Source organism: Gobius niger (genome assembly GCF_951799975.1).
Source record: "Gobius niger genome assembly, chromosome: 3".
NCBI classification, from domain to species: domain Eukaryota; kingdom Metazoa; phylum Chordata; class Actinopteri; order Gobiiformes; family Gobiidae; genus Gobius; species Gobius niger.
In genome coordinates this window covers 8,426,708-8,570,886 of record NC_136854.1, presented here as the reverse complement: position 1 = coordinate 8,570,886, position 144,179 = coordinate 8,426,708, and the positions used below count along the sequence as shown (strand labels likewise).

General features: G+C 43.2%; 5 protein-coding genes across 8 annotated transcripts in view; all 5 read left to right on the top strand.

Annotated features, from left to right (window-relative positions):
• Nucleotides 1–3,672, top strand: part of thumpd1 (THUMP domain containing 1) — a 9,601-nt gene extending 5,929 nt beyond the window's left edge. Inside the window, exons 2-5 of the mRNA XM_079552650.1 lie at nt 1–25; nt 1,089–1,174; nt 1,442–1,604; nt 3,245–3,672. The exon at nt 1–25 is cut by the window's left edge and continues 153 nt beyond it. Of these exons, the coding sequence (XP_079408776.1) occupies nt 1–25; nt 1,089–1,174; nt 1,442–1,604; nt 3,245–3,531 (561 nt within the window). The 3' untranslated portion in view covers nt 3,532–3,672. The remainder of the gene's footprint in view (nt 26–1,088; nt 1,175–1,441; nt 1,605–3,244) is intronic.
• A 26,078-nt stretch (nt 3,673–29,750) lies between these two features.
• Nucleotides 29,751–57,052, top strand: LOC306960246 (axin-1-like). 4 transcript variants are annotated; one of them, XM_079552620.1, is made up of 13 exons: nt 29,751–29,923; nt 35,285–35,945; nt 38,474–38,667; nt 40,587–40,736; nt 41,216–41,350; nt 44,038–44,134; nt 44,857–44,994; nt 47,248–47,617; nt 48,851–49,010; nt 49,212–49,400; nt 52,166–52,465; nt 54,224–54,376; nt 55,081–57,052. In XM_079552620.1, the coding sequence occupies exons 2-13, from the start codon at nt 35,349–35,351 to the stop codon at nt 55,205–55,207; spliced, it is 2,610 nt and encodes an 869-aa protein (XP_079408746.1). In that variant the 5' UTR covers nt 29,751–29,923; nt 35,285–35,348; the 3' UTR covers nt 55,208–57,052. The 4 variants fall into 4 exon arrangements, with proteins under 4 accessions (XP_079408746.1, XP_079408743.1, XP_079408744.1 ...); XM_079552617.1 differs by having other exon boundaries at nt 49,209–49,400; XM_079552618.1 differs by lacking the exon at nt 29,751–29,923 and adding an exon at nt 32,826–32,941 and having other exon boundaries at nt 49,209–49,400.
• Nucleotides 57,053–57,784: 732 nt separating this feature from the next.
• gtf3c1 (general transcription factor IIIC subunit 1) lies at nt 57,785–123,008 on the top strand. The gene is made up of 41 exons (XM_079553618.1): nt 57,785–57,847; nt 58,486–58,726; nt 60,907–61,116; nt 63,384–63,560; nt 65,745–65,888; nt 65,963–66,059; nt 66,261–66,384; nt 69,797–69,952; nt 75,955–76,070; nt 76,141–76,193; nt 77,809–78,101; nt 78,608–78,717; nt 80,223–80,320; nt 83,958–84,111; nt 84,435–84,538; nt 86,379–86,521; nt 90,433–90,714; nt 91,424–91,569; nt 92,570–92,667; nt 92,739–92,835; nt 93,861–94,044; nt 94,217–94,307; nt 95,441–95,573; nt 95,881–95,965; nt 97,752–97,816; nt 97,889–97,994; nt 99,103–99,245; nt 102,577–102,719; nt 103,645–103,729; nt 103,870–103,982; nt 105,259–105,318; nt 105,388–105,481; nt 106,146–106,318; nt 109,744–109,967; nt 111,066–111,285; nt 115,282–115,406; nt 115,537–115,641; nt 118,200–118,459; nt 119,229–120,304; nt 122,181–122,379; nt 122,649–123,008. The coding sequence occupies exons 2-41, from the start codon at nt 58,506–58,508 to the stop codon at nt 122,892–122,894; spliced, it is 6,753 nt and encodes a 2,250-aa protein (XP_079409744.1). The 5' UTR covers nt 57,785–57,847; nt 58,486–58,505; the 3' UTR covers nt 122,895–123,008.
• A 3,096-nt stretch (nt 123,009–126,104) lies between these two features.
• LOC306960268 (vascular cell adhesion protein 1-like) lies at nt 126,105–130,100 on the top strand. Its single transcript, XM_079552646.1, has 5 exons — nt 126,105–126,368; nt 128,792–129,043; nt 129,110–129,439; nt 129,569–129,826; nt 129,901–130,100. Exons 1-5 carry the CDS (start codon nt 126,233–126,235, stop codon nt 130,050–130,052), a joined length of 1,128 nt encoding a protein of 375 aa, XP_079408772.1. The 5' UTR covers nt 126,105–126,232; the 3' UTR covers nt 130,053–130,100.
• Nucleotides 130,101–137,790: 7,690 nt separating this feature from the next.
• The window catches only part of LOC306960271 (vascular cell adhesion protein 1-like), a gene marked incomplete at its 3' end in the record, with an annotated part of 15,605 nt that continues 9,216 nt past the window's right edge, over nt 137,791–144,179 (top strand). Inside the window, exon 1 of the mRNA XM_079552649.1 lies at nt 137,791–137,959. Within this exon, the coding sequence (XP_079408775.1) occupies nt 137,887–137,959 (73 nt within the window). The 5' untranslated portion in view covers nt 137,791–137,886. The remainder of the gene's footprint in view (nt 137,960–144,179) is intronic.

Here is a 144,179-nt window from a genome sequence, read left to right as displayed (position 1 = left end):
ATCTTCATCCGCACGCACAACCTCGGTCAGACACCCCATAACTACGTCATCTTCACCCGCACGCACAACCTCGGTCAGACACCCCCTAAATAATTCATCTTCATCCGCACGCTCAACCTCGGTCAGACACCCCATAACTACGTCATCTTCATCCGGACGCACAACCTCCGTCAGACACTCCATAACAACGTCATCTTCATCCACACGCACAACCTCGGTCAGACACCCCATAACTACGTCATCTTCATCCGCACGCACAACCTCGGTCAGACACCCCCTAAATAATTCATCTTCATCCGCACGCTCAACCTCGGTCAGACACCCCATAACTACGTCATCTTCATCCGGACGCACAACCTCGGTCAGACACCCCATAACTACGTCATCTTCATCCGGACGCACAACCTCCGTCAGACACTCCATAACTACGTCATCTTCATCCGGACGCACAACCTCCGTCAGACACTCCATAACTACGTCATCTTCATCCGCACGCACAACCTCCGTCAGACACCCCATAACAACGTCATCTTCATCCGCACGCACAACCTCGGTCAGACACCCCATTACTACGTCATCTTCATCCGGACGCACAACCTCGGTCAGACACCCCATAACTACGTCTTCTTCATCCGCACGCACAACCTCGGTCAGACACCCCATAACTACGTCATCTTCATCCGGACGCACAACCTCGGTCAGACACCCCATTACTACGTCATCTTCATCCGGACGCACAACCTCGGTCAGACACCCCATAACTACGTCTTCTTCATCCGGACGCACAACCTCGGTCAGACACCCCATAACTACGTCATATTCATCCGCACGCACAACCTCGGTCAGAAACCCCATAACTACGTCATCTTCATCCGCACGCACAACCTCGGTCAGACACCCCATAACTACGTCTTCTTCATCCGCACGCACAACCTCGGTCAGACACCCCATAACAACATCATCTTCATCCGCACGCTCAACCTCGGTCAGACACCCCATAACAACGTCTTCTTCATATCTTCAATATCTGTAAATGTGCCATTGGTATTTCCCTGTAGATCGAACTGACACATCCTTGTCTCTTGTAGAATCCGACAAATTGGTCCACCACATCCTGTCTGACCTCCACACGACCAAGAAGAAGAAATCTCGCGTCATCCTCCGAATGCTGCCGGTAAGAATTTTGGACATTTGACTCAAAGATGAGCAAAAAGTGCAGTCGTGTTAATGAACATACATGCATGAGACCTATGTATGTTCATTAACATGCACTGTCCCGACCAAATAAACCAATAAGTAACTCCTTGCAAACCCATCCAGAAATGTCAAACCTTCATGGTCTGAGATCACTTGAAATGTTTAGTAATGAATAAATCATATAAGTGGGATTGGGGGTGTCTCTGCATTGATATGTCCATGGGCCTGTGTGCTCCGTGTGCAGGTGACGGGCACATGTAAGGCGTTCCAAGAAGACATGCTGAAGTTTCTGACCACGTTCCTGGAGCCCTGGTTCAAAACCCCCAATGCCGCGTCCTACCAGATCGTCTTCAAGGCCCGCAACAGCAGCCACAACAAGAGGGACGACATCATCAAGGCCATTGCTGGTACGCACCAGAAAATTCAAATCTAAGAGTGGTTCCTCTGGTACCTCACGATAACATAAGCGATATATGGCTCATGATAACGATAACCTTACGATACGCCGATCGATACTGCGATAATAGATGAATGGCATGAAAATAATCATGCATCACCATTAAGAAACGTATGCAATTTTTAACCTTTCTTTTTAACATACTACATATTATTCATGATTTACATTTCCTTTCATGTGCATGGTTCCCCTTTTTCTTAAAAGTGCACTATATAACTTTTTAGGAAAAAAGAAACCTGCGGCTGTATGGGTGTTTAGCTTATATTATACTTATATTAAAATGTGCACTCATATTTAAAGTGCACTTTTTGTTGTGGAGAAGTATAAAGCTGGGTTAGGTTATGAAAAGATTTCCAAAGCTTTGTACATCTCTCAGTGTACAGTTAATTACACTGACCACAGCTGTCACCAGGAAGCCTATGATGACCCTGGATGAAGAGAGAGATGATACTTTATTGATCTCACAGATGGAGAAACTGCAGAGAGCTACAGCTCAAGAGGGGGAAACTGTCCACAGAACAACTATTAGCCATACACTGCACAAATCTGGCCGTTATGACAGAATGGCATTTAAAAGAAAACCATAAGAAGTCCTGTTTGCTGTTTGCCAGGAGCATTCATGTGGCTTCTAGCAAACAGGACTTCAAAAATGACTTGTTCTAGCCACTATGCCATAAGGCCAGATGTGTGCAGTGTATGGCTAACAGTTGTCCTGTGTACAGTTTCCCTCACCTGAGCTGTAGCTCTCTGCAGTTCATCCAGGGTCATCATAGGCTTCTTGGTAACAGCTGTGGTCAGTGCTGTCCTTGTTCGGTCAGTAAGTTTAGGAGGACGGCCGGGTCTTGGTAAGTTTGCAATGATGCCAGTCTCTTTCCATTCCTGGATGGTGTATTTAACTGTACTTTGAGAGATGTTTAAAGCTTTGGAAATCTTTTTAGAATCTAACCCAGCTTAATACTTCTCAATAACTTTATTCCGGACCTGTCTGGTGTGTTCTTCGACTTCATGATGCTTCTGCTCCCCGATAGTCTCTTAACAGACCTCTGAGACCATCACAGAGCAGCTGTATTTGAACTGACATTAGATTACACACAGGTAGACTCTATTTAGTCATTGAGTCAACATGTGATCATTCAGAAATCTTTTTTCAACTCCTGAAGGCAATCTGTTGCACTAAATAGAAAGGGGGGCCGTTACTTATGCACATCCCATTTTTCAGTTTTTTATTCATAAAAAAATTCTGAATCATGTATAAATTTCATTTAACTTCATGATTGTGTGGCACTTAGTGTGTGTCTTTCACCTAAAATTTCGATTAAATATATTTATGTTTATGGTCCATAGTATGGCAAAAAGTCAAAGGGATACTTATGCATACCACTGTATGCCTGAAAATGCTTTTTATCATCGTCTGTTCTCTGTGGCTTCTTATTGTCACTCGTCCACTTGTGAACCGTTTCTACGGAACAAAACATGCTGAACCGAAACAGTTCAATACCTTACGTGCACCCCCACCCAGCACTCCATTATAACAGACATTCATTAACTACCACAATAATGTGTGTAAGTGCAGATTCCTCTTCCATGCAGGTCTAGTGGGGAAACTGAACCCCAAGAACAAGGTGGACCTGACCAGCCCCGAGCTGACCATCATCGTGGAGGTCATCAAAGCGGTGTGCTGCCTCAGCGTGGTGCGAGACTACACGCTCTTCAGGAAGTACAATGTCCAGGAGGTGGTCAAAGAAGAGCCCACTAAACCCGAAGAAAGGAAGGAGACGAGCGAGGACACTAACAGCACACTGCATCCGGAGGGCGAGGACCCCACGGAGAACAGGCACAGCACAGAGGAGCACACAGGAGTGCCTCCGAGTGTGTGAATAGTCTACAATAGTTTTTTTAGTTAATTTAATGAGGGGGTCCGAGATGAACTGAACACGCATACAAGTGGTCACCAATGGAATCGCAGCCTAAAGTTGTGATGTAGTCTTTTTTTTTTTTAAAGACAGTTCTGTTTCAGTAACATGTTTTTGTCGAGGAAAACGTCATTTACTGGTTCATTCAAAAATATTTATTTTGGCTGTTTTTACAAAAACTTTTTTTGAGTGAATTCTGTGCTATTTTGTCTCACGTACTTTTCATGTCATCAAATTTCATCCCAAATCTCATTAAAAATTATGTTTTCATTAAGTTTAACAAATTTCATGAAGATTTTGAATGAAAATTATTAAAAATGTGTTTTGAAACATATCTTCTAGAGCTGTTCAGTCGTCAGGAAAAACTCACATTCTATAGAGGTTTTTGTAGATATTTTTATAGTAGGCTTTAGCATCATCAGCTCTCCTATGTTTTTCTTCACTGTTTCCATTTCAAACCACGGAAATAAATGTTATACAATTGTTAAATCTGTGCACATTTGTATTTGCATCACAGAAATGGACCAATGTAGGGTGTTAGTATTCCAGAGGTATCTTTTATTTGATTCAACCTTTATTTTACCAGGAAGTGACTTGAGAGAAACTCTTTTGAGCGAGACCTGGGTTAGGATCAGGCTTTGGGGCTCGTTTCATTCATCTTAAGCAGGGTTTACTTTAAACACCAGCTCACGAGTATTCAGATGCTGCTCCAGGATCTCGTCACATTGTCTCTGAGCATTTGAAATGGCTGATCTCTGATGGTCTTGGAGATGAACATGCTGGATGTGGAGGTCCTGGTCATAATTTTTTTTCCCAGGATGGGAAAGGCCATATTTGCATCGACTTCAATTGGTTAGATTCGTGCTCACACCTTTGTAAACTCCACTACCCTTAGGGTTAGGGTAAAGGCTATTTTATAGTCGAGCGGCCTGTCCCGCCCACCCCAATCCCCGTTCTCTTGAAGCCAGAATCAGTCGAACTTCCGCGCATCTCCTTTGCCTTCACATTGTTTTGTCTATTAAAAAATAATAACAACATAAAAGTGAAAATACAAAAGCTGCCCAAATCACATTGCACCAGCCCCTTATGGCTCCTCCTGCAGGTGGTGGGTCCACAGAAGGAGGGCCTCAAGATTCTAACCGGGCCTGTTGGTCTCTCATATGGGGCTTCTGAACCACTCTCTGTCTGACCCGTCACCGAGGACCGGTTTGCCCTGGGAGACCTGACCAGGGACACGAAGCCCCCGACAACAGAGCTCCCAGGATCATTCGGGCGCTCAAACCCCTCACGTGGCGGTTCCAGGAGAGGACACTAAATTATAGGGACAATATATTCATGAAAAATAACGTCAAAGAGGGAGACTGCAGGAGTTTGTTGTGTGTTTCCTTGTTTTGCGAAAAGATTGACCAATCACTGCTCTTGCGTTCTGCAGCACTTGCCGCGGAGTCACCTTGTGCCGCAGGCATAGACTGTAAAAAAAAATGGACGTCTTATGCTCACTCCTCCCCGTTTACCAGATTGACCACGGCCGTGGGGCAATTCATGGCGGATTTACAGACTCCCCCTCCCCAGCTCTGACGAAGCATGTTCCTAAAAAGGACATACGGGCGGGATTTTCACCGTAGACTCGGCCCTTGCGCGACGTATAGCTCGCGCTGCTCCAATGCTAACAGTCCGAGCCTCATTAAGTACGAGATTTCAAAAATTCATATTACGAAAACCAGCCTGGTTTCATATATTGTTATTAACCCAGCGTTATCTCAGGAGGAACATCTAGCCTAGTCTAGTGTTGAAACAATTGAAACCAGGCTTTAAAGTAGTTTTTAACGTGTCTAAAGTCCAATGCTTTTCAATGGGGGCCTAGCGGCGATATGGAGGTACTACAGCAACGGCGGAGCAATGGCGGCCCCCACGTTTGTGGTCAAAAAGCAGGGCAGCCAGCGGCCATTGGCCGCAGGTGACTTCAGCGGCAGATGCAGCTGTCACGAACTCCCTGATTGGCTCCCACGTGCGTCCAACACGTAAACACGGAGCTGTCGCTGCAGAAAAAAACAGCCTTTGGGGCTAAGGTAAGGCTAGGGTTAGTTTTGAAAAGTTCACGATCCTTAGGGTTAGGGCTAAGGTAAGGTTAAGGCAAGGGTTAAAGTTCTCTGTCACTGCGACAGATTTCTTTCATTTTGATCAATTTGGGAAGAATGTCCGTCACCTAGAAACTGTCAGAAATAAATCAATAAAAGTAATTTCGAGATGGCGCATACTGCGGTGAATAAGTTGGACTAAGTTGGCTATCAGCCAATCAGAAGTGTGTTTGTGTAGGATGTAGTCAACACTATGGTTGAAAAGCCAATAAAACTGAAGCTGTGTGGCGGTCCCATTGCATGTTAATGTATTTTAACTAAGATAGTATTTTCACTACCCTCTTTGGATTTGGAGGTCACACAATGTCTCATCTGTATTGTATCTGTAAGTATTTGCCAAGTTATCCTTCCCTTCCAATTTAGACTTTTGAACAAGATCTGCATAAGATACACCATATTTTCACAATTATTATGCAGATTTTTTTAGATTTTTAAATTGTCAACTCAAATGATAGTCAGCATAATTTCAAGTCTTTAACTGTTAGAGGATCGTTTGAATGTAATTGAAAAAACAAAATTCCCAATGAGAACAGTATTTTAATAAACAACTTAAAATGCACTGCTCAAAATTATGCACAGCAGCGTTTCAATACATTTTATAGGTTGTAAAGAACTGAAAATGGTCATTTGTTAAATTTGTAGCATTAGGAGGTCATATTTACTGAAATCAAAAGCTATTTAAATCTAAAACATCTTAACAGGTCAAGTTACATTTAAAATAGGAGCATTATTTGATAGCAGCTTCAAAATACCTGCATCCATTAGTTTTTGGAGAGTTTCTGCTAGGATTTCTTTGCAAGATGTCTGAATAGCCTCCCACAGCTGCTGTTTGGATGTGAACTGCCTCCCACCCTCATAGATCTTTGCTTGAGGCTCCAAGGGTTCTCAATAGGGTTGAGATCAGGGGAGGAGGGGGGTCCACATCATGAGTTTCTCTCCTTTTATTCCCTTATAGCAGCCAATGATGCAGAGGTATTCTGAGGTCATTTTCAGACCTTCAGGCAGCCTAAAGGGGCCGACCAGCGCTCTCCCCATGATTCCAGGCCAAAACATGACTCCACCACCTCCTTGCTGACGTCACAGCCTTGTTGGGACATGATGGCCATTCACCAACCATCCACTACTCCATCCATCTGACCATCCAGGGTTACACGGCACTCATCAGCAGTCGTTTCTGTTCATGAACATTCAATAAACAGTTTAGGGGAGGCCGGATAGAAGGTTTATGCTTGCAACTGCAGCCTCTGGACTCTGGAGGGTCCTACACCTTGATGTTGGGGAGACTTCAGAGGCACCAGCAGCTTCAAATACCTGTTTGCTGCTTTGTAACAGCTGTTCTATAAATCTGCTGTATTTGGAAGAAACCGTCCTCATTGTGCCTTTATCTGCACAAACCCATGTGTGCTCTGAATCAGTCAAAAATCTTTTATCAGTACGATGATTACACTTAATCTTAATATCGAAGGTTTTCATACCTAGTCCAAGGCATTCAGCTAGCTATTTCACGCCTTCCATCAGCAGAGAGATCCTTTTTCTTTCCCATATTGCTTGAAAATGATGGTCTGCCTAATAATGTGGAACATCCTTTTTCAGTAGTTTTTCCCTTGACTGGGCTTAACCTGAAAACTAATCATCACAGGCGTCTGAGATTGATGTCAGAGATTCCAAGAGCCCCGAGACACAATACCATCCATGAGTTATTTTTTTTCTTTTCTTTTTTTACCTTTATGACACTGAAATACAATTTGCATGATGATTGCATGATGATTGTGAACATATTGTAAAATACTCATTATCATATTTAATTTCTGTAGTATGTAGTATGGTTGACACAGCACGGCTTAAAGGAACAGGCCACCGTTTTTGCATATTGAGATATTTTCTTACCTTATGTGGCAAGGCGAGGGTTTACTTTAGCTTCAAAATGCCACAACGCCACCCCAGGAGTTTCACCTGGAGATTTTACTAAATACAGACTGACAAAGCACAAGGCACACAGGTTCGTTATAATGTGAAATGACAGGCGGGCAATGTTCAGATTACAAAAGATTTCTTTATTTTACTATAAGTTAAAACATCTGTTCATATTTGTTGATTTCCATCTCAAAGCGCACAATTGTTACCTTTATGTAACTTAGAACTAATAGTCCATAATTTCAGTTTGTTATCCAGTTCCAGCTTTTCGTTGCTTCAGTGGGCTACACAAATCAACGGAGTAGTGACCATTCATTTACCCTCGACGAGGATGAGGACAAGGCAAGACAAGACAGCAGCTGTTTCAATGCCTGCAGCAGCACAGATATTAAAGGCGCATTTTAGGCACTATTTAAATAAAGTTACATATCGGTCTTACTTAAATAAAACGTTGCCTGCTAACAAAACGAGCGGATCCTAGGCTGTCAACAGTGGACAGAGCTTTAGGTGGACGCCACGCCGAGCTACCACAGCTGTGACAGGAATACAGTATGTTTTGAAAGATTGTGCTAAGCTAAAAGGCTCGCTGCCACTCTTACCTCCCACATAAGCATCGGAAGGTTGGACGATGTAACCAGCGCACCAGGTACCAGCTGCACCGACATGCTAAAGTAGTGGAGAAGTTCTGCATTAGGACTAATTTAGCATCCCACCTCCTGAAAGTGCACATTGTCGTTGTGTCCTTGGGCAAGACACTTCACCCACATTGCCCCCAGTGTCTGCGTACACTGGTGTATGAATGAGAGTATGAATGGGTGAGTGGATCCTTGCTGTAAAGCGCTTTGAGTGCCTAATGTAGGTGGAAAAGCGCTATATAAGTTGAGACCATTTACCATTTACCATTTAATTTACAGGTTGACATTACCTGCGCAGACATGACGGAGCGCTCGAACCGGATGGCCCGGAGACCAGGGGCGGAAGTGAGAGGTCAGAGGGCGTGTATCCTAAACCACGCACTATTTATAGGGCGACGCAATGGCACAAAGCCAATAATAAAAACGAAACATTTACGTAGCAGAGCCTGCCTGCAGGCGATACTGCCACATAGCTTAGACGAGTTGATACGCACCTGTCGTTGTTAGCACTTAGCCTCTCCTGCACATGGACCCAAACGGGGGTGAAGTTAGAAGTGACCTAGCCAGGCCTTAGCCATCCGTAAACTCCGGTCAATCATCTTTTCCTTACATGTTACGTCTGGGTTGAATTCCAACCGACCATTCAGCGAGCGGGGGAAGTTGTTGTAGGTGACGTCAAGCATTTGTGCCGGATTTGTTGGTTCTAGTTTGGCAATGGTGGCGGATACAAAAGTAAAGGACGCTCGTCAATCCGTTCTGGCTCCCAAATATCCAGGAATGCACAAGGCTGCCCCCAAGAGTTATGCTAGCTTGCTTCACTCACTTGGGCACCTTTTTCACAAACGATTGTGAGAACGAGGGTATGGTAAGACCAGGCTAGAAGTGACCAAGCTCTTCCATGTTTTCCCTATTTAAGTACGGTTACGTGAGTAGTTACACGATCCAAGTAGTAACACACATTAAACATGTTGATTTTCTCAGCGGATAAAAAGGGGTACTATATTGTAAGGCGTAATAATATAGAAGCATTTTGACATCCGCACAGTAAAGTTGAAGTGCTCTTAAGGTATTATTACGCCTTACAAAATATTAACCCTATTAATCCGCTTAGAAAATGACATGTTTGGGTCCATGAGGAGGTTAAAAAAAAACATTTCTAGTCTTTTTGCGTGACTGAGTGCACACGTAAAGACCAGACAGGTACGCATCAACTCGTCTAAGCTCAGGTAAGAACATATCTCAGTATGGGAAAACGGTGGTCTGTTCCTTTCATAAATTTCACATAACTACGAGAAAAAAATCGGGTCCAGGGTCTTTAAGCCAAAGTTTGTCATTGTAACAAGTACAAATCAGCTATTTGTCCCTGGTTCGCAAGTTGGAATTTCAGATTTACGCCGCATTTCCAGGGAAGGTCAGAAAGATGTTCCACAGCTCCCCGGAGGCGTAAAAGGGCCGACACAAAAGACCGCACTACCACTTTCCATTCAAAAGTTAAGTCCTGAAAATAATCGCATTTTATCAGAATAATCCAAAATGAAAACCCCCAAAACATGCTCAGTTTTTTAGGTTCAGTCGCCTGCCAGTTTATCCCACCACACCAACAACATGTCTGCATAATAAACAATAGGACATTACCTGTTACTCATTTCATACTTTGCATAATCAGACTTACCTGTGCACTTGTCAAATTTAATAACTGTGCATTATGTGGCATTGCAGTCTGTATTTGTGTGTTGGATAGCTGATAATTCACATTCAGGGAGCGTTGCGGTGTGTGAGCTGCGGCGTGACCCGAAGCTCGTTAGCGGAGCCTCCCCGAGCTAACGGTGTAGCTAACGAACGCGCAAGAAGTGAGATAATTAGGAGGGAAAGAGCCGACCTAAAACCTGTGTGTCTGTGCGCCGCTCACATACCAATATTTACCGCAGAGTTGACAGGAGAGAGAGGGGGGGAGAGTGGAGAGTCCTGCAGTGAATTTGTAAATACATTCACTGAGTTGAGGTGGACTTTACGTCAAAACAAGCTTGTTACGGATTTAGGGTAGGAGTACCTAGCAGCAGGATTAACCGATGGTCATTTTAGGTTGATAGAGGGAAGTTAAAGTGATAGTCTGTAAGATTGCAAAGTGAGGAGAGAGACACTATGTCGTGGTGTCTGAACGTGTGCCCCGTGTTACTGGCTGGTCAGCCAATCAGCTGGATATAAGGAGAGCTTTTCTACTGTGTTTTTGAGTTATTCAACTCTCTCAATGTGTCTTATCCCTCACGCTAATGCTGCCAATGTTTGATCAACGAGCCAGAAAAATATACAAACTTCTCTGTGACATAAACAGAAATAAAAAGGTGACGGGACTCTCTAAGACACAATTCACTCAGAGACGACTGTTAGAGGATAACATTAAATCGCTATTTATCACACTGGGTCAGGCTGTACAGTCGTACTATCTCTGTCATAGTCTTGACTATGGGGCTCAGGCGTCCACTCCTAGCTACTGAATGTTTGCTTGTGTATCAGTCTGACGCTCTGAGAGGGTATTTATCCCTTTTCTGTGGAAGCATAGACAGATTTGAATGGTAGGACTAGCACAATGTCTCGAGTTCATGTCTCCGCGTCCCGTACCGATCAATGGTAAATAAACTTCTCCTGCATATGACATCCAGACTGCTGCCTATTTTTCAGCTACTCTCTCGAACACCATTGTTTATTCTCTAACAACGACTCCCACATGGCGTCTGAACAGGGACAGAGGCATTTTGTTACAATTACTGAAGTACTCGGAAAAAAACACATTGTACACACGAGCGCTGCACAGCTGTCAGCTTCAGTGCAGATGTTGCTTTGAGCAGGTGAGACGGAGCACAGCGAATCCTTCTTTAGATAGAACAATTGTAGGTTTTTTTTTATTTGATAGGGACAGTGCATATTAATGAACAGATGCACATGTGCACTGTCAATGTGCCAGAGTATAGCAGAGATACTAGTTTCCATCTGTAAGACTTGAGCAATGTTTCCATCTTCCATAGAAGACTTGTGTGGCATAGCTGTGAATCTTGCCCGGATACCTCCTCCTTTGTCCCTTTTTTGTTTCCTGTAGCGCGTCTTGTGCTGCCTCCACTGTGCTGCAGGTGTGGAGGCTCTTGGTGCATCTTCTGTATCAGAAGAAGAAATGTGTGGGTTTCAAATGTCTTTATGTATTTATTTGATTGGGACAATGCATGTTCATGATTTGTTCTGATTAACTCCTCTCTCCTCTCTCTCTCTCTTCTCTGGTCGGACACTAACGTTATGTGAAGAGGCAAATGCCTAAATATCTCAGTTTCGAGTAAATTTTCAAAGACAACATTGCTGGTTCTCGGATTGAAGACTTTAACAGGATGTTTCTCAGCTGTCCCTGGATCAATTTTGACCATTTAAAAATTGAGAGAAATGTTAAAATCTCAACTGTTTGGATCCATTGGAAGCTGCTCTACTTGTCAAACACGCTCCAGAGAGTGAGGAGAAGTGTCGGGTTAACAGCTGTTCACTACAACACCACGCCTCCTCAGACTAAAAAAAAAAGAAAAGAAACGCAATATTAAATATAAAATGTCCAGATCCTGACTCTTCAAAAGTTTTTGATCGTTGTTTATTTCACTTCTGTTCCTCACAGAGCTACCAAAATCACACATAAGTTTTATTAGAGTGTAATTAAAAATAAAACCCACAAAAACGTTTTTGGCACTCAATGTGTTAAAAACAGTTTGGCCAAACACACAAAACATACAAGCAACACTACTAAATGGTAGAAAAAGACAATAAATGAATGCAAGTTAAAAAGCCGACATAGAAATGGTGACTCGGCCTGTCTAAGGTACGAGGGGAGAGCATTCGGTCCCCCTCACCACTTTCTATGTTTGGGCACCTCAAGCAAAAAATGATCTGCCGACCTCGCGAGCAGCCGGTCAGAGAGAGACCGTGGAGCATTTAGAAACAAATAAAAGAGTCTTAAATAAAAAAATGAACCGAACAAAAGCCAGTGCAAGGATTTCAGAATTGGCGAGCGAGCGGCTTCTATTGGTCTATTGTATAGTGGTAACGGTGAAAATGTTGATGCTTTTAACTTGGTTTATGGCTAATGTCACTGTAATTCCTGGACCTATCCACATGAAACAAAACTGACACAGTTCAGCGTCTTCTCTGTCTGCACATATGAACCAAGATTAAATGATGCTCTCATAAAGATATCCAAGAGCAGTCTCAGAACATTGGTCACTTGAAAGGACCTAATCCCGCACAAATAAGGATCAAGTTGACCATTTGTACATTTTCTGTTTCTAAATTCTCTGCTCCACCTAACATTTTGACATCACATTTTAGAACATGAACATGACCTAATTCTGTGGGGATACACTGCCTTCACACCACGGGAGAAAAAACAGAAAGAATAAAAGGGAAAATAGAAAAAACATTTGGCGAATATTAAAACTTGACTGGACTAACTGAGATTGACAGCTGCCCTAAAAATAATAAACCCTCCTGGACAGAAAGAGGTGAGCTCTTAGCCGCTGTCGCCGTGTTTCCTGCTAATTGTTGCTGCATTCTGCCCAGATAGACACCAGCCTGTTGTTATTTGTGTGCAGAGATTATGAATGGGCACAGTAATGAGAGCGCTTATCGGGCCTCTCCAGTCTGCTGCGCATTAACAAGCCCGCAGCCCCCACAGGTGAGCGGCCCGAAGACCCACTGGCCCCCCGAGCACAACACAATCGCCAATCAGTGCCGAGGATTACCCGGGGAACGGCCGTGTGTTCGTGGGGACAATGAAAGTGGGAAAAGTTTGAAATGGGCATGAGGCACAGGCGGAATGCAAATGAATGTTGAAGTGTGGACAAATTGGAATGACGAATGTTAATAAGATTTACAGACCAGTGCCATCGGAGCGTCAGGGGCTTTGGAATGAGGAGGACAGACTAAATATGCAGGATTACTCAGGCAAGTCTCAATGTACATGTACAGTTAAGTTATCCACCTCCTCCACTGACCGCTCCGACACGCACTCCTGGACCCTAACCTTTTAGGATTATTATGATAAAAAACAGCCTCTCAATGTGAGCAGTGGCAGCTCCATAAACGTATCTTTGGATGCACACGTGGCTCGTCACCACCTGCTGCCGACGATTACCTGGACACTTCATTTGCCTGAACTTGAATTTGTCTTGTTTAGTGTTCTGTTTTATTGCTTTAATGTTTGTGCTCTCCTGTGAGGCAACTCCTGCTGTGATATTGGGCTATACAAAACCATTGATTGATTGATCTTTGAGGGGGCAATTCGGGTGGGGGGGGGGTCTGGCTTATTTAAAGGAGGGGCGCTTGTTAGAAACGGGGGAGAACAGGTGTAATTGAGTGCAATCTGGTCCATTTTAGATGAGCATATTTTATTTAATACGGCGGGTTGCATAAGTGCCGGCCCCCTTACCTTTTAGTGCAACCAATTGCCTTCAGAAGTTTCCTTATGATTTCTGAATGATCACATGTTGACCCAATGACTAAATAGAGTCTACCTGTGTGCAATCTAATGTGAGTTCAAATACAGCTGCTCTGTGATGGTCTCAGAGGTCTGTTAAGAGACTTTTGGGGAGCAGAAGCATCATGAAGTCCAAGAACACACCAGACAGGTTGGGGATAAAGTTACTGAGAAGTATAAAGCTGGGTTAGGTTATACAAAGATTTCCAAAGCTTTGAACATCTCTCAAAGTACAGTGAAATAAACCATCCAGAAATGGAAAGAGTCTTGCATCACTGCAAACCTGCCAAGACCCGGCCGTCCTCCTAAACTTACTGACCGAACAAGGACAGCACTGACCACAGCTGTTACCAAGAAGCCTATGATGACCCTGGATGAACTGCAGAGAGCTACAGCTCAGGTGGGGGAAACTGTACATTTTAAAGCCTTCTGTCAGACTCATGACTTTCTGTTTATGTTGCTTTTATTTCAGGTTGATACAAAGGAAATCCAGAGGAAAGACACACATCATTGCGTGTAGATGCTCCTCTTTTCACTCCACAAACTGCCGCCTGATATCATCTGGATGTTAAACTGTGAATATGCCAAAGCAAGTTCATCAAAGACACAAAGTCTGAGCCGTTCCTCACAAAGATGATCTGCTCAAGCGACAGAGAAGCTTCATGTAAATTCTTTAAGCGCCTGGTCCTAAAGTGTCCACAGTCCTGTCCATGCTGCTGTATCTGACTCTGTAGTTAACATGCAGATTATATCACTTCTATAGTGGTATTACGCCGGTGTCCAAACATTACTTCTGATGACAATGTTGTTTTATTTTTTATGTTTGGGAACAGTAAACATCTGGGGCCTTTCTCCTCATAAACACTATTCTGGGGTTGAAGAGCCTGAATCACTCAAAACTTCCTACAGCATTCCCACAGACAATGTAAGAATGTTCCCACTGCACTTCACATTTCCAACAGACGCTATTCGACACAAGTTTCATACTGTGTAGTCTGACCGGAGTATGATAGTATCTGTGTAGAGGTTTGTACTTTATACACTGGTGTCTTTAACATATTTCCCATTAAAGTTTGATATTTCCAGAAGCAACACTCTATGGTTGAAAAGCGTTTAAAACTGCAAAGCATTACCAATGTAATGGCATGTTAATGTATTCTCTTTGGATTTCCCAAAGTTATCCTTCCACTTCACACTGTTGAAGAAGATCTGCATAAGATAAAAAACATCCATTATCATATACATTTTCAGTAGTATGTTGTATGGTTGACACAGCACGGCTTAATACATTTCACTAAACTACGAGAAGAACATTGGGTCCAGGGTCTTTAAGCCAAAGCTTATCATTGTAACAAGTAGAAACCAGTGAGTTGGCATAACAGATTTATGGAGCGTTTACAGGGAAGGTCGGAAAGGTCTGAGTTCCCAGTCGTCCTGAACGCAGCAGAAGGTCAGCCTATCCGGAGCCATGTTCACTCAGACCAGCCCTGACCGCTGTACAAGAGGTCAGAGTGCCCTCAGTGAGGCAGGAGAGGGGAATTGTTGGTAGAAAAATAGGTTCACTCTATCTTCTTGTCTGTAGAAGGGCTACTTCCCCGAAACGAAGGTAGCCCGAAAATAAATAAATAAAAAAGCTGGTGAGCATTCAGTTGTGCAGATTTTTTGTTATTTTCTCAATGTATCAAGTGAACAGCGACGTAGATAGTGCTCAGGTTTGGTGGCCTCTGATTGGCCGGGATCAGTGTCCCAGCTGTGGACTTGGCAGCGAGGCGTCTCCAGAGTGTGACATGTGGATGGGGACATCTCTCTAACAGGATTGTAATGGCCCCGACAGCTGGGGGGACGAGGGGGACGAGGGGAGGGGCCTCTGTGGATGACCAATGCGGATCGAACAACGTCTAAACCACAATCATTTGGGTCGCGATTGAAAAGGTGAGCAAAATATTTGGAAATAGTGACATTATCAATTACCAATCGAATATACAATGCCTCTCAAAAGTATTCATACGCCTTGAACTTTTGCACATTTTGTCATGTTTACAACCCTAAACGTAAAGATTTTATTTTTATTTTTTTACTGAATGTTCACACACAAGTATCAGACAACTGTGAAGTGAAAGCAAAATGATACATGATTCTGTTATTTTTCAAAAAATAGAAAAGTGAAAAGTGGGGCGTGCATAAGTATTCATACAGCATGAATGAATACTTTGTGAACCCTCTTTTACTGCAATAACAGCACAAGTCTTCTGGGGTTTGACTCTACAATATTTGCACATTTAGAGACTAACATTTTAGCCCATTCCTCTTTACAAAACAACTCAAGCTCTGTCACATTAGAAGGAGTTTTCAGATCTTTCCACAGATTTTCAATAGGATTTAGGTCAGGACTTTGACTGGGCCATTCTAACACATTCTAATATTTATATTTTTATTTTTATATATATATTTTTTAAACCATTCCATTGTAGATTTATCTTTGTGTGCTCCTTCTTCCACATGGAGCTGTGTCCTCCATATGACTTCTAGCAAACTTCAAATGGGATTTCTTATGGCCTCCTTTCAATAATGGCTTTCTTGTTCCACTCGTCCATGAAGGCCAGATTTGTGTAGATATGACTTATAGTTGTCCCATGTACAGATTCCCCCAGCTCAGCGGCAGTACTTCACAGCTCCTCCAGAGTTATCTTGGGGCACTTGGTTGTATTTCTTACCAGTGCTCTCCTTGTTCGGTCTGATATTTTAGGTGAACGTCCGTGTCTTGGTAAGTTGGCACTGGTGCTATACTCTTTCCATTTCTGAATGATGGATTGAACAGTGCGCCGGGAGATGTTTTAAATCTTGGGAAATCTTTGTAGAACTAAATGCTGCTTTAAACTTCTCCACAGCTTTATCCCTGATCTCTCTGGTGCTCCTTGGCCTTCATGATGTTGTTTAGTGACCAATACACTCCGACCACAGCTCTGAGGCCCTCACAGAACAGCTGTAATTATACTGAGAGTAGATTACACACAGGTGGCCTCTATTTAATGGTTAGGCCAAGGTGTGAACATTCTGCAGTCATTAGGAATGTTATAAAGGCACTCAGAAAATGCTGTATGAATACTTATGCAGGCCCCACTTTTCACTTTTCTATTTTTTGAAAAATAACAGAATCATGTATCATTTAGCTTTCACTTCACAGTTGTCTGTTGCTTGTGTGTGAACGTTCAGTAAAAAAATCAAAATACAATCTTTATGTTTAGGGTTGTAAACATGACAAAATGTGCAAAAGTTCAAGGTGTATGAATACTTTCGAGAGGCACTGTATACGGTCCAAAAGCCACTTGCGGCAGGTTTTGTAGAACATTTCTGGCAATTTTCAATCAATGTTTCGCGATGTGTTGCGTTCAAGTACTTTTTCTTAATCCCTTTGTATACAAATGATAAATGCATAGTTTTTTAGTTGTGTGTGGCCTTAAAATGTAGTTTGGGGTAATAAATGAGCATTAAATATCATTACATTTGACAGAATTTTGACAAAACTATTGTAGAGGTCATCTGGGCTATTACTGTAAGTCACTCAAATATACTGGTAATGACGTCATAATGGTCGGTGGAAGGCTAGCCTGGGAATCCCCATGCTCCTGTGTACGCTCAAATCATTTACACTGCGTTCCAAATTATTATGCAAATTGTATTTTTGTGTCAAAAAGGTAAAAAAAACAAAAAAACTCATGGATGGTATCGTGTCTCGGGGCTCTATGAATCACTGACATTAATCTCAGAGACCTGGGATGATTAGTTGTCAGGTTAAGCCCAGTTAAGGGAAAAGCTACTGGAAAAAGGGTGTTCCACTTTATTATGCAGATCATCATTTTCAAGCAATATGGGAAAGAAAAAGGATCTCTCTGCTGATGAAAAGCGTGAAATAGTTGAATGCCTTGGTCAACATGACAACAGCAACTCCATCTTTCGATCCCCAAATTAAATATAACTTGTGATATTTTGCCTGGTGATAGCCAGGCTAGAGGAAGGCTTTGCGAGAACACTGTTTTTGAAAGTAATCTCCAAAAAGAAAATATACAAAATATACGACTTCATGAAAAAACAATTTGACTGATGGACCCAAAGTTGAAAAAAAAAAAAACCCAGCAGAAACTGCTGCAGTTCAGCGAGATTCAGGCAGTGTACTTACTTATTCTACGCTCTCCTGTGAATGTTTACATGTTATGGCCAATAAAAATATGATAAAATGTAAATGTTTGGGTGGTGTTAGGTCAAGCAGACATGGTTTAATCATTCCTGTAATTTTAATAAAAATTAGACCACATTTTATGACCAATTTAGGCAGAAATCCGAGAAATTCCTATGGGTGTACCGTGTACTCACTTTTTGCTCCCACTATAAAAGGCCAACAACTGTTTTACTCCTTATTAGAATAATATATCTCACCATTTCTCCAGCAAAAATGGTCCCATTGAGGTCGGGAAAATCCGGTGTTACCATGAAGATCGGCCATGTTTGTGGGTGCTAGACTAGACTTTTGTGAAAAGTGGAGAAAAAAAAACGTGGAACAACTTAATTTGCTCTGACCCACTGCTGGTCAATCCATCAAACACACTATGGTGTCCAAGTGCTTTAATGTGAACAAAAACTCCAGGATTTGACCTTTTAAAATCTCCATTACTTTATTATTGCTGCAAATCCCCTGATGCATAGTGATATGACATCACGATCCTGAACTCTTTAGCCGCTAGCATTAGCCACCAAACACCACAAATTATGATCGATCCAGTTGATCCACCGCATTTAGGTCAAAGCTTAGTTAGAAATCACAAACGAATGAACTTCAGACCTTTGGAGATTTTACTTTAGATACACATGAGCGTATAAAAATGTCCTCTGAGCTAAATACTAACTCAAATTCAGACAAGTTTTGAGTTATTGTGGGTCAGAAACACATCCAGTGGCCACTAAACATCATCCTATAAGTTGTCAATGATAAAGATGGAAGATAGCCATGGAACAGACAAAACATGTTTCCCTATTCACTTGTATGGGGGATAGAACATTCAATTTAAACGGGTGTGGGATTCAACGGCTAACTAAATGCGCGCATTCTTAGGAACAGGCTCAGCTTTCTATGGTGCCCACCACTTCAAGTTTAAGTTACTGACTCCGTGTACCTAATAAGTTGCTTCTGGACATATACAAAATATGCTTCTGGACTAAATATGAAGTGCAATTGTAATGGCTATTGCAGTGCTGGTAAAACAAATCTAAATGTTACTATAATGAGGCAGTTACAACATGTAAACTAATTGTCATAGGTGTGCTGACATTAGAAAGAAGATTGGAAAAGGAAGTGAACGTTTGAAGGGTTTGCAGGGTTAGCCTTTACGTGAAATAAGGTCCAATGAAGACACAGGATATTCAGTTGTTTACATCAAATGTTACATGACTCTTTCAGCTGCAGTGTTTGTGATTGGTTCCGCCGTGCATTTCTAATGTAGCCATCGCCTTTGAGTAGAGCGAGCTTTTGATCTTCCCTGATAAATCCACGCGTTTGTGGGAGAGACCAATCCCGAACTTGCCATCCGTTTGAACCTTTCGCCTGACGGAGGGAGAGAGAGAGATAAATCCAAAGGGTTGCCGATGGGAACGGGCCTGATGATGAATAAAGCATCTATCCCAACATCAAACGTGTGGCGCCGGTGGTGGTGGTGGTGGGGGGTACGGCGGCTCGGCGGGGGGCCTGCAGACGCCCGTGTGAGCTGGGTGTCGAGCATGTGTTCAGAGGCTCTTTAAAGCGTCTGCGTGTGGGGAGAGTGAGCTGTGCATATTGGTGTGTGTGTGTGTGTGTGGGGGGGGGGGGTTATATATCTCCAGCCTCTTCAAACACTCCCAGCCCCTGCACATCCAAGAGAAAAGTCCTGCCCAGGGCGGCTTTGAAGCTCGTCGATACCGCTTGCGTGATGATGTCACGCAGCCGAGAGCCGGGGAGGAAGGCCAGGGAAGTGTGTGTGTGTGTGTGAGGGGGTGCAACCATCACTATCCCCATCAAACGCCGACCATATCCCAGACAACGACAACACCAACGGAGCACAAAGATGGCGATGGCGACGGCTTCTTTCCACGGGACACCAGAAAAGCAAACAAAAAAACCCTCGCCGAAACAACCTGCGGGGGAAACCGGGCGACTGGACTGGGGAGGGGTGCGCGACAGGGGTGTCCATTCTCCCCTTCGGAAATTTCGCCAAATCACTCAAAGAGACAAGCCCGAAAGATGGAATGCGGTGCAACGGGACGGTCGTGCATGCGGCGGCTAGGTGAGACGATCCTGCCGGCAAACGCCAAGTGAGCGCCAAGACGTCCGACGCCCGACATCGTCGCTCCCAATTATTAACGCCATTTTTCCCCTTTTCTTTTTCTTTTTTCCGGTTATGCCGTTTGCTCTTTTCGCCTTTCATCCCGCTGCTCTTTCGGCCGCTAATATAGGCCGCCTTTCGCCATCAAAGGCAGCACATCAATTGCTTTGACTCCCGAGTGTATGTGCCAAGGCTTCAAGAGGAGAAAGGGGAAAAACACCCAAGATCAAGGCTTCCTTTTCACGGCTTATTTGGACTGTTGCTTTTTCTCCCATCACCTTTTTTTTTTTTTCACCCCCCTGCATCCAAACACCGTCAAAACCACCTCTCCATCTTCGCCGCCATCGCTGAAATATGAATGAGGCCTTTTTCGGACGCGGAGAGTTTTCCTCGTTTTATCTTTTATTTCTTTCCCGGAATATTGGGCAGTTTGGACATGAACCATCGGGGCCGCGGTGCCGTCCCCCCCCCCCCCCCCCTTGATGACAATACGTGAAACAATATTTGAATAAGCAGCGGGAGGGCGGCCTGGCTAATCCACTGTGGCTAATCCAGTCTCGGTGCGAGGCCATATTGGCTGCTGCAGTATAGAAGCCGCATCACAATACACATCAGCGGGGCGCCATGGCAGACAGAGTGACACGGGAGCGCGGGCTGGGGCACAGGCCGGGGCCCGTCAACGTGGGGAGGAGACGGCCGGGACGGAGGAGACGGAGGTAGTGAGCATGTCCATGTTTGTAAAAGTGGAAAGATTGTTTGTAACGCACTATTGTGTACTTGACATGGCGGAATACTTGTTTGCAAAAAGTAGAATTAGGCTTTGAAATCCACATTTCAATATCAATAATAGATAGGGTGTATTTATATAATGGTTTAATGATGATCTCCAATGATTTCCAACATTACAGTAAACAAAGGAATGAAGGAAAATGTGGGTATTTAAACTTTAAAAAGTCTAATGGGACACAACGGGAAATCTCTGAGCAAAGTCTGACGGAAAAACAGACTTTATTTGATGAAATTATGAATAAAGTAGTATTTTGTAGATAATGCCTGTAAGGAACACTTCCAATGTTTTCAATGACTTTTAAGGCCTTCATTCTGACACAGTTAATTTAGAAACAATGGAGACAGGCTATCTATTCTTTGTATAGTAACTATAATGGCAGTCTTTGTGATTTGACCAGTTGCCCATTCTTTGTCCGCTGCATTTGGACAAAGAATGGGCAGTTGGTCCGTGCATTTTCAGTGTCCGATGTGCGGTTTTGTACGTTTTCGAAAGGCGGCCTTGTGATAAATGTTTGACCCAGCAGAACTTGACTCCCAACGGGGCCGCGCTGTGATTTGTCATCATCATCATCATCATCGCACTGAAATGAATTTTCATATGTGGGTTGTCGGAAGGAAGGTTCCAAGCATTTGGTCAACGATTGTTCTCTTCGAAAGCAGCGTAAACAGTGAGTGAGTGATGTAGAGGAAAATACTTTTATGTTGAAGTATAACATCAACCTGTCCAGGGACTGCGGGTGGAAATTACCATTGTTGCTATAACCTTGCACATGACACTTTTTTTTTTCCGACTAATGTCTAAATAAAATAAATGCAATTCAAAATTCAAAGGGTCATGAAGCTGCACCATTTGAGAAGCACTGGAAAAAGCCCTGCCGTTGCCCCGTCCTAGGTTTTTTTTTGGGGGGGGGGACAGCGGCTGTTTCCAGTGGGTCACGAGCCTTTCAATGTTTATCTGCTAAAATGGTTAGGAAACTGTAACCGTCTATTCTACCCCCACCTTAACCAAGCACATTCTCTACCAAAGCTTCTTGAGTGGAGAGCTTACAGCCCATAGGCCAGTCTAATGCCTCATTTGAAGGCTAAGACCTACAAAACTGATACAAACAAATTTATGTCACGTTTTTGCAGCATTTTATATCACATTGTAGTTGCAGTTTTCAAGGCTTTTTTGTTTTTGTTTACAGCCTATGTGCCAGTGCAATTCCTCATTTGAAAGCTTAAGATCCGTGTGAATAAAACACGACTTACATGTGGTGGCTGGCTGGCAATGACTATTTCAGCTTTTTTCTAATGCTTATTTGACCATAATTTGTGGGTGAAATTCTGAATTGGACATTGTTGAATGGTTCTGTGGGTCATGGCTGGCGGGTCGACTGCACTGCATTGGAGAACACCGTTAGCATTTTGGGAGTAATATGGTTGCATTGATCCTTGTTCGTGATGTACCGTTTGCGATCAAGTCCCACAGCCATAGGTCCCTGTCGCCTCATTGGACGGTTAGAGGGAGAAAGTTACAATAGTTGTAGCAGGTGTCTTATTGACCATCCATCGACCGGAGCGCCCGTTGCTGGCTGTGTTTGGCTGTGGTCTCGTTGGGTTCCCAGCTGAGTCCTGGGGGTTGTCCTGGGTTAATGCCGTGACAGGGCGGCGAACGGGCCCATAATGAAGATTTCAGTGTGTGCCTGTAAAACGCAGGGGGCCCTGCCAGGAGATAAGCCGCTCCTGACAGGCGCGTGTGAGGACGGCTAAATGGGCTCTGGCAGCCGGAACAAAGGCCCCGACACGGAGGAGCCCTCCTTCCCCTCCCTCTCAGGAGCAGATATACTCATCAGCACGTCCCTGTCTGACGCCCCCTGCTGGCAACCAATAGCCAACAGAGGCACGATAAAATGAATAGCAATCCGTTTTTATGGTCAAAATGAGCAAATCACAAAGACTGTGTTTAATTACGTCTTGTGTAATCTCCTGTACAACTAATTCTCTCCTCCCCAGCCGGTCTTATTGTCTAAAAGCTGCAAAACCGTGTAGTTTAGGGCTCTACAAACGTGTTCTGAAATGCATTGATTTAAAGTTTAGTCGTTCGTATTTCTGTCTTCTTCCCCTGGATGTGTTCGCAACAATAGTGCCTTGTCCAAAGCCTACCAGTCGCAGTATTTTCCCGGTGTTTGTGTAGGTACCAGTAGGTCTCAGTACGTTCCAGTGGGTTCGAGTAGGCCTCAATAGGTCTCAGTAGGTCTCAGAAGGTTCCAGTGGGTTCGAGTAGGCCTCAATAGGTCTCAGTAGGTCTCAGAAGGTTCCAGTGGGTTCGAGTAGGCCTCAATAGGTCTCAGTAGGTTTTAGCAGGTTCCAGTAGGTCTCAGTAGGTTCCAGTAGGTTATAGGTTTCAGTAGGTTTTAGTAGGTTATAGGTTTTCAGTAGGTCTCAGTAGGTTTCAGTAGGTTATAGGTTTCATGAGGTCCCAGTAGGTCTCAGTAGGTTATAGGTTTCATGAGGTCCCAGTAGGTCTCAGTAGGTTCCAGTAGGTTATAGGTTTCATGAGGTCCCAGTAGGTCTCAGTAGGTTTCAGTAGGTTATAGGTTTCAGGAGATTTTAGTAGGTCTCAGTAGGTTTTAGTAGGTCTCACTAGGTTTTAGTAGATTCCAGTAGGTTTCAGTAGTTTTCAGTAGGTTATAGGTTTCAGTAGGTCTAAATAGGTCCCAGTAGGTTATAGGTTTCAACAGGTTTTGATAGGTCCAGTTGGTCTGGGTAGGATGTTCCAGTAGGTCTCAGTAGGTTCGAGTAGGGCTCATTAGGTTCGAGTAGGGCTCAGTAGGTTCCAGTTGGTCTCAGTAAGATGTTCCAGTAGGTCTCAGTAGGTTCGAGTAGGTCTTAGTAGGTTTGAGTAGGGCTCAGTAGGTTTCAGTAGGTTCAACACGCCTCCTCAAAATCCCTTCTGCAGCTTTTTATTTAACAATGGACTTTTCCACACACTATTTCCTCTCAATCTGCCCGTAATAAAAGCAACAAAAACAGAAAGTCCTGACAAAGGTTTTAGTTTTAGTGTCATCTGGAGTCTGTTTGAGTAGGTCTCAGAAGGTTCCAGTAGGTCTCAAAAGGTCCGAGTAGATTTGAGTAGGTCTCAATAGGTCTCATTCCAGTAGGTTCGAATAGGTCTCAGTAGGTTCCAGTAGAGTAAGTTTGAATAGGGCTCAGTAGGTTCCAGTAGGGCTCAGTAGGTACAAGTAGGGCTCAGTAAGTTCCAGTAGATCTCAGTAAGTGGAGCCTGTGTCCCTAGCTTACAGATGCAACTGGAGCAGGGGCAGAGCTGAAACAGACTAAAGAGGGACTGGGGCCCCACGGCAAAGGGACTGAGGGGGTCCCACTGGGAAACACAAACAGTTCATAAAAATATATATTACCATTTTCAAAGTAGTATTAGCTTTCAACACTGCAAAGGCTGCAAAGGTATTCTATAAATAAGTAAAATGTTCTATGAATAAGTACATTTGACCTAGTTAAAGATAAATAAAAAATCCCGAGCTAAAAACAATGAGACGTTTACGAGTTTTCATTGATGGAACATCCCTTTCCACAATCTTATTTCTGCCTTTTGTGGTGGAATCTGTCTATTAAAAGCTTAACCTGTAAACCTTCATCCCAATGGTACATTACTTATTATCATTATATATAAGTATAATGTAATGATTTTAATGTAATTTTAATGCCTAAATACTAGATTCTTAATGCCACAAATGTAAAAAATATATTTCATTTAGCAACAGAGTTCAGTCAGAGCACGTCACAGGTGACCGAGGTGGCCCCTAGGAGAGGGAATTGGTGTTTGCCTGGCTCTGCCATACTCTTCCCTGTCCATTCCATGCAGGGAATTAGTCTGGTCACGGAGCAATTGGAGCAGTTTGAAGGGGCGGGCCTAACGCGCACAGATTGTCAGTGAAATAAACCAATTTGCAATTAGTGGACGGGACGACAGCTGTGTCCAATTAAAAAAATATGAAGTGAATATAAACTCACGCGGAGAACGCGAGGCAAAATCCTTCACTACTTCATCCAATGATTAGTTTTGGCTGATGTTAACGTTAATTGAACTAAAAACATAGAGGTGCAGCGAGTGACGTAACCTTCTCATTTCTCTGTGACGGTCGTGATTGGTTCGGCTAGGCCTTAGCCGCCAATCAACAACTTGTCTACCGTGCGTGGCCAGACCCACCTTCTTTCTGCACGAAAGAAGGTGGGTGTGGTTTATCAGGCTAAATTGGTGCATGTGAGGGGGGTGTCCAGCAGCCCACCAGGGGGAGTCAGTGTGCAGTGTGATGCATAGTGTCAAAGAAAAAACTCCTGTAAACTCTGTAGGCTCTCGACAACTATAATAAACTGCAAAGGGTTTGGAGATCATACCAAGGAGAGGAAATAATACATAAATAAGTACTTTACTGATCTACATTGAAATTACTTTGTCAGTTGCTGTTTTCAAAGTAAATGTTTACAGACAAGTATCAGGTCTGACACTTAATTGACAAAAATGTCATGATTTGACATACTCAGTTAAATTCTGTACTAAAGTATACATCATTCTGCATTATTGCTAATCAAAATGTAGGGGCTCTCGGGGGCCCCTTAGTGGCCCAAGCCGCTGCTTCGTATGTTTATAAGCTGTTTATAAGCTGAGCCGGCAACACACCTGCTGCCATGCACACTCATAACCCGCTCATAACCCGCATCTGCCGTGCGATCCACGTTAGGTGTAAAGGCACCTTAAGTCTCTTTGCACCAAATAAGCCTTGACAAGGAGTTTCAACTGTCTCCAAAACAAGTTTTAACGCATAAAACGGCTCTTTTGGGGAGTTTTTATTAAAACCCTGAGAAATGTCTTTTTATACAGTGTTCTTTCTGTGCTAAGACAATGGGAGCAGCACAGACAGGAAGAGCAGTCGGTGGGGCAGGTCTCCCACAGGTGCTGACCTTTGTGGAGCTGAGACCCCCCCTCACACATATACACAGACACACACTGTACATGTGGCACTTAGCAGCGCTTCATTACACATTCATGCCCCCTCGTGGCTCCAGCCCTCCTCACACTGTGGTGCAAAGGTCAGCCTCATCTGCTCTCCGCTCTGCCGGAGACGGCCTGCGGTCTCAGGGGAGTGCCGCACCACCGCCACAGCCTGTTGCACCGCTTATCTATGTGTGTGTGTGAGTGCGTGCGTGCGTGTGTGTGTGTGTGTGTGCTGAGCAGAGAAAACATTTACATTATGTCTCTGCGAGCAACTCTGCAAATCAACACCGTTACTACTGACAGTACAGATTTCTGTAAAAGTGTCAGTATTAGCTGCAAAGCTAGTTTTCAGCTGTTGTCCCTGGGCAAGGTTAATAATGCCAACAACTTATAAAACATATAGAACATTTTAAAAGTTGAGGCTGCATTCTTACATAACATAGCATTTGTTCATACTATTCATGCATTGATAACATCTAGATGTTCCTTCTTCCTTCTTAGAAATAGATTTTGGTGCAAGGGCAGGGGACATTATTAGGATAAATATGTAAAGTTATTTACAAAGCAACACCTGTTTAATGGATCCTAACTCAGTGAGATCGGTATAATGAGCACATTGTTGATTTGATTTTAACCAGTCTTTTAACTGAGTCCTGAATGTGTTAAACATAGGGCACTCTCTAATAGTGAGACGGATGCTGTTCCAGATGTTACAGCCCCTGACTGAAAGAACAGTCTGGCCAAAGGTGGTCCATCTGAAGGGCACTTCACAATCTCCTCTAACTGTAGACCAACTGGCTCTGCCAGAAGAGGATTTCAGTTTTATGGCTCTTAATTGTCCAGGAGTTCAGCACCGTAGTCCTCAAATGGTTGTTTTTCTCTAAAACTAAAATAATAAGTAAAAACTAAAACTATGAGAATGTCCAGATATTTTCGTTCTGACTAAAAAAAAATGAAAAGAAGAGACAAAAATCTTCCAAACTTTCAATGCCAGTTTGAAAGAGCCTCATATCATTTAAACTCACTGCCCGGGGAACAGCTGGGAAAAGCTCTATGAAGTAGAGGACCTTGATTAAACATGATTATAATTAATATTCAAGGCAAAGTTGACTAAATTAATCTTAGTCGATTAAAACTAGACTAAAATGGAAGAGAATTATTGGACTAAATCTTGACATAGAGTGATGGACATGTATTTATAGATAGAACACAATACAATAGACAAATAGAATACAATGGGAGAAGAGGATTGTGCATGATTAAATGAGACGCTAAATTAAGGGATAAGAATCACACAAAGTTTCACTCTTTTTAGCCGTTTTCTGGCGGACCATACACATTAGTCACACACAAATAAAGTCAAGTCAAAATCATATGGATGTTTTTCAGCAAATTGTTCAGTAAAAGTAAAAAAACAGCATTCGTTGCTAACGTTAGCATATATAGCATGGAGCTAGCAATAGAATACGTAGCATGTGCATTTATGAGCTGAACCACTTTGCTCTTCTCTGTGTCTCAGTGTCTTTATTTAGTAGAAAAATATATTCAAAATTCAGCCTTTGTTAAAATAACGGTGGAGAACTGGGAGAAAGTTCAGTTTTCCCCCTGTTTGATTTGCCTCTTGCTGCTTAGAACATCAATATGTTTCTACTAAATAAAGACACAGAGACATGGACAGGAGCAAAGTGGGTCAACAGCCCAAAAAACGGACAATGCAACCAGGAATCTAACGCTAGCTTTGTGCTACATATGCTAACGTTAGCTATGAGCGCTTTTTTCACTTCTACTGAACAATTTTCTGAAAAAAACATCGATGTGGACCTGATTTAGACTTTATTTGTGTGTGATAAATATGTTTAGAGTCCATCAGAAAACGGCTAAAAAGCGAAAAATTGTGATTCCTATGAGAGGTTTTCTTCCCCCTCGGCTAGGCCACGCCCACTTTTATGTATCCACCTATGTGTTAATTGATGATGTCATCGATGATGTCACCAACTGAACTTTAGGCCCATTCACAGTAATGGGATTGATCTGATTTGAACCTGCTTTAAACATCTGGATTTTCATTAGTAATCCTTGTCTTACGTTAATTATTAAATTATTTTTTCCATAGACAATGAAGGCTTGTTTATATGCCTGGCGTTTTGGGGGTCTGTAAACGAACATTTTCCTAACCAGGTCCCAGAGTGGAAAGATCTCAAAACGCCGTTTACATGGCGCCATTGTTACAACGTCTCCGCAACCTTTACTAAAACAATGACATCACAGCTCCTGAGTGGTGTCTGTGATCCATAATCGACTGACCTTAGAATGAGTTTTCCTCATGGATCTATGATGGTTTGACTCCGCTCCTCTTTGCTCCACTGCAGTCCACAAGCCACAGGTGACAAGTAGAAAAACACGAGTCAGTCTGTGTTTTTGGACTGACAGCAAAAGTCACTGACAGGTTTATCTGCTTTAGTCCCGTAATGTCTAAAGAATAAACTCTCCTCCTCGTCTCTTCTGTAGATCGAAATTCTTGAATCAGTTTTATTTTCGCAGTTAACATTCCACAAAAGTGTACTACGCATGCGCCCTCTACATCTTGTTCTATTATCTGTGTTAGCGTCACAGCGCCTCACACAGGCATGGAAGATGAATTGCGCTGTTTTTACAGACCTGAGTCGACCCATGTGGAAGCACACATTTTTACTGAGCTGGCTTTGAGCTTACAAAGAAAGTTTCTGAAAACATCAGTGTTTTGTCTTCATGTGGATATAGCCTAATTCCACCCCTGGATTAGCCTCAGACTCACCTGTGTGTCGTCCGCCAGGTAATGACTGACCACGACCTGCACACCTGCGCTGTGATGGCCTGGCTCCGCCCTCAGGCCCCGCCCCCCTGCACAGGAGTGAACCAAAGCAACCACAGGTACAGTTTCAAGTCCACATGCGCCGTATGCTACATACTGTATGTTTGTCAACGTAACACAGTAAAATGGAAAATAGACATTATCATTTTCCCTTTCAAACATACAGCATACTCAAAATAAAAAAAGTCATGAATCCATTTGGTAACTACACAGTATTAAGTGGTTTGTAAATACTTCTCTAATAACTTTTTTTTTTTTTTTTTAAACACAGACTAAAAAGCCAGGTAACTTTAGAAAAACATCCAAAAGTTCAGATTTAGTCGAGGTTTTCTGAATTGTTTCCTTGTTTTGGTCCTATTGTAGTTTTTTTTTTTTCTCTATTAAAATAATTTCAATATATTCCCCATTATTCATGTACAGCTTTAATTGTCATACCTCTTTAACATTGTAGCTTTTATGTACGTCTTGTCTTGTGTCTTATACTCTTAATAAATAGTGAGTTAGATGGATATCTATCTCTGTTGTTATTTGTAGTTTTCAGAGCCCTGTGTTTGTTTTCTGTGCATACGTTTAGCCTGAAGTTTCTACACATAAAGTCTATGGTATAACCATTTTGACACAGTTTGATGGAAAACAAATTGTTGGAAATGTGTTTAGAAATGGTTAGGTAATTACTGCAATATCATGCAGCCCTACAATTGGCTAGACCAGTGTTTCCCAACTAGGGGTACCTACATACAGCATGTAGCAGGGGGAACCCTTTCTGATTTGAAAAAAAAAAAAAAAGGTAAAGTGTGTAGTTTGGGGAGAATTTTAGGTTTTATTTTGAACGCAACATTGTCTTTTCACTTTTAAAACCTTCCGAAATAAACTGCAACACCCTTGAGGTAGGAGGTATATGGAAGGGGTCCGCAAAACAAAAAAAGGTTGGCAATAACTGGGCTATAGACTATTATCGTGTAGACCAGTATTCTCCTCCCCCCCTCACTCTCACACTCTCACCCGCTGGTGCAGTGGGAACTGCCGCCGCCTCCTCCGGGCAGAGCGGGACCGACGGACTGACAGCAGCGAGGCAGAGTGGGGACGGACCAGGGATGCTCTCAGCTCGGGGAGCTTCACGATCCCCCCAGTGGAACACAGGAGTCAGCCGGTCCTTTACTCCAGCGGCACCTGCCCAGAGGTAAGAGCAATATTCATTCTGCTGTTCTATGGCTAGAGTAGTATTTCTTGCTCTAGGAATTGCTGTTGAATTAAAACGGTTGCCGTCCCCTGATAGGTCATGAAGAGGGCGTCTCGTATTAACAAATAGGTGGTTCTGAATCTGAATTAAAGTCTGTAGTAAGGAGCGGTTCAATGTTAATAAATCCATTTAAATAGTCCATAGGGCAGGGCGGACTATTTGAAATGGCGCTTTGAATGCCGGCAATTAGTAAACCGCAAATGCAGCGTTAGAGCAAAGGAGAATGAGAACAGATGAACAATGAACCAAATGCAGCAATTTTCAAATACAAACACAATGATAGCTGATCATATTTGTTTTCACAACCTGTGGCAACAATATTTATAATTTAGAAGGTGAAGAAAAGACAATCGTCATGGGTCGATCACGGAGCAGCGCCTGGATGCCCATCCCCAAATCTGGTGTAAGGGTCAGTCAGGTGTACGACAAGTTTTCAATTTATAAATATACAACAAACATACTGAGCTAAAGGCTAAAAACTGTTTGAATGCAAATGTGACCAAGCAAGAGGATGTGTATTCTCTTTTATCCTCTAAAAGAATTAGTCTATTGCCAATTAGGCCTGGGTTCAATACCAATACTTTAACACTAGTTGGTTTTCGATACCGATACCTAAACAATACTTTTTCTGATATCGATGCTAAAATATTTGTCATCTAGAACCAGAAAACAGAACAATAATGTTTGGGAGATCTGCAAATTTACAATATCAGGTTCATATCCATTGTCAAGAAATGTGTGAAAAACGGGAAGTTGGGGGTAAAAATGGGGGTAAAATAGGGGAAATATTAGTAATAAAAAATGGGCAAAGATTAGGGGAAAACAAAGAAAATTGAGAGAAAAAAATGGGGCAAAAAAAATGTACACATTTTTACTGTACCAGTAGAGCCTACACTTGTTCTCTGACACCAGACTGGTATTGTTTGAACGGGATCATTATCTTAATTAAAAATATATACTTTTATTTTTATCTAAAGGCACACTGTGTAACATTTTGTATCAAACATCAACGCAACAAAACATGCACAATGAGCAGCTCGACAGAAAATGCAATGTTTTCAAGAATGTAATTGGATGTACGGCTGGGAAAAAAAATCGATTTGATTTAAATATCGAGTTGGTAGGTCAAATCGATTCACATTATTTATTTTTTTAAAGTGTTTCTTTTAAATTATTATTACTAATTGTTACTAAATGTTTAACAATCTTTTTCAGTGAGAGATTAGATTTGCCTTTGCAATGTTGTTTAATTAATTATACTAACATTAATTAAAAACACCAAATATATATATTCAAAACATATATACAGTCCGCAGTTTTTTTGTTTTAAATGTGGGGGAAACAAATCGAATCGAATCGTAAATCGAGTTTTTTTATTTTAAAAAAAATGCCCAGCTCTAATTGAATGAGGACCTAAACTATATCCCTTTAAGTGGGCTTTAAATTATTAACTACCGACGCATGGTGGTCACTCTCTAACTGCACTTCTAAGAAAAGTAAATCAAAATGTAAAAGCTGGACGCCATACCTCATTTTAAAGCTACACTGTATAACATTTCATACAAAACAGTAAATTACAAATGTTTTTTTTGGTTTGTTTTTGTTTTCATCCTAACTTTCCTAATTTATTTGTAGCATTACAATTCTCCACAGGAATGAGTTTATGGACAAATTGCTCAACTTGCAGGCTCACTTTTCAGGGTCTCTTGAACACAAATGCTAGTGCAAATGTTTTATAATTAGATGCACAAATGTACGTATAAGGAAACAACTAATTTAGTTCCATTATTTGAAGAAAATCAGGTATTGTGTCTTAAATTACAAATCACAATAGTAAAATAGCCAACCATTTGAGGCTTACACAGACGGCATTTCTGGAATCGCCCATATCATGTTTGAAAACAGTTAAAGGGGAAAACAATTTGGAGAACAAATTTACCTTTCTCTAATCATTCAAAAACTACTTTAACAAACGCTGAATTATGAATATAGTTTTCTCCTAAATAAAGATACAAAGACATGGGGAGGAGCAAAGTGGTTCAACATTCCATAAATACATAAACAGAGAATGCCAACATGATGCATTTTTGATGCACATTTTTTCGCTTCAACTGAACAATCTGCTGTGAGAAAATATCAATATGGACCCGATTTAGACTTGACTTTATTTGTATGTGATAGATACGTTTATATTTTGCCAGAAAATGGCTGAAAAGAGACAAATTGTGTTTCCCAAAAGATTCTGTTTTCCCCCTCGGCGAGGCCACGCCCCCTTCTATGATGAGACGCCGTCTTTATTTATCCTCAGACCTGTGTTGTGACTTTTCTGAGGGCGGGAAATCACCAGCTTGTCTTTGAGGAGATGTTGCTGCTGTGCAAAAAAAAAATGAAGAGTGACAAAAACGAAGATGAAAATACAACATAAAAGGGACAAAATACATGCTAAGAAAGCAACAAAATGTGACAAAAATGTTGCAAAAACGCGACAAAAAGCAATGAAAAAGCAACAGAAACGGAACAAAAAAGTGACTAAAACGCAACAAGAAACTTGACGAAAACATGACGAAAAAGAGACGAAAACACAACAAAAACGCGTCGACAACATGTCAAAAAAGTTAGGATCACTTTTGGAGGTCTTTCAAATGAGACGTTACACTGTTGCTCTCCAGTCGAGAAGTTTTTAGGTTTGGGTAAAGTCGAACAGGAGAAAATGCGCTCGGTTCAGGCGGTGGTTAAGCGGCTACAACCAATATAATCTTAACTGTTCCGCAGTGTGGCTTTAATTATGATTAAGGTGAATTGTAGGAATCGTGGCGTTGTGCCGTATTACCCACATGTGCCATTGGGGGCGCAAGAGTCCCCTCCCGGTGCGCGATCATAGAAATACACTACATAGAGGAAACGTGCGGCTGCGATGGGGCACAATCGGAATAAAACTCACGTTAACGGGATGGATAAGTACGTTACTATTTCAAAGTTATTCTTTATACAGTGATCAGATGCATAGGCTTAAGACTTGTCACGACCCGGTGCTTGAAGAAGCAAAGTAGCATTGATAATAGTACTTTTTTTTCTCCTTACTACTGTACTCACTAGTTGTAAACGAGATGTATTTGCGATTTTGTGTTGTTGTAAGGTTCAGGTGGCAACTTCGTGACATCCCATTTAAAGGCGCGTGGCTCTTATTTGAAATAGTCCGGTTATGATGAAGGAATGATTGTTATTGTGGCATTATCTAGTCGCTTGTCCTGTCTACCTGTTGTATGTCTGTAGCGGCGTGCACGTATCCTCTCCTCCACTGTGTGTTGCTCTCTCGAACCAGCCACCATGGGGAGTTAAGGGCAAGGCGTCGGGACTATTTTTCTTCTTTTTTTACAAGCATTAACTCGTCCTTATGCTGCTTTTGGAAGCATCCACTTTGTGCCAGTGTCCCCGATGCGGTGGATTACGGGGCCCGTGGTTTCAGAGACGGTATGGCACCACACTTTCCCTAGAAACACGGGACGTTATTGCACGGAGCTAACGCGAGCTAATGTGCTAACGGCTAATGCTAAGCCTAACTAGCTAACAGCGGCTGGCTCAAATCGAGGCATTTCGTCCGAGCAGGCGTGGTGTTAGCGAGGTCAGGGATAGGGACTCATTTTTTGTGATTTTCAAGACTAGAGTTAGGATTAAATTTAGGGTTAACTAAGACGTAAAGCTCGGAAATGGGGTTAATTAACGAGTTACGTTTTCGTGGGTACTTTTTCGTGTAAATACAACGTCATTTTCACACACCAGTCATTACGTTGTACAATATGAATTGCATTGTACAAAAAATGTATTGCATTATTTCGTATTCAATAAATTAATTGAATATAAAAATAAAGCGTTCACGTAAGTTATTTGGAGCACTATTTTACTACCAAGTATAGCAAATGTGCAGCTTTACTTATACAGTACAAGTAATGGCAGGAACATTAGATCATTAGACCAACTTTCTTCCTCGTATTCTGCGCTGACGACACACACGTAAAGCTAGCCCTGCCCATGACGTTAATGACTCTTTTGGTCTGCAATACGTATTATTCATACATTTTTAAGTCTAGTGTTGAGTCTAAAAAAAAAAAAAATCTCATCTACGGTCAACAACTGGGTGAGTGACGTAAGGAAACAAAGCCCTGCCCCGAGCGAGATGCCTGGAATTTAGAGGGCACCTAAACAGTCCAAGCTAGCAACTCGTAGAATAGGGATTCTGCCTTCAGTTTTGGCTTTCAAATATTGCTTTCTCGGGCCAGTTGGTGAACTTTCAATAGTTTTGCTCGGTGTTGTGCGTGTTTTGGCGTTGTTCGGGGCTGTTGAAGAGTCCCCAAAGCAGTTCTGTTGGTGCAAAGGCCCGTCTTGTGTGGACTAGAGTTTGTTTCTGTGCCCATCCCCCCACAGTCTTTGCAGGCCAAGATGAATGAGATTCTCACTTCAAAGCACTGGCATTGCACGGTTTCCGCGGGGTATTACAAACCATGAAAAGTTTATCAAGGGATCTGGCCAAAAATAAGGACCATAAAATTGCATTTAGAAGCATGCCAGGGATTCAGAAAGACTATGTTTTACTACAATGCAGAAACTTGGATCCTACAGCTCTATTGTACAGTTCTAAATGCACTTAAACAGCATTCAAAATATGACCAGGAATTCCTCTGCATTAGAGCTGACGTAACAACAAGGTTAGCTGTTTGTAAATGCTGTTGTTGTAACGATCTTCTGTTTGTGTATCATTTTGCGTGTCAGACAAAGTTTGTTGTCAGCTTCTAACATGACATGCAAACAAAACTGACTGGAGAAATATTGCAATAACTTAATCAAATCAATTATTATTATTGTTGTTACCAGTTTTGTTCAGCATTGTGATCATATTTTGAGGCATGAAAGTGTAGTGTATAGATTCTGGAATACTCTATAATCGTAAAGCATGGGCTCCAACAAACAAGCTGTCATTAGAGAATTGACTGAACTAGGGTTTCTTTGAAGTGATTATTCCTTTACAGATCTATAAGAGTATACTAGGGCAGCGTTTGTATGATAAATGAAGGAAATTTTAGAGAAAGACATGATTAGTTTTTGGAATCTGATGTCTTGATTTTTATTTAAGACTTCGTGGGAAAAATAGTGATTGGCAAAATAGTTTCAATCTGACAGAAGAACAGAATGAGTTTGTATCCCCATTTGTATTGTGGTATTGTTTCCGACTGTAGTATGATGTCATAGTTCATCGTGTGTTGCTTTCACTGCTAGTTAAAATCTGTTCTGTCCTTTCTATTGCAGGCCAAATCGTTTGTCTGTGAACTGCGTTGGACAGATCTGACGTCTGTCCCGTGCGTTGGCAGACATGAGTGTTGTCAGAGAATTACATGGACTGGGGTTCCGCGGCGGAGGGGGGGTGGTTGCCCCTCTCAGCGGGCCTGCCCACTTCACAGAGGATGCGCCTAGACCCCCGGTGCCTGGAGAAGAGGGCGCGCAGTATGCCAGCACCCGCCCCAACGCCCTCTCCCAAACCCTCAGCTTCCACCCCCCCTCGTCCAAGCTGGGGGACAGCTCCACGTACACATCCTCGTCGTCCTCCGCCACCCCCCGCCGACCTGACCTGGACCTCGGCTATGAACCCGAGGGCTCTGCCTCCCCCACGCCCCCCTACCTGAAGTGGGCCGAGTCGCTCCACTCGCTGCTGGATGATCAGGAGGGCATCCAGCTCTTCAGGAACTTTCTGTGCCAAGAGGGCTGTGCCGACCTGTTGGACTTTTGGTTCGCCTGCTCGGGCTTCAGGAAAACTAGTCAGGAGAAGAAGGTCAAGCTGGCCAAGGCCATCTATCGCAAGTACATCATCGATGGCAGTGGCATCGTGTCCCGGCAGATCAAACCGGCCACAAAGAGCTTCATCCGAGACTGTGTGGGGAAGCCCCACCCAGACCCAGCCATGTTCGAACAGGTAATCATTACGAGTGTATGATTTTAGGACTATTGTAGGATGTGGAATAATTCAACTATCTTATTGTGGATGCCAGAATGAAAGACTACGCTCTGTGGGCCAATCCAAAAGTTGCGTGCGCAAAAACACCAATACTTGGTATTCATTCCATTAAAGTTAGAGATAGTTAATTACGATCTCTTCGATTCTTGCTCTTACAGACCGAGTTTATTAGATATGTGTTTAGGAGCCCAAAGCAAGACTGAAGTTGAGAAGTTAACTGGGCGGATCACCCCCCAAAAAACATTACCCTGATTTATAGTCTTTGGAAAAAAAAAAAGCTGTTTTTAGATACTCGCAGCGTTGCAGTTTTCTTTAACAAATCTTATACAGTGGGAGGAAAGTATAAGCGAATGCTTTGGAATTTCTCACATTTCTGCCTAAGTTGATCATAAAATGTGGTCTGATCTTCATGAAAATCATGAGAATGAATAAACAGTGTCTGCTTAAACTAATACCACCCAAACAATAACATGTTATCATGTTTTTGATGCCATAACATGTAAACATTCACAGGACAGGGAGGAATAAGTAAGTGAACCCAGGAATCTTGCTGAACTGACAGTTTTGTCAAGAGGAATTGTCCAAGATTCAAGGTCTTAGTTTGCTCCTCTCAAGCTATTCAACTTTGGTTTGCGAGAGTGCACTTGGATGCTCCACAGCACTACTGGAAACTGGGACTGGACTGATTAACCCAAGTTGAATAATTTGGGTTTACATGTTATGGCTATTAAAGATGATAAAATGTAAATGTTTTGGGGTTTGGGTGTATTAGTTTAAGCAGACACTGTTTACGCATTGTTATGATTTGAATAAAGATCAGAGCACATTTTATGATCAGGCAGAAATGTGACAAATTCCAAAGCGTTCACATACATTTTCCTCCCACTGTATTTATAGCATGGCACGTTAGATCACTCCACTGACCTCAAATCTTTACCTGAAAACATGTTAGATATTTACTACTCTCACTTCTGATTGGAGAGCCATCCCTGTGGCAACAGCCAATCAGGAAACTCAGTGCTGTGGCTCTTCTCTCTGCTCACCTCCACTTTCAGCCCCCACGGCGGGTCGTGGGCCGCATATTTTGTAAAAGGCTGTGGCCAATAACAGCGGCTTTATTGTGTTTAATCAGCCTGTGTCACACGTTTCTCAAAGTGCTACATATAGTCATTATTCATTCACTCCACACTTGATGGCAATAAGTTCCTATTGTAGCCACAGTTGCCCTGGCCCGCGGGCCTTGTGTTTGACACATGTGTTCCAAAACATGAGTGACATTAGAGGGACAGACCTGGGACTTGCTCTTGGCCTCTTGGTACATTTGCATTTCCACTCTTCTCCCTGAAAGTTGTGACGATGCTCCTCCCTGAGAGCTGGGATGTTTGAAATGTGTTAGTAAAGTTTTGGACTAGGGTTGTGCCGATGGACGATATCATCGCGATGGATGAGCAACATCACGATGGAGAGACACCATCGTGATGCCATGCCCCCTCCTGTCAGAAACACGCACTGGTCTTCTGTGGGCCTTGTAAACCTTCAAACTGTACAGGGATTGCACTGTAAATTAAATAACGGATGTAACTAATATGCGCGCTAGTGTCAGTACCTGCCAGAAGCCACGATGTGTTGGCCGTAATTATTAAGGTAAAGACGCAGCGCTGCTGTATTTCTGACGCGCGGGTCTCTCTCTCTCTCTCTCTCTCTCTCTCTCTCTCTCTCTCTCTCTCTCTCTCTGCAGCTCAGTTTAACAGCGCGTGGTTTTGCTTTACTTTGCTGCGTATTGAAACTTAAACCGTTTTAAAATGACGAGAATGGCTCTCACATTGGAGCTAGCTGAGCGCGCGGATTATTTTCACGAAGGACCGAGAGAGGAAAGAGAGAGGAGAGAGAAAGGCGGTGCAGGAGTTAAGAGGTTACGAACTCACGGACCGGGCGGCGCGTGGAGCGGCTTCAAAAATGTAGCTACTACGCAAACTTCTAAATATTGTCCCGTTCACCCACTGTTTCTTAAACATTACGTTAAAACTGTGCAAATGCAAATAATAAGCTCTGATTTACATTTGTATTAGAGTGATAAGAGCACTGGTATTGAGGAGTTGACGCTCTGAAGTCGTTCTCCTCTCAGACTTTACGCACGAGTTTTAACACATTTCTTTTGCAAAAGTCGTGTTCCATGACTCTGTTCAGATCGTGTTTAGTTTAGATCCATTTATCCTGCAATCTCACGTTTTCCTAACATACATAGTAATATGCAGCATATATATAGGCTATTGTCTTTTAAAAAAATGCTTATAATGAAAAATGGACGATATCATCGTCCATCACGATGGTTCACTGTAAACATCGTCAACGACCAATTAAGGGGACATCGCCCAACCCTATTTTGGACCACACTTGAAGCTATATTGTTTAGTAATTGTCCTCTGTGTTGCCTCGCTCACAGGCTGTTCTTAAGTATGTGACATGATATTCCTTTTGAAATCTAGGCCCAAACGGAGATCCAGGCCATGATGGAGGAGAACACGTACCCTCTGTTCCTCAAGTCAGACCTCTACCTAGAATACACTCGCACCGGGGGAGAGAGCCCCAAACCTAACCCCAGTGACCAGAGCCCGTCATCGGGGCCAGCCGCCGCTGTGCCGGGGTACCTGCCCACGCTAACGGAGAACGAGGAGTGGAGGTAGGTCCTCGGAGGTTTTAAGTGGGGATGGTGTTAGGGAGCGCCATCCAACAGGATTAGTCGCTAGAATGGCTAAGTGCCGGGAATATGTCTTAGTACATGGTTTATAATATTGTTCCATTTTCTAGAACAGGGGTTTTCGCTAGGTTGGATGATTTATATGATGGATCGAGATGGGGCAAAATGATCAAAAATCTTTCAGTTTAATTCATTTACCTGTAACCCAGTAAGGCGCTCGTTTAAGTTGGTTTCACCATAAAATAAAATAATGAATTTATAGAGTTACTTTGTAATAAAGCATTTCATCTGAGGGGGTGTGGCATTAAGCAGCGCAAAGCTGTGGAGACGAGCTTTTATTTGGCTTAAATCAGCCTATGGAAGGATGAAAAAACATAATTTAATTTGATTGATTATTTATTCATTTAATTTAATCTGAGAACCAGGCTATTTAAAATGTGCACACCATTGTCAGCAATCGATCTGTGGCAACGCACACTGTGCTGTGTTTCAAAACGTGTCAACCATGTTTTCCTTGAGATTTGACAGGATAGGAGGTTTTTATGCATTCAGCCTCTTCCCCTGGGAAGGGCGTGTAGGGGTGCCCCAGAGCTGAAAAGGTTCAGAACCACTGATCTAGAAGAGCCATTCCCAAACCCCAAAGAGTCAAGACCCCCTTATTGATGTGAAGATCACACCGGGCCCCAGATAGTAATTATTAACTCTATTTTAATGTTTTATAGCATGAAATTACATATGGAATAAAACAATAACAGTGACTTTATGGATAAATATTGATTTAAAGCAGTACATAAAAGGGTGGTCATTTCCATTTAAACAAAAAAAAAAAAACAGGCTTCTGCAGCCCCCTACAGCGCCTCTGAGCCCCCCCGGGGGGCCACGGGCCCCATTTTGGGAATCACAGATCTAAAACTATAAAAGTAGTAGCTGTTCCGAGTTTTCAGAGAAATGATAATCAATGCTGGGTCTGCCAAGTAACTGAAGGGCAATTCTTTGCAGCGACCTGGCCAAACGTGCTTCAACACTTCACACACAGTCGTCCAATTACACTCCCGAAGTCTTTAAGAATGTAATGGCAGAAGGGTTAGTTTTGATCACTGGCTGGTGTTCATGCAGATCTGAGAGCATATTACGATCCGAGTCCAACCGGAATCTCCAGAGTGAGGAAAGATTGTGCTCTTTTCATAATCAATCCCCGGTTGGACCTCTTCGCCCGTGAATCAAGCTGGGTTTATGTCTACTTGTTCTTTGTCTGAAGTGCACAATTAGCTTTTTGATCATCGTATCGGGTGATGAAGGAGGACAGGGCTGGGCTGTAGCCATCATCATCATCCTCCTGGAGAAGGAACAGGACAGAACTAGGGCTGGGCATCGTTGAACCAGGGGTAGGCCAAATCCGGCCCTCCAGCATAGAACCTCTGGCCCTCAAGATGATTTTGAGAAATATTACACAAATCAGAGTACTATAAAGTACTCTAAAAATGTGAGAAAGTTATTTCAAAATGTCCAAACTGAGCACCCACGTAGGTCATGTATATTGTACAACGCTGGCATTTGTAGGAAGTGGTCCTTTACTTTGTGCTAAAATTGACAGGTTCAGCCCTTGGTCTTTTTACAATTAATTAAATTGTCCCTCCACCGAGCAGACTTGCCTACCCCTGCATTAACTTGGTTGTTTCAGCTCAAATACTTGAAACAAATTTAAAAGAAATGGTGTAATAATATGGAATAAATGAACATTATTTTTCTAGATAACAAATACTTTAGTTTAGGTGTGTCGGTATCGTGAATCATTACCAACCCTAACCCTTTACCTGGCTGATTGGAGCACATTCTGTCAGCTGTATTGATTGTTAAAGTCTGTATAGTATAGTATAATAACAGAGGCTTTCTGTGTGGAGGTGTGGAGGAGAGCGGGAGGAAGAGGAGGACGGAGAGGACGGAGAGTGTGCTGACACTGCGGCCAGCAGACTGACCCACAGCCTGTTAATGCAGACCGCCCCCCAGAGGGCGGTAGTGAACAGGAGGAGGCCCGACACCAGGGAGTGCAGGTAACAAGTCACCATGTACTGTATTCTCTACATTGTAACATGCTCATTATCCTAAAGGGACTATACAGAGTTAAAAAATGTTAAAACTTAAGTATTTTCCTTCCCCTACATGTTCCAGCCATGTCCTAACGTGTAGAATGAGACCTGTTCACCACAACAGCCTCTAAAATCCTGCACTGTCACTTCAGGTCCAAAGTGCCGTCATGCACGAGCTTAATATAGAGACTGCAGTTATGCGTAAGACCTGAGGTGGCAGTAGTGAGCATAAAATAACCAACTTTTATCTAGTCTCTTTAACTTAGTCTTAAGCTGATTTTCCAATTGGGAGTAAAAGTTCAGAGCAGTCCTCCCAAACTAGTAACGCTTGTGGAGTTCTGAGGAAATGGAAGCAGCTCTTTACACTGTAGTGGGAAAATGAGCGGAAGCCTTTGCTCTGGACTGTCTCTGAATAAACTTTGTGTGTGTGGTGCTTCGTGCAGGCCGTGGAGAGAACCAGTGAACCCCTACTACGCCAACCTGGGCTACGCTCGCGCCCCCGCCACCAGCGCTAACGACAGCGAGCAGCAGAGCATGTCCAGTGACGCAGACACCATGTCCCTGACCGACAGTAGTATGTGAGTACTCAGTCCTTCTCCTATTCTATGTGTTTAGTTGTACTGTGAGAACACAATCAAACTGTTAAAGGAAGTGTTGGCTGTGTTAAAACGAGGCTTCTCTAGAGGACCCCTAGATGCCTTTAGCTGCATATTAAAGTAACGCATGTTTTGCATACCTGCAAACCAAACTCACCAGACCAGCAGCTCGGGAAATGCTTCTGATCATTTCAGGTGCAAAACATTTCAAATAATTCTTTTACTTTTGTTTATTTGAATTATTGTCTCGTTATCTGGCCTAATTTTACAAAAATATACTGTTTTCAATGGAAAACGTGCTAACCCCCTGCAATATGCAATGTCTTACGTCCAGAACTCACTCACAATGCTTTAAGTCATGAAGGCTGAAATCCTATCATGAACCAAAAAGTGAAATGGAAACGTGGACCAATGACAACATTGCTACACTTAATGCTGCTTGAAGGCCGATATCTCTCTGAGTGAGGGCCTTAAAGGAGCTATACCTGATTTTACTTTTAGAAATGGAATGCCATTTATTTTGTCCTCCTTTAGTATATTTTAAACTGAAATGTTTTTTTCAGGCTACTTTTCTTATATTTTGTGAAAGTGACCCTGAAAAGTAAATCTGCAAGTTGTGAAATGTATTTATTTGAATTAGGACGGTACATATTAATCAATGTGTCAGCAAAGAGCATCGATGTAAATATGCTAGAGTTAGCACAGTAGCTAATTTTCATCCAAAAATGTGCCTATAAACTTGTCCCTGTAAATAATTTGGATACTACAAATATATTAGGAAAGTTACGAATTAGTTGCGATCACAACTAACATTTTAATTTAGTGACTTCCCCTTTCATTGTTTGCAATAAAAAAGCAGGTATAAGGCCTTAAAATGAGCCTCCCACAACTTCCTCGACCTCTAGAGCTGGGAAACATCGCGGTGAAAATCACTCACATGTTTGTTCACCTCGGAGGCTCGGATTGTATTCATAGATTTTATCTTAAAGATTTTTGCGGATAATTTCAGAACCATACGAGACCGAGACTTTTGGAATCTGCTGATTTGTATCTTTCAAGCGAGCTCCCTCTGAAGTAGCTGCTAGGGACGTCAAGATGAACCAGTTTTACAATGACCGCGGTTATAAAAGCTCACGGACGGTTCATGGTAAGAATTTCAGCGCCTGCAGTAAACGGCTCATGAGTCGTACCCAAATGGTGAAACTCACCGGTCAAACGTGACGAAAATGTGTGTTCCACACCAAAACACAGGTTCAATGATCCGATGGGCCTTATCCAAAGGAAGAGTCCCAAAAGAACAGTGTGCAGCTTTATGTCATGATAAAAACTAAAGTGAAATCCGCCATTCATTTGTTTAGAAACTTATTTGTAATGAGTGAGTTCATGAGACACAGATCAGAGGGAATATTCATTTGCTTCCTTTAGATGGAGCTAATATTAATATTCTTTTGCTTGTTGATTATTTGAAAATCTTTTTTTTCCCCCCTGACTAAAAGATAACGTAGGCTGAAGGTTTAACACGTTTTCTATTAAAACAACCATTAAATAAATCGGAAAATGTACATGTCATGAACATTTAGACAATACTGTAAAAGTTTGATCAAACTCTCTATATTTTCTTCCTTCATTTTGAAAACTGAATAATCGTGACTCAAATATATAGAATTGTGATATCCCCAGTAAAACATGAATGTCCTGAATAAATCAGCCCCATGCCCCTAGTAAAGCGCCCTCTGCTGGTGCAGTTCAACACTGACACATTTTACAGTTTAGAACAGACCTGGGCAAAGTACGGCCCGCGGGCCACATCCGGCCCGCGAGATGATTCAGTCCGGCCCATAACTTGTAGGGCATAAATTCATAAGCATGTCAAAAAAAAAAGTAAGTCTCTAGCTCATTCCTGTGCGGAGTTATGATTTTTTTTTTATTATTACCAGAATGCTCACTCCAGCCACTAGGGGGCAGATTAAATAAGAATAAAAGTAAAGAATTCCACAGGTGTCCAGCAAAGGGCACTGGCATAATAAGATATAAGGATATAAACAACACATTGTGTGACTTGCAAGTGGGATATGGACAGTCTGCCCCTGGGCAGCTGTGGCTACAATAGTAGCTTACTACCACGGAGTGCGGAGTGAATGAATATTGACTACAATGTAGCAGAGACTTGTGACACAGGCTTGTAAAGTGCAATAAGTGTAAGCCGTTTTTATGAGGCTACAGTCCTGCCAGGCTCATCATTATAGATTTATTGAAAAAAAGTCCTCAATGTATTTTCCCAATCAAAACATTTTTTTTATTTTGGAGCTTTTGTTCATGGACCCCGGCGATACACTCCCGATATACTTATATCCCGATATAAGTTTGAGTTATTGTTGGTGCGGCCCTCCAACTCAATTCAGGCTCCTCATGTGGCCCCTTATGAAAATGAACTGCCCACCCCTGGTTTAGAAGCTTCATACACAGGATCATAGACCAGACTTTTAAAAATTGGCAAAAATATTGAAAAAATATATAGTTGGCATCGGCCTTAGAAAAACCCACATCAGTCGACCTGTAGTATTTACCAAACCCATGTCCCAAATGGTCCCATTCACATTTCAAAGACCAAACCCATATATAAGTGAACCAGCTGATGATTGATGATTGATTCTGTTCTGTCTTTGTAGAGATGGGATTCCTCCATACAGATATCGAAAGCAGCATCGGAAAGAGATGCATGAAAGTGCCAAAGCAAACGGACGTGTTCCCCTACCTCATATACCTGTGAGTCACACACCGGTCTTCTGCTTCAGTCATACATGGTCAAGACATGCAGAGCACCTGATGATGTCATGAGGTGCTTCATGACTCATTCAATTTGACTCAATTAGATTGCGTTTCTTTGAGTCAAATTCATTTGTTATGATTGATATGTCACTCCGCACTTTCAGAACAAGGAGTGACTGAAATGTCCACAAGATAAAAGATATATATTCTATCAACACTAGGGGGCAGCAGATCCTCTGCTCTTTTCCTTCCATTTTATCAACTTCCCCTCGCCTTAACCGAACGCATTTTCTCCAGTTCAGCTTTACCCAAATCTAAAAATGTACAGCCTATAGGCCCGAGTAAGACTCATTTGAAAGCTAAGACCCACAAAACTGACTTTTTAGTTGCGTTGTCGCAGCGTTTGTCATATTTTTGAAGTGTCTGTTGTGGTTTTGTCTCTTTTTTTGTTGCTCCTTTGTTGCTTTTTTTGTTGTGTTCTCATCCTCGTTTTCGTCACTATTTTGACTTTTTCTTTCAAGAAGCTTTTAGATTTGGGTAAAGCCAACCGGGAGAAAATGTGCTCGGTTCAGGTTATTCACCATAATGCTCTGGGTCATTCACTTTACTGCAAGAACATCTCAGTTTGAATGACTGAATTTCCTTTTCCAATGAATGAAAAGTGTTTCCAAATGAGCTGGCTCTGACCTCCGCGTCTGTCCGTCTGTTTCCTGCTGCAGCGCATGTACCGCATGCCAAAGGACATCCACGTGGAGCCCGAGCGCTTCGCCGCCGCCCTCATCAGTAAGCTGGAGACCGTGCTCCGAGACCGGGAGGCCCAGGAGCGGCTGGAGGAGAGGCTGAAGAGAGTACGACTGGTGAGGACACCTCCACACACGTGGGAGAGCAGAAGATTTTAGACAGGGTGGGCGCGGCCATGGCACGTAGTTCTCAAACCTCTGCTGTGATGGGAAATATCTGGACGATTGAGAACTCTCACAGGCATACTCTGAGACATATTCTGTGTCGTCTGCAAAATGAATTCCATGTGGAGCAGGAGTTGTTTACTTTGCGGTACAAGGAATTCTGTCCAATTCTGAAATCTCAACTAATTAGGAAAGGGCCCTGGGATTCGTCGTCGCAGCGTTAAGTCCTCTCGTGACTGTTTTTATTATTATTATTGATTATTGATTATAAATATAGACCTACTTGTAGGTGTAGACAGCTTATGGCGCTTTAATAAGTGTTTAGACAATAGTTATGAAACTGTGTGTATAAATAGGTATTGGTTTGCAATTAAAGCTGCATTAAAGCAGAACTGAGTAACTCATGCCCCTAGAGGCCATAAGCACCACTGCAGGTGTCGTAGCATGTTACGGTTTTTTTACTCATTAATTGTCCGTGAGAGTAAATACTACGCTGACAGAAAAGACAAGGGGAGAGAGGGATATTGTACATCCAATTACACAATGGAAATATATTTTCTCACTCAAACTTGGCTGTAAACACTGCTAAAGTGGTGGTAGTCCACAGTTAGCTTTGCCCGTGAGCCTGTTAGCTGCTTCTTTGTGATTCCATTAGTGTGTAATGGCCCTCCGCCTTGGTGGACGGGAAAGCTGCAGTTGTGGTTTTCTGGCCAGAGACATCAGGGGGGATGAAAGACAAACAATACAATACATTGGAATACAATGACTCCTAAATATTATTGTTTATTATTGAAAATGATCTCGTCTCGTATATATATATAGTATATATATAGTATATATATTAATATAAAAAGTATGCAAATATAGCATTCTAATGGGCTTTTCTGAAACAAAATTCAGGCCAAACTATACGCTTGAATCATATGCTCTGTTTTCCTCTCTGCTGCAGTAAACCTCTCCTCACAGTACCAAGGTCAAAGGTCAAGGTCAAGGTCAAATTTATTTATAGAGCACATTTACAAACAGCAGCCACTGCCCCAAAGTGCTGTACAGATACATAAAATAAAACATCAACATTTAATACAAATAGAATAATAAAATCAACATGAGAAAAATGCTCAGCTCAGCTCGTGCCGAAGGCCAGTGCAAAAAAGTGAGTCTTCAGCGAGCGCTTGAAACTCTCCAAAGATGTTACAGTTCTAATATGTAAAGGGAGAGAATTCCACAATGTAGGGCCGGCTACAGCGAAGGCTCGGTCCCCTCTGCTCTTCCGCTTAGACCTGGGATGGTCTAAAAGATATTGATCAGCGGACCTCAGAGCTCGGACAGGACTATGCAAAGATATCAACTCTGACAAATAAGGTGGAGCTAAACCATTTAGACATTTAAAAACAAACAAGAGGATTTTAAAATGTATTCTAAATCCAACAGGGAGCCAATGAAGGGATGCAAGCACAGGAGTGATGTGATCATATCGTGATGCTCCTGAGAGCAGTCGTGCAGCTGCATTTTGTACCATCTGGAGGCGCTGGATCAAGGATTGGCTCAGGCCAAAATAAAGTGAATTACAGTAGTCCAGGCGACTGGTTACAAGGGCAAGGACTACCGTTTCGAATTGGTTAGGGGGCAAGTAGCGCTTCACCTTCCCAAGAAGCCTAAGATGAAAAAAGCCAGCTCTAACCACTGCGCTCAGCTGCTTTTCCAGCTTAAAAGAGCTATCAATAAAAACACCAAGAGCTTTGCCACAGGTCTGAGAACGAGACTCAAGTGGGCCAAGAGCATTTTTGCAGAGATTAAGGTCTCCAAAAACAACAATCTCTGTTTTGTCCTCGTTCAAATTTAGAAAATTAAGGGACATCCAGTCCTTCACTTCTTGAAGACATTGATGCAAAATGTTTGGTGAGTTCACCTTGAGGGGAAGATACATTTGTATGTCATCTGCAAAGCAATGAAATTGAATGCCATATTTTTTTAAATATGGAACCCAAAGGCAGCAAATACAATGCAAAAAGAATGGGTCCTAGAATTGAGCCTTGAGGCACACCGCAAGACAAGGGGGCCCTTTTAGAACTAAAAGAATCAATATTTACAATGAAAGACCGATCTGTCAAATATGATTTAAACCAGTTGAGCACTGTATCTCGCAATCCCACACAAGACTCAAGACGGGACCAGTCAGATTGATGTTTGTGAATGTGCCCACAGGAGGAAGAGGGCGATGACGCCGACAGCTCCATGGCCGCTTCCATGTCCTCTCACAGTATACCACTGTCCCTGCCCCCCTCTTTCCCCCCTCTGTATGGGGCGCGCTACTCTGAGACCACCCCCGCCGGCGCCACCACGTACGGAGGGCTGGTGGCCATGGACGACTCCCACGAGGACGACCCGGAGTCTATCCTGGATGAGCACGTGCAGCGGGTTATGAAGACCCCGGGCTGCCAGTCCCCTGGAGCCGCCAACAGCACCTTAGGAGGAGGACGCCACAGCCCCCCCAAGTCCTCACGCTCCCCCGACGGAGGAACGGGCCCTCCACACTACCCCCCACACCGCGGAGCACCCAGCGCAGGGGGCAAAGGTAACTAGGATCCACTCAGAAAACATAAGACAGAGGTTACAATAGAATTTGAATCATCATATTGTTAAAGTAAAGAGGTCAAAGAGAGCGGCACTCGTCACATTTACACTCATATTTATCACCTATATTATTCTATTCTATTTTGATATCAGTCCCCTCTTACAGATTGTCGCAGCTTCATGGGGCCAAGTTTATTTCACTTGTATTACACTTGTGTGTAGAGCGCAATAGGTAGCGCTCACGTGACATCTCTACATTCTAAAGAGCCTATAGTTTAACATTGAGGTAGAGGGAAACTGAAAATTCCATGGCAGTAACTGTGGTAAATATCTCAGTGATTACTGGAAGAATCCACATGAAACAAAAACTGTGTCAAAGTCATTATCTCCTCTATCTTCACATATTCTCTGAAAGGCGTCCGAAAGTGACTATATTCAAAAACATGAGCATGATGTTCAGTAGAAAGGACTTTGAGACATAAAAATAATGCGGCGGGTTTGTGAATCCAATCACTGTCATATACTGATGAGGAAAAACATTTGTTCATTTTTGTTTCGGTAAAAGGCAAGAGTGCAGATAAAATAGTCTGTCATATGCATGGGCAAAAAGAACTGTTTTCAGCCTGGATTTGAACATTGTCAAATTAAGGTAAATGTGTTAAGTAAAATGCCTCCATATATTACTTGTTTGTTAATGTTAATGTTTCTGTTCTAATTTCTATAATTTATGCAAATGAAATAGTTGTTTGTTTTTTGTTTTCTGTTCAAATGCAAGCCATCTTTAAGAGCCCATAATCTTAAAAAGTCTTAAATTTGACATGGCAAAGTATGCAGGAATCCTGGCTGGAAGCATGATCAAGATTATTGGAATGATTGTGTAATATTTGACATAGCTGCTGTAAAGAGGCTCATGAGTCAATAACTGGTTCAACATGACTTTGCACAGAATTGTGGGGAAAAAACACCGCCAAATCCTCATGCTTTTATCATGAAGTGTCCTGAGAAAGTTTACGGTGTTATGAAATAGTTGTGGGGAAAGTTACAGAGTTTTGCAAAAGCAGCAACGACAAACTGATTCAGCTCAGTTTGCTCAAGGGACTGTTAAATGTTCACTCCTGTTTGTTTGAAAATGATGATTTTTCCACTACAAAGCCTGTCTTACTATCCTCTTATCTGAGCTATAATGAAATCAAAAGGCCTAAAGCATTGTGTTAAATGGTTAAATGTGTTTCAGGTCTGCATCACAAACAGGTGTATCACCACCGAGGCAGAGATGCACAGGAAGAGGCGGGCTCTAGGTCCCAGGCCAACTTCCTGTGGAACGGAGAGGCAGGCCGCAGCAGGAACTACGCCGACGGGGCCGGGGCCAGCACTCTGGAGGGCATGGGCAACAGGTCTGTTCACTGTTACTTATCCTGTAGAAAACATTACAAACGAGTGGTGTTTCCTGAGTTCAGCATCAGCATTTTCAAACAGGGATTTTTAGTCAAAAGCTGTAAGTTTTGTTGTAATAGTTTTATTTTTGTAATAACACGGTGTCTCCCCCTCCCCCTAACCTTCATGCTGACCCTGCTGCTCTTCTGGCTCCACAGTAGTAAGGGAAGCACATTATCGCGGAGAGGAGGGAAGAAGAGCGAGCCCTCGGGCAAAGCGGAGGAGAGCGGGCGCACTGTGGACGCCCCGGGCCCCCTGGAGGACATGGAGCGGAACCTGGAGAGGAACCAGAAGATCCTGCAGTGGATGATGGAGGGAGACGCCCTGAGGCACAAGAAGAGCTCACACGGGTACAGGACTATTTACTTCACTGTTTCACGAGCCCCAAAACCATATTTTTAATGACACAAATGTGAAAGGAAAATCAGTCAATATATTTAAGTCCCTAATGCTCCGTCCACACCAAACTCGATTTGGGGCCTCCAAAGCGTCAGGTTTACATTTAAAATACATGGAGGACGCGCCTCCGGGGGCGTCAAGATGTCCCGCAGCGCGTCACGCGCCTCCTCTGTGGCGCGTTTTGAGGTTTTTCGCGCTTGGTGAGTGTTTGACGCGCCTCCAGGGCGTCGAGCGCGGCTGACGCTCGAGTTGGGAAATGTTGAACTTTTTGGCGAAATTCGCGAGCGTCGACCAATCAGGAGCTTTCTCCCCATAGTGACGTACGTTGTAGCTGAGCCACCGGGGCAGATTCTACGCCAGCCCCACAGATGTCAACAAGTCACGGACGTTTAGCTTCTTTGTGAACCGGAGCTACAGCAGCTCTGGGACTTTTAGAAAGACACATCAGTGCTTCTTTATCTAAACACCCAGGATTAAAAGCGGCGGAAGTACCGTTGAAAGCGACTCTCGTCTGAGCGCAGCTCCTGGAGCAAATGGTGAAACTCGCCAAACTGAGAACGCCTTCGGACGATCTCATGAATCCAGACACGGCGCCGACGAGCCCGTAGACGACGACGTCTGGCTTTATGAAGCAATAAAAGCCAAGCCACTCTCTCTATGTCATCCATGTTGATAACTGACAACGGCAACAGAGATGCTCCTCCCAACGCGCTCCACGACGACGCTCTTCTCTTGACGCGCGTCGAGAGCGTCTTGACGCTTGGTGACGAGCGTCTGACTTCAATAAGCACAGGCGTCCAACGACGCAAATCGAGTTTGGTGTGGACGGAGCATAAGAGAGGAATAATGTGTAAAAGCAAAAGTGACACAACAATTTCAGTTTCAGCCAACAATCGTGCACAATTTTTAACATAAACTAAGCAAAATTAGTCGAGTAGTTTCATTATTGTGTGAATTAGGGCTTTGACAAAAAAATAATTAATTACTTTGAATTATTGTCATATATATTTGTCTTTCTCTATATTCAGCTGCTTAAAAGCCCTTTCTGAATCACAAGCCGCAAAAATCCTCCTCATATTTATCACAAACCTGTTTATTTGGCATGCTAATGAACATACATGTACACATACATGTAAACCATGGGGTAGAGTTCTCTGTCCCTGCGATGGATTTCTGTCATTTTGACCAATTTGGGAAAAATTTCCGTCCCCCAGAAACGGTCAGAAATAAATCAATAAAAATAATGTTGAGAGAGTGCATTCAGCGACAAGTCTGTGGTGAATATATTGGACTATGGCTATCAGCCAATCAGAAGTGAGTTGATGCAGTGAGAAGAGGGCATTTGGGCTCTCGGCTAAAAACATCAGCGCCTTCGAAGCTAAAGCGTTGACTTCAGTGGTACTCCTGTGTCAGCATGGAGTGGACTGGACTCACTGTTTTTTCATGGAGGTGGCGGTGCTACAGACTGCGCTCCTTTAGTAACTTTTGAAGTGGTGTTTGCCATGAGTCGCCTCCCGCTCGGGGACAGCGATGATGCAGCGAAAGGAAGAGGCCATGCACCCGCGGTCAGGGAGGGATTCAGGTGACACGCACAAAACCTTCTCCAAAGGTATTGCTTGTTACGACAATCTGATTATGCAGCGCTAAAGCGCTTCTAAAGCGGTCGCCATTGAGCGTTGTCCTCATGAAGCAAAGATCTAACAAGACGTCCTGGTACACGTGACAAACATGTCCATGTAACTATCTCCTGAGGTTCAGCTCACCGAAAGTATTGTGATACTGCAGCTTCTGAAAGTTTGAAAATCTCTTGAAAATCTCTTTTTTTTTTTTTTTTTTTTACAGCTGCCTGATACTAATATAATACACAGTAATTTCCCTTCAATTATAAACCTGGAAATGTGGTTGCTAAATTCTATTCTTTGCCCATGAAACAGAAGACTGTGTTTAGATAGGCCTGAGTGTAGATTATTCAAGATTAAAAATAACATTTGGAACATTTTCATCAGTAGATTTCAACATTAGAATAAATTAATGGTTTACTTCCTGAACCTATAGTTTTTGTAAAGTTACTCAGATTATTGTGAGTTCTAAAAATGCACCCAGAGAAAACCTCTATTTAAAATTTTGCGCATCATTTGAGCAAATGATCCATAGTAGACAACAGCAAAAGGACCAGATGTCTTCAGGCTTATGTTGTGTGACTATAGGAGGAGCATGTTAGGGAAGAGGCGGTGTGAGAATGTGTGTGCACTGCTGCCCTGCATTGATGTACTGTAATATCACTGTTGAATATTTATTTTTAGTCAGATGAACATTTTTTGCTTTAACCCCTGATGTAACCACGCCTCGCAGGATTGTAGCCATGGGCTGGTTTGCATCCGTTGTCCCACACTGGCACACACAAACGCACTCTAATTCATCCTGGCCTATTGTACATGTTTTTAGTGGTGGGGAAACCACAGGAAACCTACGCAGACACGGGGAGAACATGCAAACTTCACACACGAAGGCCCAGTCCAGGTGGGAGTCGACCCCTGGACCTTCTGCTGTGAAGCCACCCTATAGTTTGCAGCCGCTTCTGATTGGCCAGCATACATGTCATAAAACATTGTAGGCATGTCAGTGCCACAGTAGCTCAAAGCTAAATAAAGGCTAATCGAATCCCATTTACTGCGTTTTTCATTTAAAGCTTTTATTTTCACATCCTGTCTCACAGTGGCAGCACCAGCGGCTCCAGGCGGACAGGGACCAGCAGCGAATCTCCGCGGCCCACCTCGGTGGAGCGTCCCGGGGCGGTGCACCCGTGGGTGTCTGCTCAGCTCCGGAACAACCCCTCCTCTTCCGTGTCCCCCGCAATCCCGCCCTCCAGCGGCCAGGTCCAGCCATCACACCCCTTCATCCAGGACCCCGCCATGCCCCCCAACCCGGCCCCCAACCCCCTCACCCAGCTGGAGGAGGCGCGGCGGAGGCTGGAGGAGGAGCGCAGGAGGGCGGCCGCACAGCAGGCCAAGCAGAGGTGAGGATCTAACAACTAACACGCTAAAGCTGAGCTTAGGGCCATGCGCTGCAGCACTTAGCTACTTTTATCCCTTAAAGGCACATTGCGTAACATTTTGAGTCATACTATAACCAGTACTCCCAATGCTCCCAATGACCAGCTAGATAAAGTGCCATTATGCAGTGGATAATCAAAGAATGGATTTGGATGAGGTCCTAACCTTTTTAAATCTCATAGTACTGTCACATCTCCATGGAGACCAGCTGGAGACGTAAAGTTACAGTCAGGTCTGAGGAGAGGGGATCCGCTCACAGTAAAGTTACAGTCAGGTCTGAGGAGAGGGGATCTGCTCACAGTAAAGTTACAGTCAGGTCTGAGGAGAGGGGATCCGCTCACAGTAAAGTTACAGTCAGGTCTGAGGAGAGGGGATCCGCTCACAGTAAAGTTACAGTCAGGTCTGAGGAGAGGGGATCCGCTCACAGTAAAGTTACAGTCAGGTCTGAGGAGAGGGGATCCGCTCACAGTAAAGTTACAGTCAGGTCTGAGGAGAGGGGATCCGCTCACAGTAAAGTTACAGTCAGGTCTGAGGAGAGGGGATCCGCTCACAGTAAAGTTACAGTCAGGTCTGAGGAGAGGGGATCCGCTCACAGTAAAGTTCCAGTCAGGTCTGAGGAGAGGGGATCCGCTCACAGTAAAGTTCCAGTCAGGTCTGAGGAGAGGGGATCCGCTCACAGTAAAGTTACAGTCAGGTCTGAGGTGAGGGGATCCGCTCACAGTAAAGTTACAGTCAGGTCTGAGGAGAGGGGATCCGCTCACAGTAAAGTTACAGTCAGGTCTGAGGAGAGGGGATCCGCTCACAGTAAATTTCCAGTCAGGTCTGAGGAGAGGGGATCCGCTCACAGTAAAGTTCCAGTCAGGTCTGAGGAGAGGGGATCCGCTCACAGTAAAGTTCCAGTCAGGTCTGAGGAGAGGGGATCCGCTCACAGTAAAGTTCCAGTCAGGTCTGAGGAGAGGGGATCCGCTCACAGTAAAGTTACAGTCAGGTCTGAGGAGAGGGGATCCGCTCACAGTAAAGTTACAGTCAGGTCTGAGGAGAGGGGATCCGCTCACAGTAAAGTTAGTCAGGTCTGAGGTGAGGGGATCCGCTTACAGTAAAGTTACAGTCAGGTCTGAGGAGAGGGGATCCGCTCACAGTAAAGTTACAGTCATGTCTGAGGTGAGGGGATCCGCTCACAGTAAAGTTACAGTCAGGTTTGAGGAGAGGGGATCCGCTCACAGTAAAGTTACAGTCAGGTCTGAGGTGAGGGGATCCGCTCACAGTAAAGTTACAGTCAGGTCTGAGGTGAGGGGATGCGCTCACAGTAAAGTTACAGTCGGGTCTGAAAAAAGGGGAGTTGTTGTCTTTGAAATCTGTATCTGTATTGAAATAAATGCTTGTATTTTATTCTATTTATTTTGGTGAAATATTACTTTCACAATAATTATAACAAAAGCCATGACATTCTTCTCAGAGTTGTCACAGGAATAAACTGTAGGGGGTGGTATCTCAGCAAGGGTGGACCAAAGAGAAGTGCTTCCTCTGCCCATTGGTCTCACCTTAAGAGGGCATAAGGCATTCACTCAAACTGTTAATCACCACATATTGGGCATCTCTGCCTCGACAATTCCGTTAAAACCTAAAATGATAGCTTATGTTTTTGTCTGGTTCTCAAGGCGATCCTCTTGCATTAAACCGATTGTAAGATGTAACTGATGAGTTCTGGTTTCTGTCCATAGGCACAAGTCGGCCAAGCGTGTGGAGCGCTGCGAGAACATGATTGTGGCCTACTACTTCTGCGGAGAGCCCATCCCCTACAGGACCTCGGTGAAAGGCCGCGTGGTCACTCTGGGCCAGTTCAAGGAGCTGCTTACCAAAAAGGGCCACTACAGGTGAGACGCACAGAAGCCACATGTACTAGAGCTGTGCGCTTATAAATGATGGATATATTTTACTACTAAATAAAGATACAGAGACATGGAGAGGGGTAAAGTGGGCCAACAGCCCATAAATACTTCAAAAAGCAGACAATGCTAACCAGGAAACTACTTTAGCGTCATCCTACATATGCTAACGTTAGCAACTAGTGCCATTTTTTGCTTCTATTGAACTATTTGCTGTGTAAAAACCTCTATATGGGCCAGATTCTGGCTTGACTTTATCTGTGTGTGATAAGTATCTTGATAGTCCGCCAGAAAACGGATAAAAAGAGTGAAAAATTGTGATTCCCATGAGAGGCTTTCTTTCTCCTTGGCTGGGCCACGATCAACAACAAACTCAGTTTGACCTTTTTTTTTTTTTTTTTTGAAGTTGTGGTCAAATATTCTTTTTAGTTAAAATTTAGTTTGTTTGCCAAAAATTATACCAGTTTATTATTTTATGCACGATAACCTTGTTCCTGGGATGTTATATTTCATTGACAATATTTATTATTAAAAAAGCTGGTTTATTCCTCCCACAGAAATGTGCACAAGTTTTACTGTAAAAAGTATGCAAAAATATTGCATTGGCATTGATTTCCAAAAGACTTGAGTCATGAATGAAACCCAAAGCAAACGAAGTGCCTTCTGCTGTAACTGTATGTCTTTTTGCACAGGTTTTACTTCAAGAAAGTGAGCGACGAGTTCGACTGCGGCGTCGTGTTCGAGGAGGTGCGGGACGACGATGCCATCTTGCCCATCTTCGAGGAGAAGATCATCGGGAAGGTGGAGAAAGTGGACTGAAGCTGACCGTGGGAAACAGGGAGGTCTAACCAAGAAGGCAAGAACAAAACAAAAGGATGGAGATGCGGCGGGCATATCGGAAGAGCGCTATTTTGAAGAAGCATTGGAAAAAGAAAGTTGACAGATGGACAGAGCCAGGTGAAACAAAATGGAAAAACAAAAAAACAGTGCTGTAAGTTTTGAAGACAGGGGGATTTTCCCGAAACCAACAGGGTGAATGGACTTTCCTTACCGGTCGGTCGCGCCTCCACTGTGGATTTCTTTTTTTTTTTCCGGAGCTCTTTTTATTCTTTTTTTTTCCTCCACTTTTCCAAGACCGGACCGGATCAAGTAGTCTTCCGCAGAAACCAGTCCCGAATGCTGCTACATTACCACAAACTTATCACAACGGTGCTCGAAATGTCCTGAAAAGTGCTTTTTTTTCTCCCCCTAGAGGAAGCCGGAGCGAGGTTCTCAACGCAGTAGTGGTTTTAGCGAGTAGTTGTCACGGCCACAGCAGTGCTCTTGTTTACCAAAGCGACATATTTTTTTGATAAGACGGCGGAGTGTTGGGGAGACTTGTTTTGCGTTGTTTTTTGTATGTACAAGGCAGGTACTTCTTAACGCAGCCTATTTTTTGTCCGACTGTATTTTCTGTGTTTTTAAGCTAGTTCGTTTGCCATTCGGAGGACAGAGCAAACTTTTTTTTTTTTTTTTCCTTATAATCCCATATCTATATAAAGGAACTAGACTGTCCATCTTTGGGATCTGATCATTACCACACGCTCCTATGCCTCTGTTGTTTCTGATGTACATGTACCTCTGTGTCTAGGTGCCTGTCTGGCCAATTTGTGGAATAATGGTCAGATGTTTAACCCAGCCAAAGAGCAGATGATGGCGCCCTCTAGCCGTGCCTGGGCAGTCCACACAGACCGTCTCACACTAAGTCAATCGTGCTATACTTTACACCTCCAAGTCCCGACTGCTTGCCTGAAGAATAACCACTTGTATTTTTCTGTTGATGTTTTTTAGCTCAATATTAAGACCATAAGGCCAATACTTTTCAACTGCAGATTGATTATTTTTTTCTTTTTAGCAACACGGCTTCCTAAATTGTACAGTCATCTAATAAAAAGAGAAAAGAGAAGTTTCACATGTTTTGTACAGTGCCTCTGCCAAATGTGTTATTATTCTAAAAAGTCCAAGTATTCCTTTGGGCAGCACATGGAGAGGGAGGAGAGTGAATGTAAGGCCGGGCGTCTCTCAGAGCTTCAGTGTGTCGATCCATAATGCTGGGTTACCTGAATGTGTTGGTCACACAGACCGTCCTTCTAGAGGAATGTTCGATCAATGATCATGAATTGGAAAACAATTTTATACAGCCCATTATGCCTTCAACAAGTAAAAAGATAGTTTTTATTGTATTGTTTATAAAAAAAAAAGTAATTTTAATAATCACCAAGCATGTTCTTTTTAAGGAATGTTTCCTGATGAGTTGAATATCTATTTTATTTTATTTGATTGTTTATCATAAACGTTTATGGCCCTATGATATATTTTATTGGTTTTGCTGAATGCCCAGGGACAGTTGAATGACATACTCTCAGACAAGTGTCTTCTGAAGTGAGTTTATGTGAAACACAGTGCCTTTCTCCTATGTCTGTCTGATCCATGCTTTGACTGTGTTTATTTGCTGGTGTATTGTAGCTCTCTCTGGTCTGATAGAAGCGCTGCTGTAAATATGTACATTATCATTTCATACAGAGCTGCACCACATGTCCACCATGTTCTACAACATGTCACTGTGCTGGTTCCACTTGTACATTTCTTTTCAAATGGTACTTCATAATAAAGCTGTTGAATCAACATTACTGCACGTGTTGCAATGCTTTCTGATGTAGAAGAAATTTATGGTAAGGGCAGTGCTCACAGCGTATTATATTTGAATATATACAGGATAATGGATGTGTATAGTACAGCAAAGGTTTTAAACAATTCCACGTGACACACAGGAAACCATCAGATCCAAAAATTATACACGCATTATTATCATTGCCGTTATTAGTCGTAGTATTTTTTTGCGATCAATTAATACATTATGTACTTCACACAGTGAAGAATTGTATTTTTTTTAACAATACAAAATGAACCACAGCTCATGGTGACCACCCCTACCACAAACCCTCATGCTCTTTTTGATTTCCACAGTTAGTAGTAGTGTTGTAATGTCATTTTTAAAATTAAAATTATTGCGATAAATTAATCTACAGCAGGGTCAGAGTAGGGATCAGGACTCTCAAGATGGTTTTCAGACGTAATAAAAAATACTGACATCGCATACTCAGTTTAGGTCAACTGACACAATAAACTAGTAAAGCACACTAAATGTTTACAGTTTAGCTGCATGAAATTATAAGCGACGACTACTTTTTGATGTCCTAGACTTAGCTCTCTTTATTATTTCTCACTGATTTTATTTTACAAACCCTGCTTGTTTCGGAAACTGTAGAAGCCTCATTCCCCTTTCAGCGGCAGGGGGCAGTATTACACAGTTCAGCTTTCGGCCGCTCGAAATTAAATAGAAGAAGAACTACGGAAGCCTGGACGAAAGGGATGTAAACGGCAATGATCTACAAATAATCACAGTAACAGGCAGTTTAGGTAGGTTATTCCATTATCATATGCTTCTTTCTGAATGCAAACAACCGCACTTAGCTCATGCAAACAGCCGGTGGCGTGCGCGGGATTTTATTTGGATCCCAGTCGCTGCCGTAAGCCGGTTATTTGGGTTGTTTTGGTAGCATTCTTGCTAACTAGCCGTAACATGTGATGGACAGTGTTGGGGGTAACATATTACAAAGAGTAAAGTTACAGAAATATATTACCTTTTTCAGTAACTATAAATAGTAGTAGTAAATATTACTTCAACAGTGAGTACTAATTTAGTCATTACAATTGAAGTAACTCGGATTACAAGTGCATTTAAATGGTTTGTTCTGATGTATGAATGAAAAAATGCCAAACTTCCTATATTAGTACCAAATCAAGACCGACGCTATTTCAGTTGCGTGTAGCTAACGCCGTCAAAACAAAACACGAGCGACTGCTGAAAGGGAAGGAAATCGCTGACTGCACTTTTGCTCGATGACATTATTACTATTTTCAGTTTAGATTTGGCAAAAGCAACTCAAAGTAATGTAACTTTTTTAATGCACATTTTTGAAACAGTAGTGTGTAAAACAAACATATTACATTTTAAAGCTACATCTACTAATATAGAATATATTACAATTTTAGAGAAACTTGCCCAACACTGGTGATGGACGGTCTGAGCGCGCTGCAGGATGAGGTGGCTCTGGAGGGGCTGGATGGGATCACACTGCCCTCACTGTGGTTACGGCTGGGGGACCGGAAGCCCGAGTTCCCGCTGAAGCTAGACGACCGGACCAAGGGGTTCCTGTGGAGGGCCCTGGTCTTCAACCCCGAGGTCAGCTTCTACGAGCAGCCGCTGGACCGGGAGGATGTGGAGCTGTACCACAGGTGAGGTGAAGGGCTGGAGGGACCGTATAACAGGTGATGGGTGGAGGGATGGTACAGGTGAAGTGAGGGGATGGAGGGACAGTATGACAGGTGATGGGTGGAGGGACGGTACAGGTAAAGTGAGGGGGTGGAGGGACAGTATGACAGATGATGGGTGGAGGGACGGTACAGGTAAAGTGAGGGGGTGGAGGGACGGTACAGGTAAAGTGAGGGGGTGGAGGGACAGTATGACAGGTGATGAGTTGAGGGACGGTACAGGTGAAGTGAGGGGGTGGAGGGACAGTATGACAGTTGATGGAGGAGGGACGGTACAGGTCAAGTGAGGGGGTGGAGGGACGCTATAACATGTGATGAGTTGAGGGACGGTACAGGTGAAGTGAGGGGGTGGAGGGACAGTATGACAGATGATGGGTGGAGGGACGGTACAGGTAAAGTGAGGGGGTGGAGGGACAGTATGACAGGTGATGAGTTGAGGGACGGTACAGGTTAAGTGAGGGGGTGGAGGGACGGTATAACAGGTAATGGTGGAGGGATGTCCTTTTACCTGCTTTTGACGAGCATTTGTCGAACTATTCAATTTGTTGTTGCACAGCTTCCGTAAGGCCTAGGGATATCAGGTTAGGCTTATTTGAAAGCTTGGAAAGAGTAGATGGTTGTTGTTCGTATCACATGGGTTTTTGGGTGAAAAACTATACATGCAGGGGACCCACAAAGGTGTGATCGCCTCACGGAGTCCTATGCAGATAATGTATTGCTTGCAGATAAAAATTAGTAGATTCCAAAACAAAACAAAAAACAGTAAATCTATCACGTTCCATTCCGGAGTAATGGGCAAAAGAAAAAATATAAAATATGCACAATGTGTGGTGTACGAACTCAAATTTCAACTCAATATTACTCTGCCCCCATGAGGCCTCAGAACTTGGGAAAGGGCTTATTTTAAAGCTCCCAAGTCTCTATCACTTTCAGTTTTCAATTTAATGCCGCAAATTCATTGGCAATTTGGTGGACCTGGGCACGGTTGGGCCCCCAAAAGTCAAAATGTTGCCCCCGGATGCCTAGGCAGGTAATAATTTACTTGATGGAAAGGTCAACTCTCTATCTCTTACGGTTCTGAATTAGCAAGCTATAGTCTGCAGCATAAAGTATTACTTTGTGTACAAACACGTGTCCAAAATTATACTGAACTTTGTTCCGACCCTATGAAGCCTAGGATGTTGGGAGAGATCTCATTTAAGAGCTCTGACTCTGCTCTTTGCTATGCAAACGCCCTCTGAAGTCGTTTGTGACCTTACTGGCCCACAAAAGTTCACTTGACATTGTTTTGTGCTTTCAAATGAACCACAGTAGAATACTTTTATGAATACTTTTATGAAAAAAGGCCCGCTGTGACACATATGTCACAGCAATTTTTTTTTTTACACTTTTTATTTCAATTTGTGTAGATGAATGTGCTCAGAACAGTTTAAAGTGATCTTGGACATTACGTTATTTAATGATTACCATTGTCATATACGTTGAACATACCTTTGCAGTCGAAAAAAAAAGGGCTTTGTAAAATGTGTTAGTTTGCTAATAAGGGCTCATTTACGTATGCCACTGTTTAGCAAGTGATGTTATGGGAGCAAGAATTCACTTCCTGTCACATGACTTCTCCAGTATGTTACGTGGATGTCACTTTGGGACTACAATGGTTCAATTGAAGATTAATGTTCTATTAGGAACTAAGTATGTAGATGGTGTGTGACACCTGTGTCACCGTGGGGCCCTTATGGGTTTTAAGAAAGTCTCTTGGTATCGGCAAAATCGGATATCAGCAGATACTCAGTATATCATATCGGTAGCTGTATCGGTGCATCTTTAATTATATAATATCAGAATCAGAATCGTTTTTATTGCCATGGTTTGAGAACAGGTTCACAAACTAGGACATTTTCTCGGTGCTGACGTCCAACATAAAACATATAACACAGAATCTAGATAAAAAATAAGCTATAAAACTTTAAACTATAAGGCTATAGGGGGCATGCATAAGAATATTAAATAAATAGGATGACGTATGTGGCAAAGTAACATTGTGACGTGGCTGCTGCAGGAGTTGTTCCACAGCTCTTTTCTAAGCTGTTTTAAGCTAATCTTGTGTGTGGTAAATGTAGAATGAATCCTCTTCTTTCTTTCAGGCTGGAGAACATCGACCCTGACACAGGGATCGAATTCATGGGGCAGACGTTTGAAAACCGGAAAGATGTGTACCAGCCGCACATTATCCAGGATAACCCGCGTGGGATCCAGGGCTCGTGTGTGTACTTCACCCAAAGAAAAGACGTCACCGCAAGGATCCGATCAGCCTCCAACACCCCTCTGCTCAACCTCCAACAAGCCTGGGAAAGGTGCCACACTGCTCCCATACCTCTAACCTTTCTTTTAGGGTCATGGGTTCGAATCCCAGCTCGGGCATGACACTTCACCCTCCTTGCCTCCAGTGTCTGCATACATTGGTGTATGAATGCGGGAGTGAATGGGTGACTGGTTCCTTGCTGTAAAGCGCTTTGGGCCTGATGAAGGTAGAAAAGCGCTATATAAGTTGAGACCATTTACCATTCTTTTAGGCACGTACATTTTCTCATTTTTCTTTAATCTTTAGTTTGTTGTTTTTTTGCGTCCCAATAGCAGTTTAGTATTCATCTAATTTGTTTAGTTTATTTGATAGGGACAGATACAAAAACATAAACAAGCAGTTGTTCCTAGAGTGCCTCGTCTGAGAGCAGTCTGTGGAACTACATCAGTGTTGTATTTTGTAAAGAAACTGCAATTTATTGTTTAATATTACAAGGTACAAGGTTTTAAAAGCCCAGGTACAAGCTACTGTCGCTGTGGGCCCTTCACTTATGCTCCTTACAGCAGCAGCACTCAGAAAACAGGATACTCAGTTTACATGGCACAGGGAGTATTGTATCCCAGTGAAAGCATCCTGGTTTCTCATAACCTGCTGTGTTTACAAAGACACACAAAACCGAGATAATTCTGGCCAACAAAAATACTAGATATTAAATGAAAATGGCCTGAAATCTATGTATTTGAGGACTATAATCACAAATAAGCAGAAGAGTGTGACCTTATGTATTGTAAAAAACATCTAGAGTGGTTGAAGTACATGTCAGGAGCATCCAAAACAATTGGAAAGAAAGTACCAAAAACACAATGATTAAAAGTTTACATACCCCAGTTTTTAACACATTTAGTGGCAAAGACGTTTGTGTTTTTATGTATTTATTACGAAACTAGACACTTTAATACACCTTATGTGTGATTTTGGTTTCTCTGTGATAAACAGAAGTGAAATAAATGATGATCGAAAACTTGTGAGAAGTCACGATATGGACATTTAATATATTATTGCATTTCTTTTCTGTTCTTTTTTAGTCCGCGGGGACGTCGTGTTGCGTAGCAAACAGCTGTAAAGCCGACAGTTCTCTCTCACTCTCTGGAGCGCGTTTGACAAAGCGGAGCGGCTTCACATGGGAAAATCGAAACAGTTGAGATTTTAACGTTTCTTTGAGTTTTTAAATGGTCAAAATCTGTCCAATGACAGCTCAGAAGTCTTCAATCCGAGAACCAGGCTGTTTAAATGCACATGTGAGAAAAAGCGATCGATCTGCGGTAACACGCGGTCTTTCAAAACGTGTCAACAATGTTGTTGTAGAAACTTGACTTGAAACAGAGATATTTAGGCATTTTCCTCTTCACATAACGTTAGTGTCCGTCCAGAGAGGAGAGAGGAGTTAATCAGAAAGGAGAGTGTTGCATAAACCCCCTGTTATCTCCGAATCTAGAAAAAAATCTGTGATTTTGATAAAGTTTAGCCTCTGTTTAGCTTAGATTTCTTAGGAACCCAGGCACGGAGAATTAAACTTTCACCTATGGAGAGCTTAGAGTCTCAGCTTTCAAACGAGCCATAGCACATGTGCATAGCTATAACTCAGAATACACTGTGGTGCTACAAATAGCATGAAATCATGGTCTGGATTGTTGCCACTGTACAGCTAAATCCCTCAAACAGCGCAGCACTCAATGTGTTAATACTGTGTATTGTCCCCATCAGCGAAACACCTCCATATTTCACAGTAGGTATGGTGGAAAGCGCAAACATGCAGTTCATGCAAGACAGCCCAGGAATTTACAGGAACTGGAGGCTTTTTGCCAGGAAGAATGGGCCGCATTACCATCAGAAAAAATAAAGAATCTCATCCACAACTACCACAAAAGAATCCAAGCTGTCAGTTATGTTAAAGGGGGAAATACGCAGAATTAAGAATGTATGTAAACTTTTGATCAGGGTCATTTTGGTACTTTCTTTTTTCATTATGATTTAAAAAGAGTAAACGCAGTTGTCGCACAACCACTAACTATGAGTGACTTTTTTGTGTGTGTTATCTTTCATATTCTTTGAAACAAATTCTGCCAGGATATGTAAACCTTTCAGCACAACTATAGCTTAATTTGATCTTCCATGTGATGCGTAGCTGGAGCATTCATGATCTTTGGTTAAAAAGCCAACACCTATTTTTGCTCGTTCTTAAAGCGCTCAGTCATGTATACTGACTTTGTTTTAGCTACAATAGAACAATAAAACACAAAAACCTCCTGCTCTGCTCAGGTTTGGCCGGAGGCTGGTGCTGGTGGCCTCTCAGAAGGTGCGGTTCCGGGCTCTGATCGGGAGTGAGAGCGACCCGGACCTGAAGCTGTCGGACGAGTCCTACTGTGTGCTGGAGCGAGTGGGGCGGGCGCGCTGGCAGGGCGAGCTGCAGCGCGACCTCCACAACGGCTCATTCAGGTATGGGACACTGTGTCATGTCAGTTCACAGTGTCCTGTCCTTTTTGTTCATTGTTAGTGTGTAAGGGAATCTGGTGAAATCAGACATGTTGAAACTGTTATCCTTCCTGTACTGTGGATTATTGACTCACGCCACCAAGAGGTGAAGCCAGGTTTGGCTGATTGCGTCAAAGTGGCGTCTCTCGTTACCACACTAGTACTAGGAGCGCTGTGATTGGCTGAGTGTTGCCGGCTGGTCTGCCAATCAGCTGGATATTAGGAGAGCTTTTCTACTGTGTGTTTGAGTTATTCAACTAATCGATTAATCGACAATTAATCGATTATTGAAATGTTTGACAACTATTTTAGTTATCGATTAATTGTTTTCTAGTAAACACAGACACAAATAGAGCAAAAATGACCATTTGTATTTCTGATGAAAACCTACTTTTTCTTTAAAGTTACGGTCTGTAGTGTTTTGTACATTGAACATTTTATAATTTTTTAAGAGCCTGCTACAAACTTTCACTTTAAGTTTACTCCATCAACATGTCCTCAAGCGGTGGCACTTTTTTTGGGAACAAAAATTGGTCAAAATACAATTTTCATACACTTTTAACAGCCAACTGATTAATCGATTAATGGGCTATATGCACAGTTTCCCCACGTGACGTCTTCCTGGACAGTCAGCCAGACGCAGCACTTCCTGTCGCTGGTCGTTTACGTTCACAATTAGCAGGTTCCCACACAAAAATAGCGATAGCTCAGGATCTGGTTAAGGACAACGAGTTACTGATGGACAGTCACAGCAACGTATTACAAACATCATGTTCGCTCTGAATCCAGCACCCAAAGGAAACGCCAGCTGTCGTAAGGTAGGAGCTTTTATCTTAGAGCTAAAGGCTAGTGTTGAAAAATGATAATATAACATGTAAACAAGTAAATATTATTTAAACTACTAACAGGACGATTCTTTTTTGCGCTGGCTCGTTCAAAACTTTGCGCTAGTTTTATTTTTTATTTTGTTAGCCGCGTTAGCTTCAAGACAAAAACATCCACCGTTATGAACACGGAGTTTCTTCCAGTGAAGTCGTTACGTCTCACGTAATATTTTTTAACCTGCTCCAGCCACATCCGAACTTTTACTCGCTGTCCTTTACCAAATCTTAAGCTATTGCTTCATTTCTGTGGGACCTGCTAATTTTTAATGGGAAGAGATGACAGACAGGAAGGACAGCCTCTGGCTGACTGTCCAGGCGGAAATCACGTGGGGTCACTGTGCATATAGCACATTGCAAGAATAATCGGTAGATTAATGGATTACCAATATTTTTATTTATTTATTTGTTTATTTGACAGGGACAGTACAAGGAAAAATTGCCAACTCGTTGGCCGATGTTCTGTACATAAGGCGTCTAGCCATCGGCTAATTTGCAGCCCCCGTCCCTGGTTAGGCTTTTGAGAGGGTTTATAAAAGAACAGAAAAATGAAAAATCAGTGAAAAGCATCAAACAATTCAACAATAAAATGAAAGAAGAGAAGACATATCTGACCACTTCCCATCCCAAGTTCAGCCTCACAGTTCAGTGTTCACATTTTTGTTTGTTCTTCAGCCACAGCTTCAGCTTTTGTGAGAAAAGTCTCGGGTCCTTCCATCCTTAGTTGCAGCCCTATATTCAACTCCCTAAATTTGGCTTTGTCCCTTATGCTTATGGTGCCACATAGTGCGTCGGGTTTAGCAGATTAGTAACCTAAATATTGCAAGTGTTCTCTTAATTCATGTTTTTATATGGAAATAAGATTTAAGTGTAAAAATGGCCAAAAAAAAGTCTCTGTTGATGTGAAACTCTGAGCGAGCCGGTCAGCGCCGGCAGCCGGATTGGAGCTGCATGTAACCACAAAATCAAAGCACATTGGATTACACAAACATGTTTTTAACATGTGCATTTTTGTCCTTTTTTTTACATTGATTATTTTATCTATATATTTTTACATAGATTCACTTTTTATACAGTTTTAAATCGATTTTGGTTGAGTCGTTACATCACAAATATTTAGCCCCCTGCTCGCATGTTGTACAATAAAACATTTTTCCAGACTTGCACATCATTTGAAGTTCTGCGACAGGAAATGCAAGGCTAAAGTGGTCAAGTTAGTGAGGTAAAATATATATTTGATGAATTGGGCTGAATTGTGCTCCCACAGGATCGACTCCCGCAAGATCCATTACCTGAGGAAGTCCCTGGTGCGCCACAGCCTGGTGACGGTGCAGTCCCACGTGTGCCGCCTGAGCTCGGGCACACAGCAGCACTCCTGCCTGCTGCTGCTCCGGAGGTTCCACGTCAGCCTGTACGGACTCAAAACTGACCCCTCGTTTATGTCCAAGAAGGGAAAGTAAGTTGTTTGTTGTGCCATCTGAACAGGAGGAGTAAGTACGACATCCTGATGGAGCGGGTGTCCAACATCCTGGAGGCGTCTCCAGAACGCCACTGCACTCTGCTGTTCCTCCGCCAACACCTGGTGAGCACCCACATGCGCCCTGTTCAGGAGTGCTGCTAAACTGTTGATCAGGACCTTAAACATTACAATTTAACCAACTTGTAAAACAATGACAAAAGGTTTGGGTGTGCGCAGTAAAGCACTGATGCTCACAGTCAGATCACCAGTCCATATGACATTACTAGGTAGAAGTCAGTCCTAATGCTCCATATGTTTGTGTAGAACGTGGAAGACAACTGTTTCAAGCGTCTCATAACTTACATGAGGTTGTCCAAACTGGTGGAACATTTCTCCATCCCTCTGGAGGAGCTGGACCCTGAGGCCGGGCCCTGCCTTAACAGAAGAGGTACTGCCCTCAGCTTCTCAGTGTCTTAGTCAGTTTCTCAGCATTTCTTTTTCACAGCTTCTCATCCTCTCTGCCCCTCATCTTCTCTGCCCGTTATCAGAATCAGAATCAGCTTTATAGTCTCTACACAACGAAATTTGATTTGGGTCTCGAAGTAGGTGCATTAAAAATACAGAATTACATAATAACAATAAAAAGTTACTTTGAAAGTCTTTGGGCCAAATTATTATTAAATTTAGAGATGGATGTCAGGAAGCAGCTTACTTGCTGGTGTGAGACTTGGCGGCCCAATATCTCTTCCCTGAGGGCAGTAGTTCGAAGAGGTGGTACTTCGGATGGGAGGGGTCTCTCACAATGTTTTTTGCTCTACTCGAGTAGGGCGAGAGGCCGGTTCTTCCAGCGAGAGCAGTGGGCAGCTGATTATTATTTCAGCAGACTTCATGACTCGTTGCAGGCCCTTTTTTTAAACTTTTGCTGTGGTGCAGGCCACAAACCATACTGTGACGCAGTAAGTGAGGACACACTCAATGGTCGCCCGATAGAAAAACACCAACAGCGCCAATTTCTTCTTCCGGAGCACTCGAAGAAAGTCGCAATAACGTCCTCTGTCGACCTGTTGGTACGGTAGGCAAACTAATATGGATCAAAAGAGGCAGGCAGTCTGGACTTGATGTGAAGGAGAACAAGCTTCTCAAAGCACATTATTTTAACCGGAGTCAGCACGATAGGTCTGAAGTCCTTTAGCTCCACAGATGCCGGCTTTTTTGGAACTGGAATGATGATGCTTGACTTTAAACAGGAAGGAATGATCTCCTGAGCCGGGGATAGATTGAAGATCCTGGTGTAGACCCTTGTTAGAGGGTCGGCACAAGCCTGGAGTACCCTGCCTGGAACTCCGTCAGGTCCCGCAGCCTATCGAGGGTTAACAGCCTTTAAAACTCGCTGCACATCCTCGTCTCACAAAGTGAGGGATGGAGAGTGGGTGGATAGGATCTGTGGAGGTTGATGGGTGGGGGCCCTGAAACTCATACCTGGCAGAGAAGTGGTTTAGCTCCTCAGCCAGGCCCCCATCCAGATTGTTGGACTTGCCTTTGTTGTTGGTTAGCTGTTGTAAACCTCTCCAGACCATGCAAGGGTTTGTGTGTGTTAGCTGGTCTTCAGTTTTCTGATTTTGAGCATCCTTGGCTTCTTTTATTCCTTTTTTCAGAGCAGATCTAGCTGTGCTGTACAGAGCTTTGTCACCAGATTAAAATGCAGTGTAGTGATCTTTAATGAGTTTGCGCACCTTCCTGTCATCCTCTCTCTCGCCCTCCCTCTCTCTTGCCCTCCCTATCTCTCTTCCTTTGTCTCTCTTCCTTCCTCTCATCCTCTCATCCTCTGTCCGGTTTTCCTATAGCTTATCATTTGAAGCAAGAACTTTTATATACAGCAGGAACCATATGTTTACATGGACTTTATAAAAAGACACATTTGCATTTTTTTCTGTCCTGAAACCAGAAGTAACTTTTATTTTTTTTAGGTCAATTTGAATTCTGAAAATTATTTCTATTTGTCAAATACCAGAAGGTTTTATATTGCTTTTTACAAAACCAAAAGTTTACATACATTTAATTAATATTTGGTAGCATTGCCTTTTAAACTGTATAACTTGGGTCAGACATTTTGGATTTCCTTCCACAAGCTTCTCACAATGAGTTTTGGTCCATTCGTCCAAACAGAACTGGTGTAACTGAGACACATTTGTAGCCACCTTGCGTTCACATGCCTTTTCAGCTCTGCCCATACATTTTCAACTGGATTGAGATCAGGACTTTTGATGACCACTTAAGAACATTGACTTTGTTTTCCTTAAGCCACTTTGTAACCAATTTGGCAGTTTGCTTTGGGTCATTGTCCATGTGGAAGACCCATCTGTGCTTTTACTTCCTGGCTGATGTCTTAAAGCAGTACTAAGTAACTTATTTACCTTAATAAATCCTTTCCGTAGTCCCTGTGGGGGTAATGCAAGTGTTTATGAGATGATTGGAGGGTCTTTCATCTCCCCCTGGTGTCTCTGGCCAGAAAACCATGTTTGCAACTTGACTGCCCCCGGTGCGGAGAAAGCAATACACACTAATGTAATCACGAAGAAGAAGCTAACATGCTAACGGGCAAAGCTAACTGCGGGCTAACGTCACTTTAAACAGTATTTACAGCCAAGTTTGAGTGAAAAAAAAATATTTCCGTTGTATAGTTGGATGCACAGTAACCCTCTCTCCCTTCGCTTTTCCTGTCAGCGTAGTATTTACTCTCCAAGACAATTAATAAATTAAAAAATCGTAACTTGCTACTACACCTGCAGTTGCGCTTATGGCCTCTAGGGGGAAGAGTTACTTAGTACTGCTTTAACATGTTGCTCCAATATTTACACATAGAGTTCTTTCTTCATGACGTCATCGATTTTGTGAAGTGCACCAGTCCCTCCTGCAGCAAAACAGCCCCACAGCAGATGCTGCCACCCCCGTATTTCACAGTTGTCACAAGATTCCCCCTTTTTCCTCCAAACGTGACCATGGACATTATGGCCAAAAAAGTATATTTTTTTCCATCAGACCACAGGATATGTCTCAAAAAAATTATTTATTTATCCTTTTTTTATTTGCAAACTCATATCTGACTTTTTCATGTTTTTTTGGGAGTAAGAGCTCCTTCCTGGCAGAGTTCCCTCTCAGCCCATGTACAGGACTTGTTTCACTCTGGATAATGACAAACTCTTACCAGGTTTAGCATCTTCACCAGGTCTTTTGCATTTGTTCTTGGGTTGATTTTCACATTTCAGACACAGCACATTCATCTCTGGGACACAGAACCCGCCTTCTTTCTGATCTGTATGATGACTGGACATTTCCATCATTGTTTTAACCAATGAACCTGAACCTTCAAGTGTCTTGAAATTTCCCTCAAGGATGATCCAGACTTGTGCTTCCAAGGTCATGACATCGTCATCTGGGCTTTCCCAAATTGGTTAAAGGTATAGTAATCTTAGCGTATGTAAACTTCTAAACATCTTTGTTAGAAGTTTATTTTGGGGGTGGGCGCCCACTCCTCTTGAGCAGAATTTCAACTGCTCAAATAAAGAAATAAACTAATCTAAGAAGTAACACTTTTTTTCCCCTTTTTTTTATTCTATCTCTCATTCTTCTGACATTTAGCAAATATAATTTGGAAAATTCTAATTGGTCTAAAAAAGTAAAAGTTAATTCTGGTTTTATGTCAGACCGTGAGAAAAAAAATGCAAATTGTCTTTTTATGAAGTGTATGTAAACATCTGGTTCCCGCTGTAAATGTCCCATGCCAGTCTCGACCTCACTGACCTAACTAATGACACCATTGCCTCTCATAATCTTGGTATATACTGTTGTTGTTGTTGTAGGAAACAAGGTGCAGGTGCGCTGCCTTCGTCTGCTGAAGCCGTACTCTCAGAAGAAGACTCCTGATTATGATGAAGAGGAGGATGAAGAGCAGGGAGATGTTCGTCCTGAGGGTCGCATCATGGAGAGGGATCTGCTGTCCCAGGCCTATAACTTGGGTAAGATATTCCATGTCACTGGTGACATCTCTCTTCTCCCTTGGACTGTCCTAAAGGTGGAGCAGGGCATGATGGGTCAGGTCAGCTGGTACTCAGGAGCAGTGCTAACGTCACGCCTCGTGTGGCATCTACATATAACATGCCTGTACACGCGCACTTGAGTGTGGAGCTTTTTACTATGATTGGATAGACTTCAGAGGTTCCACATTGTGCTCAGTGCCACTTGGTCAGCGGGTTGTGGGGGCATTATTTGTAAAGGTGCCATGCATGTGTGTGCGCGACACACATGTTGCAATGGATACCATACAGGGCTCTAGACTGCGACCAAAATGCTCGCATATGCGACTATTTTTAGAGAATGTGCGAGTAAAAAAAATAAGTTGTAGCACCTGTGCGAGCAAAAAAAAAAAGAAAGTCTAATATGGCTTTATGAGGATTGCTGCAAACAACATTATAAACAGCGTCTCCAGAGCACTCTTCTGAGAACACACACTGCACAAACACGCACGCACACACACACCCAAGCTTCTACTATTATTGAAGAAGTCAGCTGGCAGCTTAGGCTAAACGTTTTGTCCAGGCAAGTGCCCCGCTCTCCCTGTTTGTCCGAGAGACAGGTGAAATACAGACAGCAACAGAAGCCACGTGTCCCAACATGAATTAACCTTCTATTACTTTCTGCCAATACGCACTTTCCGACAGTTTATTCCCCACAGTAGTATCTACACTGCTCACAAAAACGTAGGGCACACTCAAAAAACACATCCTAGATGTCAATCAATTAGATTAGACTGTAGGGTAATGTGTTGAGAACAAAATAACATAAGAATGATAAATGGAAATCAAATTCTCAGCCCCTGGAGGTCTGGATCCAAAATTATAGTCAAAATCAAAGTGACAAATCAGGTCACTGGTTGATCCAAATTCTGTAGAAATTCCTCAAAACGAGTCTGTATCATCCTCAGTAGTGTGTGTGGCCTCCACGTGCCTGAATGCACTCCCTACAACGCCTGGGCATGCTCCTGATGAGACCACGGATGTCCTCCTGAGGGATCTCCTCCCAGACCTGGATTAGAGCATCAGTCAGCTCCTGGACAGTCTGTGGTGCGACGTGGCGTTGATGGATGGACCGAGACATGATGTCCCAGATGTGCTCTATTGGATTTAAGTCTGGGGAACGGGCAGGCCAGTCCATAACATCAATACCTTCATAATGCAGGAACAGGTGACAGACTATTGCCAGATGTGGCCTGGCATTATCAGGCATCAGAAGGAACCCAGGGCCCACAGCACCAGCATATGGTCTTACAATAGGTCTGAGGATCTCATCCCGGTACCCAATGCCAGTCAGGGAACCTCTGGCTCGCACATGGAGGGCTGTGCGGCCCTCCAATGAAATGCCTCCCCAGACCATCACTGACCCACCACCAAACCGGTCATGCTGGATGATGTTGCAGCAGCAGAACGTTCTCCAGGGCGTCTCCAGACTCTGTCACGTCTGTCACATGTGCTCAGGGTGAACCTGCTCTCATCCGTGAAGAGCACAGGGCACCATTGGCCAATCTGCCAATCGCTGTGTTCTCGGGCAAATGCCAATCGGGCTGCTCGGTGTTGGGCAGTAAGCATCGGCCCAACTTGTGGACGTCGGGCCCTCATACCACCCTCATGGAGTCGGTTTCTGACCGCTTGAGGACCAACATGCACATTTGTGGCCCTCTGGAGGTCATTTTGTAGGGCTCGGGCAGTGCTTCTCCTGTTTCTCCGTGTACAAATGAGCAGATAGCGGTCCTGCTGCTTGGTTGTTGACCTCGGTCGGCCCCCCCCAGGTCTCCTGGTGTACTGGCCTGTCTCCTGGTATCTCCTCCATGCTCTGGACACTGCGCTGGGAGACACAGCAAACCTTCTTGCCACAGCACGAATGGACGTGCCATTTTGGATGAGCATCACTCCCTGAGCAGCTTCTGTGGGTTGTAGATGCTCCTCATGATACTTCTAGTGGTGAGAACACTGGACAAATGCAAAAGTGTTCCAAAAATACGGTACAAAGGATGAAGACAGGGAAATGGTCTGTGGTCACCACCTGCAAAACCATTCCTCTTTTGGAGTGATCTTGCTAGTTGCCTCTCATTTCCACCTGTTGTCTGTTTAATTTCCACAACACCAAGTGAAATTGATTCACACTAAGCGTGGCTTCCTAACTGGACAGTCTGATATCCCAGAAATTTGACTTACTTGGAGTTACATTGTGTTTTTTAAGTGTGCCCTAAGTTTTTGTGAGCAGTGTATTTTCACTTTTATGTTCGCCTTTTGGGGCGGTAGCTTTGCAGCCGAGCGGCGAGCTCACGAGCGCAGGTCAGAGAGAAGCACGCGCACGAGAGGAGGAGACAGGAGCAGAAAGAGCTTAGCGTTTTATGTTCCTACCGGAGTTCGCTCTGATATCCTCGCGGACAGAAGAAGCTTGTTTTAGAGCGCAAACGTAAAGCTAGCAGAGAGCTAACAGAGAGCTAACATAAAGCTAACAGCTGCTGTTATGGCCCGCCCTCTCCCTCAGCCACAGCAGATTCAGCTCCTGTATTTTATTTAGGCTTTAGGCTAAATAAGTGACAGTGATATTGCATATTTGGAAAGAAAGAGACAAACAATTGTCAAGGAAGATGAATAATAATGGATTGAAAACACAAAATTAAAGCAGAACAATGCAAAAAAAATATATAAAAAATCACTCTATTATTAATATGAAAAACTCACTTTTAAAAAGTTTTAACACTATTTTAATCGTTATTAGGATCAATTATTAGTGATTTGGAACATGTTTATAATGGTCCTTGTTTTAATTTATTAAAATGGTGAACATACTGTATATATATTGTGTCTCGAGTATGTGCGACCAAAATATTGTCCGTGCAACCAAATGAAAAAGTTGGTAGCACCAGCGCTACAAAAAAAAAAGTTAAAAGTTATCATCTCATCTTAAACATACCTGCAGTTGTGTTTAAAAACCAATTGGTGCATGTTTCAGTAATCTTTGAATCTTCCCCAGTGATGGCTGATACAATGCTCGAGCTTCTCCGTGCTTTTCTTACCTTATAATAATAATTATTACCTTTGAGGAGCTAAAGCATCTGCTTAAGCAGTGGCAACAGCTTTTAAAAAAAAAAAAATATTTCATTGACAACAGCTACTCAAAGGGCGAAGGGGAGGGGCTTAGGGAGAGTGCCATGTTGAACCAGGAAGTTAGGCTATGGCATTTTTTTTTTTAATAATAAACTGTTTTCACCAATAACTGGGGTTTTGTATGCATGTTTCGACTAATTTACCATTCAATATTTCCTGTGTGACAGTTTTTCCTTCAGTTAAACACAGTAACGTATGAATGCAGAAAGCATGTTAAAGGGACTATACAGACAAAATGTTAAAATTCTGTATTTTCCTCCCCCTACATGTTCCAGCAATGTCCTAATGTGTAATGAGCCCAGACCTCATTCTACTGCCTCTAAAATCCTGCACTGTCACTCAAAAAGGTGTTAATTCGGTCCGAAGTGCCGTCATGCACGAGCTTAAAGGATCTTTATCATGCTATTTTAGCCATCCCAAAGTAAAGTATAGGCATTTATATGATATATTGTACCTCTTCCGCTATGGAGCACTACTTTTTGTGAGAAATATAAGTTTTTTCTGGGGGTATTTTCCAAACGCGGACGACAAGACGCTTTGATTCAATTAACTCCGCCCCCTCTCTCCGAGCGGATCTGCCCATGCATTATTAGCAGTAAAATAATTATAAATATCACAGCAATAAGTGAAGTTACTTCACAATACAGTTATAAGGAGTTGACATTGACATCTGCAACACAGCTTCATAAATGGCTAACACACAAGGTTCACCAAACATCCATCAAGCGACAGTCACAGAAAAACACTATTTTAGCTGATAGTCGCTGAAACCCAGAAAGAAATTCCAAATTGTGCCGAGTGGCCTCTTCTTTAGGAAGGTTGAAAAAAGTCCCGCACCTCTCGTAGCAAAACGCGCTTTTCTCCACGACATTATCGTTAGATAAGAAAAAAGAATAGGTGTGTCCAGAATAGTTTAGAAAGCGCTCCATCTTCACATCCTTCAGTGCAAACATGACACTCAGGGGTGCATTTTGTTTTTTGTAAAGCTGTTTTATAAATTAAAATCAGGCTGTAAGGCACTACTTTACAGAAGTTGTGCTCTTCCTGTTTGACACTATGACGTAAAAAACGTCAGAGTGTCACAACTCAGTCGTTTTCCAGCAGAGGAGAGGGCGGAGCAGCGGCTCAGAGAGCAGGATTCAGGAAGATTTCTGAGAACTGCGTGAATGAAGCCACAAACCACTCTGGGGGTATTTTTGATAAGGAAATAGCATAACAACATGGTTAAAACCTCCAAAAAGTCGATTTTGCATGATATAGGACCTTTAAAGAGGGGTATTATACTTTTTTCAATCACATAGCACCAGTCTATAGCGCACTACAATGATGACGAAACCTTCTGTTGGTCTGTTAATGCAGTAAATTAAAATAACTGCCTTGTATAAAATTGCTCTCTCAAAATGGCTGTAGCGAATGTCTTGAAATAGGCCTCTGTCTCTTCAAGAACCTCTGACCTTTTCCGACACGCCCCCTCCTCACGCTGTCTGTGGCATCAGTGGGGAGGGGGTTCTGCTGAGGAGCAGTGGTTGGTTACTCGGCTGGTGACGAAAGCTTGGAGGCGTCTCCAGGAGGTGGGGGCGTCTCCAGGAGGTGGGGGCGTTCCTAGGAGGACTCAGAGTTTTTATAGATTACTCAAAAATACGTGAATGTGCCAAGGCAACACTTCAGGCATGTTTTTAATGAGGGAATGACATAATAATGTATGTATAATGTAAAGCTAGAAAAAGACGATACCCCCCCTTTAATATAGTAGGTGCAGTAACACATATAACCTGAGGTGGCAGTAGTGAGTATAAAATAGCGAACTTGCATCTAGCCCCTTTAATAATGATAATAATAATGCACAGTGGGAAAAAAACGTATTTGGTCAGTTTCCCATAGACTTTCTTTTGAATTTTGGCCAATACTTTTTTCCCCACTGTATGTAGGGATTTGTATGTGATGAGTAGAACCTTGAAGGGAGTGCGCTGTTGTACGGGAGCCAGTGGAGCTGTTGGAGGGTAGGGGTGATGTGGTCTCTAAAGTGGGTGTGGCTGAGGAGGCGGGCGGAGTTTTGTGCAGTTTTTGGAAACGAATGCATAGAAGAGCAATCGCAGTCACCGAGTCTGGAGGTGACGAACGCTTGGATGAGTTTCTGCAGCAGATGTTGAGAGGGTCGGGAGGGGTCGGGCAATGTTGCGGAGATTAATCCAGAGTTTCTGATCTAAGATTGGGCCCAAAGAATCGAGCCCTACCCGACCTGAGCCCAACAGGCATAATGCCTGGCCCAACCCAAGCAATTAACTTGAATGTTCGGCCCGAGCCCAAAGCAAGCCTGATGTAAATAATTATCTATCTGTGCAACGTGTGTGAGAGGTACGAGCATGGCACACGTGCTTCATGGTCAGAATCATCTGGCTGGAGGAGTCACCTATTGTACATATTTTAGTGGTAGGGGAAACTGGAGTACGCAGAGGAAACCTACGCAGACACGGGAAGAGCATGCAAACTCCACAGAAAGGCCCCGCCCAGGTCGGAATTGAACCCGGGACTTTCTAGCTGTGAAGCATGGGCGCTAACCGCTGTACCGCAGTGCCACCAAAGGGGGACTGAATGTCGGCACAAAGAAGTAGCTTGTTGTGGATTTTTGAGGTGAAAAACAAAATTATCATAGGATTTGACACACTTGGATGAACAATGCTTGTGCAATCCAAAAGAAAAGCAGATCGGAATGCTAGAGGAAAAGCTCTATGGTATGAAATTCCTTGCATGATGTTTGTGCGGTGAATGTTAATGAGTTGCACTAACCTCACCAAGTGAATCCCTCCTTGTTTTTCTCGCTCATTCAGTGGTGTCCAGTGGGACCAAGGGAATGACCTGTGTGGCCATAGGCACCAAGATGAACCTGGGCAAACTGGAGAGGAGGATGATCTGCCGACAGTTGGAGAGGGAGGGAGTCGTCAAGGTCAAACAAACCTCCCCCCTTCCCTCCGGACGTGACCCTGGCCGTCCTTAACTTTGGCTTTTATCTGCAGGGTTTCATGGAGGATGTGGGGCGGCAGAGGACCACCAAGTTTATAAGCCACAAGTATGTGTTTGCACTTTAAAGATACAGAGATACAGAAATAACTGGTGTCCAAATGTGCTTCAAAAGTTAAAGCTCAAAATTGCAAAAAAGACATCAAACCTGGTAGTGCTGTACGATTTGATAACATATTACGATATTGATAGTTTGTACACATGTTTCCGTGTATTACTTCTAAAACTACTGTTAAATGCATGTCACAGTATGCATTAAATTTATTTCAGCTTCATGTAGCAACAATGTGTAAATCTGCAACAAAGAGGCATTTTTAGGAGTTGTCAGAAAATCGTCTTTAGTTCTAATCATTCTCAAATAAAGACGTTTGGCGCCTTCTCTCTTTCTCGCTCCTGTGCTCTGACTTGCGATGCTTTACTCAAGGAGCAAAAGTCAGGTAAAACGAACTCGTCACAGAGACCGTGGACAGAGGGACTATTCAGCTGCTTTGTTCTATGAATCACCAGCCGCAAAACGCCTCGTATTTACGTGAAAAGATGTAAAGATGTTACAATTAGACTGGAGGGTGACCGATGTGGGTTTTTCTCAGGCCGATGCAAATATGCACGCTCTTGCACTTGTATTACCCCTCTGGAGGTAATACAAGTGTTAATGGGATGATTCATCTCCCCCTGGTGTCTCTGGCCAGAAAACCACAATTGCACCTTGACTACCACCGGACCGGAGCCACCAATACACACTAATAGAATCATGACGGGCAGAGCTAACTGCTTTAGTATTTACATCCAAGTTTGAGTGAAAAAATATATTTCTATTGTGTAATTGGATGTACAATATCCCTCTCTCCCTTTGTCTTTTCTGTCAGCATAGTATTTACTCTCACGGACAATAAGTAAAGAAAATCACAACTTGCTAAGACACCTGCAGTTGTGCTTATGGCTTCTCGGGGCATGAGTTACTTAGTACTGCTTTAAAGAAAAGAATCAGCAGATTTAAAAACAGGAAGTGTCTGTCTCTTATGGTTCTGAAATGATAAGCAAAAGTCTGCAACATAATGTATGAAAACTTAACAAACTTGTAACCGATAATGATCGTAATGTTTCTCTGTCAGGCCTAGGTAGTTGTGAGGGCTAATTTTAAAGCTCTGGCTGAGCTCTTTCCATTGTAAAAAACGGGAAGTCTCTTTCGGTGTCGGAGATATCTGCTTTTATCGGCATTAGATCGGCCAGTAACCCATATTGAAAAATACGAAGATATCAGATATATCGGTCTAATTTTAAACACCCCAATCTGCTCTGCAATGAGATGATAATTCTGTGACCCTACCTGACATGGCAGTGAAGCAAATAGAAAAGGACAACATGTCCTCTTCAGGCTTAATATAGTTTACAAATGATTAAAGCAGTAAGTCAAGTTGTGTTTCAGACTCGTTCCTAACAATGCAGTTCTAGCAACCCAAAGAGTTTCTAAGAACATTTCACAACTTTCAGGGAACAAAGTGGAGCTTCACACTGTCACAATAATGACGACCATTACAATAGCTTTCTAGATCGGATTGCGATTCTTTTGGCTAGTGAACTTTGATTTCATTGAGGAGCTCAGTCTTTGAGGGCAGCGATGGCTGGTCTAAAATATTGAGAGACGTGTGGTCCCTGTGTCCCAGGTGTGCAGTGGTCAGCGATAAGCTCCATAAGTTTGTCAAAGAGCACGAACGCAGCAAGCTCCTGTGCTCCAGCGGCGGACCACCAGACTCCCCCAGCCCGCACCCCTCCGCCGCGCCCCAAACCCCCCTGACCAGCATGGACGTCTGCTGGAGGCCCACCCCCGTGTCGACCAACAAGAAGAGCCGGAAACAAGTGCACGGGAGAGGCGGGGGGCTCAGTGAGGAGGCGAGGCCAGGGCATGAGGGAGTCGAGCAGAAGGAGCAGCCGCTGATCCTCCACGAACCCGCAGCAGGTACTGTTTACTGTTAATTACCCATTAATGATAAACTGTGCAGATGTTATTAATTTGTAATTTGTAATTAATTAAGCTTCATTTTTTGCGGGGGTGTATTTATATTTTCAATGCTTCTTTGTATTTTCCTCCATTTGAGCTGATGTTCGGTGGAGATTTGAGATCATTTCACTTCAGAGACAGACGCAGTTTGATTTGTTTTGGAGAATGATTTTTTTCGATAAGATGGAAACAAACATGGAACGAGTCTGTTCCATTTCCAAAAGCTCTTCTTAGTTTTGGCCTCAACCTAACACAACTATGATAGATATGTCAGTAACTATCAAATCAAATGTTTATGCTTCTGTTTATGCCCGTCTGTATAGAAGCAACCTTCAATTGTGTTAATTCCCATATATTCACGTTACTTACCATAATTTCCTGTGAATTCCCTGTATATGGCCTCAAGTCTTCTGGGTATTTCTAGACATATGTAACATTCTAAGTTTGAATCTCTCTCTTCCCAGAGCCCACCGCAGCAGCAGAGGAGGAAGCCCCCTCCACTCCTCCTCCTCAGAGTGAAGAAGCCACAGAGCCTGTTTGCCCGGCTGTTGTCTCTGATGTCCAACTGTGCCAGGTCTGTGTGCACACATCAGCGCACGACAGTGTCATTAATCAGAGCATTCAACCCGCCACAACTTAAGTGTTAACACTTAACATTTTGGACTATACTGTTGCATCAGTACAAAACATGCTCCTAATGAGCAGCTCAACATAGATAATGCTGTTACTGCAGTGGGTAATCAAAGAATAGATTTTAGATTGAAACTCAAATTCTGCTGACTTTAGTCACATGGAGGTGAACCGCTCACAGCAAAAACACATGTTGGTGGTATCATCAGCAAATTTAAAGATGGTATTTGAGCTGTATTGAGCAGAGCAGTCATATGTAAACAGGGAGTAGAGGAGGCTCAGGACACAGCCCTGTGGTGCACCAGTGTTCAGGACTCGTGTGGAGGAGACGGGGCCTTCAACTCTCACCACCTGTGGCCTGTTGGTCAGAAAATCATAAATCCAGCTGCTGATGTGCCTCTCCATGCCCAGGTTGGGCATATTTTTATTTATTTATTTTTCAGGGACATTGCACAGCAAATGTGTTGCACAGGCCAGAGATAGCTGCAAGCTAACTTTCATCTGTAGTCCCTGGGCAGAGATAAAGGCGGCTAAACCATCCTGGACAAAATAATGTACTTTTAGAAAGTGCTTGTTTTATAAACCTGATGTGTGGCTGGACTGTCCTCAGTATGGCCCTCTTTTTCATGGGAACATCTACACGAGGCATAGCAGACACCATGTAGGTGCAAGTCACTTGATGGAAGTACCTAGGGCTGGGTACCATTAAGCCATACCAGTGGATGTCAAACAAAAGTTTAGGTACTACTCATATTAGAAAAATAAGTATCCAAAGCAGGTACCGAGAAGAAAATCTTTTATCTTTAGATCCAAGTTTGATGCTGTGATCCGGGGCAGCACTAAAGGAAGGGGCTTTGTTGTTTCAGCTCAAATAAATCATATAAATTTAATACAAGTAGTCTTTTATTTATTTTTTAATTTCATGTTTTTTTTTTAATGCCACAACTCGGCCAAATCTTGGCATATTTAATTTTGTATAATTTGTAAACATTCGATCAAAGGGGAAATGAGGGGAAATGTTGAAAGGGGAACAGTCAAAACTTGGTAACCAAGTATTGTTCAAGTACTGGTGTGTAACGGTACCCAGCACTAGAAGTAACTCTTTTGTGCATGTGGAACAGATAAGCAAATGGCAAATTCACTCATCCAGGGGTCTTAAAAAGTCTTAGATTTGACATTACAAAGTGTGCAGGAACCCTGTCATCCTAATCGCTGCGAGCTGTTGCTTCCTCTGTGTTTAATCTGATGGACTCTCCTTCTTCCGTTTGTGTCGCCTCAAAAGTTTTCAGCTAATTTACTCTGGAATATAAAAGGCTTTCCTGTTGCCCTCCTAAATTGACTGTGGTAGTAAAGGCAAACTGAACACAGTCTGTGCCTTTCCCCCATCCTCTCCCACCGCTGTAGGCCCATAGTAACAAAGTGTAACTCCTCTTTGTGTGACGTGTGCAGCCCTCCACCAGGAAGCACGAGACCTACCGCCTTCTGAGGAGGAGAAACCTCATTCTGGAGGCCGTCCAGGACATGAAGATCTTTGAAGGGCTTTTCCCGTGAGTACATGTTCTACTACAGTAGGTCTGTAGAAGCTTCTAGTTAAAAACATTATCCTTGGAAACGTTTTCTGTTGATTATGGTCAGAAATATATGAACGCTCTCCAGAAATTCCCTGCCAATCATGTCTGGTGAAAATATTGATTTGGATAGTTTGCTAACTAGCTTAGCAATTAACATCTTTATTTCCATGTCAGAGTTTAACAATGACAAAACTTACCAGGCACGATGCTTTAACAACGTCTCCACTTTCACAGCTCCTACAGACTCCACACTTTACAGGCTCAGACTTAGCAAGATTTTAAAGAATATCTAATTCCCAGCCTGATTTATTGAGATAAAAAAAAAGAGGCAAGATTTGAGTTTTTACAGATTTTTTCACTTATGATTAATATTATTATCTTATTGGAGAACTAAACAGTATCCAAAATCCCTCTGAAAAGATCTTTCTTGACACTTCATTATAACCACACCTTAATAAATGATGAGTTAACGCTTTATATATCATGAACAATTCATTAGTTAAGTGTGACTAACACTTAATAACCACTTAACAATGAATAAGTGAAGTATGTGAAAAGGTATTCATTATGAGTTAGGCATTGACTGTAGTAATTATTAAGACTTAGTTACACTTCACTAACGAATTTCAGTAAAAGTTTCTATTCGATACCTCTAAATTAATTTTTTCTCTTATTCGCCAGCAGCGTCTGGTCTTAATAATCTGCCTTCAGCCGTGTCAATCTGGTTAAACGCATTGTTTATACACTGCTCACAAAAACTTAGGGCACACTCAAAAAACACAATGTAACCCTAAGTCAGTCAAATTTCTGGGATATCAGACGGTCCAGTTTGGAAGCCACGCTTATTGTGAATCAATTTCACTTGGTGTTGTGGAAATTAAACAGACAACAGGTGGAAATGAGAGGCAATTAGCAAGATCACTCCAAAAGAGGAATGGTTTTGCAGGTGGTGACCACAGACCATTTCCCCGTCTTCATCCTTTGTACCGTATTTTTGGAACACTTTTGCATTTGTCCAGTGTTCTCACCACTAGAGGTATCATGAGGAGCATCTACAACCCACAGAAGTTGCTCAGGGAGTGATGCTCATCCAAAATGGCACGTCCATTTGTGCTGTGGCAAGAAGGTTTGCTGTGTCTCCTAGCGCAGTGTCCAGAGCATGGAGGAGATACCAGGAGACAGGCCAGTACACTAGGAGACCTGTGGGGGGCGACCGAGGTCAACAACCCAGCAGCAGGACCGCTATCTGCTCATTTGTGCACGGAGAAACAGGAGAAGCACTGCCCGAGCCCTACAAAATGACCTCCAGAGGTCCACAAATGTGCATGTTGGTCCTCAAACGGTCAGAAACCGACCCCATGAGGGTGGTATGAGGGCCCGACATCCACAAGTTGGGCCGGTGCTTACTGCCCAACACCGTGCAGCCTGATTGGCATTTGCCCGAGAACACAGCGATTGGCAGATTGGCCAATGGTGCCCTGTGCTCTTCACGGATGAGAGCAGGTTCACCCTGAGCACATGTGACAGACGTGACAGAGTCTGGAGACGCCCTGGAGAACGTTCTGCTGCTGCAACATCATCCAGGATGACCGGTTTGGTGGTGGGTCAGTGATGGTCTGGGGAGGCATTTCATTGGAGGGCCGCACAGCCCTCCATGTGCGAGCCAGAGGTTCCCTGACTGGCATTGGGGACCGGGATGAGATCCTCAGACCTATTGTAAGACCATATGCTGGTGCTGTGGGCCCTGGGTTCCTTCTGATGCCTGATAATGCCAGGCCACATGTGGCAAGAGTGTGTCAGCAGGTCCTGCATGATGAAGGTATTGATGTTATGGACTGGCCTGCTCGTTCCCCAGACTTAAATCCAATAGAGCACATCTGGGACATCATGTCTTGGTTCATCCATCAACGCCACGTCGCACCACAGACTGTCCAGGAGCTGACTGATGCTCTATTCCAGGTCTTGGAGGAGATCCCTCAGGAGGACATCCGTGGTCTCATCAGGAGCATGTCCAGGCGTTGTAGGGAGTGCATTCAGGCACGTGGAGGCCACACACACTACTGAGGATGATACAGACTCGTTTTGAGGAATTTCTACAGAATTTGGATCAACCAGTGACCTGATTTGTCACTTTGATTTTGACTATAATTTTGGATCCAGACCTCCAGGGGCTGAGAATTTGGGAATTAGATATTGAAAACTTCTAAATAAAAACTTTCAATTTATTGTAAAGCCTAAGACTGTAAAGTTTGGAGTCTGTAGGAGCGGCTAATGTGGAGGTCGTTGCAAGAGTGGAGGAACAACCTCATTTAGAGAAAACCAGCCCTAAAGTTTTGTAACGTCCACACATACGCGACACATTTCTCTGCTCATCCGTACCGGGCGTCTCATAGAAAGAAAACTCCCATATTTGGATTATAGCGTCATCTCGGGGAGCCTTCAGGACACGTGGATGTAAAGTGGGTCAATATTTATGAATGAATAAGCGTGGGAACCAGGCTTTTGCGAAGCAATCTTAGAGTTGCTTCCGGGAAATTTCACTCTCCCTTGCGACAAGACATCCTTGTACGGGGCAACTTTTGTCATTTTTATACTCTGACATGAAAACGAAGATGTTAAGGGAGAAAACTAGCAAAAAATGTCCACTTCGAGCACTGCGTGAAAAAGCAATGCTTTGACCTGCAGCGTCTCGCCTTACGTTCTAAAATATGACTTATACATGTCCAAAGAGGTATAACCAGTGTTTCCAAATATTTCTTGAAAAAGTGATCCAACTACTGACTACTTGTTACTCCTTTGAAAAGTAACTTAGATACTTTACTGATTGGTTTTGAAAGTTGCTATATTATATTACTTGTCGTTACTTTACTGTAGCCAGTTTAGTGTAGTGTTTACTAAAGTGACATCTTCTGTAGTTTGAGTATTTGACCACGAGGGGGCAATACATTACTGCTATTGATGGAGTCTGCTTCACTTCAATGAGCCACTGTTCACCTCATGCTGTGGCATGAAAAAAGGAGATGCATACAGAGTCATCTCACAAAGATTACAGCCGTGTCTGACCTCAGATCCTGACACTGACAAAATCCGCCTCTTCCTGCATTACCTGTTTGCCTCACATCATCTCCTGTTGGGACTTTCTGTCAGTTTGTCTGAGCCATGCTGCAACTCTACATGTTAATCGGATGTAGTGTCTTTGAAGCTCAATATCACTTTGTTGTCTGCCTAGAGTGTACAGCAAAACTTTATATTGTCATCTTTATTTGACAAAAGCTCAAAGAGTGACTATTCAGTATTTCCAGTGAGATAATGTGCATCTCTCTTCCTCTTGTTATTTACGTTTGTGCCGTGGTCCTTTTGCTGAAAACGTGTAGCATAGGTCTTAAGGAGTGTCGCATAGGCTACGTCAGTCCTTATGACATAAAAAGAAAGCAGATATATCTTTTTACAAAGGAACATGACAAAATAGTAAAGAACTGTGATTGGAAAGGTAACTTTAATGTGATTACTGGCTAGGAAATAGTAATGCGTTTGATTGCTCGTTACTGAAAAAAGTATTCCAGATTAAAGTAGCGCGTTACCGGCATCACTGGGTATAGCCCTCTGTCTCCAGGCTCCAGAAGATCATCAACGCTGAGGAGAGGAGCCTTGGCTTCAGCTCCAAGTGCTGTAAGAAGACCATCCGCCGCCTGGTCCACTCTCTGGCCAGAGAGGGCCTGATCAAACCCTACACCACCACGGTCATCCAGGACGGACTCACTCGAAAGGTACCAGGCCGAGACCTCCGCTCATTTCGTACTGAGCCTGTCCTGTATTCTGCTACGCTGGCTTCTTCAGAGCTTTTGACCATGTGGTAACGTCGTTCCCTGATGAAACACCACTGGACTCGTGTGTTTGTTTCAATCATGTTTGAGAAATCCTGTATATTCAGCCTGTCTCATGGTAGAAAGCTCTAAAATCTTTTGTGTAATATCCCTTTTATTAAATTATAAAACAAAACAATGCCCACACTAAAGTGTCCAGAAGTAAGCTGGTGTAATAACTGACTTTTGCCCGTGCCTTTGAGCAGTGTGTTCTTGTCCACGCGCAGGTGGACTTGTATGCTCATCCGTCCATACAGCCCACGGACGAGATTGTCCAGAGAATCATTGACCAGATCCGCTTCAAGATGTCGAGCTCCTACTCCGTGGGCCGGTGAGTAATCACAACATAAGATGGGACTTTATTGATCTCATACTGGGGAAAGTCACAGTACTGTGCTTAAGTAGTTTTTTCAGGTACCTTTACTTAATCTGCTGGTGATTTTTTACTTTGACTTTAGTTTTTAAGTGTATTATCATATCATCATGCTTCCTTATCATACTTGGCATGAGGAAATCCACTAAGATTTCAACTCAACACTTAAGTTTTTGCTCTTACATTTCATGAGCTGAACTCTGACATTTTCTGTAAACACAATAAACAAATTTTGCTCACAAATCTAAATCTGTGTTAGAGAGCACTTCTCTCCTCACAGCTGTGGGATAGACAGAAGCTGATTAGACGCATCAATATTACACAGATGCTTTAGGCTGTCTACAATAAAATGTTTGGTTTTGCTTTATTGCGGTCAGAGAACCAGGTAGTCTCTGGTGTGACCATTTACTTCATTCATAGAGTGGATCAGGTTGTGGTTTGTTGGCAAGCTTCTCTGCTAGATATTGGCAGGAACTGGAACACACCACCATATACGACGATCCAGAGCATCCCAAACATGCTCAATGGGCGACGTGTCAATAAAGCTTTATTATGACATCAAACATTTTTACTGGTTGAAAATATCAAAAAGATACCCTAGAACAGGGGTGGCTAACTAGTCAGAGACCAAGAGCCGAAATTTTCAACCTTGATCCTGTGAAGAGCCACAAAGGCACCGACCATTTGCGAGATCCAGGGGTGGTACTTTATTGTGATTAAATATAATGTGACTGTTATATTTAATCACAATAAACTATAACTTTATGCATGGCCTTTTTTTTCAATAATTGTATTAGATGTAATGGTTTTACTCCTAACCAAGATTGAAATAAATATATATTAAATAAACTGACATTTTGTTCTGTTCCGACTGGGACAGAATTAGATTTTTTTTTGTTTGTATGTGGGGCCCTGCCCACTGAGACCCCTCCTCTGATTCGCCCCTGGCCTGTGCGCTCTGTGCCTGAAGCTTGGTCCTAACTGGACTGCGCAGAGAACGCACTCTAGGCTGCACAGTGCACAAAGTTCATAAACTTTAATCAGGAGCCTCTGGAGGACGTCTGAGGTTCTGTTTTAAGTTGTATTTGTTACAGTTACTGTCACATGTGGAAGAAAAGGCAGAGACTTTGCGTATTCCGCGATACGCGATGTCGCGCTTCGCATCATACGCTTCAAAAGAGCTCCGCTTTTTTCCATTTCCTAATTTTGATCTTTTTCTGTGAATATGAGGCCAAATTTCATCAAATAAAGAGTAGGCTGATCAGAAACCTGAAAAGCACAGAAGCTGATCCCAGAGCCACGATCTGCCTGCCTGTTGTTTAACCTACATCCTGCTTTGAGTGAGGCTGCACAGGCACCTTTTCACACCGCCTCGAAAACAAGGGTGATACGGGCTCTCATTCGTGTGTAGAGATGGAAACAGGGTCTGTAGGACGATGGTTGGATTTTTGGTCAAGATTCTGAAGACTGTTTTACAGTTTATGGGAAATAAGTACCAATTCCCTTGTAAAGAGCAGCATTGTATTAAACATATCCAGTCATGTAAAGAGCCGCACTCTGATTGGCCAAGAGCCGCATGCGGCTCGAGAGCCGCGTGTTCGCCACCGCTGCCCTAGAACATGTTCAGCTGCAGTTTGGGCTGAGATTGAACACATTTTTTAGCAAGAAAGTTTTGTCCAATCCCCTTTCTTCTGTTTAAGGAAATATGTGCTGCTTTTCTGTCTGTGTTTGTGGCATTAAAAGCATTATATTTGACTTGCTTCCGCCTGTATAAACATGTTGTATGTGGTGTATGCAGCGTGCCGGAGGACGAGGCACACACTGGACCGTCCAAAGAGAGGGAAGGCACCATGAGCGAAACCCCCAGAGCTCACAAGAGCAAGAGTCACAAGAAGAGCGTGTTCCCCAAAGCCGCGCTGGACACTTTCAAGCCTACCACAGGTCTGCCTCACGATAATATATTTGCCTACGGTTTAAGAATTTCACTGAAACTGCAGAAATGACAAAAATAATAAGAAATATTCCTATTCCTCGTCTGCTATAAATGTCAGATTGAGTGAGACTGACAAAGTATATTTAAAGGGACTAGATGCGAGTTGGTCATTTTCTACTCACTACTGCCACCTCAGGTCTTACGCGTAACTGCAGGTTCTATATTAAGCTCGTGCATGACGGAACTTAACACCTTTTTGAGTGACAGTGCAGGATTTTAGAGGCAGTTGTGGTGAACAGGTCTGGGCTCATTCTACACATTAGGACAGGGGTGTCAAACTCAAATACACAGTGGGCCAAAATGTAAAATTTGATCAAAGTCGCGGGCCACCATTGAACAAATGAACCTTTTAATATGGACCCAAACAAGATTTGCTTTAACATTGAATATGGAACAAGCAACACTTATTACTATACATTATATAACTTAGTCCAGATATGCAAAATCTGAAAAAAAATGTATAATACCGGTGGGCCAGCTCGAGTAGTCATTTGGTATAGCCTCGCGGGCCAAATAATTGCGGGCCAAATTTGGCCCGCGGGCCAGAGTTTGACACCTATGCATTAGGACATGGATGGAACATGTAGGGGGAGGAAAATGCTTACTTTTAAACTCCGTATAGTCCCTTTAAACAAACTCATCTTAAAGCTAATCAAAGCAATTTTTTGGGAGTAAATCATAGGTTTAAAACGAAACCAGCTGATCTTTTATCTATTATTTTATATTTCTAATAAACAACACAGTTTAGCCATTAATCAACTTTCCTGCTAGTAAAGATGACAAACTTTGAGAAAGCTTCTCACTGAAGTTCTCACTGAATTCAGCCTGTTATGTTCCTTAAGTTTGTCTGTCTGTAGCTTTGCAGACGATGCAGGTGGTTGTCTTTAGAAATGCACCGATCCAGCTTTTTTGATCTGATATTAACCGATGCCAAGAGACTTTCTTAAAAGTGGATGGTCCTCTTATCTCCAGAGTGAGAGTAAATCTTATATATATATATATATATATTTTTTTTTTGTCATGATGTTATGGATACATTTACAGTTTATAGTATTAATAAACAAATGAAAAAATATTTAATAAGGATCACTGGATTTCCAACACTTATCCTTGTTTTATGTTAATATAAACAACTCACATGAAGTGAACTGATCATTCATGCATTACAAATATCTTCAGTTATTCTTTAAAAACATTTCATAAACTAAAGTACAAACACAGTGTACTTTTGGCATTGATTTCTATAATAGTTTCTGACCCAGCCTTGCTTAGTAGCTGTTAGCTTTAGCACGCTCTCGCTCGTTTTAGCATGCTGTTGCTAGTCATGGCATTTTGTGTGGCGATCAAAAATACGTTTGCGGAGGATGAAACTCAGCGATTGAATTCTCCAAGTTCTTAAATGAAAAAACTGATGCCTTATTATTGGGAAATTTTAATGCTGCGGACATTGCTTGGTCCACTTTCTTCTTGTGTCAGTCCATCTGTAAGAACCCTTGCCGTCATGTTGGACAGTCATGTTCTTTTACATTAAACAAGCAAATCAGCTCAGTTGTTCAAATTAGCTTCTTCCAGATGCGGCTCCTAAGCAAAGTAAAATCGTACATTCCATTGAGTGAACTTGAAAAGGCACTGCATGCGCAAATGGTCCAAAATTAGAGGTGGGCATAGATTATTTTTTTTAATCTAGATTAATCTAGATTAATTCTGAAATTAATCTAGATTAATCTAGATTAATCTAGATTAAAATGTCTCGCTTGAATTCTGCCGAAGCCATTCAGAATATGTGTGCTGCCCAAATAATGACTAAAAGTAAGTCTTTGAGAACGAGTTTCTCAGGTCAGGCGGTGCGTTAGACCAGGGGCTCATCTCCTGTTTCCAAAATGCATCACAAACTGCTTGAGAATGTTCTACTATGATAATTGGTGATGAAAATAATTCATGTTCAAGAAGATGCACTTGTGTTTACTAACTGTTTATTCAGTTAAACATTAATTTTGAACTGTAGGCCGACATTAGAGGTCCTGATGAACTGTTTACAGTCAGTAGCTTTGTGTCAATCAATTTTCTGGTGACAAACTAAATCTCCTCTTCTGCACACTGACCTGCTACAGAAAAAAGATCCGGGACTTTAATGGTGCTCTTAATGGTACTTTAAAAGAAAAAACAAAAACGTTAGATAGAGGCTACTGTATATAGGCAATGTAGCCTAGGCCAATATTTTTTTATTAAACTTTTTTATTACACATTTACTCTGCACTTGGACCTAATGTATTCCCAACACTTAATATATGGGAGGTAAAATACAAGTATAGACCAATTGGTTAGATTTGGCTGGAGCTGACACGTGTGCGCGTTCACGCCACTGTGTGCGCGTTTGCGGAACATAGACTCCACTCGAATCGGGTATTTGTGACAGTGCGAGGCTCTGTTCAGTATGAAGGCGTTACGTTTCCCTTTTTACAGCGGGTCAGCGGCAGCAGCTCGGGGAGTGTCGCAGAGCGTCTTTCGCGCGCACACCATTCTCACCGCGCACACGGCTGCAGAAGGAGGCGTGGAGCGGGGCAGGTCTGACACCGCGCTCTCGTGCGGGGCTTTTAGTGCTTATTTTAGCGCGGGTGATGCGACCCCGTTAGCCCGACTGTTCTCACAGAATAAGTAAATAAACTCACTCTGGATCAGACGTAAAACCTGCTGCTCTTCGCCTCTTTATCCGATTCTCACTCGTCTGGTCATAGCGTCCATTTGGCAAAACTTAATCCATAACAAAGCATCCGCGTGGCAGTTGTTTTGGTTTCAGAGGAATCACTTAACAGCGAGGCTGCGTGTGAGATGCATTCATGGACCGTAAGAAGTGCGGGAAAGGCGAGTTTTTCCACAAATGCGCGGAAAAACAGGACAAATAATTTGCAGTCTGATACACTTTGCTTGCGCCAGAGGCCTCAGGCCGGAATACTTTAAGCCCTGCATAAAATATCACGGTGAAAGTCATCATAGCTTGCAGAGTATTGACCCAGCTCCCAACCCAGCTTTGAGAATAGATTAACGGCGATATTTTTTTTATCGCGCGATAAGAGTCTCTCGTTAACGCAGCACGTTAACGCCGTTAACGGCCCACCACTATCCAAAATGCAGTAAAATGCCCTTCTCCCTGTCTCTCACAATATCGATTCTTTTGATTGTTTTTAAATGTTGAAATGGCATGGCCCCTTGTGTCTGTCTGAACTCCCGTCAGTCCATGCCCCGTCCAGAGCACTTTGTTCCGCTGACCTGCTCCTTCTGGATGTCCCAAAAACAAACATGAAAGCCAGAGGAGATATAGGAGATATTTTAAACCCGCCTAAAAACCTGCTTGTTTGCTTGTCCCTATACAAGTTGACTCTGTATATCCCCTTTTTTCTCTTATTTCTCGATGTTAGTTTTATCATGCTTTGTTGTATCCTGTGATTTTGTTGTCGTGATGTAAATTTTTATGCAAAGCACTTTGGGCAGCTGTGGTTATGTGCTATAGAAAACTTGACCTTGTCCTGTCCATTTGCCCTGACAGGGGTGTTTCTCATTTACTCATTCATTCTGCCAAATGCTTGTACTGATTAGGGTAGTGATACCCCTCCCTTGTGGTGTAACACACATTAGGTATGTTTTTGCAGAGGGAGTGGTGGAGGGGTCGTCTGGTGTATTTAGCAATTCTTTTCTGATCATGATTATTAAGAAATCCGGCGATCAATCGCGATTAACGATATTACTGTTTATCGTCCTGCTGCTGTGGCCAATGCTGGGACGATTTCACTGTGAAACACCTACAGCCCCTTGAATCTGCTTCTGCTGAAATGCTGAGTGTTTGTCTGTCTTGTCTCTGTAGTCCGCGGGCTCAGTAAGACTTTGGGTTACCAGCCCAAGATGCACCGGTTACGTGTGGTCCACAACTTCCTCTGGTACATCATGTACGGACACCCGCTGAGGCACAACCCTGACACCCAAGCTTTCGAGAAGGCCAATTCCCCATCCCCTCAGCACCCCGAGACCGGACAGGAGTCACCCAGAAGCACCCAGGGGGGCGAGCCGCAGGGGGTCTCATGCTCTCCCGCCAAGAACATGACTTTATCGGAAGATGAGGAGGAAACGGCCCAGACACAGTTCAAAGGTCAGGAACGTTTCAAGGACGTTATATTGTTATTGACAGTGGAAATATATACAGTATATCTGCAAGGTATTTACACTTTCCCCCCATTTTGTTATGTTACAGCCTTTTTCCCCATCAATCTACACACAATAGTCCATAATGACGAAGTTAAAGTGATTTAGAATGTTTGAAATATTGCATGTGCATAAGTATACACACCCTTTGCTGTGACAATGCCTCTACCTTTTAGATTTACATCTTGTTGCTATGAAGCAGGAATGTAATTTTTTTTTTGGTCAAAATGGTGCAGCCCTTATTTTTATGATGAAATTATGTTCCTGACAGCCCTGTAGGGATTACTAAATCATTCTGGAGGTTAGCAGTTTCAATTAGTGCTATGGTAGTGGAGTACTAGAGTTCTCATTTAACCTCTATTTGCATGGGATTATTTTTGGAAGGTTAAAATGTCCCCAATCTAAGATAATTGTCAGGGGATTAGAGTCCAGTACTCTGACCGAAATCCTATTTCGAATCTATCTGTAAAAGAGCAAAAGCAAACCAGAGTCGTGACCCAGAAGCGCTGCACAATCGTTGTCATGGCAAAGTCAGACAGGTAAAGCAACATGGAGGGTCTTTGGATGCGTTTGGTGTAAAGTTTAGACACAGGAGGAGCATCAGAGAGAAATCGTGTAAGGGCTATGTATGTAACCCATGTTCTCCCCCTCCGCAGTGTACTGTGACGAGGACTCGTGGAAACGCTACACTCCCCCAGTGCGCGCACATAAGGACTACAGCACCGGCTGGGTCATGCTGGGAGACCTGCTGCTCTGCCTGCCCCTGTCCATCTACACCCAGGTCATTCAGATCAACTACAAGGTCAGTACACTACGGAAGCACGGCTCTGATCCAGGATCATGGCTCTGATACAGGATCATGGCTCTGATACAGGATCATGGCTCTGATACAGCTCTGTTAAGGCTCTGATACAGGAGCATGGCTCTGATACAGCTCTGATAAGGCTCTGATACAGGAGCACGGCTCTCATACAGGAGCACGGCTCTTATACAACTCTGATACGGCTCTGATACAAGAGCATGGCTCTGATACAGCTCTGATAAGGCTCTGATACAGGAGCATGGCTCTGATACAGGAGCACGGCTCTTATACAGCTCTGATACGGCTCTGATACAAGAGCATGGCTCTGATACAAGAGCATGGCTCTGATACAGCTCTGATAAGGCTCTGATACAGGAGCATGGCTCTGATACAGGAGCACGGCTCTTATACAGCTCTGATACGGCTCTGATACAAGAGCATGGCTCTGATACAAGAGCATGGCTCTGATACAGCTCTGATAAGGCTCTGATACAGGAGCATGGCTCTGATACAGCTCTGATAAGGCTCTCATACAGGAGCACGGCTCTGATACAGGAGCACGGCTCTGATACAGGAGCACGGCTCTCATACAGGAGCACGGCTCTTATACAACTCTGATACGGCTCTGATACAAGAGCATGGCTCTGATACAGCTCTGATAAGGCTCTGATACAGGAGCATGGCTCTGATACAGGAGCACGGCTCTTATACAGCTCTGATACGGCTCTGATACAGGAGCACGGCTCTGATGCAGGAGCACGACTCGTGATAGGGGAGCACGGCTCTGATACAGGAGCCCGTCTCTGATATAGGAGCCTGGCTCCAATACAGGAGCACAACTCTGATGCAGCTCTGATACAGGATTGATCGATCGATCTATCTTATCTAACTTCTTTAGGACTACAGATGGAAATTAGCATAGTGCTAAGTATTTTTAATGTAACGGCACACTGTCCTTTCAATAAACTAAACTAATCCACGCGGCTGATGCTGTGGTCAGGTGGAGGGTCTGGAGGACTACCTGAATGACCCAGAGAAGCAGCACTACCTGGTCCGGTTTCTGCCCCCCGCCATGAAGAGACAGCTGCTCTACAGACGGTAGGTCCTCTCCGGTCGGTCGCCTCACGGTGGGCTGCAGCTCTGAACTCTGTGTCCTGTGTCCTGTGCAGGAGGTACATCTTCTACTTCTACGAGAACCTGCAGAAGCTCTGCTACATGGGGCTCATCCAGTTTGCTCCTCAGGAGAAGTTTAGAGACAAGGACCAGGTATGGTCACAATAAACTTCATTAACTCACTGATAGAGCTGGTAAACGGCCTCACACTAAACTAGTGGCATATAGACACCTCATCCTCAATATTTCATGTTTTGTATCGAAGTATCTTGTGAGATGTTTGGGGCGTCCTCTGCTGGCAGCCGGGGGACCAGAGATATAGACTGCAATGTGGGGGCATCGCCTAGCTTAGTGGGAAGAAAACCACCAGCTATTTTTAACCGTTTTCTGGCAGACAATAAACATATTTATGACAATCAATGACATCAAACCAAAATCGGGCCCTAATGCATGTTTTCACAGCAGGTAGTTCAGCAGAAGCGAAAAAATGGCACTCATTGCTGACGTTAGCATATGTAGCATTTTTTTAGTATTTTTTATTTGATTTGACATTTATTTAACCAGGAAAGTCCCACTGAGATTAAGAATCTCTTTTTCAGGGGAGTCCTGGCCCCGGAGGGGAACCTACTGTACATATTTTTAGTGGTAGGGGAAACCAGAAGAAACCTACGTAGACACGGGGAGAACATGCAAACACCGTATTTAGCCGCATTTATGGGCTGTTGACCCACTTTGCTCCTCTCTGTGTCTCTGTGTCTTTATTTAATAGATAAAATATAGCTATTCATTATTCAGCATTTGTTAAAGTAACGGTGGAGAAAATTCAATACAAATTCAAAAAATTCAAAAATTGGTTTTGAAAATTCAAAACCTGCGTTTGATTTTTTCGATACCAGTGGTACATACACTTTTTTTTAATGGTACTATTACATTATAACATGGTTAAAAGCTCCAAAATGTAGATTTTTCATAATGCTTTCCCTTTTCATTTTAGGAGTGTTAATGCTCACATGTCTGAGTAACACAGTTCACGAGACTCTTCCCTGTTTTTATAGTTTTATAGTTCATACGCCTTCACCAAACCTGTAAAAAAAAATGTAGTTTTAGTTTTGACTTTCAAAAATGACCGCTGCTCGTGCATGATTGTCTAAAACCCCCTCCCCTTTGGTGTCCTGCAGGTGTTTTTCTACCTGAAGCGCCATGCCACCATTGTGGACACCACCAGCTCGGAGCCCCACTACTGGCTGGCGTCGGAGCCCCTGGAGCAGCCCTTCGAGAGGCGGCGGTACACCTTCAACATAGCGGAGGACTTGGAGAACTACTGGTTTGACCTCATGTGTGTCTGCCTCAACACGCCTCTGGGTATGGCTAGTATCAGCAGGTTTTTATTGCAACAACACATCATCAGTAGGTTAAAATTAAAAAGAACTCTTGCATGTATGCAGATATGTTTTTAATTTATATGGTCTGATTTGACCTCATAGTTTTTTATTTTGGTATGAAATGACTAGAGGATTGGCTTTGTGTATTCCAGGGGTGATCCGCAGTAAGAGGGTCGGAGGCGACGCCCAGCCCTCCTTCGTCAAAGAGCGCCGCGTTTTTTTGGGGATGGCCTCCCTCCTCAAGTAAGGGCTGTACACAGTCGGCCTGTAGAACACAAAGCTGGATTCAGAGGGTTGGTGGAGGTTAACCCTGGTTAGATCTCTATGGTAACATGCCAATATCCCCTGAATCTGCTCCTGACCAGTTTACTTTAGTTTAGTTCGCTCAATAAAAGGTACAATTGTAATGCCCAAACATATTTTTCTGTAGAACAAGACCATAAAGGTATGGGCTGAATATTTGCTTATTTTGCCTACCCTTTCACAGTCTTACCGTATATCAGGGTTTATACGGGGTCATTCAAGTCATTAAGTTAATTTAGCCAAGGCCTTGAATGTCTTATAAAGGGTTATTTGGATTGGATTAACCTCTAAACCCCCGCTTGAACCAAGTACATTTTGTCCCGTTTGGCTTTACCCAAATCTAAAAGCTTCTTGAAAAAAGCATCAAAATAGCAACAAAAAAGTGCCAAAAAGGTGATGAAAAAGTGACAAGAATGTGTGAGGAAAGCAAAAGAAAAGAAAAAGAAAAAAAAAGAAAAAGAAAAAGCTCAAAAGAGCAACAGAAAGTGACATAAAACAATGAAAACACAATAAAAAATGAAAACAAATGTCCAAAAAGTGAGGACAACGAGGTAACAATGTGAGGAAAATTATCCGTTTAGGATAATTAGGCAGAGGTTAAGAGGTTAAAACTGGTGTTAAATCTGAATTCATTGGATAATTATGACATTCTCAAAAATGTTTACTGTTTAAGTTCAAGTGATGCTCTGAAACATGTTGAGCTGCAGTTTTAGCTGTAAAGTTGTCCATTTTGTCCAGTTCTCTTTCCTTTCTTTGATGACTTATTTGCAAACCTTAAGAAATGAAATAGGTTCGGCAGAGCCAGGGCAATGTACAGTGAGGTGCAAATGTTTTTCTAAAAATGTGAATCCGTATTGAAAAAGAATTGTTTCTTCGGGAGTTTTCTTGGAATTTGGCGCAATATTTAGTTTTTTAGCTCTTTAATGGTTTATTTCATTTCTATAGTTTCCCTTAATAGCAGAAGCTTCCCTGATCAAAAGCGATGAATGGAATGATATGACTTGGTGAAACGCGCCTCTGCGTAGGTGCAGTGTGTGCTCTGATGTGTCTGTCGTGCTGCTCTCCCCCATCAGAGGCAGCCTGGAGGTTGTGGATGATGGTTCTATTCCCGGAGACGGCAAAGGGGCAGGCGGCCTGGCCTCCGAGTTCTTTGCTCATCTGAAGAGGAACTGGCTTTGGACCAATCACCTGCTGGCGGTCAAACCAGTAAGTGCTTTGCGAGTAGCATTAATCTGAGTGGCTTCATTTATTTTTAATCTTTTCCCGTCTTGTACAAATGATGAACAAATTTGTCTTCAAGGAGAGTCCTAATCTGTGTGAAACCGGCCTAACATGTAGTTATCACTCTACCTATCTCTCTATCTGTTAGCGCTCTGGATGATAACATTCTAAATATTACTGACTAGTAGTAAATTGATGGTGATGTCTCGTACCTGTTCTAAATACTCCTCACAAACACAGCTGGGAGCTCTTACTGATCCTCCCGTAATTCCGAGTAACTGTGCTTGTGCAGAAACAGTCTGGTCTGGAGGCCACCAACGCCAAGGTGAGGCTGAAGAGCCTGTGCAGGAACTCTCTTCAGTTGGTTCTTCAGGCAGGTGAGTGACGTGTCTTAACATATAACATTCTGCATTTATAGACGGAGTTGGTTTAGAATGGACCAGTTTTCGCCTCTCACCCAGAGAACACATGCTGCCCCGCCCTCTTAGTTACTGTTGCTAGCTCCATCAAAAAGAAGCCTCAGGCTAACTAAAATGCAACTGTCGTGTGGGCTAGTCATGCTCTTGTACTACCGGGTAAGCTCTCTTTTTATGTTAGTTATAGATCAAATATGAGCGTCCTTGTTAAAGCCATACCATGTAGAATTTTACCCAATAAATAAAATTGAAATACAAGCATTTATTTTATGACAGATATTTTCATCATTGAAAAATACCTCATAAATATACAAACAAACACTCCTCTCTTTTATTAAACACTGCAGTAACAGCATTTTCTGTGTTGAGCTGGTCATTAGGAGCATGTTTTGTTTTGCCGCAACAGAATTGTCCAAAATGTTACGCGGTGTACCTTTAAGTTAGCTGCTAGTTAAACTTACAGGAGCCGAGTGCATCTTGCACATCTGACTCAAATCTGAAAGTTATGACTTGATCATTCTTGCGACTGGTGACCACTCGAACTTAAACTCTCTGTGCCCGACACACAAGTGTAACTTTAAGCCCGGTCCAGGGTAGGCATAAGTCCCATAGCGACAGTTGCTATGATGTATGATTGGACAATGATCATTTTGGGGCGGGATGTTGTATGATGACAAGGCGAGCACTTAACACTCAAATGTGTTGTTGATATACTCGGGGACACATTATCCATATCAAATTTTTCAAACGCAGTTCCAGTTTAGCCTTGTTGGTGCAGAATTATTATTTCTTCTGTCTTGTTTTAACTAGGGATGCACCGAAAGCGATACCAGTATCGGGTATCGGGCCGATACCACATGCTTGTACTCATACTCATACTCATTCATGAGGTCCCGATACCAGAAACCGATACCATTTGATGTGCGGCCAGCGCACCTACGAGGCACACCTCTCAGCTGAGGAAAGAAAGAGTCTGCAGTGTTTACAACATACAGGCTAACGTTGCTACCTTGCGGCTAGCAGTTTTGGCCATTCTGACGCCGTTTTATGCCCAGGGGTTTATTCAGCTGAAAAACTAACCCAGCGACTAAAAAGTCCTCAGAAAATCCAAATTAAAGAGATACAACATGTCCATCTTGAGTGAAAATCAGCTGCAGCAGAACAATAAAAACGCTGTAGCTACTCGCTAAGTTGCTACAAACACACGAGAGAGACCATTTAAGTAACCATCTCAATACTATTGTTAAATAAAAATACATAAATGAATAAAGCACAGGCATTGGGGAGCTTTTGGACATGGGCTTTTCTGTCTGTGTAATAAAGTGCAATAAAATTTTTGAATTATATTGAATTCAAATAAATAAATAAATGGCATCAGCACAATTCTAATATAACTGCTCTTAAATGTGTAGCCTACTTTACTTAAGGAAATGTACATGAGTAAATTAACTAATTACAAACCAATCTGCTGTGAAAAAAGTAAGAATGTTGAAAAAAATGCCTTGTACTCGTATCAGTATTCGGTATCGGCAAGTACTTAAATCAAAGTACTCGTATCGGTTTTAGAAAAAGTGGTATCGGTGCATCCCTAGTTTTAACCCCAGCTTTAAGGAAACTGTGTTGAAAGGGTTTAGTAAGATATCGGCAAAATGTCATGATCTCCAAAATTTCAAGATAGTGTTTGAATATCAGACGTTTTTCTCATATCACCCGGCCCTCTTTAGCACATGCCCCTTTGTGCTTCCAGAAAGGGCAGCCAAACCTTCCTATGTGACTCCGAAGAAGACAGTCATCACTGTGGACGACGTGCAGGTACGGCCACTCCCTTGTGCTCCTCACACGTCTGCGCTGTTGTGGCTTAACCCTGCTGCTGTTGTGATGTAGGTGGTGGAGGAGCCGGCCAGCAGGAACCAGCAGGTGGTGGGCGGGAAGCAGCAGAAGAGGAAGAGGACCAAGAAGGAGGTGGTGAAGGCTCCGCGCAAAAAGAAAGGTATTTATCCACCTCATCACGCGGACTATGACTGGAGACGAAACGGTAATAACATTACTACTTGATATGTGGGATGCCTCGTAGTCCCATACCTGTTTTTTATCAGACCATGTCCCAGTGCAGCTGACGCGAGGGAAACAAGGGCCAAATCCTTCTCCTGTCCAAACCAAAGGCATCTACTGCTTTTCTATCAAAGCTTTTCAAGTGAGAGGGCCAAATATCCGTGATCGATGAATCCACTTAATTTTGACTTGTTAACCTTTCACAAAAGGAGAAAAGTTTAGCTATCCTTATTAGTTACGCGCTTCTGATTGGCAGAAAATCTGCCCATGCGCTGGTGTATTAGCGGTTTTCCCAGGCGAGGAAAGCAAAAGGGGTACTACTGGGCCCTGGGGGATACATTGCGACTGTGACTCAAATTTTGATTGGCTGATGATTCTGTCAGGCCTGCTCTCACTCATGTGTGCGGCCTGACAACAGAGGGGCAGCTGGATCTGTAGGGCAGGCCCAAAGGAGGAGTAGCTCCCAGCCAGGGGTGTTTAAAGTGGCACTTGCTAAGTTTATTCCATAGACTGTAAAAAATAATGGACGTCTTATGCTCACTCCTCCCCGTTTACCATAATGACTACGGTCGTGGGGGAATTCATGGCGGATTTACAGACTCCTCCTCCCCAGCTCTGACGAAGCATGTTCCTAAAAAGGACATACGGGCGGGATTTTCATCGTAGACTCGGCCCTTGCGTGACGTGTAGCTTGCGCTGCTCCAATGCTAACAGTCCGAGCCTCATTAAGTACGAGATTTCAAAAATTCTTTTTACGAAAACCAGCCTGGTTTCATATATTGTGATTAACCCAGGGTTATCTCAGGAGGAATATCGAGCCTAGTCTAGTGTTAAAAAAATTGAAACCAGGCGTTAAAGTTGTTTTTAAGGTGTCTAAACTGCTTTTCAATGAGGGCCTAGTGGCGATATGGAGGTACTACAGCAATGGCGGAGCAATGGCGGCCCCCAGTGTCGTGGTCATAAAGCAGAGCAGCCAGCGCCCATTGGTTTATTCCCTTTTTGAGCAACTCATTGAGTTCCAAACAAAGACTTTTGCACTTCCACAGAGGCGAAGAAACGCACCAAGGCCCACGATGAGCGCGACCACGAGGCTCTGAAGCAGATGACCCGGCAGAGAGTTTTCTGGACGCCGCAGGAAGACTCGCTCCTCATGCTGTGTGCTGTGGCCACGCACCTGTTCAACAGCAAGGTACCATCACCATCATACATTACAAGGCCTGGCCTCTCCTCAGACATGACTCCCAAGTCTTCTGTGGACACGTTGCAGTTTAGCTTTGATTACAAGAATTAGGTTTATTTATACCATGGTCTGGGTGAATACTCGATTCTGATTGGCTGGTGGTGCTAACAAGCGTGCATTATTTTCGTATTGGCTGGTGGTGCTAACAAGCGTGCATTATTTTCGTATAACTGCACACGTAGTCCGGTAGTTAAGTCACTGGGATATCACTCCGCTGTGGGCATCGCCATAGCAACGCATGACACAGCTGAATCAGATAAACGCGTAATTAGTGACTGACAGGAACGTATGAGATGGATTTTGTGGTAAATTTCAACGTTTTTGGCCAAAACAAAACGTTTGATAAATGGGAAGTAGAGGAGAGTGAGCAGCTAGGTTAGCCTACTGTTAATGTCCATTTCTATTGAAAACGGTTAGGCACTATTCATAATTTTCAGGCGTACATAAAATGATCCCAGCATTTAAGCATATTTGGCTGGATTAGTAAAGTCAAACATAAAAGTTTCAGTTCGTGGGGCCCAGCGGACTCCACCGCTAGCTAGCTTCAAGTTAAACAGCGTAAAAGTGAAATAACTCCTGCCCACGAGTGCCGCATATCGGTGTTTACTTCCACGGAAAAGTGCCGGGTTAGTCCTGTTGTGTTGTGATTCTGGCGATGTAGCGTGTGCTGATGTTGTTTCGTTGAGCCTGACTGAGATCCTCGTAATAGCTGCGGAGAATGACTCGCTGTGAGACGAGCCTTCATTGACCGGCTAATAACCCACATAAAATAGTCCCGGTAGTCTGGCATATTTAGTGAGTTTAGAAAATGAAAAAAACATTTATTATAAATGTTACGTTTGTGGGACCCTGGTATAAGCGGATTAAACAACGAGGAGCCGTGCATTAGACGGTTATAATGCGCTTCGCAGAGTCAAGAACACCACTCCGCTGTGCGTCGTGGTGTTCTTGACTCCGCGTCGTGCATTATAACCGTCTAATGCACGGCTCCTCGTTGTTTAATCCTTACATATATTGGGATCTCTTGCAAAGACTTTATTTGATAACCCACTGCAGAAAGCATCTGTATCTAATCATTAGGTGCATTGCAGTTTAGTTGCTTTTGTTATAGAGAAATATAGCATCTGGAATGTTCAGGTCTGGAACTTGACACATGCTCTATTATTTTGGTTTCACATCATATCCTTAAAGTCTAGACCAGCAGACTTTCCTTGGGACTCTCCTCCTAAGGGCGAATATCGATCTATTTGAAGCAAACAGAAGCAGATGCGTCAGAGACAATGGGCCTCATACACAGCACGTTCTTACACACAAATTTGTTTTTAACTGAAAACGTTCCTCTGTAAGAACAAGTCCTGAGAACAGCCAGGACGACTCTTACAGTTGACTACAGGTGAGTGAGTTGGCCCCCGCCCACTGGAGCTCCATGAAGCACAGACCCACGTTACAAAGAAAATGACTCTTTTTCTTTATCGGCCTATGACTGATTTGATCAAACATCAATATCGGGCTGCAAATAATAAAACTGCCACACCTCTGTTTGAAGTGCTTGACTGCTTGACTTGACTTGTTGACTGGTGCTTCAGTCTTGTTTACTAGCTGAGACCCGGCCTTCGGCCGGGCCTCGCTAGTCTCCACATTTGATATTCAGAGATTGTGAGTGACTACAAAGAAATGTCCAACCCGTTACACAGTTCAGCTGTAGACCAGTGGTTCCCAACCCATTCCAAAAACTATGGCCACTACAAATGAGTAAAAGAATGAAGGCTCAAAAAAATTTCAAACAAACTGCAATTGGAGTGTTTGATGCACCCGTGCTCCTCTCTTATAAAGTCCGACAATATTTTCGCTAAACTCGGGGAACAGGATTCAAGAGACAGTGGAATAATTATGGATAAATATTAGGGGTTCAGCTCTAACGGTTGGGTTCACGGTGCAGGACCCGTGGTGTGGTGCATCACGGTAGTGTACAATAAAAAAAATAATGAGTAGGTTTTGAACTGAAATAGCCTAATGATCATTATTAGACAGTATTTATAACCTTACAATAAAATTGGCAATGCTTTCAAAGCTGCTTTAGAATCAAATGTACCTCTGGGCTCACAATACGTGAAAACAAAATAGAAAACAAATGGTACAGCAGCAAAGTAAAAAAAAAAGAAAAAAAACTACGCAGTGCAGGCCATGCGCTCGTTAAATGGTTTAATTTTCGCTTTTACTCACACGGAGGATAAATCAGTCGGAGCAGCGCGTTTGATTAGAGGCTCGTGTTTGAGCAGGTTTTGGGCACGCACGCACACGCACACACATACACACACGCACACATCGCCCTGTTTGGATGCGCACGCGCACACATACACACGTACGCACACACACGCACACATCGCCCTGTTTGGATGCACGCGCACACATACATACACACACACACGCGCGCACACACACACATCGCCCTGTTTGGATGCGCGCACACGCACGGCAGTCAGATCTCGTGCACTCGCGTTTGTGTGACAGCGGGTTGTCCTCGGACAGCAGCACCGCGGCCCATATGGACCCGTGGCCAATGCCCGCGGCCGGTGGGACCGTCACGTGGGGGCCGGCCGCGGATGTCCACGCACACACTCAGTACTGTCGCCAGGCTTCCTGGTGTTCCCAAACGGTCTCCCATCCCAGTCCTAACCAGGCACTTCCCTGCTTAGCATCCGAGGAACGGTCTCCCATCCCAGTTCTAACCAGGCACTTCCCTGCTTAGCTTCAGAGTCGGTATGGGAAATAAACATGGCGGCGCCCAGGCGGCGGCCATTGAGATTGCGTTTCCTATTATAGATGAGAAGTCGTGATAATAAAGTTTGTCCACAAGAGGTCAGTGTTCAAACAGAATGAAACGGCTCAGACACTTCAAACAGTTTTTGCGAGAAAGACTCAAAGTGTTACAAGGCTTCACTCGCCCATCACTAGAAAACAACACTCTGTGAGCTCTGTCTCTCTTTTCACTCCTCTGCAACAGGTGTCATCTCCTGGATTTGCTCCAAAAGTACCAGCTCTTTAGTGTTTAAGATAAACACCAGGAGGTGTAAAGTCATGGATCAAGTCTGTTAAATGTGTGGAGGGACAAGATACACAGAGGAGCATCTTGGAGGCTTCAGCATAAAAACTAAATTGAGCGTTTGAACACTCCATGAACCCGCTGTAGTTCCATGAACCCGCTGTAGTTCTTGGCTAAGCTTCACTCCATGGTCCACTGTTGAAGCTGACCCCCCCCCCCCGTCCTGCTCTGTTCCAGCTGAAGAGGCCCTTTGTCCCCTACGTGGTGGTGAGAGACGTCCTGCACAGGGAGTTTGAGACCTCCAGAGATAAGACGTCATTGGCTGTGGGCCGGCGCACACGCTACATCCTGAAGAATCAGCAGACCATGCTCAACTACAGGTGGGTCCTCCCTCCTTGGGGATACTCCAGCTTCTTCTTTGCAAGAGCTAACTCATCTGCAATTTAAATTAAAGTGCTGCCATTCGCCACACCGTCTGCTCCAAAGCTTCAGCGCCTTTCCTAAACTAAACCTGCCTTTTTCTCAATGCAAGCTAAATTCTTCAAAAGTGACTTACTATTGACTAATCAGCCTTTTGGTTTGGTTCCATGCTACACAAGGGTTTACGTGGAGCATTGAAAAGCATTAAATCTGATTCAAACTGGCATTAAATATAAATTTGACGAAAAAGATTGGTTGAGGCACTCTGAATTTGCAGATAAACTTTTAATAGCGTGGCCGACGCTTTTCGACTCATTGAGTCTTCATCAGGGTAAGACACCTTGAAGACTCATTGAGCCGTATTTTACCTCAATCTTAAAGTCAAGTTTCCAAGCTCTTGTGCCACTGGCAGGAAGTGAGCCACGCACCATTTGCCTCAAAGCTTCAGCGTCTTTTCTGCAGTGTGCCACTGTGCCACTTCTCCTAAAACTAACCACGTCCTTTTTCTCAATGCAAACCAAATTCTTCAAAAGTGACCAACTAATCTGCCTTTGGTTGGAACATGGCTGCTGTGCAGTGTGTTTCCGTAGGGCAGTCTGTTTCTGTTTCTCACGCTGAATGGCAACTCTCCACCAATCATCACAAAAGGACATGGTCCGTCGCTAATGCCACCAATGGAGGGTGAATCGTAAATCATGGTCCACGAATGTCACAAATGTCACTCTGTTAAGAACATTTTTAAGATGCATTAAGTAGTGTTGCGAATGTCACGGATGACAGTAAAATGACACTGGAAATGCATCGCGCCTGTGTGCAAACCTGTATGAATGTGACTGAGCGGTCGCGGTCTGAGGGTCCAACTCATTTGATGTGTGTGTGTTCCAGGATCTGTTTAGCCGAGGTGGGCCAGGACAAGGCTCTGCTCAAACTCTTGGAGAATAATAAGCCCAAAGAACCAGAGAAACCCGAGGTATGTTCACTCTGCATTTACGGGGCGTAATTATGTCAAAACAAAACAATCCAAGTTCCCACAAAGAAGATCCATTTGACGTCGCAGCGTTTCTCTTTGACGAGCCTCGGTTTGTGTGTTTGTTTGTTTTTTGTTCACAGCTGTGCTCCAAATCCTTCTCCGAGTACGTCCGACTGCTCAGGCAGAAGTTCAGCTCCACCTTGGACCCGAGTAACCTGCTGATCCCCGACAGCAAGGACCAGCTCTTATCACAGTGAGTTCCTTTCTCACATTTGTTTACACAGACTTACATTTAAAAGGATAAAATAAATGATTTCCCCCCCTCCCCCCAAATGTTTTCCCTACTTTTGACCCATTTTTTCACCCAATTTTTCCCCATTCCCATATTTCTTGACATTAGAGATGAATTGTAAATGTGCAGATCTTCTACATGTTATTGTTCTGTTTTCTGGTTCTAGACAACAAATATTTTAGTACAAGTATCAGAAAAAGTATCATTCGGGTATCGGTATCTTAAAAGTTCTGGTAACGGTCCCCAGCCCTAATCCTGTGGTCTGAAATCTGTGCTGTTAGAATCTCCTTAGTCTGCGTCCCAGGTCTGTGAAAACTGGACAGTCTCGTCCTCTCTCGATCTGCTTTTATAGAAAACGATGAGGTGTTGACAAAACCACAGAAAGTGCAATGTATGCCTTTGACCAGCAAACGGAGCTATGTTCATAACACATGCTTTTTAATGCGGCGTGACTGCACAGAGGGAAGACAGTTTATTGGTTTCTACTTCCTTGAATAAGGCGACTGTGATGACTTACTTTAACTTAAGAAAGCTCCAAAGGGTTTACAGGCTGTTTTTGACTAAATATCAATGTGAGGAGCCTCCCAACACAACCTAATGAGATGATGAGTTTTGCCAATCAGGGTTATCAGTGAAGACCGGTGTCAATGCGATGTGCATTTCAGTTTTCAAAGCTGTTAATACCACACACTGGTTCGGACAAGCCCCAGTTTTGGGTAACAATGATTCAGGCTCGAGCCATTCAATAAACAAGTTCAGGCCATTCCAGGGAAAAAAGAATCTAGTTTTCTGGGTTATTTCAGCCATAGCGCGGTGCTACATTTCAACATTTGTCCAGTGAGATGCGTTAATGTCAACTTGGGCTAGCGAGCGAGCCCCGAGGACATGCAACCCGTAAACCCAGGCTTCTGATTGCCTGGAGGCTTGCTGTATTTTCCTGTTGTTTTTTATGGAAAAGTGCATCTGAGGCCAAAGCAGAGAGCTCTCGGCTCTCCACAACAAAACATGGTTACTGGCATCAAAACAAAAAACTTCTGATTGGATGGCAATATTATGTTATAATTTATAAATCATTGAGAAAATTGTATTTTGAGCAATATGAATAGGATCTATAATAAAGTCCATTTAGGTTGTTAATGATAACTTATTATAAAATAGTTTAGGTCAGCACAGAAGGCTTTGCAGTGTGTGATGAGAGGGTTGTAAGTGAAATAACTTCCTGATGATGTGTGTGCAGGTTCAAGATCTCGGCCATAGACCATGGTAAAAAGCAGTCGTACGTGGACTCTGTGAGCAGGTGAGCACACGGGCACTCGGGCGGGTTTAAATGCCCAGTTTATTCATGACTCTGTGTGTTTCTGAACAGCGCTGAAGACATCCACGTCATTGTCCTGCAGAACCTGATCCAGAGCACGCTGGCCATGACCAACTCCCAGATGAAGAGCTCCAGGTCCTTCCAGGTACAGGCCACTGCACACTTTAGAAATCTCTCTCCATTTTTCAGAGAATATGAACAATAAGGCATAGTTAGTGTTTGAGCAAAGCCATTCATGGCCAAACAACTGAGTTTACTCTTTTCAAATCATAATGACAAAAGAAAGTTCCAAAATGACCCTGATCAAAAGTTTACATACCCCAGTTCTTAATACTTTGTATTGCCCCCTTTAATTTAAATGACAGCTTGGAGTCTTTGTGGTAGTTGTGGATAGGCCTCTTTATGTAAAACTGGCCATTCTTCTTGGCAAAAAGCCTCCAGTTCCTGTAAATTCCCCAATAAATTCCCATTTTGGTTTCATCATTCCAATTTGAAAATGACTTTGTTTCAGAAATGTTGAAGCTTGTCTCTGTGCTGTTTGGCATATTGCAAGCGGATACTTTGTGACTTTCTTCTGGCGACCTGGCCATGCAGCCCATTTTTCATCAAGTGCCTCCTTATTGTGCATCTTGAAACAGCTACACAACTTTTTTATAGAGAGCCCTGTATTTCACTTGAAGTTATCTCACATCCACAATTTTCCTGCGAGTTGTTGCTGAAATGTTTGTTGGTCGACCAGGCTTCTCGTGTTTTCACCTGCTGGACTGCCTGACCCGTCTCACTCCCTGTGTTTGTGTGTCCCGCTGCAGACCTTCCACATCTATAGCGGCTACAGTCAGGAGCTGCTGTGCCAGGTGTTTGTGCAGAGCAGGAGGAGAGGCCTGGTCAACCGCCGCAGGATCACCCAGGGCATTGGGCCAAAGAAGAACCGCGCCCTGCCCATCCTGCCCATGTCCTACCAGCTGTCCCAGTCCTACTACAGGTACCTCAGACTATAAGCTGTTGTGAGCAGGGGTCTCCAGCTCATTTGGAGCAGGGGCCAAAAATTCAAACACAGACGAAGCCTTTTCTATAAAGTCAATAATATTTTAGATTATTTGCATCATACACTTGAAAATAGACTGTACATGACCTATCTGTACATTTTATAATTGCAGGAGGTTTTATCACACCGAGTATTTGTTGTGCTTCTGAATTCAGAAATTGGTGTTTTTGTTATAAATCCCATCTTAGCTTCTAATTAATGAATGTAGTGCTAATTAATTGTACAGTAGTCTGTAATCAGTGGCTCCCTGTAGGTGCTTACCACCAGAGCATCAATGAAATATAGCCGCAAGCGGCGATTATCGGCCCTCACCGACCGCCCTGCCCCCTTTTGTCTCCCTCAATCTAAATTTACGGTATTGCTACTGCCTTTATGTTTGTTTGTTTTTTAAGTTTTTTCTCTAGGGTCTTAGTTTTAGGATTTTTGGAATGCGCTAATGTGCCGTCACGGTATCTGACAAAGTTTTTGTCAGAAAAAAACAACATTTTTTGACAATGCTGAGAACTCTGCTCTTAATTTATACATTATACAGAGAAAAATGTGTACACCGTGTTCCAAATTATTATGTAAATGACATTTTTCTCCGATTTTCTAAACGGTCAACTCAAATGAGAGTCAGCATCATTTTCAAGTCTTTAACTGGTAGAGGATCATTTAAATGTGGTTGGAAAAATCTCCCAGTGATAAGTGTTTTTATCAAACATAAATATAGTAAAAACCTCAAAATCCACTGTTCCAAATTATTATGCAACTCATCGTTTCAATACATTTTAAAGCTTGTAATTAACTGAAAATGGTCATTTGTTGAATTTGCAGCATTAGGAGGTGATATTTACTGAAATCAAAAGCTATTTCAATCAAAAACATCTCAATAGGTCAAGTTTTATTTTACCATAGGAGCCCTTGTGTGATAGCAGCTTCTAAATTCTTAAATCCATTAAACTTGTGAGTTTTTGGACAGTTTCTGCTTGGATTTCTTTGCAGGATGTTAGAATAGCCTCCCAGAGCTGCTGTTCGGATGAAAACTGCCTCCCACCCTCCCAGGGGAGGAGGGGGTCCACATCATGAGTTTCTTTCCTTTTATGCCCATAGCAGCCAGTGATGCAGAGGTATTCTTTACAGCAGGACATGGTGCGTTGTCATGATGAAGAGGATTTTGTTTGGGAAAACACGGCTCTTCTTTTTGTAGCATAGAAGAAAGTGGTCAGTCAGAAAGAGGTCATTTTCACACCTTCAGGGAGCCTAAAGGGGCGCGACCAGCTCTCTCCCCATGATTCTGGCCCAAAACATGCCTCCGCCCCCTCCTTACTGACGTCACAGCCTTGTTGGGACATGGTGGCCATTCACCAACCATCCACTACTCAATCCATCTGACCATCCAGGGTTACATGGCCTCATCAGTGAACAAGACTGAAAATGAGTCCTCATGTATTTCTGAGCCACTGCAGCCGTTTCTGTTCATCAGCTTCAATGAACAGTTTAGGGGAGGCCGGATAGAAGGTTTATGCACAACTGCAGCCTCTGGAGGGTCCTACACCTTGATGTTCAGGAGACTCCAGAGGCACCAGCAGCTTCAAATACCTGTCTGCTGTTTTGTATTTTATTTATTTATTTATTTGACAGGGACATTGCACAACAAATGTGTTGCACAGACCAGAGATAGCTCCAAGCTAATTTTCATCTGTAATCCCTGGTCAGAGGCAAAGTGACAGCAGGTTTAAACAGTGACCAATGAGCATCTGACTTTAGAGTCCGTTCACAATATAAAATACATATAAGGCACCGGCAAAAGGATCACCTCAACAAACATTCAGATACAATATTTACAGTATTCACAATAGCAATTACAAATATAGCCGCAAGCGGCGATTATCGGCCCTCGCCGACTGCCCTGCCCCCTATTGTCTCCCTCAATCTAAATTTACGGTATTGCTACTGCCTTTATGTTTGTTTGTTTTAGGGTCTTAGTTTTAGGATTTTTGGAATGCGCTAATGTGCCCTCTCGGTATCTGACAAAGTTTTTGTCTGGAAAATCATGTATCTAATCAAAAAATTAGTTACTCATTCTAAAAAAAATAAAATAAAATTACAGAAGAAGCTTGTGAGGTTCATTTCTTCAACAGTTTCTGTAGTAACTATTTTCTCCAAAGAGTTAGTTTTTTTTTTTTTTTTTAGAATGACCGTATATAAAACAACATTTTTTTTTATATTTTTCTTTTTGTCGTTGTAATAATAATTTTCCATATATGTTTTTACTACATATTTGAGTTTCAGAATATGATATGACTCTTACATGCAGCAGAAGTCTGAAGTTCTGTCTAAAGCAGAAGCTCCATGACTTCCTTCTTCACTTCTCAGTCTGTGACTGAAGATCAATGAGGCCTCAGGCCTTTTACTGGAAACAAAGAGCTCACTGTATTTAGCGTCATGTTACTGTCACTCATGGTGTCTGACCTACAGTCTATCTTTGAAGAAAGTCAACTCACATTTACACTGAGAAGGTTGGAAGGGCGCCCCCTTGTGTCACCTTGCATCCAAATGACTGGAATGTAACAGCGGGTCAAAATGACCCGCGAAGGCCACACAAGGGATAACCTCCCAGAGCTGCTGTTTGGATGAAAACTGCCTCCCACCCTCATAGAAGTTTTTCTTGTTGAGGCTCCAAAGGTTCTCAATAGGGCTGAGGTCAGGGGATGAGGGCGTCCACATCATGAGTTTCTCTCCTTTTATGCCCATAGCAGCCAGTGATGCAGTGGTATTCTTTACAGCAGGACATGGTGCTTTGTCATGCATGAAGATGATGTACTGCGTCCTGTCTCAGGGCGATGACGCGCTGTGAGAGGCTCTGCTTATGCAGCCCACAGCCCGACCACCATCAAAACCTTTGCATCAGGACAAGTCATGACGGTGTGAAAACCTGACAGAAACCTGAATCCACATTTTTGCGCAATACCTTTCCTTTTAAAGGCATGTGGTCCAAAAACAGACTGTTTCAGTTTATTTGTTGTTTTCAATAAAAGATTTACTTCAATTTCTATCATGGCATATTGAAGTTCTATTTGAAACTGTGTTAAGATCCAACCATACAAAATGTGAGTGTTTGCCATTTTCAATTGGTCTTTAACTTTTGATCGGGACTGTAGCTTAAAATGATCAGGTCTAAAGTCTCTGTCTCTGTCTCTCCCAAACTAACAAAAAATGATGGCACTACCAGTCGCCCTGAATGTAAAACATGAAGGCAGTGAGCAGCAGGTCTGTACTCTTTCTGGGTACTGCATGTGGGGTTGGGGATGTGAAATTAATACCACCCCTAACTACACAGGGAAACCACCATAACACACTTAAAAGCTGTTGTCCGGCAGGTGTTTCTCATGGCGCTTTCCCCAAGCCCTGTGCACCGACGCCTTTCGCTTCATCCGGAGCCTCCAGAACCTGCCCAGGGGAGACCGCCACCCGTTCACCTACTTCAACCAAGAGACCGAGAACAGGGCGCTGGACGGAGAACTGCTGGAGTCCAGGACCTCAAAGGACCAAGGGCACAAAGCTTCCCAAGAGGAGAGTCCATGCAGTCCATCGGGATGTGAAAGTACGCTCTACATCCTGTACCAGAGTGGTCTTTTGATGGAAATGTTAAGTTTTAGTCAAGGCTTTGTAACACTGTTGAGCATGCACGTTTGCAGATTAGAGTTGAACCACTGATTTCAAAAAAGTGTTACATTGTTCATCAGGGAGAGGACGATGTTCAAATTTTGCCTAACGATTATCACAATAATAATTTCTTGTGGTGAAAGTAGAAAAGTAGAAAAAGGGAGCTCCCCTGTTTGCTTTCACATATTTAGCTAAATATCTGAATTGGGGTTCAACGTAGTGAGGGACGGATGGAGCGTGAGATCGACAGACGGATCGGTGCGGCGTCAGCAGTGATGTGGTCGCTGTATCGGTATGTCGTGGTGAAGAGGGAGCTGAGTCGGGGGGCAAAGCTCTCGATTTACCGATCGATCTACGTTCCCACCCTCACCTATGGTCATAAGATTTGGGTAATGACCGAAAGGACGAGATCGCGAATACAAGCGGCCGAAATGAGTTTCCTTCGCAGGGTGGCTGGGCGCACCCTTCGAGATCGGGTGAGGAGCTCAGTTACCCGAGAGGAGCTCGGAGTAGAGTCGCTGCTCCTTCACGTCGAAAGGAGCCATCTGAGGTGGCTAGGGCATCTGTTTCGGATGCCTCCTGGTCTCCTCCCGCGGGAGGTGTTCCAGGCATGTCCTAGTGGGACAAGGCCTCGTGGAAGGCCCAGGACACGCTGTTGGGACTATGTCTCCGAGCTGGCCTGGTGTCGCCTCGGGGTCCCCCCAGAACAGCTGGAGGAGGTGTGTGTGGATCGGGAAGTCTGGGCATCTCTGCTGAGACTGCTGCCCCCGTGACCCGGCCCCGGATAAAGCGGAAGAAATTGGATGGATGGGGTTCAACGTGTTCATAGTTGAGCAAATTTGACTTGAACAACTCATTTGCTTCACCAACAGAGCATTAAATCTGATACAAACTAACATTAAATAAACATTTCTTTGAAAGTATTGTTCCTGACATACCTCAACTATTTTTAAATTTCTCAAAATCTATGGTCTAAAACTGTCAGCTGCTGTTCTCATGACTCTTAAGTGATCTTCTTGACGGATGTTGTGTCCAGAGCCGGAGTCAGAGGTGCACGGGGAAGAGCAAACAGAAGGGGACTCAGTGGACCTCCCTGACGTGAGCGACATGCTACCGTTTTCCTTGGACTCTCCAGGGGGCGCCTGTGTTGCCACTCTCACCCTCATGTCCCTGGGCCTGGTGTCCGTCTACATGTCCGTCCCCAAACAGATGGTGGTGGTGGACAGCACGCTGGTGGACAGCGACGCCGTCAAAAGGTACGAGTCACTTTTTAAACACGTCCCAGTGCGTTAACCAGTTACCCGTCATGTGCCACACAGATCTCACACACATTTTCACAAACTACAAGGTCTTACCTTTCAAACGAAGCGCAACAGCGGCCTATATACTGTAAACAAAAACGCTACGGAAAGCACAAAAAAGAGATGAATATGCGTCAAAAACCATCAAAATGCAACAATAAAACACAAAAAAGAGAGGAATGCACGTCAAAATCTTGACAAAAAAGGGACGACATAACGTCAATAAAGCATCAAACACAAAAAAAAAATAATATTAATTTAATAATTAAAAAGCAACATCAAAAAGAGAATTATGCTTCACTATTAAATCAGTCACATACAGTGCCTCTCGAAAGTATTCACACACCTTAAACTTTTGCACATTTTGTCATGTTTACAACCCTAAACATAAAGATTTTATTTTGATTTTTTTACTGAACATTCACACACAAGTAACCAACAACTGTGAAGTGAAAGCTAAATGATACATGATTCTGTTATTTTTCAAAAAATAGAAAACCGAAAAGTGGGGCATGCATAAGTATTCATACAGCATGAATGAACACTTTTTGGAACCCCCTTTTGCTGCAATAACAGCAGCAAGTCTTTTGGGGTTTGACTCTACAAGATCTGCACATGTAGAGACTGACATTTTAGCCCATTCCTCTTTACAAAACAGTCAAATTAGAAGGAGAGCGTTTGTGAACAGCCGTTTTCACATTATTCCACAGATTTTCAATAGGATTTAGGTCAGGACTTTGACTGGGCCATTCTAACACATTAATATGTTTTTATTGAATCATTCCATTGTAGATTTATCTTTGTATTTAGGGTCATTGTCCTGCTGGAAGGTGAATCTCCGCCCCAGCCTCAGTTCTCTTGCTGACTCCAGCAGGTTTTCCTCCAAAATGTCCCTGTATTTGGCTCCATCCATCTTCACAACTATTCTTACAATCTACCCAGTCCCCGCTCAGGAAAAGCAGCCCCACAGCATGATGCTCCCCCCGTATATTTGACACAGGGGATGGTGCACTCAGGACGATGAGCAGTGTCAGATTTGCTCCATACATAACGTTTTGCATCTGGGCCAAAAAGTTACATTTTTCTCTCATCTGACCAAAGCTCCTTCTTCCACATGGAGCTGTGTCCTCCATATAACTTCTAGCAAACTTCAAACGGGATTTCTTATGGCCTCCTTTCAATAATGTCTTTCTTCTTCCACTCATCCATGACGGCCAGATTTGTGTAGAGTACGACTTATAGTTGTCCCATGTACAGATTCCCCCAGCTCAGCGGCAGGACTTCACAGCTCCTCCAGAGTTATCTTGGGGCACTTGGTTGTATTTCTTACCAGTGTCCTCCTTGTTTGATCTAATATTTTAGATGGGCGACCATGTCTTGGTAAGTTCATAGTGGTGCTGTACTCTTTCCATTTCTGAATGATGGATTGAACAGTGCTCCGGGAGATGTTTAAATCTTGGGAAATCTTTGTATTACTTAATGCTTCTTTACACTTCTACAGAACGTTATCCCTGACCTCTCTGGTGCTCCTTGACCTTCATGATGTTGTTTAGTGACCAATACACTCCGACCACAGCTCTGAGGGCCTAACAGAACAGCTGAAATTAAACAGAGTAGATTACACACAGGTGCCTCTATTTAACCGTTAGGCCAAGGAGTGAACATTCTGGAGTCATTAGGAATGTTTTAAAGGCAATTTAATGCACTCAGAAAATGCTGTATGAATACTTATGCACGCCCCACTTTTCACTCTTCTATTTTTTGAAAAATAACGGAATCATGTATCATTTTGCTTTCACTTCACAGTTGTCTGTTACTTGTGTGTGAACATTCAGTAAAAAAATCAAAATAAAATCTTTATGTTTAGGGTTGTAAACATGACAAAATGTGCAAATGTTCAAGGTGTATGAATACTTTCGAGAGGCTGTACATGTGTGTCATCTAAAAACGGTGTTAGTGGCTTTCATATCATAAGACTCAGAGGAGCACATGATATTAAGACCTTTGCAATTTACTCATTTCATTAAAATTGCAATTTTGATTTGATTGCAATTAATTGTGCAGCCCAAGTCCGGAGTGATGTTTGATCCTAGTTACTGTGTGTTAGACTAGTTAAAGAGGGGGTGTTTGGTTCTAATCTCAAACACATCTTAACCTCTATCTTACACCTTGGGGGTCATTTACTAAGCCAGATGCTAAATTCCGAGTAGTACTTAAAACTAGCGAGTGAGCGTGTTGCTCCTCGCTTACTATTAGAAACTGTGCGTATTATTAGTGTGATATGCAAATGAGTTGCTTACTGCTCGTCGCGAGCCTGATTATTCCTGATTATTGCTGACTGAGCATTCATGTACGTGTTGGTGCAGGAAAAACACAAAAACAACTCCACGCGCTCATCCAGCGGTCTCCACGCACTGGTCAGAGGAGCACACTGTGCTGTGCATAAGAGCGCACTGGCCACGGTCATATCTGGGATGGAAACTGCTCAGCGCTGCTGGGTGTTTGTCCGAGGACTATGAGGTTTTTATCATGGACTCCTCGAAAACGGAATATCGATCTAGCAGGAATACACGTGTGCGTGTTTGGCTCGCACTTTGGAGACGCCAGGGATGAGCGGCAGGTGAACATACGGATCGTGCCTCCTCATGTAGCCTATCATCAATACGCTCTCATTGTTGTTCACAAACCCCACGAATTTCGTACGGATTAAGAACTTTAAAAGGACCTGGGACAGACACGGTCCCAGGGAACGTGCACTTTCTCTAGAACCCCTCACACCATTCAAATAACCCAATCAATATTGTATCTTTGTAAATGAGCCAGATACAAACATTAGTAAACGTTTACAACACCTCACTGGTGTTGTAAACGTTAGTACCTGCTTCTCCCACGTACTAACGTCAGTTTTACTTTACATGGTCAAGATACAAATACGAGAGTGCTCGCTTAAAGCAATCATTTGAATTTGCCCCGCCTCCAATTTTGCATATTCATGTGGACACATGCTCTATATTTGCTCTGTGACCTTTCCTGTTTTTTAGAAACGCAAATATCAACTGCACTTGCTTTTTGCACCACTTTAGTACACTCCACCGTGTTTGTGCGTGTTAAAACGCTGCGTAAATGACCCCCTTTCTTGGTTAGAAAATGCCATATCGGTCTAAAATGACTTAAAATCTCTCGTCGTTTCACTCCCTGTTTCATCGAGAGCTCAGAGCAGTAGCTCTTTTAGCTGTTTATTGTTAAGTTGACTCTTAGAGATGCAACAACTTTCTCACATGCATTCATTTGTTTACTGTGCATTCTTACGTGTTTTTTGATGTTTCACTTTATGAAAACTCTGCACTGTCATTTCCAGTTCACAACTTGAATGGATGATCTTTACCTTAGCATACGAAGGCAACATTAGCCCCTCCCTTTGCCCCTCCCCAGCTACATATGCAGGATTTCACACACATTTGTTTTTTAGATAATACATCTTTTCTTGGGTGTCTGTGGTTGAGACTGATGTCAAATGCAAAGAAAAGTTTGATTTTTCATGAAAACATTTATTGTTTTAAAGCAGAAAGATACCTTGCAACTTTTCAACGCAACTTTTTGAAAAAGTGGCCCGTGAAATCAGGCCTTTTAGCCCGCAACGATTGTAAAAAATGCCCTCAAACCCCTGGAGGGACTAGTTGTTAGAGAACAGGGGGAGCTTGGAGGAAGCCAAGGGGAAGATTCATAGATTAATCAAACATTCCAGACATGTTTTGGATGAAGGAGCATCATTGTAAAAAGCTTAAGACCCCATTAAGACACAGCTCTGTGTTTGCTGTAAATATCTGACCTAAAAGTCTGTCATGTTTCTTTTCGATTTGATGCATCTTCATTTTGCTGCTCTACTTGATACTATCGTTTGAAAATTCCTGGGATAAATAGTATTTTTGACCATTTGTTGGTCTTCCTCAGCGTGCTGGACGATGAAGAGGAGGACGAGGAGGAGGGCGAGGAGTCCAAGAGGATGGAAGTCAAGGCACACCACGCCTCGCACACCAAGTACCTGATGATGAAGGGCTACTGCGCTCCGGGAATAGGTCAGATACACAATATCCAATGACCGGACAGGTTATTGTAGCATGTCGCAGTCTGGTACCGAAGGTTACTTTATATTAGACTGCTTCCTTTCACTTCGGACTGTGAGCTAATCCGAATGTGTGGTTACAGTGAAGCTGCGTAACCTGAACGTCACGGACAACATCGTGGTGGAGTCATGCATCATGAGGCTTCAGCTGAGGGACAGCCCGGCTCATGGGTTCTTCAGTGTTGACTGTGAGGAACACTATCCATGCATTTGCACATCATGGAGGGAGATGGTCACACTGCGCCGTCACATCTGACTGTAGCTCAAGCAGGTTGCGTTCACGTTCCACAGTTTCACAAGGGAGGGCAGGGACTAATGCAACTTTTCCAAAGAAATCTCCAATAAGAACAATTGACAAATGTTTGAATTCATCATTATTTGGAAGTGATCGAATTCACAAACCTGCGATATTATTCTCAATATTATTCCGTCAGGGGGGCGTGGCCAAGGGGAAATGTTTCACTCTTTTTAGCCATTTTCTGTTGGACTACAAACATATTTAACACACCAATACACTGCGTTCCAAATTATTATGCAAATTGTATTTTTGTGTCAAAAAGGTTAAAAAAAAGAATATTAATGAAACTCATGGATGGTATTGTGTCTCGGGGCTCTATGAATCACTGACATTAATCTCAGAGACCTGGGATAATTAGTTTTCAGGTTAAGCCCAGTTAAGGGAAAAAACTACTGAAAAAGGGAGTTCCACTTTATTAAGCAGATCATCATTTTCAATCAATATGGGAACGAAAAAGGATCTCTCTGCTGATGCAAAGCGTGAAATAGTTGAATGCCTTGGTCTAGGTATGAAAACCTTTGATATTTCATGAAAGATTAAGCTTAATCATCATACAGATAAGAGATTTGTGGATGATTCAGAGCACACTCGGGTTTGTGCACATAAAGGCACAATAAGGACGGTTTCTGCCAGACAAACACATCAGATTAAGAAAACAGATGCTACAAAGCAGCAGACAGGTATTTGAAGCTGCTGGTGCCTCTGGAGTCTCCAGAACATCAAGGTGTAGGACCCTCCAGAGGCTGCAGTTGTGCATAAACCTTCTATCCGGGCCTCCCCTAAACTGTTAATTGAAGCTGATGAACAGAAACGGCTGCAGTGGCTCAGAAATACATGAAGACTCATTTTCAAACAGTCTTGGAGTAGTGGATGGTTGGTGAATGGCCACCATGTCCCAACAAGGCTGTGATGTCAGTAAAGAGGTGACAGAGTCATGTTTTGGGCCAGAATCACCTTTGGAGCCTCACCAAAATAAACTTCTATGAGGGTGGGAGGCAGTTTTCATCCAAACGGCAGCTCTGGGAGGCTATTCTGACATCCTGCAAAGAAATCCAAGCAGAAGCTGTCCAAAAACTCACAAGTTTAATGTATTTAAGAATTTTGAAGCTGCTATCACACTCCTATGGTAAAATATGAAGAAAAAAACTTGACCTGTTAAGATTTTTTTGATTGAAATAGCTTTTGATTTCAGTAAATATGACCTGCTGATGCTACAAATTCAACAAATGACCATTTTCAGTTAATTACGAGCTTTAAAATGTATTGAAACAATGAGTTGCATAATAATTTGGTACAGTGGATTTTGAGGTTTGTACTACATTCATTTTTGAAAAAAATACTGTTATCACTGGGAGATTTTTTCAACCACATTTAAATGATCCTGACTTGCAAATTATGCTGACTCTCATTTGAGTTGACAATTTAGAAAATCTTAGAAAATTGTCATTTGCATAATAATTTGGAACACAGTGTAAAGTCAAGCCAAAATCGGGTCCATATGGATGTGTTTTCACAGTTGTTAGCGTTAGCTTCCTGGTTAGCATTGTCTGTTCTTGAAGTCTTAAAGGGCTGTTGAGCCACTTTGCTTCTCTCTAGCGGTGGGAGAAAGTTCAGTTTTTTTCCTCCTCTTTGATTTCTCTCTGGCTGCTTCAAGCTCACTAAACCAGGCAGGAATTGGATATTAAAAAATCCCTCTGAAAAAGCTTCCAAATTTTGTTAAAGAGGGGGTATTATGTTTTTTTCAATCACATAGCACCAGTCTATATCACACTACAATGATGACGAAACCTTCTGTTGGTCTGTAAATGCAGTAAATTAGAATAACTGCCTTGTATGAAATTGCTCTCTCAAAATGGCTGTAGCGAATGTCTTGAAATAGGCCTGTGTCTCTTTAAGAACCTCTGACCCTTTCTGACACGCCCCCTCCACATGCTGTCTGTGGCATCAGTGGGGAGGGGGTTCTGCTGAGGAGCAGTGGTTGGTTACTCGGCTGGTGAGGAAGCTCGGAGGCGTCTCCGGGAGGTGGGGGCGTTCCTAGGAGGACTCAGGCAAACCTATCCCTAAAATGGCTGCCATCAGAGTTTTTACAGATTACTCAAAAATGCGTGAATGTGCCAAGGCAACACTTCAGGCATGTTTTTAATGAGGGAATGACATAATAACATGATGTAAAGCTTGAAAAAGTCGATTTTGCATAATACCCCCCTTTAAGACTGTAAAGAGTGGAGTCTGTAGGTGTGACTAAAGAGATGTTGTTAAAGAGTGGAATAAAAACCTTGTTTGGAGAAAACGGCCCTAAAATTTAGTAACATCTGCACATGCGCATTAATTGTTTACCACTCAGACGCTAAGATCCAAAAGTTCATTATATTTTTCCTTTTCCCCTGCAGCTTCTCAAGGTAATATGAGCTTTGCAGTTGTTAATTCATGACTGGTGTTTTTTTTCAGCCGAACCCGCCCTGGACTTGTGGAAGTGTGGCCCGTCCCTGGTGCCCGCTGGGCTGACCCACTCCCTCTCCGCGCCCCTGCTCAGCGCAGAGGAGTGCTGGGCCCGGCTGGGGGAGCGCGGGGGCTACTCTCCGCAGGACCTGCAGGCGTGCGCCATGCTCTGGGAGACGCTGGACCAGGCCGGGGAAAGGGGCGTGGACGTGGGGCAGTTCGGCCAGAGGCACGCTGAGCTGGGGCAGGCGCTGCAGCAGTACATGCAGGTACAGCACAATGACAGGAAATGAGCCGTCATGATATTTAGAAGCATATCCTTAACCCAGCGGAGCCTAGTACGACTGCACTGCACTCTACACCGTGTTCCAAATTATTATGCAAATTGTATTTCGGTGTCAAAAAGAAAGAAAAAAAAGTTTTTCAATGAAACTCATGGATGGTATTGTGTCTCAGGGCTCTTTGAATCACTGACATCAATCTCAGAGACCTGGGATGATTAGTTTTCAGGTTAAGCCCAGTTAAGGGAAAAACTACTGAAAAAGGATGTTCCACTTTATTAAGCAGACCATAATTTTCAAGCAATACGGGAAAGAAAAAGGATCTCTCTGCTGATGAAAAGCGTGAAATAGTTGAATGCCTTGGTCTAGGTATGAAAACCTTTGATATTTCATGAAAGATTAAGCGTTATCATCGTACTGATAAGAAATTGTGGCTAATTAGGAGCACACACGGGTTTGTGCAGATAAAGGCTCAATACGGACAGTTTCTGCCAGACAAATACATCAGATGAATAGAACAGCTGCTACAAAGCAGCAAACAGGTATTTGAAGCTGCTGGTGCCTGAGTTTTATTAGTTTTAGTATATTGAAAAAAATTGTACCTTTCTATTGTCACTTAGCGGCTAAATTAAAAGAAGGAAGAACAATAAAAGTATGTTGAAAAGGCCTCGATGGCTGTGCATTGTCTATGAGCCAGCAGCAACTTTTTATTTGCTGTTTCTTTGGACAACTCTGATTCTAACTGGTGTCTTGGCAGGATTTGCAGCAGGAGGGCCAGGTGCTGCTGGTGGGGGCAGAAGGCGCCCGCTGGGTGCTCCGTGTGCACGCTCAGCCCTGGCTCATCACCATCAACACCAGCATGTGGAGCCACACGAGTCCTGAGGCGCTGCCCTTCATCAAGCACCGCCACGACATCCCCTTCATCCGCAAGAGACGCTTCACATCTAGGGGCGGAGTTCAGGAGGCACCGGCCAAATGCCCTTCAACAGACACCTGCAGGGACGGAGACGGGAGTCCTGAGGGGGCGACGACAACCCAGGAGACACCGGCCAAACGCCCTTCGACGGACACCTCCTGGGACGAAGAGGGGAGTCCTGAGGGGGAGACGACAACCCAGGAGACACCAGCCAAACGCTCTGCGACGGACACCTGCTGGGACGGAGAGGGGAGTCCTGAGGGGGAGACGACAACCCAGGAGACACCAGCCAAACGCTCTGCGACGGACACCTGCTGGGACGGAGAGGGGAGTCCTGAGGGGGAGACGACAACCCTGGAGACACCGGCAAAACGCTCTGCGACGGACACCTGCTGGGACGGAGAGGGGAGTCCTGAGGGGGAGACGACAACCCTGGAGACACCGGCAAAACGCTCTGCGACGGACACCTGCTGGGACGGAGAGGGGAGTCCTAAGGGAGAGACGACAGCCCTTGAGACACCAGTCAAACGCTCTGCGACGGACACCTGCCGGGACGGAGACAGAAAGGGGAGTGCTGAAGGGGAGACGACAACCCTGGAGACACAGGCCAAATGCCCTGAGACGGACAGCTCCTGGAATGGAGAGGGGAGTCCTGAAGGGGAGACGACAACCCAAGAGACACCAGTCAAACACCCTGTGCCAGACACCTGCAGGGACGGAGAGGGGAGTCCTGAGGAGCAGCTGAAGGGAGCAGAGCAGAGAGAGAAGGGTGCAGAGGAGGAAGTGAGTGCACAGTCAGAAGGGACAAAAGGAGCAGAGGAGGAGAGAGAGAGGAAAGCTTTAAAAGCGGGAAAGAGGCGTCGGCGAGCCATTCAGAGCTGTACAAACCCCTGCTGTGTGCCCAATGTCCCTGCAGGGTAAGTACTGCACTCAATAAGTAGGAGTCGTTGTTTTCCCAGTGTCAGACCCGAGAACATTCTCAGGTGGCCTTCACTCTAAATGCAAATGTAGGAGGAGACTCTTTTTAATTAATAATTCAATAATTAGTAGGGCTGTGACAATATATCGATTTAGCAATATATTGCAATATTTTGTGGAGAAATATGATACCGAGACTTTTATATTGATACTTTTGATCTTGACATATTAATGAGGCAGCAGTGCTCCACTGTTTTCACAGTCAATAGAGGCCAATAATGATCAAGGATTCAGTCAGACCAGCAGAGGGCAGGACTTGGACCAGACACTGTCACCCAAATATGACTTAATTATAGTTTTATAATTACAAGATTCATTTGGTGTTGATTTATTCCTTTTGAAACAGGACTGTGGTTTCATGTAAATGAAATCACTGACAGATCAATGGACCAATTTTCAGAGTGTAAGTCAGGGATAGTTTATTCATTTAAGAAAAAGGGGTACAAAGCACATGAAAACAAATGTAAATGATGAATGATATATATCTCTTATTACAGTATCAGTGTATCGTAAGCATATCGTCATCGTGAGCCATGTATTGTATATTAGTGCTGTCCAAAATATTGCATTATTACCGCGTTAGCGCAAATCAATTTTAACGCTGGCAATTTTTATATTGCGCTATTAATTTGTCTCAATTTGCCGACACACATGAGCCGCTCTGCTGCACCTCCATGAACCAGGCCCCTCATCATGTATGGCAATCGTTTGTGTATAAATTTACGTTTAAAGGCGGGCCAGCACTTTGGCCATATACTTTGTAAAAAGACACATTTGAATTTTTTTTCTCAGACCAGAATTAACTTTTTTTCTTAGGTTAAGTAGAATTTGAATTCAAAAGTTTCCATACATTTAATTAATATTTGGTAGCATTGCCTTTAAACTGTATATTTTGGGTCTAACGTTTGGATTTCCTTCCACAAGCTTCTCACAATAGCTGGCAGGAGTTTTGGTCCATTCGTCCAAACAGAACTGGTGTACCTGAGACACATTTGTACACCACCTTTTTCCCTCCAAAGGTGACGATGGTCATTATGGCCAAAAAAATATTATTTTTTCCCATCAGGCCACAGGATATATCTCAAAAAAATCTTTATCCTTTTTTATTTGCAAACTCCAATCTGTCTTTTTCATGTTTCTTTTGGAGTCAGAGCTTCTTCCTGCAGAGTTCCCTCTCAGCCCATGTCGGTACAGGACTTGTTTCACTCTGGATAATGACAAACATTTCCTCAATATTAAAAGGAAAGGGCTTTATTTGTATAGTATGTTTCCCAGAGCTGGTCACCAAGCGCTTTACATGGGACCACTTGATGCCACTGAAACCAAGTTAAAAAATGGAAATCTGAGTAACCCCTTGTTCTTACATATCAACATATTTAATTAAGTTTCATGTTAATTAAAAGACAAGTGTTACTTTCAGAGCAGCTGGAGACACACATTTCTTTAAGTGAAATGTTAATTTGACTCTTGGCTGGTTATACTCCAGCGTCGGGCAGCTGTGCTCCGAACAGTCTGTGTCAGACAGTGACAGGGTGACAGGCTGTTCTTTGTCTCCTGTCTCTGGCTTCCTCAAGTGTCCCACTGCCTCGCTCCTCCTGTCAGCGCTGATGTCTGAGCACAGAGCAAGCTGAAGCTTTTGGATTGGGTTCTCCGGTGCTGTGCGTACTGCGTAGTAGGTCGATGCACATGTGTAAGCGTAAACAGATCCACCTTGGCTCACTTTAATGTGCAGCGTGTTTGTTTCCTCCTGTTCTTTCTGTTCATGTTCCTTCATTGTGTGTCCCTCTCTCTGATGTTGCTTGTGTGTGTGTCTAGAGTATCTCCTGGGGACAGCGTGAGCTTCGTAGCCCGTCCATGGAGGATGGTGGATGGGAAGCTGAACAGGCTGGTGTGTAAAGGCATGCTGGAGGCCCTGCTGTACCATGTCATGTCTGTGCCCGGGCTCACTCAAGAGGCCCTACTGCAGCACTACAGAGACGTGCTGCAGCCCCGGGCCACGCTGGAGCTACTGCAGGTAGGAGGACACATGTTTTTACCAAAAAGGCTAATGCAAAAATGTGCTGCAAACATCACTTTGTCGCTCAAAGAGATAATTGCCCTAAACATTCTCCAAAACGCACAATTCTACTTCCCCACTGCCTTTCTTTGCCCAATTTCTTTCTAAATTTTCCCTATCCCCCCCCAGCCCAGCAATTGAGATATCTTGTAGACAATATATTACCCAGCTCTATGTACACTAGAAGCACTTACACTTATCGAACTGAACTTCCCCGCTCCCCATAGGCTCTGATGGATCTGGGCTGTGTGACCCAAAGAACTCTGATGAAACGTCCCAAAGCGTCCCTGTTCTCCCGCCCCGAAGCTCCTGCCGTCCCTGCTGCCCCTGCTGCCCCAGCAGTGGGCGGGACAGTGCCGGGCCCTCTACTGGAGCAGCCAGACATGGTGTACTACGAGCCCACCGTGAGCTGCGTGCTGCGCCTCAGCCAGGTCCTACCCCACGAGAGACACTGGAACTCTGAGGCCTCCTGACCAGGCCAGACAACACGCTTGCACAGACACTGGACATAAGGATGCTCCACAAGGGCCCGATTTCTCACAGCTCATCTTTGAAGTTCTAGTCTTGGATTGTTTGAAAGCATTTCTGTTTCCCATTTACAGATTTGTTTTCAGTAATCACTAGCTAAGTAAAGATATCCCAAATCCTCTGAACCAGTGTTCATTTCATTGACAAAAGATCAATTCAAATGTTGCCTTGTTCTTGCGTTCAAAGGAATTCAATATTTACAAAGTTGCTGTTTGTTGTTGAAACGTTTTGGAGACACGTTTGTCCTCCTAAAATAAAGTTTGCAGACATTTCTGTTTGTTTTTCAGACTAATGTATAAAGGAAATGAAAGGAAATGAGTGAAAGACAAAAACATTCTCATTCAAACAAAATGGCCCCTTTTTTTTCTTTCACCACTAAGACATGGGGCCGTACTTGTATTTGTTTCTTACTTGTTTCGTACTTGTTTCTTTTGTATTTCATAAATAAAATAAAGAATGTGCATACATCTTCTTTTTTGAATCTCTTAATAAACATCAATGAAGGTTCTTGAGTCATTGTCTGTTATGGATGCCATTAACTCTATCATAACACTATCATAACACTATCATAGCTCTATCATAACACTATCATGACTCTATCATGACTATCATAACTCTCATCACTATCATAACTCTATAATAACATAATCATAGCTCGATCATAATACTATCATGACTATCATAACACTATCATACCTCTGTCATAACACTATCATACCTCTATCATAACACTATCATACCTCTATCATAACACTGTCATACCTCTATCATAACTCTATCATAACTCTTATCATACCTCTATCATAACTCTATCATAACACTATAATAGCTCTATCATAACACTATCATGACTATCATAGCTCTATCATAACACAATCTTAACACTATCAAAACTCTGTCATAACTATCATAACACTATCATAGCTCTATCATAAGATTATCATGACTCTATCATGACTCTATTATAACTTTATCATAACTCTATCATAACACTATCATAGCTCTATCATAACGCTATCATCACTCTATCATAACTCTATCATAACTCTTGGGGACATTCCTTGCACATTTCAAGGCTTTAGTTTTAATTTCTGGATATTTGGGAGCCGAGCCAGAACGGACTGACTTGCAAATTGGTGCAAATGCTTGACGTCACCTACAAGCCCCGTCTCCCCTGCTCTTTTTGCTGCGTCTCTACACTTCCGTTGTATTGACACTTCCGGTCGAGCGCAAAGCCCGTTCATTAAGCGGAAAATGAGGGAAAAAAGTTCACCGCTAAAATCTGAAAGGTGAATACTGTGGAGAAAACGAGCGGAGTGTTGTGATGATGCTACAGACAGCGTGTGGAGGGGGCGTGTTGGAAAGGGTCAGGGGGCGTCTTAAAGAGACAGGGGCCTATTTCAAGACATTCAGTACTGCCATTTTTAAAGAGCAATTTTATACAAGGCAGTTATTTCAATTTACTGCATTTACAGACCAACGAAAGGTTTCATCATCATTGTAGTGTGCTATAGACTGGTGATATGAGATAGAAAAAAGCATAATACTCCTCTTTAAGAAATTCCAATGCCATCAAATGGTGTCGGGGTTTTGAAGTGGGGGTTTTGCCCATCTCTTGGTATGCGGTAACTAACCATGGCGATAGGGCATAGGTTAACCTCACACGCTACACTATCATAACTCTATCATAATTTTATCATAACTCTATCATAACTCTATCATAACTCTATCATAACTCTATTATAACACTATCATAACACTATCATAGCTCTATCATAACACTATCATAACTCTATCATGACTCTACTATCATGACTCTATCATGACTCTATCAATACTCTATCATAACTTCATAACTCTATCAAAACACTATCATAACACTATCATAGCTCTATCATAACACTATCATAACTCTATCATGACTCTACTATCATAACTCTATCATGACTCTACTATCATGACTCTATCGTAACTTCATAACTCTATCAAAACACTATCATAACACTATCATAACTCTATCAAAACACTATCATAACACTATCACAACTCTATCATAAAACTATCATAACTCTGTCATAACTCTATCATAACACTATCATAGCTCTATCATAACTCTATCAAAACACTATCATAACACTATCACAACTCTATCATAACACTATCATAACTCTGTCATAACTCTATCATAACACTATCATAGCTCTATCATAACACTATGACTCTATCATGACTCTACTATCATGACTCTATCATGACTCTATCATTACTCTATCATAACTCTATCATAACACTATCATAGCTCGATCATAACACTATGACTCTATCATGACTCTACTATCATGACTCTATCATGACTCTATCATTACTCTATCATAACTCTATCATAACACTATCATAACACTATCATAACACTATCATAGCTCTATCATAACACTATGACTCTATCATGACTCTACTATCATGACTCTATCATGACTCTATCATAACACTGTCATAACAATATCATAACTCTATTATTACACTATCATAACTCTATCATAACTCTTGGGGATATTCCTTGCACATTTCAAGGCTTCAGTTTTAATTTCTGGATATTTTGGAGCCGAGCCAGAGCGGATTGACTCGCAAATTGGCGCAAATGCTTGACGTCACCTACAAGCCCCGCCTCCCCCGCTCGCTGAATGGTTGGTAGAAAGTCAATCGATGTAACGCGGCCACTGAAATCAGACCCAGACGTACATGTAGGGAAATTATAATTGACTGGAGTTTACAGATGGCTAAGGCCGGGCTAATATTTGAGTATTTTTGATGAATTCTTTAGCTGAAGATCAAACCATGTCGTTATTATCAGAGAAACTTGGATTTAATGCGCGCTGTGAATAAATGTGATGCTTTTAATGACATTTTTTGGCTTTACTTTTGGCAGAATACATTTAAATGCTTTTTTATTGTCCTGCAGAAACATGTACAAGTTTTTATATTTTTATGTAACTCAGTAGAAGTAAACAGGGATTAACCTTTAAGGGAAAATACTTTCAGGTCTCCTGATACGGCGCAGGAATGTGTGGGAGTGTGCGCTCACAGACTGTGGAAGGCTGGACTGGACACAGGAACTCCTCCCTGACCTCGGAAATGCCCCTGCCGGGTTTATATTGTTGAGATGAGAGGAGGGTGTGGAGCTTGCTGTGGCTTCACTTGTAAACCGAAAGTACAGATGTGTCATAGACCTGCTGCTGGAGCGTAAGCCATCAGCTCCTCCACCAGCTCCTCCACCAGCTCCTCCATGAGCTCCTCCATGACCTCCTCCATAAGCTCCTCCACCAGCTCCTCCATGAGCTCCACCGCTCCCGGTCTGTTCCTGTGGTGCCTCCTTCGTGTCGGCCTGCTGTGTGCTCTGACCGCCTGCCGTGCTCAGAGTGGTAAGATTCAAAACATTCACGTCATGTTTGCGCCTTGTGTAGCTGCTGTCGCTGTAATGTTCTGCTGTTGGATGTTATTTCTTATTTGGTGATGTGTACATGTATTTGCTGCAGGTTATTTGTGTTTGTACTGTCCCGATCCAAAGTTTGAGACCAGTTGATCATATTTGAGATATTTGAATACGTTCTTGTTACAAAGTGCATTTTGACCAACATTTTCAAAACATAATTTAAAAATGTTCTATTGGTCACTGAAGCAGCCTGTACACATGGTGGGGGTAATTGTCATGTGTTTTGTTTACAAACATGTTTCAAGCAGTTCTTTATAAAATACACAGATTATAAAAAATACACACACACATCCCCCAAACACCCCCCAGACCGCCATATGGAAAATAAGCCATTTTTTTTAGTCCCTTTACAGAATTTGCTATAAAATATTTAAATGTTTTGATATTTTTTTCAAACTTTCGCAGTTTTGTGCAGAACTGAATTGGATTCAAATAATTATGGAATTTTGGCTTTATACCATGGTGAAGTTAGTTTCACGTTGGACGTTGGATATTCGGCTCCAGCACCTACGGCGGGAGCTTCCCTTTACAGCGTCCCACCCGCTCAGTCTATGTTTGGGGAGGAACACGCCGAAGGCACCGCTATGAACTCTGGTCATTCGAATTTAGGGACCGTCAATGAATGACTATCGTAGATAATCGCATTGGTTTAAAAAATGTATATCTCATGAAAAATTTAAAAAAATACTTTGAAAACTGATCAAAATAAATAGTAATATGGGAAAATAGACCAAACGTGACAGGTGTTATATAATTAATTAATTAATTATTTATAACCATTGTTGAAGAGGCTTTCAATAGCTTTGGCGTCATTTGACCCAGACACTCCATTCTAATTTATAATAGCAGTTCTAGTCCTGGGCTACAACATACACCTTTTTGTTTCCCCATTTTGGGGTTTTACATTTTTTCAAAAATCTAAATGTGCAAAAATCTGCCGAAATCAATCATTTCTGTTCAATAGCTTTAGGGCCATGTGACCCATACACCCCATTCTAATTTGTGATAGTAGTTCTAGTCCTTAGCTACCACATACACCTTTTTGTTTCCCCATTTTGGAGTTTTACATTTTTTCAAAAATCAAAATGCGCAAAAATCTGCCAAAATCCATCATTTCTGTTCAATAGCTTTAGGGCCATGTGACCCAGACACCCCATTCTAATTTATAATAGTAGTAGAGTACGGTCAATGGGGCTTCGTAAGTAAATCTGATGACTGAGGGGATCAGGCTTCTTCCAAGACGAGCCCTCCATTTTCTGAGTGCCCCCCTGGGCAGAGGAGAGAAGTGTTCATGGAGGGGGGGGGTGATGTCCTGTTCTATGGAGAGTGCAATGGATCCGATGGCCCTGTTTTTGAGATCTGTTTGGAATGATTTTTGTTGCAGTGTTTGTTTCTTTGTTAAGTTTAGTCCACTTTTTAACAGTAGAACAGTCTGGGAGTGTTAGTCAAGTTGTAACACTTTCTCATAACTGATTAAGTAAATAAGAAACAAATTATCAATACTTACCATAACCGCAGCCAGGGCATTGAGACTGTGCCTTCTCTGCACTGGCGAAAAGGTCAGCCACGGGGTGACCAAACCTGTGCCAAATCTGGGGTATGATCTCAGGTGACAGGCTCCACTCGTCGTGCAGTGGGCCTCCTCGAGATATCCTGTCTGCTACGACATTGAGAACTCTGGGCACATGGCGTGCTCTCAGGGAGGCCAAGGGGGAGTCCGCCCACAGCAGGACTTCCGCCACTGGGAGACCTGTTCAGGTAGGCCACAACCGTCGTGTTGTTCGACCTGACCAACACATGTTAGACCGGAAAGGAAGTGTAGCAAAACATTCTGCACTGCTCTCAACTCCATGAGGTTGATGTAAGCTGGTGGTGACTCCCAGGCCCCGCCCACAGCGGATTGGCTGAGAGTCCCGCCCCAACCGGCAAGCGGAGCGTCTGTGAACACCTCTATGTGGTGCAGCCCATGCGCACTCCCCGTTGGAGTCGGCTGGGGGCCAGCCAGAACTCAAGGTCTTCCCGAGCTGCTGGGGAGAACGAGACCACTGTAGACCACCTGTTCCGCCTCGGGTGCAGACAGAGTTGGCAGAACAACCTCTGGAGCTTCCGGATATGCAAGAGCCCCAGACGCACCACCGGGTGGGCTGCGGCTATCATGCCAAGGATGGATCTCATCTCACTCAGTGGGACTGGACCCATGGACTGGCCGTCAGGTTCTGAGCTAGGTCCAGGTGCGTGCTCCGCCTCTCCCTGGAGAGCCGATTGCGGACTTATTTATGTTTGTATATTGCAGACTATTATAGATGTTTGTGTATTGTATATTGCAGACTTATTTATGTTTGTATATTCCAGACTGCCCGGACCTCCCGGAGTTCTCTCCGTCTCTCCTGGTGGTGAAGTTTGGAGACCCAGCCTTGGCCACATGCTCCATCTGTAATGGTTCCTGTGAGTATGACCTGCGAGTGGAGGAGCCTCTCTCCGCCAGCTTCAGGAGAGGGAGACAGGTCATATGGAACGTCACTCGTCTTGAAGAGTGGAATATCCGGCCCATCTGTTTCATCTTTGACAGTGACTGCCGGGAGTATCTGAATGTGACCGTTTACCGTAAGGACCTTGACTTGTTCCATCATGACCTTCATGTTTCACAGACTAAAGCCTTGTGTTCCACAGAGCCTCCAGAGACTGTGTCCCTGAGCTGGGAGGGCCCCTCGGGGCCCCTAATGGAGGGCGGGCTGTACTCTCTGCAGTGTGAGGTGGGGGCCGTGGCTCCTGCTCAGAAAATGACTGTGGCCTTTTACAGGGGCCACATGGAGCTGGGGGCACAGAGCAGCAGGACTTCACAGAAGACTCCAGTGAACGAAAGCTTCAGTCTGAACTATACCATGAATAGAGAGGACCACGGGGCCCACTTCTGGTGTGAGGCCCGACTGGAGCTGGGGCCCGAAGGACCACAGCCCCCTCCAGTGGTCAGATCACAGAACGTCTCTGCCAACGTGCTCTGTGAGTCTTACGCCAAGTGTGTTCACAACTCTTTTAGGAAACAGTCACAGGGTCTCGGCCACAGGACGTGACCCGGCGTCTGTGTGATACAAAATATTACTGACTCTAGAGTTTGTGTGTGTTTCCCAGACGCCCCGTACAGTGAAGTCTCTGCAGAGTCACAGCTCCTGACCGTGGTCCAGGGCCAGTCTGCTGAGCTGGACTGTAGCAGTGAGGGAAACCCCGGGCCTCACTACAGCTGGAGCGTTCCCTTAGACTCACACACTCTGTTCAGTGACAGTGTCTTCACCATCCAGTCTGCCTCCTCCCAATATGAGGGCCACTACACCTGCAATGCCTCCAACTCAGTGGGCTCACTGCAGAGGAACTTCACACTGATGCTTCGCGGTCAGTACTTTTCTCCCTGACAATCCGTCTGTGCTCGTCTTGTCCTTTTCAAACATTGTTGTCTCCTTTCCTAGATGTGCCGGTGAGAACGAGTGCAGCGCCTGTGGTTACCATGACACCGGCCAATAAGAGCGCAGTGAACAGGATTGCGCTGCCCCTCAGCATGTGCACCTCCTTCTGGCTCTCTCTTTCCTGTCATTTATGCTGCCTTCATGTGCTCTGGTAAAGTTGAGCTTTTCCCCTTTGTGAAGTGCGTTTGTGTCATAACAAAGTGAAACATACATTGTTACTGTTACATACATACTGGTTCAATAAATCTGGTTGACTCGATCAACGCTTCCTGGTTATTGATTTCCAACTCCAACATACATGCAGTGACCCTCAGGGTTCAATACTTGGTCCGAAGTTGTTTTTGCTTTATCACCTTTTTGGTTTGTTTTTGCTTTACATGATTTAACTAATGGTATTTAGAAATAACAAAATCGATGTCCAAAGTAACCGAACAAGTAGACAAATACAATTTTCTGGGGACAGTCCTGGATCAAAAACATAACTTGTAATAAAATAATATTGGCCAAGAGCATTGTTCTAACAGGTAAAGTAAAACATGTATTGGAAAATAAACCCCGGTATACCCTTTATTGTTCTCTCGTATTGAAGTGTGCTCCAGACAAAAGCTCTGAGAATTATCCGTAAAACAGGGTTTTCCTAATCATTCAAACCCTCTTTTTCTAAAGTCACGTGCATTAAAAGTTAAACGTTAAAAGTTGTGGATTTGAGCAAATTCAAAAGTCTCCTGATAATTCTTTCTATGTCGATTCTGAGATGGTTGTATGATCGTATACATGACTATTATAAAAATAACATAGAGTGCAATGTTTTCTTTTTGGCTGGTCTTCAGGAAATATCCTTCCGTGTATTGTCCATAGTAGAGTTCACAGGAGGCGTTTGCAGAGTCAGGGCTTCCTCATTTTCCATCAAGTTCTGAGCTCACCTCTCTGAAAGACCACAGAGCAAAACCGGACATGTGCCAACAGGCACCGGTGACGTGTGTTACTCAAGAGGATGTTGCCGACACACTTGAGGGTAGAGGTTTAAAAGGTATCAGGTGGCGTTAGTGGAAGTTTATTCAAGATTTCAAAGAGTTTTACATCATTTTGTAAATTCATGAACAAGAAACAACAACAAAAGCTACAGATTTCTTCATTTGCCAATACTGAAACCAGCCGTCTCCTGCTGGTCCCAGAGTCATGTCTAAACATGGCGAGGCTGTCTTTCAGATCTATGCAGTTACAGTCCGGAACAATCTGCCCGAGAGCAGGAGACAGACCTCAGCACCGCATGCGGCCCCGCCTTAACGAAATGCATTTTCTCCAGCTCGGCTTTACCCAAATCTGAAAACGCACAGCCTATGGGCCAGAGAAACAACTCATTTGAAAGCTAAGATATACAAAACTACACAAATATTTTTCCTTGTATTGTTGCCGCGTTGTTGTCTTTTTTATCCCTTTTTTGTCACTTTTCTGTTGCTCTTTTGTGGCTTTTTTGTTATGTTTTGTGTCATGTTTTTATCAATTTTCCATTTAATTTTTGTTACTATTTTGATGCTATTTTTCAAGAAGCTTTTGGATTTGGGTAAAGCCAAACAGGAGAAAACGTGCTTGGTTAAGTTGGGGTAAAAGAGGGTACAGTTTTAAAGCAGGTCACTGGGACATTTAAGAGGTTCTGGACCGAGGGCTGAAAGGTGTAACCGGACCTCACAGCAGGTCAGACACGTATATGGGAGGTCAGACACGTATGTGAGAGGCTTACCATTTTATTGCTCTAAAAGTCAAAACTGAAATTTGATAATCAATTTGTAATTTGATGGGAGCCAGTGCACACTGCAGAGAGGATAAAAATGTAATTTAATGTGAGTAATGTGAGAGCGACTGAACCGAGGAGCCCAGTGAACCAAGGTGGTTCACAGTCATGGGGATTTTCTGCTCTGGAGCAATTATCAAGAACGAAAGAGAAACAACAAATGGACAATTCCCAGAAGAACAATATAGTCAACTCAGTGTGGACAGAAGTGCCCCTTCTCCTTTATGTCTAAAGGCATTTGAAATAATGTAATATTTTCAATGATTTTCAGCTAGAACTTGCCTTTTGTTATAATATGTTATAACAATATATAACTGGCATATACAATAACACAGACGGGACACGACACTCGACCAATATATATCTATCTCCTCTTCTGCTCGGATCATCCTTGTTGGCTTTCGGTCCTGGAGTGTAAACAATAATAATAATAATTAGTCTTATATAGCGCTTTTCCAGATGCTCAAAGTTGCTTTACAATTTCGTTCATTATTCATTCACTCCATACTCGGTGATGGTAAGAGAGGCGACCAGTCTGTGCCACCACCAACCACAGCCAACCACCTACAAACACCTCCAACCACCACCGACCACCGCCAACCACCTCTAACCACCACCAACCACCACCAACCACCACCAACCACCTACAAACACCTCCAACCACCACCGACCACCGCCAACCACCTCCAATCACCTCCAACCACCTCCAATCACCTCCAACCACCTCCAATCACCTCCAACCACCTCCAATCACCTCCAATCACCACCAACCATCTCCAACCACCTCCAACCACCTCCAATCACCTCCAATCACCTCCAATCACCTCCAACCACCTCCAATCACCTCCAACCACCTCCAATCACCTCCAATCACCTCCAACCACCTCCAATCACCTCCAATCACCTCCAACCACCTCCAATCACCTCCAACCACCTCCAATCACCTCCAATCACCTCCATCACCTCCAATCACCTCCAATCACCTCCAACCACCTCCAATCACCTCCAACCACCTCCAATCACCTCCAATCACCTCCAACCACCTCCAATCACCTCCAACCACCTCCAATCACCTCCAACCACCTCCAATCACCTCCAATCACCTCCAACCACCTCCAATCACCTCCAATCACCACCAACCACCTCCAATCACCTCCAACCACCTCCAATCACCTCCAACCACCTCCAATCACCTCCAACCACCTCCAATCACCTCCAATCACCTCCAACCACCTCCAATCACCTCCAATCACCACCAACCATCTCCAACCACCTCCAATCACCTCCAATCACCTCCAACCACCTCCAATCACCTCCAATCACCACCAACCACCTCCAATCACCTCCAACCACCTCCAATCACCTCCAATCACCTCCAACCACCTCCAATCACCTCCAACCACCTCCAATCACCTCCAATCACCTCCAACCACCTCCAATCACCTCCAATCACCACCAACCATCTCCAACCACCTCCCTGCTTAGCCTCTGAGGTCTGACGGAATCAGGCATAGCAAAGGCGGTATGGCCACATGGATAGTAGTTGATTCCATGTGAATGAGTCCGTGTAAGAGAAAAATTCAAAGCCGTGCACACGCTCGGCCGTATTATACAACTTAACTGGCTACAGCCCGATAAAAGACCACAGTGTCAGTGCAAATCCTTTTCAAATGTGTTTATTTCAATGTACCTCCGTATTTAAAATATCTCCTAGTTCCATCTAGAACAACCTACTCTCTTAGACACTCTGAATATCTTTCCTGTGGACAATAGCATTAAGGTTAACTTCTCTTTATATATACCTCAAAACAGACTGTTTATGTTTGTAGGCTCTTTTGGAAAATGTTTTATTTGAAAAGTTTGCAACATAACACCATGTACCTGTAGTCAGTGTTGGGGAGAATACTTTGGAATTGTATCTAGCCACTGAATACAGAATACTTGCCATGAAATGTATTTTGTAACATATACCATTACTTCGTCTTCAGAGTACTGTATTCTAAATACTTTGAATACTTTTAGAATACTATCAAATTGATTGTCATTATATATATGTATAAATATGGCGTATAATGTAAATACGTATTCTAAATACATGTATTTAGTTACTCCCCATCACTGCATGTGGTTCTATTTTTAGATGACTGAGAATGGAGAGGGCTGTGTGAGCAAGCTTGTCCTTTGTTTAGTGACTGTGTTTCTCTGTATTATGTCTATTATGCTGTGTGTTGTATTGTTTGTTGATGACATGATGTGTTATATATTGTTTTATGTATTTGTTTTACATAAAACAAATACAAGATGTGTCATCTCAAGGGGTTTTCCAATAATACATTGAAATAGAGACTGTCCCGGCTTTAGCTTGCTCATATCAGCTGAATATGTCCAGAAGAGGAGCGGGAAATACTGCATGTGGGGCACTAAAGTTACACTGGCAAATACATTGTTTAAATGTTTTGGATATTATTGCTCCCGTCAAGGTTAAAATGGTTAACAATTGGATGAATGAATGAGTGCAGGAAAGTCGAACGGAATGGAGCAAGTCAAAGCTCCAGGTTCATTATGAGGTAGACAAACAAATGCTTTGTGTGACTTTTATGAAATAAAGGTCCAGTTTATTGAAAATACAGGATGAAGGTTTGGCAGTCTGGCAGAGTGGCTGTCTCTCACCAAATGACTGTGTGGAGTGATCCCAGAGGGCAGAGGGCTTTATACAGTGAATACAAGGGGGATTAGGGTTGGGCGATGTCCCCTTAATTGGTCGTTGACGATGTTTACAGTGAACCATCGTGATGGACGATGATATCGTCCATTTCTCATTATAAGCATTTTTTTAAAGACATTTACATAGCCTATATATATGCTGCATAAATGTATGCTAGGAAAATGTGAGATATCAGGATAAATGGATCTAAACTAAACATGATCTGAACAGAGTCACGGAACACGACCTTTGCAAAAGAAATGTGTTAAAACTCGTGCGTAAAGTCTGAGAGGAGAACGACTTATTCAGAGCGTGAACTCCAAGGCTCTTATCACACTAATACAAATGTAAATCGGAGCTTATTATTTGCATTTGCTCAGTTTTAACGTAATGTTTAAGAAACAGTGGGTGAACGGGACAATATTTAGAAGTTTGCGTCGTAGCCTACATTTTTGAAGCCGCTCCACGCGCCGCCCGGTCCGTGTGCTCGTAACCTCGTAACTCCTGCACCGCGCCTTTCTCTCTCCTCTCTCTTTTCTCTCTCGGTCCTTCGTGAGAATAATCCGCGGGCTCATCGAGCTCCAATGTGAGAGCCATCTCGTCATTTTAAAACGGTTTAAGTTTCCGTACGCAGCAAAGCAAAGCAAAACCACGCGCTGTTAAACTATGAGCTGCAGGGAGAGAGAGAGAGAGAGAGAGCTCCGCGCATCAGAACTAGAGCAGCGCTGCGTCTTCACTTTAATAATTACGGCTAACGTAATTATCATCGTCCGATATCGTCCATCGGCACAACCCTAAGGGGGATGATACATTTGAAAGTGAAGCAAAACATAGAACAGGTTCACAAACTAGGATTGTTTTCTTGGTACACTCATGCAACATGAAACATATGATATAACACAGAATTTTACATAAACATAAGACAACATATGACAACTTTGAAACTATAAAGCTATGAGGGCATGCATAAAGAAGATTAAAATATAATTAATAAATAAATAATAATGAATAGTCCGTGTCCAGGGTGAGAAGGGTCAGCTGTGATCCGACAAACACGCCTCCGGGTCCTGGAGGTGAACAGGTCTTGGAGAGATGGGAGCTTACAGCCAATCAGCAGCACAATGTGCTGCTTGTCCCGGTTTGTACAGGAAGAACATCCTCTCCTGGGCCTTCTTAATGAGGGAGCTGAAGGTTTTGACCCCCCTATTTGAGGTCTTGGGTGATGGTGGTGCCCAAGAAACGGAAGGAGTCCTTCTGGGTGTTCAGCTCAGATTGTTGTGGTTGCACCAGGACACCAGCTGGTCCACCTCTCTCCTGTAGGCGGACTCATCACCGTCCAAGATGAGCCCGATGAGGGTGGTGTTGTCCGCAAACTTGATCAGTGTAACGGACTGGTGACTGGAGGTGCAGCAGTTTGTGTACAGGGAGAAGAGCCAGGGGGAAAGTACACAGCCCTGAGGAGTTCCAGTGTTTGTAGTCCGAGTGTCCGAGACGATCTTCCCTAGCCGCACATGCTGTCTCCGGTCCGTCAGGAAGTCAGTGATCCACCTGCAGAGGGAGTCGGGCACGCTGAGCTGGTAGAGTTTGTCTCGTAGCAGTCCAGGGAGGATGGTGTTGAAGGCAGAGCTGAAGTCCACAAACAGGATCCTAGTGTTGGTTCCTGAGGAGTCCAGATGCTCCAGGGTGAAGTTAAATAACAAAAGGCAGATGTGTGATGAACGACTGGGAGCCACCCTGTTGGTTCCCTTCTCGTCTGAATGCCTGACAAGAATTTGGTGTATAGAAATTGCTATGTTGTTAACTTAAAATATTACCATTACATGTGTTCAACCAGTTTTGCATGGAGCAAGGGAGAAGTATTTCTCTGAAATCATTACAAACTGCAGAAACAATTCTCGTGTTCAATTTTTCACAGTACACAGATTAACTAACCCTCCAGTTTCACTTCCCATAGAACTAATCTGTAGATACCCTCTGTCACTGCATCCAACAGATCAGTTTGTGGATGTGGAACAACTTTCTCCAGACAAAACTGAGATCATTATTTTTGGCCCACAGACACAAAGACAAAGTGTTATCAGTCACCTTGAGTCTCTCTCTCTAAAACCAAAAAATCAGGTTAGAAATCTAGGAGTAATCATGGACTTAGACCTGAACTTAAACAGCCACATCAAAGCAATAACATCAGCAGCTTTTTACCATCTGAAAAACATTGCTAAGATCATAGGAAAAGTGTCAAAACCAGACTTGGAGAGATTTACCCATGTGTTTGTCTCCAGCAGGTTAGACCACTGTAACGGCTGCTCACTGTCAGAGCTGCAGAACATCCAGAACCAGGAAATAAGACCTGTCTCTGCACTGGCTTCTTGTCACTCAGAGAATAGATTTAAAACAGCTCTGCTTGTGTACAAGTCTTTTCATAGTTTAGCGCCGATGTCCATCTCTGACAAGTTACAGCCATATGAACCATCTCTAGCCCTGAGAACTTCAGGAAGGGGTCTCCTGGTGTTTCCCAGAGTCAATAATAAACACGGTGAAGCGTTTCAGTTTCATGCAGCAAAAATCTGGAGTGGTCTACTGGCACAGTAGTACAGCGGTTAGAGCTCGTACTTCACAGCTAGAAGGTCAGGGTTCAATTCCCACCAGGGCCTTTCTGTGTGGAGTTTGCATTTTGACCCCGTGTCTGTGTAGGTTTTCTCCGGGTACTCCGGTTTCCCCCACCACATAAAACATGTACAATAGGCCAGGATGAATGTGACTGTGTTTGAGAGTTCTCATGGGGGTCTCATACGTGTATGTTTTTGAACATCCACTGTCCCATCAAATAAACCAATAAAAATGAGGATGTGAGACAGACCTCAACTCTGACAATGTTTTCCAGACTGAAAACAGTTCTTTTAACCCATGCATATTACAACTGGAAGTATTTTATCTGCACTCTTGCCTTTAACTGTATTTAATATTTTTTCATGTTGAATGTTTTATTGATTTGAACTGCTTTCTTGTAATTGTAAGCGACTGTGAAGCACTTTGAATGGCCTTGTGTATGAATTGTGCTCCACAAATAAACTTGCCTTGCCTAATTGATGAACATGCTTTTATAGCTTGCAGAAGATAGCCTAGAAAAAACACACAACAAAAAACAATTAAAAAACGATCCGGGGCTTTCCAAAAGACATTCTTTCCAGGTTACACTGTGCCATTTCGACAAATACTCTTCCCCTTTCTCATTTAGTCCCTGAAAAAAGGAAACGGGTAAAACATGCCGCTGACCTCATTTCCCGCGTGTACTTTACCCCTGAGTGACCTGTCTGAATGATCCTGTTCTTCAGAAGTCAGGGGGGCAGTGCTTGGGCGGCACGGAATTTCCCCCGCGCGCGCTGGGAGATGGCTCAGCCTCGGCCGTGACACAGAGGGACGTACCGGAGGAGCCACAGCTCGTCTCCCGCCGCTGTGACGGCGCATAGGAATCTGCGACCTCTCGGAGGACAACATGCGGACATACCACGCTCTCCTGTTCGTCCTCACGGCCGCATGTGTGCGCGTGCAGCACGTCCTCACAGAAAGTAAGTCCCTTTTTTTCAACACGATGACACTGCTCTTTTGCTGAGAGATACAAAAACAACCACAGAATCCTGTTCCATTCATTGAAGAATTCACTAAAGATCAGGCTGGAAACTCAGTGTGTCCAAATGTGAGCTCAGGTGTGAAGATCTATGTCTAGAGAATATTTCAGTTAGCTAAATATTTGGGAATACAAAAAACAAGGTAACTGGAGAATTACATTTTCATCACAGAACAACAAATAATAAATATGAGAGATTTAACCTTGTCTGGCAGAGTTCTTCTGTCTAAAGCAGAGGGTCTGTCTCACTCACTCCTTATTATCACTATATGTAGATGAACACCCAAAGATAATGAACTAGGGCTGGGCGATGATATATTTTGGTTTAATATTGATATACGATGTATATCCCGATATTTTTTCCGCAAAGTGAGAGCTGTGAAATGAAATGTTATGTCAAAGTCAAAGCCATAGCTCCATATGCTGCACATTTAAATAAAAAAAAACATCTTCAATAAAAATAGCCTAACAAAATAAATTGCTCAGTTTAAGCATAACTAACTTTAAAAAAAAAAAAAATCAGCTTGAGATTACGTGTTCCTTTTTGTTAATTTAAGAGTTTATCTGAATTTGAAATATTCCGATATAGAGCTCCACAGTCCCGCCTCCTCTTCGGTCCGGAAGTAAAATTCCCCATCTTTGACTCCGTAACTACGTCAGCTTGGGCTGAATCCAGCTCTGTGGTTATAAAGCGACCGCAAAGTCAGATGCAGGTGAAAAAAGCACGTATGAGATCCATCTAGTTTACGAAAAAATACAGTTTAACTGTGAGTCTTCGTCCTAGAACTTCATTACCCAGGATGCTCGGTGGTCCCATGATCTACTACGAGGCTTTTGATTGGTGGAGCTTCACGTTCCCACGTATTTATTTATTGTAACGTAGACAACATATTATAAACAATTTATTAAAACATAATGCAGGCAGATAGTTGACGTTTTATCCATATCTGACACTGATAGTACGAAAAACGGATCAAAAAAATGTTCCCAACGATCCAATTAAACGAACCACCGATCATTTGTATTCCAATTAGCATGAAATAATATACATATTGTCTGCAAAGTAGAAGAAACTTGCTGAAAACCTCGTTGCCTTGACCAGCGGGCGCGATGTCGCAATGGTTCTTGGGATACAGAGTTTTTATAGTCAGGAAGTGAATTATGTACACAACCTGGTACCTTTGCCTTTTCTTCAACATTATGTCTGCTTTTTGGATTGAAATGAAACATTTTATGGTCACGAATTGCTACATAGCTGAGAAGCTTTTGCAGTGACGTTAAACTCTTAATATTTGAATTTTTTGAAAATCGACGGTCGTGTAGACAGGGATTTTTTGCTTCCAGACCGGACCGGACTGTGGAGCTCTATGCGATATGGTCTAATTCCATATCTCATTCAAAAATATATAGATATATTTTAAATATCGATATATTGCCCAGCCCTAGAATAAACACGCTTTTTTGAAACTTCATACGGAAAAATAAACCTTAAGCTCAAAAATGCTGTACTCTGGAATGTTGAAGCGGAAGGTTTAGAGTTTTAGAGTTTTCCCACACTGTAAATACTTTCAGAATCAACCAGAAGCCTTGTTAATTCAGTCTGTCTGGTACGTTATCTCCAATGATATGTTTGAGTCAGTTGGTGGACCACGCGCCTTTAAAACTTCCTGTCCCTTTGCCAACTTTCACCATCAATGTCTGCTTGCTTGGAAAAAAAATCATGATTTCTCTCCACATTAAGTCAGAATTAAACAACTCGGAGCCGTGCATTAGACGGTTATAATGCACGACGTGGAGTCAAGAACACCACGACGCACAGCGAAGTGCATTATAACCGTCTCATATTTTATTAACAGTAGGCTAACCTAGCTGCTCACACTCCTCTACTTCACATTTATCAAACGTTTTGTTTTGGCCAAAAACATTGAAATTAACCACAAAATCCATCTCATACGTTCCTGTCAGTCACTAATTACGTGTTTATCTGATTCAGCTGTGTCATCCGTTGCTATGGCGATGCCCACAGCGGAGTGATATCCCAGTGATTTAACTACCGGACTACGTGTGTGTTTACGAAAATAATGCACGCTTGTTAGCCCCCACCAGCCAGAATCGAGTATTCACCCAGACCATGGTATAATTTTCCTTGTGGAACAACAAACACATTACAATAATAAATTGTTTGTTTTTTCCTGAATGGTTCCAAAAAAAATAGGAATAAGATTGTTTCACTATTGGATGAATATGGTTGTTGTTTTTTTTACCTTATGAACAACTTATGGTGAAGCATGAATTCCCTAATCCATTTAGAGAATACAACTCTGTGTTCAAAGATAAGATAAGATAAATGTATTGATTTATTGATCTCACAACTTTACATTCAGCTCTAAGAAACACTCAGGGTGTGAATCCATCCATTTTCTTTATCCGGGGCCGGGTCGCAGGGGCAGCAGTCTCAGCAGTCTGAGCAGAGATGCCCAGACTTCCCGATCCACACACACTGTGGTGGGGGGACCCTGAGGCGACGCCAGGCCAGCTCTGAGACATGGTCCCACGAGCGTGTCCTGGCCCTTCCACGAGGAGGGTGTGCAATTGGCAGGAAATGTGAGAGAAATAAACAAGAAACAAAAAAGAATTAAATAGTAAAATAGTGGTTTCTTGCACTCGGTTCAGGTGGGGGTTAAGAGGTTAAATACTTCAATGTGTTCCTTTAATATTAGGGCAGTAACAGTATTCTAAATGCATGTATTCAGCAACATACTACCAAACACTGCATATGGGGAGATCAGACACTAATTATATTAAGTGATTTTTTTTTTTTTTTTTTCCGTCAGTACGTGGAGTAGTCAACCCTGCTCTGTTCCACCACAAAGCCCCCCCCCCCTCCTCACCGGACAGGGAAAACAGGGTCACTTAGAGGAGCTTTAAAGATTTTGCTAACGTTTTACCCAAATCTCTTCATCTTCCTCATTTTTATGACGTTTATATTTTCACTTCCTCATTGGACACTGACAGAACGTGACATACTGTAGATAGAGGTAAACATTTTCATGATATGAATTTTGTGGTAAAATGTATACATTTATAGATATACAAATATTCAACAAGCATTACATAAAGTATTATCCTCATTTATACTTTATGTGCATTCTTCGGGTGCATTCACAACCTCCTCTTGATCTGATTCCTGGTCCGTTTGCTCGGATCGTGCGGTTCGTTTCAGGTGTTGTGGCCAAAGAAGCGAACCCTGGTCCGGCTGAAAACATGGGTCTGATTTGTGAATGCAACTGAGCCAGAGAGCGGAACAAAGACATGAAGCCAAAGTTGTGGAGTGTTGTGCGTCTGCTACAACCAAAAGAAACAAACGATTACTTTCATTTTTTCGATACCTAAACTTTTTCCTTGATACCAAACTGGTGTCGTTTAACGTTAACCAGCCCTAGTCCTAAAATAGACTCGTGTATAACTATTTCAGTGAACATGGTCCTGACAGCCTGTCCACTGTCCACAACAGTGTAACATCAGGCAGCGGAGCAACTAACTTTACAAACAAAACTCCAGGCAATTAAAGTAAAAAAGTAACAATAAGTTTGGTAAAGGCTTGTTGTTCGTGTCTGTTGCTTTTTGGCATCTTTTCTGAGACGTCTCTCTCCTGACGTCAAGCTGCTGTGGTGTGATGCTCTTTTGCTGTCTGACCCTTTCACAATAAGAGTCTTACTGAGGCGATAACATGCAGTGACTTTTACTGTGTAAAATGCAAACCGGAAGCAGTTCGTAGTAATAAGTTATTACTTGTTATTACTTGACCAAGTAATTCACCAGAGTTGGACAAGTCTTATATTTTCAAAGACATGGATAAACAGCACATTTGTGAACCGGGTCCAGGATTTAAATTAAACAAATGAGACGATGTGAAGTGTAAAGTGTGAAATAACAATAGGGGCAGATATTATAAGAATTGGTCTTCTCCTCTGCTCCGTTTCATTCATGCTGTGTTGGCTTGGCGGTTTCATCGTGATTGTATGACATCACTTTTGAATGAAATAAATAAATAAAATGAAACTGAACTGCGCGGGTAAAGCACGTGGCTCATGTTTACATTACGGCGAAACAGAGACAAGAGGAACATGGAGATGTCTTAGGGACGATGATGGAAGAAGAGAACAGCGGCTTTATTTGGATTATATGAATGTTTGGACAGCACATACAGCAGCAGATACAGGGGTGAGGGAGCAGGAGTCCGAGACTAAAAGGTGAGACTTTTGCACATGCCATTTATGAGGTACAGCATGAGCATAAAGTCTTATGAATGCAGTTTGGGTCAGGTAACTAAGTTTAGTCGACTAATCGTTGCTCAGGACATGTTTGTGGTCGACCATAGACCTTTTGGTTCCACAATAAACAACTTTCGCAGCGTGACTAAACTGGCCACCTCACACCAGAGGGGACATGGAGGTGCATCGTATCGATACACCGTCACAGACACGGCCTCTTTCCACTTGTGAAGATGAAGAGTGGGATTGTCAGACTTCCACACCAACACGGTTGCAGCATCTCTTCCTGCCTTGCAATATCCCAATACTGCACATGGGATAAGCCGTGGTCTACTCCAAAGACGACCATCTGAATATCCCTCCATCGTCTGGGCTGAAACAAAAACTGCTTGCTTTTCCGTGCACTGATCTTGTATCTGAATATGAACTTGGTTTTCTTTGACAAAGGCACCACGTGGAGTCTTTGTGCCTCTGACCTCAGCTCGCAGGTCACTGCTCTCTGAGGCTGCACTTCTTTGGGGAGAGTTTCTCTTGATGTAGAAGGATTTTGTTGACAAAGGAGTCTCTCCCATTCCTCTGCATTGAGCCATAGTATACCTGTCTCTGGGTGTTCCTCATCCATGTAAGGGAGGAGATAAGGTCCTGGTGCTGCTTCACCCACATCAGGCAGCATGTCTCCACTATTCATTGTGGCTGTCTCTTGATCGTCCTAAAAGCAGACAAAGAGATGTGTTAGGATTGAAATTGCTAATAACCTGGGCCTTCGATTCTGTTGTCATTACTCTTGTTCATTTCTTAAGCATGGGTTTCATACCAGTGTTGATGTCTTTTTCTTGATAGGATGAGTGGGTGGTCATTAAACAAGATAGCACACACCGTGGAGCTTCTGAGTAATGGTTTTATGTAGACCCCAGGAGGACGTGTGCCAGACGAGCAGGTCCTGGTGAATGTGTGGGTCTGTGCACTCACATCACGTCATAATCTCCCCTCACACCCTGCGTCCTCCAGCCGCTTCTACCACACAGTTAGGCCCCTCCCAGACTGCATGTGTATCCCAGAGCTGAGTGCCCTCAGCGCGGCCGGCGAGCAGTGTTTATTCACACTGGCAGAGAGCAGGGAGAAGCAGCTGCAGCCTCTGTGTTTCTATGGTGAAGCCGTTTTGCTTCAGGACGGGAGCATTTCCCCTTAAGACTGATCTAAAGAAGCCAAAGGTTGACAGAGTAGGTTTGTCTTCCCCTCTGGTTTTGCTGATTTGTTCAAACTCGAGTCCTTCGCAAAAGTAAAAAAATAAAGTCTCTAATCCCCATGGGCATAGGTTTGCGTGGGGCCCATAGGGACATGTTCCACCAATATTTCATGGCCGGGATGTCCCCACCAACTTCATGTGGAGATCTTCACATTGTGCGATCTTTCACAAAGACTTGACTCAGATGTGGCACTATGCGCAGAGATATTCATATTTTCGGGTTGTAACGGAGCTTCTGTCTGTTTATGAAGCCTTATTGCGTGGTTGGAAAAACACAATGTTTCTTGTTTATTTATGTCGGATGTTTCACTCAACAACGCTAACAGTATGCTCTTTCCATAACTTATTGTATTAAAAAGTTAAGTAGGAGAGGAGAGCGGCTCCTGTTCCATGTTCTCTGAGCGCAGCAGTGAGGGGAGATCAGTCATATATATGCATAAATATGTATATATGCATATATATATATATACTCTGCAAGCTATGATGACTTTCACCGTGATATTTTATGGTCAGCACACACTACATGACTTTTATGCCCAATTTCGGACGCACAGGGGAAACGTGAGTGAATATAGCGTCTCCAAAGCGACACATAGAAAGCAGCGGCCAATGACAGAGTGAAAAAAAGACAGAAAAACACC

Coding starts and splice junctions, on each gene's coding strand:
- LOC306960246 (XM_079552617.1), top strand. CDS start 35,349: ATGAGTGTTGTCAGAGAATTACATGGACTGGGGTTCCGCGGCGGAGGG. Junction 35,946..38,473: donor ACCCAGCCATGTTCGAACAG/GTAATCATTACG, acceptor TTTGAAATCTAG/GCCCAAACGGAGATCCAGGC. Junction 49,401..52,165: donor CACAAGAAGAGCTCACACGG/GTACAGGACTAT, acceptor CCTGTCTCACAG/TGGCAGCACCAGCGGCTCCA.
- gtf3c1 (XM_079553618.1), top strand. CDS start 58,506: ATGGACGGTCTGAGCGCGCTGCAGGATGAGGTGGCTCTGGAGGGGCTG. Junction 80,321..83,957: donor ATCTTTGAAGGGCTTTTCCC/GTGAGTACATGT, acceptor CTCTGTCTCCAG/GCTCCAGAAGATCATCAACG. Junction 94,308..95,440: donor GGGATGGCCTCCCTCCTCAA/GTAAGGGCTGTA, acceptor CTCCCCCATCAG/AGGCAGCCTGGAGGTTGTGG.
- LOC306960268 (XM_079552646.1), top strand. CDS start 126,233: ATGAGCTCCTCCATGACCTCCTCCATAAGCTCCTCCACCAGCTCCTCC. Junction 126,369..128,791: donor CGCCTGCCGTGCTCAGAGTG/GTAAGATTCAAA, acceptor TGTATATTCCAG/ACTGCCCGGACCTCCCGGAG. Junction 129,827..129,900: donor CTTCACACTGATGCTTCGCG/GTCAGTACTTTT, acceptor CTCCTTTCCTAG/ATGTGCCGGTGAGAACGAGT.